At 37.7% G+C, this 142,031-nt stretch overlaps 11 protein-coding genes and 1 long non-coding RNA gene across 27 annotated transcripts in view; 3 read left to right on the top strand and 9 right to left on the bottom strand.

Annotated features, from left to right (window-relative positions):
- LOC113682443 (uncharacterized) overlaps positions 1 to 4,911 on the bottom strand; it is an 11,931-nt gene extending 7,020 nt beyond the window's left edge. Inside the window, exon 1 of the mRNA XM_027199616.2 lies at positions 4,616 to 4,911. The gene's annotated coding sequence lies outside the window, so the exon portion shown is untranslated. The remainder of the gene's footprint in view (positions 1 to 4,615) is intronic.
- Positions 4,912 to 20,669: 15,758 nt separating this feature from the next.
- Positions 20,670 to 62,627, bottom strand: LOC113682446 (uncharacterized). The gene is made up of 38 exons (XM_089211992.1): positions 62,469 to 62,627; positions 59,170 to 59,325; positions 58,383 to 58,505; positions 55,849 to 55,996; positions 54,024 to 54,202; positions 51,584 to 51,928; positions 51,107 to 51,391; positions 48,200 to 48,350; positions 45,282 to 45,454; positions 43,974 to 44,291; positions 43,100 to 43,384; positions 42,533 to 42,698; positions 41,594 to 41,775; positions 41,126 to 41,440; positions 40,245 to 40,535; positions 39,846 to 40,023; positions 37,471 to 37,655; positions 36,742 to 37,002; positions 35,903 to 35,950; positions 35,369 to 35,514; positions 34,577 to 34,918; positions 33,930 to 34,030; positions 33,040 to 33,132; positions 32,429 to 32,946; positions 32,095 to 32,313; positions 31,551 to 31,883; positions 30,472 to 30,726; positions 29,297 to 29,496; positions 28,620 to 28,959; positions 27,987 to 28,112; positions 26,521 to 26,643; positions 25,956 to 26,081; positions 25,080 to 25,202; positions 24,579 to 24,704; positions 23,917 to 24,035; positions 23,340 to 23,443; positions 22,400 to 22,780; positions 20,670 to 21,576 (listed from the first exon to the last, which is right to left on the bottom strand). The coding sequence occupies exons 1-38, from the start codon at positions 62,593 to 62,595 to the stop codon at positions 21,414 to 21,416; spliced, it is 7,854 nt and encodes a 2,617-aa protein (XP_089068118.1). The 5' UTR covers positions 62,596 to 62,627; the 3' UTR covers positions 20,670 to 21,413.
- A 1,231-nt stretch (positions 62,628 to 63,858) lies between these two features.
- On the bottom strand, positions 63,859 to 68,274 carry LOC149042818 (TNF receptor-associated factor 5-like). Its single transcript, XM_089211993.1, has 5 exons — positions 68,024 to 68,274; positions 66,606 to 67,064; positions 65,881 to 66,061; positions 65,263 to 65,501; positions 63,859 to 64,764 (listed from the first exon to the last, which is right to left on the bottom strand). Exons 1-5 carry the CDS (start codon positions 68,077 to 68,079, stop codon positions 64,587 to 64,589), a joined length of 1,113 nt encoding a protein of 370 aa, XP_089068119.1. The 5' UTR covers positions 68,080 to 68,274; the 3' UTR covers positions 63,859 to 64,586.
- A 3,907-nt stretch (positions 68,275 to 72,181) lies between these two features.
- On the top strand, positions 72,182 to 76,411 carry LOC149042819 (uncharacterized). Its single transcript, XM_089213651.1, has 10 exons — positions 72,182 to 72,444; positions 72,571 to 72,673; positions 73,397 to 73,412; positions 73,684 to 73,917; positions 74,270 to 74,314; positions 74,586 to 74,624; positions 74,769 to 74,816; positions 75,228 to 75,322; positions 75,660 to 75,754; positions 76,288 to 76,411. The coding sequence occupies exons 1-10, from the start codon at positions 72,182 to 72,184 to the stop codon at positions 76,391 to 76,393; spliced, it is 1,044 nt and encodes a 347-aa protein (XP_089069777.1). The 3' UTR covers positions 76,394 to 76,411.
- A 715-nt stretch (positions 76,412 to 77,126) lies between these two features.
- LOC149042820 (uncharacterized) lies at positions 77,127 to 81,463 on the top strand. Its single transcript, XM_089213652.1, has 9 exons — positions 77,127 to 77,244; positions 77,443 to 77,521; positions 77,712 to 77,793; positions 78,241 to 78,327; positions 78,613 to 78,738; positions 78,938 to 79,069; positions 79,334 to 79,378; positions 80,771 to 80,837; positions 81,312 to 81,463. The coding sequence occupies exons 1-9, from the start codon at positions 77,142 to 77,144 to the stop codon at positions 81,461 to 81,463; spliced, it is 873 nt and encodes a 290-aa protein (XP_089069778.1). The 5' UTR covers positions 77,127 to 77,141.
- Positions 81,464 to 81,797: 334 nt separating this feature from the next.
- On the bottom strand, positions 81,798 to 84,990 carry LOC149042821 (uncharacterized). The gene is made up of 4 exons (XR_016188331.1): positions 84,422 to 84,990; positions 83,257 to 83,382; positions 81,882 to 82,856; positions 81,798 to 81,812 (listed from the first exon to the last, which is right to left on the bottom strand). It is a non-coding gene; the product is annotated as an uncharacterized LOC149042821 (long non-coding RNA).
- Positions 84,991 to 90,098: 5,108 nt separating this feature from the next.
- Positions 90,099 to 91,667, top strand: LOC149042822 (zinc finger protein 862-like). Its single transcript, XM_089213654.1, has 3 exons — positions 90,099 to 90,853; positions 90,898 to 91,203; positions 91,396 to 91,667. Exons 1-3 carry the CDS (start codon positions 90,284 to 90,286, stop codon positions 91,624 to 91,626), a joined length of 1,107 nt encoding a protein of 368 aa, XP_089069780.1. The 5' UTR covers positions 90,099 to 90,283; the 3' UTR covers positions 91,627 to 91,667.
- A 1,057-nt stretch (positions 91,668 to 92,724) lies between these two features.
- Positions 92,725 to 97,347, bottom strand: LOC149042823 (uncharacterized). Its single transcript, XM_089212028.1, has 4 exons — positions 96,844 to 97,347; positions 96,001 to 96,269; positions 93,193 to 93,651; positions 92,725 to 92,967 (listed from the first exon to the last, which is right to left on the bottom strand). Exons 1-4 carry the CDS (start codon positions 97,223 to 97,225, stop codon positions 92,788 to 92,790), a joined length of 1,290 nt encoding a protein of 429 aa, XP_089068154.1. The 5' UTR covers positions 97,226 to 97,347; the 3' UTR covers positions 92,725 to 92,787.
- Positions 97,348 to 98,266: 919 nt separating this feature from the next.
- Positions 98,267 to 106,567, bottom strand: LOC149042824 (uncharacterized). Of its 2 annotated transcripts, XM_089212042.1 has the most exons (5): positions 106,430 to 106,567; positions 105,307 to 105,537; positions 102,163 to 102,272; positions 100,980 to 101,297; positions 98,267 to 100,361 (listed from the first exon to the last, which is right to left on the bottom strand). In XM_089212042.1, the coding sequence occupies exons 2-5, from the start codon at positions 105,527 to 105,529 to the stop codon at positions 100,191 to 100,193; spliced, it is 822 nt and encodes a 273-aa protein (XP_089068168.1). In that variant the 5' UTR covers positions 105,530 to 105,537; positions 106,430 to 106,567; the 3' UTR covers positions 98,267 to 100,190. The 2 variants fall into 2 exon arrangements, with proteins under 2 accessions (XP_089068168.1, XP_089068167.1); XM_089212041.1 differs by lacking the exon at positions 106,430 to 106,567 and having other exon boundaries at positions 105,307 to 105,774.
- Positions 106,568 to 112,207: 5,640 nt separating this feature from the next.
- LOC149042825 (uncharacterized) lies at positions 112,208 to 119,586 on the bottom strand. The gene is made up of 8 exons (XM_089212040.1): positions 118,950 to 119,586; positions 118,069 to 118,566; positions 116,791 to 116,882; positions 116,421 to 116,453; positions 114,987 to 115,049; positions 114,685 to 114,792; positions 114,037 to 114,216; positions 112,208 to 112,867 (listed from the first exon to the last, which is right to left on the bottom strand). The coding sequence occupies exons 2-8, from the start codon at positions 118,430 to 118,432 to the stop codon at positions 112,697 to 112,699; spliced, it is 1,011 nt and encodes a 336-aa protein (XP_089068166.1). The 5' UTR covers positions 118,433 to 118,566; positions 118,950 to 119,586; the 3' UTR covers positions 112,208 to 112,696.
- Positions 119,587 to 120,788: 1,202 nt separating this feature from the next.
- Positions 120,789 to 127,591, bottom strand: LOC149042826 (uncharacterized). Of its 4 annotated transcripts, none has more exons than XM_089212030.1 (11): positions 127,045 to 127,591; positions 124,605 to 124,672; positions 124,126 to 124,158; positions 123,809 to 123,850; positions 123,641 to 123,670; positions 123,311 to 123,346; positions 123,127 to 123,159; positions 122,680 to 122,721; positions 122,487 to 122,513; positions 122,031 to 122,306; positions 120,789 to 121,521 (listed from the first exon to the last, which is right to left on the bottom strand). In XM_089212030.1, the coding sequence occupies exons 1-11, from the start codon at positions 127,418 to 127,420 to the stop codon at positions 121,351 to 121,353; spliced, it is 1,134 nt and encodes a 377-aa protein (XP_089068156.1). In that variant the 5' UTR covers positions 127,421 to 127,591; the 3' UTR covers positions 120,789 to 121,350. The 4 variants fall into 4 exon arrangements, with proteins under 4 accessions (XP_089068156.1, XP_089068157.1, XP_089068159.1 ...); XM_089212031.1 differs by having other exon boundaries at positions 123,641 to 123,667; positions 127,045 to 127,550; XM_089212033.1 differs by lacking the exon at positions 122,487 to 122,513 and having other exon boundaries at positions 123,641 to 123,667; positions 127,045 to 127,550.
- Positions 127,592 to 140,142: 12,551 nt separating this feature from the next.
- The window catches only part of LOC149042827 (uncharacterized), a 42,602-nt gene continuing 40,713 nt past the window's right edge, over positions 140,143 to 142,031 (bottom strand). For 11 of the 12 annotated variants that reach the window (XM_089212010.1, XM_089212007.1, XM_089212018.1 and 8 more), the window contains one exon: positions 140,742 to 141,485. In XM_089212010.1, coding sequence (XP_089068136.1) covers positions 141,315 to 141,485 — 171 coding nt within the window. In that variant the 3' untranslated portion in view covers positions 140,742 to 141,314. Of the gene's footprint in view, positions 140,309 to 140,741; positions 141,486 to 142,031 lie in introns of those variants that run through there. The other variant, XM_089212011.1, reaches the window with a different exon arrangement.

Raw genomic sequence — 142,031 nt, forward strand, 5'->3', positions numbered from 1 at the left:
CAAGATTTTCATATTTCATATGAGTTCTGTTCCTTTTCCTAGTTACAAACGACCAATTAAAATAGAAACACGAAAGTGTATTGAGCTTATATAATAAAAATAGAATGTTTGTATTGTTGCATGTTTTTATGTATACTTTTTTGTGGGGTAAACTTGGGGTTGGAAAAATGGAGGTAGACACTTTCCTATTACACTACTAAGATTTAAAATAACCGAGAAACGTACACTCCAGGATCGAGCTCAAGTTTGAAACTGAACAAAACGTTACTAAAAATCATGAACCGGCAAGTCGGAACACCCTCCCGTAAAGAGCCAATACTCACCTTAGTGTCATCTCCTTCATGTCCTTGGCAAGATAAATCATTCTTTGCTCTTCTTTTTTTTCGATTTCCGTTCCTTCGAAAGTTAAAAAGTGTTATTCCTCCATGACATATTCGTTATTAGGAGGCAACTAAAGAGATTCAGATAGAATCGAAACTGCAGCCTTTCCCAAGAATCTACTCATCTAGCAGCAGTTACACTCACAGCCGATTATCACATCGCAAACAAAATTCATTAAAAGATATCTTGATAACAGCTAAGCTTTCAGGTCAGAAGATTTAGAAGCGCAAGCGAATGGCAGGAGTCGCACAAGCCAATCAACACCTTTTAACCATCGACTACCTTCTGATTTCCGGCTTATCCGTTGTGTCGCCGTGTGCATTGTGGACTGTTATTTATTGGCGAGTGACTTCTTTCGTTGCTCTTATTCATCTGTCCTTCATTCAGTGATCAAGAGAGTAGATTTACCATACAACACTCTCCATTAATAAATTTCCTTTCACCTTGGAAAGTAGATTTACAACACAATTGAGTATACGATAGTAACGCTATGTAACGCAACAATAGGCCTGTTCTCGGCCATAATCGGTCTCAAACATTATCACTTAAAATGCGAGAAACACATGTACCTTTTGAGAGCGCTTGGTCAGAGCTGTTGAAGAAGGATCAAAGTGGCCATCCAAATCTTTGAAAGGCTCCAAACTACGACGTACATCAAATTTGACCTTTTCGAAAACCGGTCTCAAATTGCTTACTGAAAAACAGTGATTGCGTTTGTCCTTAGGAACTATAGAATGCGCGACAAATACGTACAAAAAATACTTTTACACATTCAGAACAAATCAAATTACATTTACTCATGGTGAAAGGAAAAAAGAACGGCCTAACGTTTACGGAATGTTCAGTCAAAATCTGCCGATTTTTGCTGCTCTCACCGCCATATTGAAAATATGCAAAACGCAATCGGAGTGCGCACACCACCCGGCTTTATATAATCCACTTAATTCCCCTAGCTCAGTCGTAGGGTACTAAAAAAAACCAGTCAAGTTGTAAATGAAGTAAATTTAGTGACGCGTAAAGAACCGCAAGTAAAGTATAAAGGCAAGTTATGTAAATTCTACTCTAAAAAAGTACTCGGTATTTCTGATTAATTTGAAGTTGATTATAGCTGATAAATACCTGATCTCCAGTGTTATTTATTTATTTATTCTATACTCCCTTGCCTTGAAAATAATTAGGGTTTAACGCATTTCTGCGAGGGTATTTATGCTTTTTCCCCCTATCCAGCTTGCTAAGTAACTAAAATACTGGGCTGCATCTCCCGGGCTCGTTTACTGAGCACATAAAAATCACACAAACACATTGATCTGGAGTAAAAATGGCTGAGGGCAAAGGCCCAAAGCCGGTTTAATCAGTAATCAAAACTGAATCAATTATTACCCAAAATATTTGAATCTGGGAAAAATAGCTTGCCCAGTAAAGATGAGGGCTGAAAAACAACGCCAACAAAATCAACTATTAACTTGAGCTAAAACAAAGACATGTGGCTGGAATAAGGGGAGGAGGTGGGGTACACACAAACGTGTCACTTGCGAAGAAATCTGAAGTGAATGACTCTGTGAATTCTGTCACGAGTATTAGACTCCAAAAAAGGTGGGGGGTCAATACATTGCAATACTCGCACCCCTTAACCAGGCCTGTCACGCATCTTGCATTGTCATGTAACGCTCTCTACACGTGACTAACATATATCAGCAATTATCACAATAAGAGAACATTAATAATCGGGGAAAAAAAAGCATAAAAATCCTATTCGCGAGCAAATATTTTCTTTTTTAGAACTCAATTTATTCATTCGGTATTCTTAAAAACTGCGCTCTGCAAACAAGAGCGAACGACTCTCTTCAAAATGTAAACAACAAGCGGTGAATGCATTCAAAGAATGACATAGACTTATAAAAGTGTCATTTCACTTTTTTCACGTTTTTGTCCGCTTTCAGCTTTATTTTTTTGGTTAAAGACGTTAAACGAAACCTTGCGTTTTAGTTACGTGGACCCAGGGCCCGAAATAACAGCGTACACCGAAACCTCATTGGTGGGTTCACCACGATTTGCAAGACAACCCGTGAGACCAGAAATATCTAAAATCAAAACAAGAGGTGACATCGATTGATCAAAACTTGCAGAGGTAATAATTCCATGAAATAATTTGTAGAAACGCTTGCATAGTTTGATTGCTCTGAAGAAACGAATAACTATTTTGATTGAATGAATGGATAACTCTTTAAGCCGATCCTGATAGGCGAGAAAAATTCTTCAATATCGACGAGTCGCTGCTCTTTGTTCTGGGTGTACTTAGAAAACTTCAAAAGAAAAAAAATCCAGTCTCGGTCTACAGTGATCGAAATTTCTCGTTCAAGATCTCTTTTTGAAGCTCTCAAAACTCTCCGCTTTAAAAGATACGTATCCAAGTCGAAGAGGTTTCGCGAAAGACTGAAATCTATAAACTTCCAACACAATATGTGCAATAATTCTCTGCCGTTTCATTGACACATTTAGAACAAAAGGATACGTTTAAACCTTTGCGGCCCAGGACATCTTATAATTAAGCCATTGTTCCATACCTTTGAATTCGCTTCTGAGTCTTCTGCCACATACCCTCACCTTATTTTAACCGAGTGAAAACAAGCACTCTCGAAGGCAACTCCGAATGAATAAATTGAGCCTTCAGGGTACAAAATCTAGCGGTTGTGCCCATTTCTAAAATACACACTTAAATCGGAGTGAAGTTGTAATGTCTGAAGACATGAAGTTTTCGGATCAACATCAAAAATTCAACCATGAAATCCTCTCCAACTTCCTCGTGAAGTTCTTAAAATACTCTGGCGTGCATGGAAGTTTTCGTATTCTTTCCTTGCTTGAAATAAATACGATCATGGTTGGTCCAAGTGAATTTCCGCAATTCGAGCTTTTTCTTGAGTTCATTGACCGAATTATACAGCTTCTCAGGAGTCAATGATAACGTGATAGAGATCTTCTTACTGAGGTCCAAGACCGCATTTGCAACATTTCACGTGATTCCTGTATTTACTAAAAACATATGAAAAACACTGTCTGAAAAGGATAACGAAACAGCATGCTTTTCACTTGGCGAAATAAGAGTGGAAATGACGTGAAAATTACGTGAATATCTCCATTTTTCATGTAATATTACTCACATTGTTTTAAATTCTGAGAAAATGCCTCATTATGAGGATAAGAATACACCTGGCTTTATTCTAGTGGTTACGAAAGCATGTGATTATCTATTGTAAAAAAAGATAACGACATTCACACGCTTTTCGCATGCCTTTCACATAGCAATTTTCAGAGCTGGTGAAATTTTCATGGGAAAGAAGAGTGAAAACTTTGTGAAGACTGCGTGAAAATTATCACTCTTTTCACATAGGATTCACATGCTGTTTCACATTTTTGGTTCTGTTTGCGATATACTAAACAGCAACTACAAATTCCTTGCCGTCGCAAAACTGCTCGATCGGCAGCGTACATGTAAATGTGAATTCGTGACTGCTGAGGAGGTAAGCCGCGGACATTTCAAGTCTCCACGTGAAAAGACATAAAAATTTCAAGCATCCTGGTGTATTTACCAAGGTCTTAATATTACAGGGCAAGAAAAAAGGGTGGTCATCAGATCGCATAATACACAACATATTAAACAGGTCAAAAATACCTCGTGGCATTTATCAACAATGCAGGAACCAAATCTGAGACGAACACTTCTTCGGTCTACAGCGAGAATTGTAGCCTTGCTTGTACTTAAATGGCACCGTAAACATAACCTTCTTCGCCCGGCGCGATCAAAGTTTGAAAAACGTTGCATTCTAAAACCGTACTAGTTTAACGGACTCGTGTCCGAAAGCTCGCGAAATCCTTACCTCATTCCGTGAGTTCGAAGTGCTTATAAACAACGCAACGACAAAATATAGAAACATTTCTACAAGCGAAAATTGTAGCCTTGATTGTACTTTACCACCACGGAAACATAACCATCATCGTCTAGAGTGATATGACTAAGAGGACATAGTAAATTTACGAATTCATTTACTGACGCTCGCGCGAACGTGACAGCGATGCGTAAGCTCGAAGTATTTAAAAACAGTGTAAAAAATAGAAACACTTCCTCGCACTACGATAGAAATTGTGGCCTTGCTTAGAGTAGTTCGAACACAGACGGATATGTGTTAGTATGTGAGTAACAGTAATGATAAACGAAAAATATCAATAAACAACCTACCTCTTCCTTTCTTTTGAAGGTATTTAAGGTAGAAGAATCATTCTGGCGGTTCATCACGGGTACTCAAGTTCCGTCTTGTGTTACTAAGCGCCAAATTTTTAAATTGATCTCCAACAGGAATTTCCAAAGGAAAGGTCGATGTCAGAGCTACCTTAATGGCATTTATGCTTCTTTCAGCGGACTGGCTCTAGGTTAGTCTGAAAGAAGGGATCCCGATCTCTCGAGGCGATAAAACCGAAAACTCCCTCTCGCTTTGGGCTTCATCACAACCACTCGTATTTTTAGAAATGAGCCCACGCTCATTTAAGCGGACAACCTATTTAAATGGATGACGTAAACAATAAATGCCAAACGGGGTAAGTTTCTAAAGAAACTGTGAAGCTGCGTAAGTGGGGGAGTTTTAAAATTACCCTTTATATTTTATAGCCTAAAAACCCAACGTTTTGCTAATTTGGGGAAATCTGCGTACTCCAAAATATTCATACCGAACTTACGCTTCCGTAATCCTGTTGTCATTGTAACATTCTCCAAATAAACAGGCTACAGTTTCCTTCCTGATAAAAAGCCACACTCCATTTCGTATGCTCAACTTTAGTGCTTATGCCTACCTTCATTTTTAGCTTATTCATGCTGAAAGCAATGAATGAGGTATTGTGGTGAACCAGATGTTGACAGAAGTTGTCGACCGTGGACGGAAGTTGTATTCCGTGGACGGAAGTTGTATTGTGAACCTTTGGAACGGACGTAGTCTAGCATGCTCCCTACTCGGTGAAAGTCAAAATTAATTTCGATGAAGCTCAGAAACTTAAATCACATTTCCGAACTTCTGAAAATTCAACTTAATTCGAGAAGCCGAAATGTACACACCTTGGGGACCCGTAGCGGGTTCATTTCAACACACGTTGTGACCACTCAGAAGAGCATCAGAGGCAGCCATACTGTTAAGCCTCGCATTTGCATTCGTCGTCAGTTGGTATAGAGTAATCATAGCTCCATCATTGTGCTCGGGAGCTCTTCAATATACAGTCTACACATCAATCACAGGCGGCCAAGATAGTCTCAGTCAAATTTTTATTTCGAGCTCCAATATTTCGGTCCGGACTTGAGGCTCGCTCGAAAAAAAACAGCAATACCAATACGGTCGGTGCAAAATGCAAACTGCAGACTGCAGACCGGGTACGAAATGCAGACTGCGCACTGGGTACAAAATGCACACTGAGATTTCATACTGTTTTTTTCGTCTGATACGTGATAACATGCCAGCTTACAACTTACCGAGCGTCACGCAATCGTTTTTCCACGATCATCTTTCACGATTATTTGCACTGTTGTGCAATATTCCTTGCCCGTTTCTTGATCACAATCTTTCATAATATAACTTCAAACCTTCATATAGTCTTCTCACTTTGCGCGCGAGTTGGTTGGTGTGATGTCTGTTGAGAAGTTACCAACTTAATGGCATTTGGCATTTTGTTCATTTTGTTGACAAAAATGTGGACCGAGACCAAAATTTTTCCTTCGACTTAATATATTTTCAACGTTCAGGGGTTTACACACTGAATTTCACTTATGTGCCTCATATTGTTTATAGCTTACAGTAGGAACCGGCGAATTTTTATAGGGAAAAGGGAAGCTTTACTTTCGTGAGTGGCCATTTGCTTACTTTTATGGTAGTTTTATCTCTCATCTGTTTGGTGACTACGCAAAGGCTGAAGGCTTGAAATTCTGTTAAGAACGATTGTGGCCGCTTTGTTAAAAACCAAATGCAATGGCCGCTTTGTTAAAAACAAAAGATATCAAGAAACGGGCGAGGAATATTTCACAATAGTGCAAATGATCGTGAAAGATGAGGGTTACTAATATTTTGCTGCCAGAGCAACATTTGATACCTGATTATGCCCACCCAGCCCATTCTCCGCCCCACAAACACACACACACACACCAACAAAAAGGACACTGTCTGCCTAATGACCTCTGCTCATCCCACCTCCAGCCCACACCACCTTTTTCCCAATGCTCATCACGACGAATATACAAGTTTTCTCATCACACACCTGCCTAAAAATAAAATGAAATTTATTCCGTAAGTCTTGAAAGTTGAATTCAGCTGTATCTAAATTCAACAAGTCCAAGAAATCAATACAAACTTACAGTGAGGACACTCGAACCATGAACACCAAGGGTGCTTTCCTCTGGGAGGATCCGGATTTGGATTTGTGATCCAAGATCACACAGATCACGGTGCATGAAAGGAACGAAGTTTTAAACGAGCTCTCAGAGAATTCCAAGAAGTGCGCTATTTTAAGACTTGTGTATGCACGTGGGTTATTGAGCTCTTCCCTGAATGGCTTTTCTAACTGCACGGGCTTTTAAGCGCACAATTTTTCTAATTAGAGTATTCATTAGAAGCACATTTTTTCATGGTAAACTCAAACGATGGAATTAAAACAGAAGCAAGTACTAATTACGATATGGATACTTGGGAACCCCAAATGCCTTCGATCAGTGGCTAATCAATTTCACTTTACAAAATCGATTTTACTTCGTGTTTATCTCAGAATTTAGCTATTGCCAATAATCTTTCCGGTCAATATATGAAGTACCTACTTGTTTGAAATTGAGCACCGCACCAGTACCCATATTTCCAGCTAGAGGAGGTGAGACACTTTCAAGCTTACAGTATCTTGCCCAAGAACACGATGCAATGCTCCAACGTTAGAGACCAAAACTGGACTGCTTAATGTCGAGTCCAGTGCACAACCATCCAGTCACCATGCCTCCTCCTCTGATCCTTATAACGGGAGTGGAGTGAATGGGGTCAATCAGGAAGGGTGGAATGTAGGATTTAAATTAATTATAGACACGTCTATAATTATTTTTAGGTTTTAGGCCGCTTGTCGACCAATTTAATGACACTTTTGCTAATACAAATTCATTATTTTTCTAGTAATTTTGTGTTAACAACTGAGTTGAAAACGTAAATTAGCCACTGTAAAGGGTAAAAAAGCTGATGTTTCCCTTCGTTCGCTCTGACGAAGGGCTAACGCTCGAAACGTCAGCTTTTTTACCCTTTACGGTGGCTAATTTACGTTTTCAACTCAGTTGTTAACATTAAATTACCTGCTATACTCTCCCACCGACGCAGCACCACATTTTCTTTAGAAACTTACCGCTTTATTCCTTATTCTTCTGTCACCCAAAGGGATTTGAGAGACAAAAAAGAGATGATGAATAAGTTATTTATCGGCTTGAGGTAGTGACCGACGTCTTTGCATAAAAATACTACCTAGCCGGAAAAACGAAGATATGGTTATGAAAAATGACAACGTAGGTAGGAATGTACTCGGCGACTCACGAAAGCGTTATATACCGTTGCCCGTGGGCAGAGATAGGAAAATACGGACCGCGCAAAGAACCAATCAGATTGCAGGATTCGTTACCGTGCCCTCTGAGAAAAAAAAAAGAAAAAACTGCAATAAGTATGAATCTTAGGTGAGCTGGTGGTGGTAATACAGTTTGGTAAGCCTATTCATACACCAATTTCAATTAATGTTGCTTTGTCGTTTGTGAAACATAGTCCTTTGTGCATCGTGGGTAGATTGATCTCGCTTCTGTTTCAAAGGTAATCAAATTAAACGAATTATTGCAAGTAACATTCAGAGAAAATTACTTAAAACAAATTTGGATATTATTGGTTGTCCAAATGTGGATAAATGAGCTACCCATGATGCACTAAGAACTAGGTTTCACATAGGGCAAATAGCAATCCAAAGCAACATTAATTCAAATATTTGTGTCAAGTTTGGTTGTTATAAAATGTGTTCTTTTTGGAGATATTGAATTTTTTATGTTTGATGACATTATGAACTAAAACTGGAGTGAGCAAGCAAGTGACACAATTGCATATCAAACCCCACTACAAGGAACATTTAAAGGGGGGGAGGAGAGTTTAAAGACTATTCAAAATTTATTCCCTCTAGCAAAAGAAGAAGTAACAAAAGGGAACACTGAAAAAGTTGGCATTTTTGGGAGTTCGAAAATGCCTCAAAATACAAGATTATCGATTCACTGTACGCACAGCTACCGGGATAGATTGGGTTTGCACAGCCTGTCAGTTTTTTTTTCAGGTGGCTAAGAGTTCCAGAATATCTATGACTGATGAGTTGTCAGCCGAAATTCTTGAGTCGTTAGGGTTCAACCCTTGTTCGACCCATTGCCGTTTTTAAATGTAATACTTATCGGAGCTCAATTTTAACACTTAAAGATAACTATACTCAGTTTACTGTATTATCAATCGCTACAACTGACTATAAGCATTCTCAGTGAAAAGGTTAATGAGCTTGTGTCTTCTTTACTGGTAAACTTTGACGGTAGATGACTTTTCTGTTTAAAACACCTTTAAGTAATCTCTAATTTTTGTTTTAAAATAGGAATTACCTGGTGATGATTCCATTCAAAACGAATCATCCATCATGGAGCCCCAGCCAATGAAGTGTCAGAAACCTTAAGTCTCGAGTTTGAAATTGTGAAGGATTCTATTAGGAGGGGTCGACCAAAGCTGATAGACAACTGTGGATATTCATATTTTAGGTTTTAATATAATAATAATAGTAATCAATTGCAAAGTAAGAGTTGAGATGGCAACTGTAATCAAAGTTAGGTAATAAGCTTTTCAAGAGCTATGTGTAGTGGCCTTGTTTCCGGTACCCAATAGATTCAATTCGTTTACATAACTATGAGTAAAAATCTTTTTAGCGTGCATATAGACTCCGAAATGTATAGTTCAATTATAAAGGAAGTAATGTAAAATATATAGTTCAATTATAAAGGAAGTACTGTAAAATTTATAATTTTGACTCGTCTTTACTGGTTTTGTGCTTTCTCTCTCTTGTACCATTGTGAGCGATGCGCGGGCTCGATGATAACCACGATAATATTTTCCTATGGCCAAGCAGCATTCGTTGTTTGTACAATCGTCCTCTAGCAGTTTAGCGTTTGTAGCTAACTCTGTTAAATCGCAATGGGACCCCACTCGGGCACTTGTTTGGCTAGGTTTAAACTGGGATTTAATTACTAGTTATATTTCTATTACTGATAGAAGCATGCGCATTGCCAATTTCATTGCTCTCATAGACAAATTTCTCCTATCCGCTCCCTATGTTACGGCTCGGGATCGCGCCAGTTTTGGATAACTTGACTCGTCTCAAAACTCGTTTTCTCTACAAGGTCATTGAATCCATGCCTAGTTAGGATTCCCGCTTCACTATCGGGCTTAATAATGATTGTCTTTAGGAAATATTTTTCTGGAAAAACAATATTGTTAGGCTTAACTCGACAGCTATTTTACCTTATAAGGCTCCCCTCTTAATTACCTATTCGGATGCTAGCAGTGTCGCCTGTGGGACTTATGTTGTTGGTACTAATGAAGTGTCTCATCGCATGTGGAGCGTTCGAGAAGTTGCTAAAAGCTTTACATGGAGAGAACTTAAGGCAATACATTTTGCTTTAATCTCATTTAAGCTTTAGTGCCTTAAATGGCGTTCCGACAACCAGGGGGCTGTGCTTATGCCTCAATAGGTTCCCCGGGAACTTAATGTTTCTGCTGATGCTATCAGTAATATCGTACATTTCGATGACTAGTTTACTACCCGGTGGTTCTTTGACGGGTTTGCGAACGCTACCCACACCCATCTTCCCAGATTTAACTCCAGGTTTTGCGTACCAGGCGCTGGAGCTCTTGACACTTTTTCAGTCTCGTGGAAGGGAGAGAATAATTGGTTAGTCCCTCCAGCGCATTACATTATTCGGGTTATCCAACATCTCCTTGTATGCGGTGCTGTGGGTATTTTGGTCGCTCCTTATTGGCCGTCGAATGCGTTTTGACCTTTCTTGTTTGCAAGTGCGGTTGGAAGCCAACCATACGTTATTGCATCCATTTATTTTTCCGACACTTCAAGGATTTTTGCCTTTAGGTGTTATGAAGACTCGCTCCTTGACTCCGACAGATTCAACAGCGCGGTGCTGCCAGTCAGAATTGACGCTAGGGGCCTTAGAGCCGGGAGGCCGAGTGGCTTTACTCTGGTTCACGAGTTCTAGCTCTCACAATTTATTTCTTCATGTTTCACAGGAAACTAATATTCCAGGTGGGTTTTTCCCCTAGGTTTTCCTATTGGTTTCTTCCCGCCGGTTTTGTTTTTCAGCGGCCATTATGATCGCTGTGGTTTACTGATTTGCATAGGGTTTTGTAGTACACTTTTTCTTCTTGTCCTTGTCGATGTTATCAAAGATGCCTTGCAGCCTAATTTTGAGCAGGTTGAGGACAGTCGACTCAAGGTACTCAGTGGGTTCAAGCTCTCCCCGGCGTTCTGCTCAAATCCAAAGCCGCTAGTACTGCGAAGAAGTACGAAAAGGGTTTCATTATACTTGGAGAAAATTTGCTTCACAATTTAGGGAGATTGTAATATTTCCCCCCTCCATTATTTTTATTCCATTGTGTTTTCTTATTTCAATTCGAAATTCTGTTTCGTGTCGTTTTATTGATGAAGTTCATTATGGTCTTAAATGGGATCATGATTAAGCGGGTCAGCCCGCTCTGTGCAATTCCCCGTTGTTGGCTCCTTTAATTGAATCCGCCAAAAGGCTTCTTAGCGTTCCTGTTAAGAAGAAGGAACCAGTGACCCCTGAGGTTATTCAGCGGTTATTTGCTTATTATGGCTCCTCTCCCGCCAGCTTATCTGATTTACGAGTGCTCACTTTGTGTATTTTAGATTATGCAAGATTTTTTCGCATTAAGGAGTTGGTTCGGCTACGCGAGTGTGATTTTCAGTTTGAAGATGCTTTCATGATAATTTTTGTTCACCGTAGTAAGACTGGTGTCCACTGGGAAGGAGCTTGGGTTGTTATTGCTTAAACTTAAAAGCCTACTTGTCCTTATTTGTTAACCCAGCGATACTATTGAGTTGCTTCCTTTTCAGATGAGAGTGACGAGTTCATTTTTCGCCCGCTTTCTTTGGCGGCTCTTCCTCTTTGTCTTCTAATAGAGCACGTGAAATAGTGTTAAGCACTTTCGTGTTCATTGGCCTTCCGAAAAAAGATTATGGTTTACATAGCCCTAGGGCTGGAGGCGCCTCTGCGACTGCTAATGCCCGAGCCGCTGATCGACTATTTAAAAGACATGGACGCTGGAAATCCGACAAGGCCAAAGATGGCTTCATTAAGGATAATATCCAATCTTCCCTGTTTCCTTAATTGTTCTTGAGTATTTTAATTTCCTTTTTTCATCAGCAGAGAGCTTGTATATGTACTGCGTTGCTTTCATTCATATTCATTCGAGTCATACGAACGTCACTGCACCCTCAATATTAAATACCGAATCAGTGAGGGTTGTCAGTTTTTCACATACATATTTTAAAAGAGTATGCAAAAGAGTGAGTGCATTTATTGTATAATCAGTCATTTGCTTCCTGTATTTTGAGCCTTCCAGAGTTTCTTTAATTTTGCTGCCAGTTTTTCATATACATATTTACAAAGAATATGCATGAGTGAGCGCGTTTTTCATATACATATTTTCAAAGAGTATGCATAAGAGTCAGTGCGTTTATTGTATTATTAGCTGTTTGCTTGTTTTATGTTGAGCCTTTCAGAGTTTCTGTAAATTTTCTTGCAAGACATTATAAATAGGGTCATACACGGCTCATGTTGACGCACCCAAATAATCTCATTTGCGGGGTATTTTACAATTGCTCCACAATATGAACATTGTTAAGAATATTCCGTTGCCCTTTGCGGTCTGATGCGACCGGCACCAAAAATTTCGTCATTTTTTAAGGTGGAGGTGGTGGTGGGGCTTGAGGCTGTTATAACTACATTATTTTAATGCTCTCGTAAAAACAATATCGTGCTTGTCTATTTCTCCTCTTCCTCTTCTCGAAAAAAATATAAACAGCAAATCGAGGTTGAACGAGGCACAGGCCAAGGCATAGATGGTCAGAGCTGTGACAGCAATTTTTTACATAACAAAGTAGGGATGAGAGGAGCACGCTCCCTACGTAATACTACTTCTTTTAAGAACGTGAACAGAAGGCTCGCGCTGTTAGAGATGTCATCATTAAAACACTTGGGTTACCTGTTTGGAAAACCTCCTAATGCACTCAAGCAGTTACCTTGTAAGGTCTTTTTTAAATACTCCTGCAGACCTCAGGAATTTGTGCTAGCACATTGAGTGAAGATGGGGGAACATCTGGGTATAAGCCAGCCAGTGAATATGGGGGACAACCCTCTGGAAGACGAACATCTGCCTGTAAAATGCAAGAATTGTACAATAATGAGGGTTCTGGTGGGCTGCAAAAGACACATGATGAAATCAATGAAAATCGTAAAGAGGATACCGGTCCAGAAGTGGTTGATTCATCTTCAGTGGTAACAACCTTAGCTGAGATGGTGGAAGAGAATGGCCGCGGGCTATTCATCGGTGTCAGGAGAGGTTCGCCGTTAAACAGGGTGCTTTCCATGTGGGATAGAGAGAAGAAGAAAAACGTTGCCTAACCACACCCGCTAGTTAAAGTTCATTTGAGTGAGGAAGGGTAGGATTGACTCAGGTGCAATGGCTAAGTTTTTACATCGACTCTCCCTAACATTAGCTCTGTTATATTCCCTAAGTACATGCCTTTTGATTCAACTTTTCATTTCCAGAATGGTAACTTCAAAGCTTCAAAGCCTCAATGCTTATGGTTTGGATAGTATCATCCAAACTCACCCATGCAGAAGCTAATAAGCTAACCATAAATGCAAAAAGTCAAACTTTGTCATCTTTAGACCGTCATAAAAGAAGCTTAGCTATCAAATTAATATAAGGATATACAATAATGCATTCTTGAATGCAAAGATTAGGTAAAGTTCTTGGGAGTACTAATGGATAAAAAGTTAACCTGGAAATATTATATCGACTTTATTGCCTCTAAAAATTAGCAGAGTTGTTGGAATTATTGCGCGATTAAGGTACTTCGTTCCTTTTAGTATTTTAATCCAAATGTATCGTTTTCTGATTTTCCCTTGTACATACTGCACAAGTTTATCTGAGGAAGATCTTTATCTTACAGACACAGGCTCTTCGGCTAATGTTCTTTGCGGGTAATATATCTCATGCTATTCCTTTGTTTGTCTCAGCCAATGTTTTACCCTTTAATATGCTTTATTTTGAAATAGTATGTTCTCTTATGCATGATATGTCTACCAACTCTGCCCCTCATCGTATCTGTGACCTTATTACCCTTTCATCCGACGTCCATTCATACAACGTTAGATTTCGGATGCTGGTAACTTATCAGTTAATAAATCAAGAATGAGTTTTCGACCTAATTAATAAAGTAAATGCAGTGGCTTGAGCCGTTTGAGGTAACTATCTTCTGGAACGAAATGCCTTTTTAGAGGGCGCTTTTCGCCACGCGTATCTGGCGAAGTCTATTAAAGGGCTTTCCAAAGGGCAGTATACGTATTCAAAAAGTATAAGAAAGCGGAGGTGGCAGGCTTAAAACTCTCTTTGAGTTGATGCATACAAGAAAGTCATTACGACTCAATGCTCTAGCAAGAAACATGGTCCAAAACTTGACGATGGAGGCGCCAATGTTCGAATTTGGGAAATGTTCCAGTTAACACAAGGTCTATTTCTCTTCACTGTATAATGAGTTTGTTACCCTCCAAAAGTTCCATGAAGGGACCTTCACAAAGTACATCAATAACACTGGCAGCATCTTCGAGCAAACCAATGAGGAGCCGTGTTTGAAGGCAGAGACGTTTGAGCATTTTTATATACAATAAATTCAATGAGCATCTAATGGTTACGGATATCAAGGGAGTTGGTTATTGTCTTTGCGACCTTGAAATACCGTCAGTACAGCAAGTGTATGTGGTAGACAATTCTACTTTCTTCTGCACAGGCAATCTTTCTACTGTTGCAATCAAATCCTTTAAGTCGGTGTATCATTGCAATAAATATTACAACCTCTTGAAACTTAAAAAATTTTCTGAGTGAGTCAACACAGTCGTACTGCTTATACCTGGTGGAAGGGGTGCTGTGGCTTCACTCGCAGTTTAGGCGATATGCATCGCCAACTGGTGCAATGCAGCTTTGTATTGCTCTTTTCTTGAACCCTGTAGACACCTCCATGATTTATTAGACAGGAAAGGGTATTAACTTTCTGCTTTCTGTTCTGTTTCTTTCTGTTGTTTTCCTTTCTATAAGGAACAATGTTAAAGTTGAGGTTCAGGTTATGTTACAGGTTGTCTATCACCATGTCACGTGGCACATAAGGTCGGCTCCTGCATCATCTTTGTTTGAGGTTCTTTTTCAAGGTTCATGTTCAAGGCTTAATTTATTGCTCGTCAAAATTGTTATTGTGTCGCTTAGTATTCAAAGCAAATCTTCACAGCACACATGTTAAAAGCTGCAACTATCTATTACTCACAGGTTGCCTTTTACAGAAAGCATCTGCAAAGCTTCATTGCAGTCCTGTTTACTAACATATCCTGCCACCACCAGATTCAACAAATATGCAAGAAGCCGGCCATGATTTCCATTTAGTTATAAAAATGTTAACAGTTTTGGAAAGACATCTATATAAAATTTCTCTTCAAAGTTTCATACTGTTACTAAAGCTGTGAGTATGTAAATTTATTTCTACCACTGTACTTCATTTAAAGTTCAAACATTTAACGAGAGCTTCGACATACCCATTTAATCCTTTTTTTCAACCTGAGGTAAAGGGTTTTAAATCATATATTCTCAGATTAAGGACGCACAATTCTGCCCCTATGGGAGAATGACGTAACCAAGCTTACAAGTGAGTCAGCAAACAAACTTATCAAAGTAATGGTAAGGGAAAATGATGAAGTATTTGACTGTCAACAAACAGACAATAATTTCACAAAAGTGCGTTGCAAAATCAGTTCAAACCTGTACACTGCTCAGCAGAAGGAGTGAGAACACTAAGCCGTTTCCTCTCCTGCAATAAGAGTCATACCATAGAGGTGCTTCCAGCAAACAAAACCTCTGTTACACGTACTAAATGCGGCCTCACGCAATTTACCAGTAAATGCAAGAAAAGATTTTATGCAACAGCCGAATTTACCTCTCAAACAAAGGACACATTAACCATAAATTTGTTTGGGGACTATACCATCTCATTTCAAAGGGTTATTTAGATATAAAATATGACATTTTTAACTCAGTTTGTAATCCAACCCAGTATAACTATAGCGGCTAAAAATTTTGTAGATCATCCAGTAGAGGAGCGAACCTGCAGCGAGTGATTCAAGGCAGCTATCCTAATTCAGTAAATAGATATATTGGCTGCAAAATTCGAAATTTGTTTTTTACCACAATGTAGTTATCTGAAAGAAAGAACAGTGGAAACAGGAAATGTTCCTGTTTAGAACCAGGGTAAGTTTATTGATAACGACCCTAAATGTTACACCCTTAGGGTCAAGAAAGGCGTTCACATAAGACTTTCATTCCAATAACATCAATAGGGATAACAGTATCAAAGTACCTAAAGCAAGGACGACCACAATCAGACAACAAAACAGCTGATCAACAACAAAGAGGACCTGTGGGGGAACAAAAGCTGCTTGTCGGAGTAATAATGAGGATCGAAACGCACCAATGACAGCACACCAAAACGTACCAATGACCACAAACACAGGTCTGATTTAGTTTGTGTCGTGCTTTGACTTATTATTATATTAAATTCCGTGAAATATGAGTTTCTTTTTCATATTTCGAACTAATAATTATGGTTAAAAGCGCATGCTTAAATCTTTCATTTTGTGCCTTTAAATTGCCTTTCATCAATTTGAGTTTATTGCATCTTTATCAACAGATCTAAGATTTTGTGCTAATAACATACTGAGGAAAATGGTATCGAAGGGTGTGAAAGACAAGATGACAACAATCTCGTCACAATAGACAACGAAAAAAATCAATACTATTTTACAAAATTTGTCACTATTTTCACAAGATGTTAATGATAGTCAATTTGCATGTCTTGCAAAACGACGCGTTTGAGAACAGAGTACGTAGCAGTTTTTGAAAATTAAAAGAATACCAGGAATATTATCAGAAACGCTAAAATCTGCGAGTGGGTTTTTGAATTCTTGGCAGCCCTTACTAAAAGATGCATCACGAGCTATGATATCAACAGAATAGCCTGGTCTCATTTTCCTCCTAAAGGTAGCCCACAGAGCGCTACTTATGCAACCTTGGTGATAAGGATGTTCCAACGAGAAGAGGTATCTCCCATTTGTTGGAGATTTGTGGCATACATCACAGCGGCATTGAAAAAACCGTCTCGACTCACTTCTACCTCCATTTCCTCTGTTCCTGATATCCTTACCGCGCTTTACCCTCGATAAACCCGACCTTGGGTGAAGTGAAGAAACTTTCATCCCATCACGTTCAGGATATCATGTCTTTATATCTACCATCAACTTTCGAGCATTGTAGGTCCATTTCAATGTCAAGAAAGTAATATTTAGTGGATTTATGGATGAAGATCAACAAACAGAAGGTAGGGGCTTTTTGGATGGAGATCAAGTGAAATACTGCAAGAACCTTGCGAGTTACTTGACTTGAGCTTTTCCTTCATTTAGCTTAAAGATTCCCTATGAGAGACAACGCCTCTTCCAATTTCTGTCAATTTATGACAGCAATGGCCTAAAGCTTGTATACATTCTCGATACTCTTCTTTGGTATAATCGGGCCTCAGTTATCATGACTTCTCGATTATCCGAATTTTTTTGTCTAGTCCCATTTCTTTGATGAATATTTACAAGGCATGATGAAGATCCCTAAAAACTATGATTATGAATTATTTCTAATTAAGATTTTAAGGTCTAAGTTATAGTTATATAGAAAAAGGTTTGTTTCCTTTCGAAGAGAAAACGTTTCGACCAGAGATTTTGGCATAAAGTTGAATTCCACGATGCAGTAAGCTATTGCTCTTACCCTTAATTCCAACTTCTAAATTGTTTCAGTTTCATTTTGTCTCGTTTAATTAATATTTTCGATTACCTCGACTCTCGATTATTCGGGCTATTTACTCCAGTCCCTACAAGTCCGGATAAGCGGAGTTTGACTGTATTAGACTTATCTGAAATCAACAAATATCAAGAGCAACATGTTATTTAGAATAGAACACGATTTAAGCTGTCTGCAGGGAACTAAGCTCGTTCTAAGCAAGGCATCACCTAAATCTTTTTTGAAAATAGCATGGTATTCAAACTAACAGGTCATCATTTTTGAACTCGTATTGCAAAAGTTTACAAGATGTTTTCCTTACTAAAAGCTTACATAAACCTTTATTAAGTGTATTTCTAAATAAAAGCCTTTTTTTTTTACGATAGACAAAACAATGAAGTTTCAAACTCATTGAAATTGAGAATTACTGTTCAACTTCAACCTCACCAGATCGCGCTCAAAACGTGGGTTGCTTACGCGGCTCACATCCATTAGCCCACGTGAAGCCCTCGTGCAGTGCCTAGCCGTGTGCCCGTGGTACGCTACACTGAAGCTCGAAACTCGAGAATGCGCACTTTATTGTCATCTATCCAAGTTACGCGCGCAATCGCGCCTGCGCATTACCTTCTCCCTCGTCCTTCCATTACGTAATGGCTAAGAGGTACAGTGGTACAGTTGGCCGCGCATGCTAAAAGTAGCACCTTGTACGGTCGGTCATACGGTCGCACGTCCAAATTTTTTCGGCTTGATGGGTTACTACTATTTCGTATAATTAGCTCCGCTATAAAGAAGTGAAAGGTAAAGAATGAAAATCGAGTGTTCCAAAGACTGGTCAGGAAGAAAAGAAAAAAGCATAGGATGTTGTTATCAGTGTTGGTCTTATGGAGCGGATTGAAAAGGAGCTGGTTCTTAAAGCCAAAAGAGGAAAGAAGTTATCTTTATGAGTGTCGCCAAATGTGAGCTACAATGCTCATTGCAATCAAGCAGAAGAGAAATGGAACGACTTCCATAGCAATATATATGAGGAGAGTCAGCCGTATAACTAAGTATACGAAGATGGATCCAAAGATCTCTTTCTTCCTGGTTCTGAGAGAGAATTATTCACATTAAGCAGATATCAAGAAGTATGAAAAGATTTTAAACTTTGACCTTGAGATATCAGATTGATCAAGTGATTTCGTAAAAGATGTTGACAATGTTCTTAAGACTGCATTAGAAGTTGAGTTACCTGCTGAGTGTGCAAGGTGCCACAATGCTACTGATCTCACAACAGACGCCGATGAGATTACAAATCGTCAAGTTGCCAGTCAGAGTGCAAATCAGACTGAAATTGATGTTTTTCGCGAGCGTGGGATAAAGAACAAATTCTGAGTTCCCATGAGGAATCGAACCTCAGACCTTTGGAGTTCGCGTTCCGATGCTCTACTACTGAGCCATAGAGACTGTTTGGTGAGTGGGGTCTATTACAAAGTTCATGTGACACGCGTCCTGCATACTGTTAGGATCAACAATGTCGATAGCGTCATGTTTGTAAATAGAATAAGTAGAGATGGTAAGTTTTGAGCTGGGTAAAGAAATAGAGAAAGATGTTTTTCGTCTTGTCACGAGCGTGGGGCTGTAAAAAAATCCAATGGAAATTTCACAGGAAACAGTAAACATGACCATAAAATGAGAATGTATGGAAACCAAAAAAGATCCTTAAATGACTTATAAGATATTCAACTGTCCCCAGTAAGCAGCGAAAAGGGAGAAAGTAGCGACATCCAAACACCTTTAACGCGTCTGACGGTTAATATTGACTATTTATTTTGATGATTGACGGTAAAAACTTGTCATTTTTGACGGCTAACGTTTGCATTTTGGGCCCTTTGACGGATGACGGTTAAATCGCATTGTGTAAAGTCTAGCTACTGCTGACCTTGCATTTAGTACATATCAGACTGGTAAACAGTGGAGACTTTGAAAACAGGTTAAAATGATTGGTAAAGTGTTATCTTGTGCAGGGGTGGCAACTTTAACGTTTTGGGAACGAACGGCTGGTCCCCGAGGATCCACCGGTTCTAAGTAAACGCTGCTTTTGACAATTCCACGCAATCCAAGTTAGCTAAAATTTGGCAAATATGTTATGAGAGAAAATTCCGTCAGAAGTGTCATTTCAATCCGAATCGCCTGACTATGGGTAATTGCAACTTTAACCCCAAGCAAGACGGAGTATTTGTATGCCCCGCCCTATTACAGCGTTACGGATGGTCAATTTCAAAGGTCGCGATGATCGGCATTCAAATCAGAGTTATCAAACTAAAATAGCAGATAAGGTGATTAAATACATAGGAATCATAATACATTAATACACAGGGGCCTTGTGCATTCTGTCACCTCTTATACTCATTATTGCTCCATGGGAGCCTAATATAACGGCCTAGCTCAAAGAATTTAAACAAAAAGATTTAGAAATCTAATCACTTCTAGTTGCTTAATCGTTGTGACTTTTTCCGAAAAATTGTAATTCTTGTCGGAACGGCAGAACCTTTACTTCCGGTAAAAGATTTCAGTAGGGAGGACATTGGAATTAATTTTTTGTTGTTGACGTTACTCACTTAGGAAGATATGGCAAGAACTGCACCCAAAGTTTTCCCTAATTAATTGCAAAGAATAAGATAAATTCTGGTGGTTTAAAAATCCTATTCTACTTCTTCCACACGAATATATATAGTTCATTGCAAAAACTTTGAAACCTACGAAGCGTTTAAACTGAAAGATGAGAGACTACGGCTTTATAAGTCAGATGTGTATGATAACCACCATTAGTTGCATCATCTATATTGGTTCATGCTTTTTAGGTGTCAGGGACTGTTAACGTTTTTGCAATCGAATGTGTATTGTGTATAATACGTATATATATGTAATTCTTATTATGAGTCAAGTGCTTTACAACATCAGTAGCCAGCAAGCCACAACCTAAAACAACTGTGCCCTGAGCGTTTAGTTTGTTTTTGTGTTTTCTTAGGACTTAAAATGGGTTGTGTATTAGTAAGGCTATAATTCTAGAACTAACGTGACAGGCACTTTTATTAAAAATCCATCGAAAGCATGGATATCGATATAACAAAAATCAAGAAAAAACACCAAAATCACACGTATAGACATGGTATAATAACAATTTCTAATTTATGACGTAGACACTCGGGTTTATGAACGAAATGAGCATATAACAGGTCGAACCGACGCATTAAACACTACGTACTTCAGCTTCATTTTATGTTTTAGAAAACACTCTAAGGAAAATTCTCTCACTCCCTAAATTATGATTCTGATGGGCGAAGCATCTCTAAGGGATGCTAAAAGTCGTTTTTTATCTGCCTTCCTATTCAACTTATATTTTAAGCCATCGTTAGTAGTACAAAATCAGTTAATTGAGCAGTAGTTGTCAACACTGTTAGCAGGTTTCTGTTCTTAATATCTTTAACCGTTGGCATCATTGCAATGCTTTTTCTAACATGTATTTCTTGGATCTTTAGGTTTAAAGGCAGATGATTTACCCATCTCATTAAGAACAGTCCAAGGTGTTCCTCGAAATCTTTCCGCTCTCTCATTAAACCTCGTTATTGAGTTGTCTCGCTAATGCCTACTGAGCTACATACCTGATCCAAAAGGTTGCATAGAAAAATATTAGCACATATATGTCAATCATCAGTCTATCAGGAACATAACTGCATAATTACCCAATCTAAACAACTAAAACCCTGAAGCTTCTACCAAAAGAGCTATTCTAAGCTTAAAGCAGTTTTAAATGGCTTCGTTATCCGTGTCAAAGGCTTGCTCGTTAGTATAACACTTTTCTTCCTCTCGGTGATTGTCGATATGACCCTTGACTTTATGAAGCTCGACGCCGTCGTCTTCGCTGCAGGCAACCCTATTTCTTTTCAGCACTTGCTTTGAATTGCACTTTCTGAAACGTTATAAGCAGTCAGAATATGAAATATGATTATTTACGTGTTCTTCTCTTTTCTGGGGCTGTATGAAATTTCAAGTCCTTCATTTGTCGGTATAGGGTAATGTCACATTTTCGACAATTGTTTTATATTGAACAGGTTCAAAAACCTCGACACACGAAAGATAAATCGGAAAAAGGGCGATGTGATTAGAGTAAAATAGGAAATTATTTAGGATAAGGACATAAATACCAATTGCCTTTTTTGGCAGTGATTATGATGAAACGAGAAAATAGTTTACAATCATTTAAAAATTTTGCACGCACGCGATTGGTCAAAATGCATCACTTGCCTCAGCTAAACTACTGGAAATCCGAGGATATACCCCAACTGATATTCCCAATTTTCACTCCCTGCATCAACTCTATTAAGCCGTTCTTCAGAATTGAATTCAAGACGATAAAGTGTTTTCCTGTTTTTACAGATGATGGGATATGTTTGTTCGTTCATAAAGTCGTACTAGAGAACACTGAAAACTAAACATCTCAAGCAGTAATCGCTAAGCTGTTTGTAAACATATTTAACGCGTGTTACAGAAATATACGAAGGATAATAAACGCAATAGCATCCATTTGGCGCGAAATATGTCCGTTTATGTGTCCTTGGACATTATCTGTTCCTCGAAGCTCACAGTAATTGTCAAGCTTCGCTCTGGAAACTGTTCGCATCTTGGAACAAATGACGTAGGGGGAGAAATGGAGGCTATTGTTTATATAGCATAATAAGACGAGGTTCTCATTTTACACTGGTTACCCAGTGACAAACGTGAATGAAACTCACCTGCAACATCCCAAAACACAAAGTATGATGGCCAATATAACCCCAGCTGCTGCCCCACCAATAATGAAATAGCCTATCGTTGTTTCTTCATGATGAACTTTTGGAGTCTCTGTGAAACTGCTCTCAGTGGAAGGGTCGAGGTACGCAATCTTTAGGTTAACAACTGACACGTTCAGGGCCTTTTCCAAATTTTCACGAGATGAATTTATGACTGTCAACAAAATGTTTTTATCCAGGGTAGAAGGAGAGTCACCAGCCACTCCAGGTGGAAACTGGACGTAGATCGCAACTCGAATCTGCATAAGATAAGGAGTTCGCTCTGGATAATCTGGAAGGAGATGGACTTGATCTGACGTGAAAAGTATGTAGTCTAGTGCCCTCCTGAAATCAAAACCATACCATCTTTAGCTTGAGAGAGGTAGAGGACCAATTGAACTAAACAGAAAAATGGCCATGACTGGATTTTATTGAAAAAACTCATCTTATTTGTTGACAAAAGAATGAATCCTGTCGTCAAATGTGCAGTTTACTTCTAGTTCTAGGCCCACTTGTTCGAAGACTTATTAGCACTAACCCTGGTTAAAATTTAATCTGTGTTTCTTGACTCCTTTCAAAAGCTTTTTTTAGATAATTTTCTCTTTTTTTTTAGAGCATTAAAGCAACAAATTGTAGTCAAAAAGAATGATGATGAATTTTCTTTTAAAGCTTTCAGATCTGACATCAGATTCACAGTTCCCGGAGTTATCTTAACCCAGCTTTGAAAATCCCAGCCCTGTTGCTATCCCAAATCAATAAAATAGCCTCAGTCAATTTTAAGGCAGTAACGAATTTCTGCTATAACAAAATGTTACTGGGTTTGGGAGCATATATCTCATTTACTTGCAGAACGGAATTAGTGGAAAAATTTAGTTATGCTTAGGCTTGGTAGTGATGTAGTAACCTTTTTCGAGGCGCTGTGATCTCACAATCTCTGCTTTCCCCACAGAAAGTGGTAACAGAATCTGCAACTGCATCTTTGAAGACTTGCTCTAAGGGCAGATTCCACTGAATAATTGTAAAAAGAACAAGGTTGATATATATGAAAAAAAATGATATTCTGAGTGTTGTAGTCATAATGGCAAATTCGATAAGATGCGTCCTTTGGAGAAAGACAAATTTTTTCCTGCATTTTTCAAAAACTAGAGGTTTCTTTTTTCGGAAAATATTTTCAGTATTCATGCAGCTCCCTAAAGGCTATTCAACATATTTGAAATTTTAAATTAATCCGCTCTCGTGCACCCAGACAGGCGCAACAATTTTTCTTTTTTTTTCTTCACTGTCTTTATGTAATGAAAAGAATTTTAGATGGCCACGAGAAGATACAATATGTTTCTTCTCACAAAAAAATTTTTCACTTGTAGGGTTAGCTCACTCATTAGAATGGAAATTTCGTGTTTCCACGTGACCATTAACATCCCCTATCTGATTATGACTTTGAACATATACTATTCGTATCACATTAAAGTGAAAGGCAATACCTGAGATAAGTTGAGTCCTTTAATTGTGATAATAATCGCTTGACGTTCTTCAATCAAGGATGGAATTCTTGGAGTCGGTGCTGGCGGTGGAGGAGGTGGTTTTTCATACTTGCCCGGACCTTGAGTGGAACGAACAATCAAAACGTTATAAATAAAGTCTGTAACATCATCACAAGAGAAGTCGAGTCGACATTCGAAGTTTTGAGGTACCCTTGGAATGATTTGCGTTTAGTAGTTATCCTCAGGCTCATTACTTTAATTAAATGTACAGTGATAAATTTTAATTCCTCTCAACGAGTAATAATTTTAAAAGTCCGAGTGCTTCCAAATAAGCCATTTACACTTTGGTACAACATCTCTTGCGATGTCTAAATAATTTGAGCAACTTATACCGCATTCACACTAAAGCTTAAACATGTTTTAAAGCTGTCTTGTTACATACGGTTTAAATTTTTTTCTTCATAGAGGCTAAAAACAGTGTTCGAATTCAAATCGAGGACATTAAAAAAAAAAAAGTTAGTGCTTAAAACCTAGGTAAGAATTCTGTATTTAGGATCTCTTTTTCTCAATTTGAAACCGGTTTAACTGAATTTTTTTTCGGTGTTAATGGGTATAAGACACACCTCAACATTACCTTTCCTTTGGGATACACGCGGTCTCACCTTTGCAAGCATTGTCAATCCAATAAAGTCCTTCTTCACAGACGCATTTGTAAGAACCTTGAGTATTTTTGCAACGCTGTGACGAATCCTGACATTTAAAGGTCCACTCCAAGCACTCGTCTATATCTAAAATGACAAACTAAAGTCAGTAAATTAAAACCAAGTTGCCTTAATATATAGAGAAAGATATTTTTCGTCTTGTCACGAGCGCGGGACAAAGAAAAAATTCTGAGTCCCACGAGGATAAAGTGAGTAACACACAAGTGATATTTGAGAATGTGTGAACCCAGAAAATTTTTCACTTTGCAAGAAAATTTCATGATTTTAGAGCAAGTTGACTTACTTCAAATAATCTTCGTGCATGAAATGATCAAATGAAAAATTAGACTTGCAGATAAATTGCTTAAAACATTTTATCCTGAAACAACGTTTCAATTGAGAGAGAGAGAGAGTTACATTTTTTTTCTCCGTGGTAATGCCTTAATTCTGCTTTTACACTACCTATGCAAGTGACATTATCAGCGTCCAGTCTAAAGCCGTCCACACAGGAACACGTGTAGCTTCCTTCCGTGTTGTTGCATTTATGGCTGCATCTATTCTCATTTGGTGCACATTCATCAATATCTAATGGAAAAATGGCGAAACTGTAAGTAGCAGAATTACTTGAAATCCTCTAGTCTAACACTGCATTAATAACATACAGACTGTCTGACAGTCTGTCACTGTTAGTGACAGACTGTTAGAACGTTTTTCAGAACACAGATAAGGCGCTGGGAATCGCTACTTTAGTTCTTTCGCCGCTCTCTCTACTGATTAAAGTTTTCAAATCATTTCATGTAGATCATTTATGTCAGATATACTTCTAATTCCCCTCGCAACATCAAACACAACCTTTGGTCTTCTTTAGGCACATAAAAAATAAAAATTAAAAACCTAAATCCTCCCTTAGGGTTGCATGTTCGCTGTCTATATTAAGCTAGCCATAAATTTAATTTAGAGCCGTTTGATCCTTCGTTATGGCATTAGCCTTGAAGAAAACAAGTTGTATTATTTGAAAGTACCTTACGCCTTAAACTGAGTGCCAACCCTGATATCTATTTGGTTGATTAATTCTTCGTTTACCAGGTTCTGGCCATTTATTTGAAAGAAGCATAGCTTAAAACATGATTGTAAATCTCAATGTAGAGGGTAAAGTTTTTAAATGAGAAATACTACCTGGTGCCATCTTGAACACCGCGCACAGTATACATGATACGCACGAATCCCTTCTCTTTTACCTCAAACCGAGTGAAGTGAGATCCAATTGAATTTGTTCACTCTCTAAATGTATACTAACTGGCCCTGTATAGTTTCTTAGGTTAATAAAATTATACTCACCTTTGCAACTATCCCCATCGTCTCCAAGAAGATAGCCTCGTCTACAAGCACATTGTTGAATTTTGTTTGAACCAAGGTAACAGATGTGCTGACAGTTATGTTTACTTTTCTGACATGGAGAATCGGCTGAAATGAAAAGGTTTATAATTATTGTTTTATTTTTTTCATACGTTTCATGTTGCTTACCGAAAAAAAGCGTTTACAGAATCAAACGATTTTTGCCTGCCAATACATTAAAAAAAAAGAAATACACTCAGTGATTTCTGACATCGCTTAAAATGGCACACAACTTAATAATTATAAAACTATCAGAAAAACTTATCAAAACGTTACCAAAGAGAAACTCAAAGTAAAATACTTACACTTCCTAACAGTAATTATCAGATGCTAGATAAAATGGACTTTACATCTTAAAAGAATCGCTTGTACATCAAGGTAACCTAGGTTATTAGGTAGATTTTTTCAAGGAAATGTAGACTTCCGTTAGTAACTATAATCATAAACTGCCCACCCCATGCAGTAATTTAACTCCAAGTGCGGGTAAAGCAATTTAAAAATCACTTACGAATACAACTTTTGGGATCTGAAGGGTCCACTTTGAAGAAATCATCACAGCTACATCGATATCCACCGTTTGTATTTTCACACTTGTGCATACAGTCGCTGACAGGAACGCATTCATTGATGTCTGATTAAAAAAAAAGTGAATTAAAAGTAGAGAAGCCTTGACTGTGCTCTGTTCTGTCGTAAATCACGCAGGAAGCGGCTAGAGCACGAAAGAAGTGTAGGGAGAAACAGGAGACGTAGTCGAGTATTTCTTCTCATTTGTTTTATAAAAAATACGTTGAATTCCCCATGCATTTCGTCAAATTTTCGAACAAACTTTATTTCCAAAGCGAACAACAATGTCGACAGCATACTCTATACACTTTCAAAAAGCACGCCACAATGAGCCAATCAGAATCCTTCTTGGGATGGTTCAAATAATCTGATTGGTTGAAAAAGATTTAAGCTGTCTAAAATGTCAAACCATCAGAGTTCACAAACCATCGAAGTTCACAATTCGTAATAGTTTACAAACTGAAATAGTTCGGCAAGTCGAATTTAGCACTTTTGCCGCAAGTCTATTTAGTCTCTAATACGAAATTTGAAAGGGAAATGTTAAGTGAAATCCGGCCGAATTGTGGCTCATAAAAACACACATGAAAATTAGGCAACAAACTGTTGAAGGCGTGTTTTTTATAAAGGAACGACAACTGAATTCACTGGAACATGAAGATTGCTTGGGATGACAACGCCATCCATTTTCACTCGAAAGGCGGCCGATGTAAATTCTGAGGCTTGCTACACTACGCTGACCGGAGATTGCCACGATGAGCTTGCCTCGATGGACCTCAGCATGATCGCAGTAGCTCTGACACCGTCATGATTAGTATGAACTTTGACGCTTACTCCAGTTTAGCTATATTTTTCATCATTTGTTTTGTTTTGTTTTTGAACACAAAATTATATATACTAAACGAGTGTTACCAGTGTTTAATTTTTATTACCGTACGTAACTTGCAATCCAGCTGAGCGTGTGAACCTTCAAAACTCGAACTGTCCATTTCGTTTTCTCTTTGAGGATTTTCGTCTTTGCTTTTGTCATAATAAAGAAAATTGTGGCGCTTGATATGTTTACAAATCTTTGTTTGGTTCTTCTGTTGCGACTTGCCGTCTCGTTTGCTCCGAAGTTTCACTTTCAATTAACGAAAAAAAGCTAGAGAGAAGTCCGGGAAAAGTTGGCACAATTTAGAAGATGGCGTGATAGCTTTAGCTCTATGCTTGTACTATGATAGTGCACGCTTTTTCAACTAATGATAGCGCGTGTTATATACGAACTTTGTTATAATAAGGAGTTATACTTAAACATATAGGGTTTGTGCGAGTAAATTTTTATTCTATCGCGCAACGGTCCTCTAAAATATTCACTACGCATGGTAGCTTACTCGGAGATGAAATGAGAGAAAACATGGGAATTTGGTGCTTTACCATCACAATTTCGCTGGTCAATCTTGAGCAAGTATCCTTTTCTACAGTCGCATGTGAACGAGCCTGGTGTGTTGATACAGACTTGACTGCATCCACCGTTCGACCCTTGTAAACATTCGTCAAAGTCTGAAAAAAGGAATAATTGTATGATAGTATGTTATTATTTGTGTGCTGCTAACATCAAAACTTTCTTCTTCTTATAATGGATACTCAGAGGTTTCAGTGGTTACACAATTTGAGCATAACATATTGAATGAGCCTGAGGTGTTTATTTACCAATTGGACTCAGTTTTCTTGAGAAAAAAGTCTTACTGGGATCAGTTCGATGGAGCTGCGATGTAAGTGCAGCCCCATATGACGTTTTAACTCTGGATTGTAGCAATACCATACAAACGCAGAGTCTAGCTAGGTCAGCTAAGTACTCGACAAAATGTGCATTATTTCTTCCGCAAAATTACAGCCCTCTTTTAAGGTAATATCTAAATAGCTGTATAGACATTGTTTCCCTCGCAAATAACTTATTCTTGTCGGTTCTTTGACTGACTTAAGGAGTACAGTGAAACTGGATCAGGGATACGTTTGCCTTTATATATGTTTTGAGCTATGTCAGTAATCCAGTTTGATGATGGATACCTCGACATTTGGATCCATCTCCCGTGAATCCATTCGGACAAGGTCCACATTTGTAGCCAGATATATTTGCTGGAGGGGGAAGGTCGATGCACTTTACACCTGGGTAACATGGGTTTAGATTTGCTTCACATGCGTCGAGATCACTCTCGCAGAGCGTTCCTGTATAGCCATTCAAACAACCACACTCAAGTACATTCATCTTGTTGCTATTATGCGTGGAGTTTTTGTTGCTGGCTGAATGAAGGCAAACGCCATTGTTATGACAAGCACAGAGATTAATAATTGGCCTCAAGAATGCTGTTGCACCCTGATCGTCTGTTACCACGAATTCTAATTCAATCTGCAAACAGGAAAGCTTTGGTGAGTAATGATGTTAATACGGTATGTTAGTGTTGTAACTAATTTTAGTATTCTGAGTATGTTAGTATTTGTAAGTAATGTTGCATTGTAAATAATGTTAGTAGTGAAAAAAATTAAATTCAATAAATGAAAACTAACAAACAATAAACATTGGTAATAGTACTGAGTGGAGGCCGCCTCGGCCTGTAATCATGACAGTGATTAATTGCGAGTATGAATAAAATAAAGAATGATACGATTTAGCAAGTGCTCAGAAAAACAACTTTGCATCTAAATGCATTTCATAGAATACAATACAGAATTCAATGAAAGAATACGTGTTCGTTAGTTCCGTTCCACGTGACTGTCACAGAGTTGGAATTGTTCCGTAGAATAGCTGCACGAGGTAGAACGCCGAAAACAGAGAATATCAAGGTGTCGTTGTTTGGGTCTTCTGCAACCACAGACACACTAATACTCTGATTCACAGTGACATTCACTTGGGAGAGCTGTGTGACGAACCGGGGTGGAAAATTTTCTGTCAAAAATAAAAGGCGGTATTGATACTCTTACATGTTTCAAACTGTCACATTGAAAATTTCATTTCATTTTGTTTAGTTTTAAAAAACTTTGTTACACTCGACGCTCGGTCCAAGATCGAAAAATTTCTTGTTTGTTCGTTGAGCGTCGGTGGAAGTCATTGAAGTCTTTTAGCGTGAGAGATAACAAAGGGAGCTATTTTTTAACGTTTATTGGTATAAATGGACTTAGCACAATACGTATGTGTGGCTGATTTCTGAAGTAGACTTGCATTGTTTTTTATCCCTTTAAGATTTAAACTGGTTGTCAAAAATCAGATAAGCAGAATTATATAAAGGCCATTTTCCAAAAGGTTTTGTAAACTTTGTCCTGTTTACTAGGGATAGAACTCTGACGAACGAGACTCAATTAAACTGTTTTATTTCGCTCTCGTATTCGCTTATTTACATCAGGTGTGTAAAAAGCTACTCTGCAAAATTTGTAAGAAATCACTCTCTTATACGATATTTTCTACATTTTGATTGGTTGTTGCCGAGTACTGATTTAAAAGGGTCATTCAAGGTTGCGTTAATTATGTAAACCATTCAATGTCCATAGTGTTCGCACTCATCATCTGACATGTGTCACGCACGAATCAAAGTCTCCGACAAAGGCACCAACGAAATATGTGTTACAGCTTACCCGTCGGTAGACATACCAATCCAAGCACAAGCAACTTAGTTCAATAGTCACGAAATTTTTCGAATGGTCCAGCGTCCGTATCATAAATACTACCATTGTGATCAGAATATAGATAGAACTTAAAGACACTGATGCTTTTAGACGCCTTTCAGTGCGTTTTGGCAGCTACCAAATCGTCAAAAAGCCCATTTTTCATCTTCAAACGAGGTACTGCACTAAAAAACCTTGAATTAAGGGAAAAGAAAACTCGACTTCCGACGACCTCTCGTGTATTGTAAACGGGGTAACTTACTAAGAGAAGATGACTCTTTCTCCAGTGTGGACGACATTGCCTTTGTGTTTGCGCCCATTGAAACATCCTCAGTAGAGGCGGAATCAAATAAGCAGTTGAGATCTCCTTGGCAAGCTTCTTCTGCTTGTTTGCGTAAGGTGTCATTTGGGAAAGAAAGATCTTCAAGGAACATAGGGACAAAAGATGCATTTTCGAAAGTTTTCAGGCTTTCTCCTGGTTTGTATGTAAAGAGTGTGGACCTGTTGTCTACCTGCCCTATTAAAGAGAAAAATGGGGAAAAGCTTCAATGTGACCAACTGATTCTTTGTCAATCTGTGGATTGCAAAAAGGATTAGAAACCATAAACTCCTCGACGGCTATCAATTATGGCATAACGAACATTACTAACTCCAGTTCCGTGAGTAATAAAAGACCGCACTTTTTCAAGTTGGGGTGTATCTTTTAGCCGAGGGCGTCCTATAGCTGCACAACTACGGTAGTTTAACCTGCCGTCCTAGGTAGTCGATTGGAAGTACGTTAGCTTCTATGAGAAGCACTAAAAATTGATTTTTCCAAAATATTGAATTTGCCTCTGCTTCACCGACTAAGTGAAAAGGGCACTGACCCTTCGCAGCAAAGCGCACACTTTCAAAAATTTTGAATTACATATATAGGTAAATGAAACTTACTTAAAAAGGTGTGGGCGAGCAATTAAGATATATAGTTTTTTAAACAAAAAAACAATGCTAACGTCAAATACAATAGTCAATTTACAGCTAAAACTAATAAAAATGATAGGTGAAGGGAAATTTACCAATGAAAATTCCACTTCTCCACGTTTCCGGGTTGAACTAAGGTTAGAATTTTAGTTTTTGCGGAGGGAGGAAAACTAGAAGACCTGGGGAAAAATGTTTGGAGCAAGGTCGACAACCGAAAGCAAACCCAACCAACATGAGTCAGAAGGCTTAGGAGTCGAACCCAAGCTACTAGGGTGGGAGGTCAGCGCTCTCACTAATGCATCAGCTCTGCCCCCTAGACAAACTTACCACAATAGCATTATGAAATCAATTAGAACTTATAAGAAAGAAAACTTTACTCACAAAGGAGACCAAAATTGTAATGAATGTCCTTGCTGTTCGCGTTTGAAGGCAAGATGGTTCCATTAGGCGTCAAAAAGTCGTCTTCAGGATCATCATTCCATCTTCCTAACAGGCCCTTTGTTTGATTTTTGAAGCTCTTTGGTGCAGCAAGTACAATTGAAAGTGCTCCCGAAACAGCTTTCGCTGTGACTGATATCCCCGACGGAAAAACCATTACAAAGGAGTTGTTGTCTGGTTTGGCAACAGCAACAGAGCCCTTAAGTGTAACAGATTCGTTTGAAAGGCTAGTGTAGTTAAAGGACTCTCCATCAATCAGCACGCTTAAGCTTATTTCTGTGGATAGAATTAGTCGATAAGATCATTTGACGAAAACACATACCAACAGAACAATGTATATTCACTTGTTTCCAAGAATTTGGTTGTTTAAGTACGTAGAAAAGAACAAGATCGGACAATAAAAAGTTACGATAAAATCGAGGAAACCTTCAGATGGCAGAAGATTAAGTAATCCATTCTAACTATTGCATTTTGCTTAGTTACTGACCTGCATCGTTCAACTCAACCTGGACAACACTAGAATTGCCTTCCTTCGCAGCTGCAGCAGAAAACACTGTCGCTGTTCCGCCCCCTTTGGCCAGTTTCGTCCGAGCTTGTAACTGAAAAAATCCGTCACGAGCATCGGTCATCATGTATTCACCAAGACCATTAAAGGTGTAGTTTTTGCCATCAAGAGTGACAAAATGAGGGTCACCCCAGAGCCAACCTAAAAGTAGAAAAATTATATGAGATATATTCGTGAAATCAATGATATCTTGATGCAAACAACTGGAAGGCAAGCATAATGCCTTGATTGCAAATATTTTAGATAAAATCCTTACTCCATTCTGGTACCACATAATTTCCGCAATTATCGGAAGGGCGTCTCTTGTAATACAAGTCACACAAGTCTGAGTTGACGCAGCACTTTTGATAGCCTTGTACGTCGCTTGAGTCGTGTTTAGCTCTTAATTCCTCGGTCAACTTGTGGTATCTATGCGCCGAACCTCCACCAGTATTTCCCACAAGCAGTGCACCCCAACTTTGCCAGTTAGTGGAGTAACAACATTCCTGGCCCCACCCATGTGGTGAGGGGAACTGAGCGTAGCCACACATTCTTGGCCAGTCTCTCCAGTTCACTGTGAACCTTTCGTCCCACCATGCTTGTCGCAGGACACAAGGACAAGGTTCGATGTATTCAGTGTAGAATCGAGGATCTGGTTGTGCTTTGAACCAGTCAATGCACTCCTGTCTTGCGTTAAGTTTCCCGAGGGATTCTTCCAGTCTGAAAAACCACTTCCCAACCATGTCAGCGTTACCTCTTATTCCGTCGATTGTTTCTATGTTGACAGTACCCGATCTAGGAAAGAGACAAACGGGAAACTTCCCCATCGATCAGATTTTCTACCACCCAATTAAAAGATATAGCTCTGTGCTTAACAACACAACCTACCGTGGCATGTTATATTTCCTTTCTCCCTTGTCTCCAGCATTCCAACCAACCACAGGCAACCCATATGAGTTGGAATAATATCGATAGTACATCCTGAAACAGAAATACAATTATTACTTTCATCTGGAGACGAAAACAAAACTGAAAACGACTCTTTCAAAATTGCACAGTTAGGTAAAGGCAGCCGTTGAGCCATTGAACTGCGATAAGGTTGCTAACTGATTGACATATTTTAAAACCCATTGGAATGCGCTTGTATAATTCATACAATAACCCTGTGTTGAGAGATGAACAGAGTTCTAATTTCAGATTGTGAGTCAGTTGCTGCATCAAGCAGTAGTCCATAAATTCTCCTGACTCACAATAGAATAATTGTCTATGTTTAAGCTTCTTCGAAAACAAATAGTGTCTTGGTCATCGAAAGAACTTCTAATTTCGAGGAGATCCTTTGGTATTAACTTGACGTCTCAAGTTTCGGGGGAACCCTAGTTTTAGTACCATAAATAGGATAATTACATTCCCTAAAAGAGTCCTAAGTATAACTGATTTTGAGCTTTGTCTACTACAAGGAAGCGTATTCTCGTTCCACATATTGGTCGCGAGATCATTTTTCATGCAATTTGCTGATGGAGAATTGTAAAAGTAAATGTATTGTTTTAATGCAATTCAACCAATATGAATGGAATGGATGATGCCAGTTTATTGGACCATTACACTTTAATTAAACGAATTGTGTCAAAGAGAGTTGGTTTCGAGCTCAGGAGGACTAAGGGCACTAACGTGATGGTGTGCAAATAGCGCAGCTTATAGGCAAATAGAGAAGCTTTTTCTTCCATAGACAGCATTTTTCAAGAAACTCTGAACTAGGAAGACCTCTACACTGAGCAAACCTTTGGGTTGGAGCGGACCACTGCAGACCATTGCTTGGATAATTGTACATCGTGAAGGAGTACACTCCATCTGTAATCAAAACCAACTGAAACGTATTTCCCTATGGATTCAATGTGATAAGTAATAACCAAGAATTGAACTTGATTGATGAATTTTGATTGGTTCTTACTTATGATGTATTAGAGGACAAACGCCCAGATGACTTCATAATTAACACCATTTTGCTGTTTATTATATAAAATGAGTAAAGTTCATGGTGCCGTGTTAAATATAATATCTTCAGGGTTTTAAAGTATTAGAAAATGCATTTCTTAAATAAACTTATTAGCAAGTGTATAGTTTCTTCCTCCATCCAGCATAAGATTAATAACCCCGAACATAATGACAAGGCTTCTAAGCAAAGATCTAGATCTTTTCTGAGAGATCTCTTCATATCGGGAGATCACACTAATTTGCATTTCTGTGAAACTTATTTGTTTCCGATTCTTGTTAAAACTGTTAGGCACAATTTCCAGACTTGATTTCGCAACACGTATTCTTCTTTTAAAAGAGAAGGTACCGCTGTTGCCTCAGTACAATCTTAGCGTAGCTGTGTTAAGACCCGTGGAACATCTTGTGCATTCGTAAAATTAGCTATTACTTTTACCTGGTTTGCCATATTAGCAGGGTACTGATACGGACGTAAATTTTTCCACGTTACCACCAGCACCCATGATGCCTTGAAGGCGGTTGGCAAAGGAGTCGACAACAGTCTCTTTGTGTCTGAAGAGGCCCTCTTCAACAAAGGAGTAGAACTTGGGTCGGAATCTGAATACACGTGGTAGTAAACTTTAGAAAAGCCCTGAATCACAAAAGAATCGTCCGTATCCGTCAAACCCCAATAAGGCGCCAACATTGCCTCTTTCTTGAGCCACCAACGTTCCCCGAAATTGTAAGGCCACCAGGGAAGCCATTGTGAATCAAACAGCAGCAATCCGTTGCGACAGATCTTAACCAGAGAATAGGGTTGGGTTAGTTTTGAATTAATTGGCAGAACCCGGCTTTTTTCTTATGGGCATTGATTCCGATAAGAATTACTTTGGGAGAGAATTTACAAGTTAATTGCGTTAAGTTACTACAACACACCCTATTAAGCTTAGAAAAGAATGACTGTCCAAAAAAGCGTGGGAAAGACCTGATAGATTAGGTATACTATTATTAGTTTTCATCGGCAAATACGTCTTGAACGCTTTGAATTGGTTACAAAGTAATCGATTAATCGATTCGAGAAAAAAATCAACTTGTTTTAACTTCTTAGAAGAGGTTAGCAGGGTACCTTCGCATCTTCAAGAAAAACAGTAACAAGGCAAGCGACATTACAATCCACAGTCATGTTACGGTTGTCAGGTAATTGTCTGACTACTTAATTGAAATCGAATGCAAGAAGATATATACGTACGTGGACTTTGTAATGACGCTTGCCGAAGAATTGCATTCCATCGTCCGGGATGTCGATCTTGAAACATTGCCACGAGTACTCATACGTGTTTGGAATTTCCGAATCACCAGCGGAAGAACCGTAGGGATACATGAGCTGCATCGGTCCTAATATGAGTAAAGTAATGAGGCAATTCAAATACAACGTTCTGAAAAGCACCATTTTTAGATCAAAATTGTCGAAAACTATTGATTGTTTAGAGATTCAACAGTGTTCTTTCACAAGATGTACTCTAAAATGTGACGGCTACATTACTTTCTATCCACTAGACAATTAGATTATGATCTCAAGAATGCTATCGCGAGGTAGTTGCGAAAGCAAATAATCTAATTGTTTGAATGAAGATCACCCTATCAGCCTAAAAGTTAATGTCGTCAGGTAGCTTAGCCTATTGTTATAGTTTTACTTCAAAGGAAAAAGAAACATTAATCAACCTTATTGTAATGAATAATAATTTCTTGACTGTGAAAGGAACCAATTTTAATAGCATTTTACCTTCCGTTGTCGGACTCGGTGTATTTGCCGGCTCCCCCGTCGTCTTCACTGAATCAAGAAGTAGAAATGAGGTATACGAGTATGAATGCAATTTTAAACAGTATTACATTGTGCGTTGTTTTTCCTGGTAGCGTAAGATAATGCAACTGAGTTTATCCATAAATATCTCACATTTTTATCGCAGTTTTACCTATATACATAATTATTATATCGCTGGCAGCGCCCGTGGACGATATGAGGCAGATCATGTGTTCTGGTTGGCTACCCGAGCAAGCGAGATGGGCATATCTCGTTTTTTATGAACCTCAACTTCGTCTCGGTTCATGAAAACGCAAAATAAAGGAACTCGGCCAATATCTAACCATCTTGACTTCAGGCCTGGTCAATAACACATACATTATGAGACTGTCCGGGATGAAGATCAAACTCTTAATAAAACGTGGACGAAATAAAATTCTCGAGCCTCTTATGGGTGAATCAAGGGCCTCAATAAATCTTCACTAATTTACTTTGAATCGAGTCATAACCTCGCTAACCTTGTTTTCTTCGTTTTTCTACTTTTCTTTACCAGTGAGTATTTTCTCTTTTCAGTAGTCTTGTTGCAACAGAAAGAAATGAAGGCTTTTAAAATTTTTCTGTGTTACAACAATCACGATCATGAATTTTTTATTTGAGTTTGCGAATAGTGTCGAGTCCACGCAATCCGCGAACAAGTCGTTGAATTTTTATCTCTAACATCGCAATATGTCAACTAATGTTTTCGCGGATAGCAGTCGGGCAGATTAAAGTCAGATCTTTATTAAGATTTCCTGAACTGTTCACATTTAGTGGAAACTTACCTACGCCAGTTTCTAGGGTAAACGTTTGACTCATATAGGTGACTTTTGACAAGAGTAGCACTCTGACAGTATATTCTGTTCTTGGCTGAATGTTTTTGAGCGATACTTGAGTATCATTCGTCTGTATAACATTCCAATACGTCGATGACTGAGACGACTTGTACAATACAATGTAACCCTTCAGTTCACCCACATTTTGCGTCTTTTTCCACTCTAATACAGCTGATGCTGAAATTGTGTTCTCGTCTTTCGTCGCTATATCTGAAGCGTGAATGAATAATCATCAACTCATGCCCAGCCCACTGACCTATGTAACTCAAGGCTATGGTTGCCATCAAGAAAACTGAGAAATGCAGTTAGGTATCATGCAGTTAGATACCGTTTGGCAAAGGGAACAAGAGAGAGTTTTATAATACATACAGCATGATTTCAAACTAAGGTGGGGATGACGAATTATCTGTCACCTTCAATCACCTTGCCATGTGACAGCGCTGAACTCGCTATGCTGCTGAAGACTTTGAGATATTTTCAAAATATACGTTTTGTTTCGGTGTTTCAGGACGCATGCCAATAATTATTGTCATCCATAATGTGTGTGAACTTTAGGTATGGAAAAATAATGCCAAGTGAACTCTTAAAATTTTGTTTGTGTCATAAGCATTTCTTAGTCTGCAAAGTGATATGTTTATCTATGTGGGATTTGGAAGCGATTGCACCTCTTGTCCTTACCAAGATCTATTTCCTGTTTCACCAAAAGATATCGAGCGTAGAAGCCCTTTTCCTCTATTCCATTATCTGAATAAAGACGCACTGTAAAAGAAGTTTCAGTGAAGGTGACAGCAAAAGGAGGATGCTTTCCACAAAATTTCCAATCTATACGCTGAGATTTGTCCCTCACTTGAACATAATCCGAGCTGCAAATATTTCCAACAAGAATAGAGAACATTACAACCAAACGGGGCAATTAAAGTAGACAAGATAGCCGAGTACTCGCGATTGTTCTTTAGAACTTGAAATTTCAAACCCTGGGCGTCGTAAGCAAAAGATGTCGTAAGTCACGATGGGGACCTAAATCGTAAAATCTAACCTTACATAGTCTCGAAGTCGAGAACACGACTTCGTAGGGTTTCAGGAGGAGATGGGAACGCAATTACGTAGTCTTTTGTGTCCAGATCCTGGACTTAAGTCCGCAAGAAAGGTCAACACTCCGCTTGAGACTTCCGGAATATTACACCATTCATTATTCAGTATTAGCTACCTATAACACTCTTTCGGCCATATATCACTTTCTTTTTAAAATTTTGTGGTTTTCTTTGACAAATTAAACTTAGATGATTTCTCTGATTAACAACCTAAACATAGCGTAGAATGGCTATTGTTCTTGTGACATTTACTTACAGTTCAAGAAGACGCATAGGTTTGTCATAACGCTTATTACTATTCATGGAAGCCCAGAAAGAAGCTTTTTTATTGGTTGCTATGAACGCGCGGCAATACTCATTAACTTGAATGTGGCGGCAAACTGAACAATGGCTTTAGTGCGCTACTGTTACTCCCTTTGTTTGAATGACCACAACTCGCTTTTGTTTCTTCCTTCGTTTGTATAAACTCGGCGTTGTTTGTTTCGCAAAAGTTTGACTCCGACGCATAATTATAAGTTTCGCTAAGGTTTTGTTTCGTCAAAAGGAGGTTTTGTTTCGCAAAAAGTGAACTTGAAACGCAACGCCGGAAACAAAGCGAATTTTATAGTTGCCGCGCGAGGAAGACGATCATGTGCCGTAAAAAAAAACTAATCATTCATAATCGAGCTCACAATAAAGTTTTGCCAATGTAACGGATTGATCGGGTTGTCAACGAGCTCTGAAAAGAGCTCCCGATCGCTGACGTTTTCCATGACTTTATCCAATGCGCGATTTGATCGGCTGTTTGAATAAACCAGCTGCTTTACTTTATTTACTTTTAAAATTCGCGGTAATAGTGAATAATTTTACAACTGAATGGTTTTTATGAATGGTATATTATTTAGTCTTGGTAACCATTGTTATTCAATCGAAGGCTTAAAACAATAGCTCGCACGCTCAAGACGCGCCATTTTCAAACGCGAATTCAACCAGCAGTTTTCAAAAAGGATAGTGGTTCCCGTTGACCAATTTGTAAACTTTTTGTAGATTCTTGATGAGAAAAGATGAATTTTCCATAAACCGTGCGTGGGTTGTCGAAATTCAATAAAAGTTTTCAAAAATTTGCTTTGGAAAACGGACTCCATACAAAAAAAGGTCAATTTTTCCTTATTTTCAAGTGCAAAAGGATACTCCTTCCACTTGTTCAATCTTCTTTATTTTAGTCTTAAATTGTTGATACAACTTTCCTCTTCAAAATTCCGTGCGTGGGTTTTAAGATTTTTAATTCTTGAAATCAGGAAAGCAAGTTTTACCAACGCTACTTGGCCAATTATGGCCCTTTCTTCTCTAATTTTGGGCTTTTCAGAGCGCGTATTTGCGCTTCGGTGATCATGAATATTTAATGAATGTCACAGCATTCTGCCCTATGACACGAAATTTTGAACATTTTTCACCGAATTTTGTTGACAGCGACCTAAATCAAAGCAACTGGCAATGACTCTGTATTTTAATTCGTAGATATATGTGACTGATCGAATGCGGCTAAACGCTGGAATTTGTTTTCCAAAAAATATATCCTTAACATGAAAATGTGTATGTGTTCTATACAGGGCCGTTGTCTTTAAAAAGTGCGTTCCATGACTTTTACATCGCTTTTTTTTACAGCAAGAATTCTTCTTAATTTCCATAGGAAATGTGACAACTTTGTGGCAGATAAACCACGACTAACGTACTTTTTCCTTAAGCTTAACACAACCTTGTCGAATGCCTCACAATGCAAAGGAGCGCAAAGCTTTATTATTGATTTTGAAAACTGATTACCAGCGACGTCCCATTTTCTCGCGATTTGCCCAAAAAAAAAAAAATGGTAACTCGTTGTCGCGACCGCAAATCAGAGTCATTCTATCCCCAGACTCTATTTGCTCTTTACTCGCAGCCGTAGTAAGTTGTCATCATTATGCAACCTTTCAAATTAATAAATACCTGCAGGGAGTACCAAAACTTTCTGTGTGCAAATAGTCGAACAAAAGTATGATCTTCGTTTCTCTTAATTCCATTCCTTGCCCTATTACCCAAGTACAATTGGCATTACTTGGATAATTACTGGGATAGTTAGGACTGGCAAATTCTGTGACATCACCGGGTACAAAAGACAGACAACCTGGAAAATATCGAAAAATAAAGTTAAAAAGTGATGAATGACATTTTGCAAATTATTAACTCAATGGAATGGGTAAGAGGGTTGAAAAAAGAGAGACTAAATGACGTGAACGATTTACTGGGGGAAAGGCTTTTTCAGACGATTTGATATACATGCAACTAGCAAACAGTGTGCTCAAGCGAATCAAAGTATTTTTATATCCAACATCTTTCTTCACGTACCAGTTTTGGCAAAAAGTGGCCGACTTTGAACTCCAACACCAGCTCTCGTAAACCCGGCAAGGTAGATTCTGTATAGTGTCAAAACTTTCAGGCCTTTTAAGAGTACAGACGAAACTAGAGGCCCAACTGATATATTGTAATAGCTGTCTTGTGTCCAAGCCTCTTTATACCGAACCAGGTAACCTTGAAGCTCTCCTCGGATATCATCTTTATTTATGAGAGACCACGTAACTCGAATAGTTGTAGAATTTTTGCCGTGTCCCGAGACATTACTTGGCGGCTTTGAGGGAACTGCGAATATAACAAAAAAACATTATAATAAAATCAATTAAACTATTAAGGTAAAATAAAAGAGAATCCTTTTTAACGAAAAGAATTACAAATTTGGAGATCGCTATTTTGAATCGAAACTTGAAGCACAACATGATTCAAGGTTAAAATTTAAAAGAGAAATCCTTCTGAATAACCCACACTATGGCTGAATTCGAATTGTATCAACTGTATTAAAACTGAACGGAAGCTTAAAGCAAACAGCAAGGTTAATAACTGAGGACGGTCTGCTGAGTTGTTTTCAAAGCGCGTTCTAGATCATAGTTTTCGAAAGGACAAGTAACACTTATGAAACTCAAAACTCGGTGATAAGTATATTTCCTCATGTACCTCTCAATGGCAAGACCGTAGGATCATAGGATCAAATGACTCAAAGAGCAAATTTTCTCCTTTACTAAGAAATATGACATAGATATCCTAGACTTTTACCAACTGTCGGCTCGTGTTGCCGAAGCGTAGTTTTTTTGGAAAATGGCGGACTTTAAGCGCGAGTGTCTGCTGCTCCGTGCTCACCCACGTTCTTTCATTGTTAAAAATTAATCATTCCTCACCATCTTCATTTGTCCTGAGTACCACAACACTGCTGCTTCTCATTGAAATCGATCCATTTCTTTTACCTTTGGACAAGGCAATCATTTGAACCCTGTATTCTGTGTACGGCACAAGCCTTTGAACCAAAGTACTAATGGACGAAGAATTTGCTGCAGCTAAATGTAAGGTATCTTTGATTTCAGTAGCTCTGCAAGCGGCGACGAAGCCGTAAAAATCATGCATCGAAAGAGAAAAGGTGTCATTTGGCCATGTTACCAACACTGTTGTCGAGGAGATGCTCTCAGCAGTTATATTCCAACCTTGTATGCGAGGGGCTATATACGGGTCATAACAAAAAATTCGAGTGAAATCTGGCTGACTCTTTACTCAAGATAGAATTAAACAAAAGGTATCGTCGGATGTTTCTCTAACAATCTTATGTTACTCAAAGGTCTCCCTTAAACTTTTCGTTATAAAGTTAAACTGACCTTCGGTGAATGACTTGTTGAGTATGTGATATTGGACCTTAAATCCTGTTGCTAAAGACGTCCGGCGACTCGAATAGTAACGCAGGTGTAAGGAAGGACCTTCCCAAACAACTGTTAATCCTGTCCTTCTGCCACATACTCTTTCGACTTCCTGACCTTTATTGATCTCCAGGTAGAAACGCCTATTGAAAAAGATTCCTTAATGCTTTCAACTCATATAGAGCTGTTTTGAGAGAGGTTGTCGGAAAAAAGGAGTACGAGAGTGCATACTAAAACTCTGAAAGGTATATTGTGGGTAGTTCTCAGGTCACGGTTCCATGACCTCAGAATTTGAGGGAAACCTGAGAAAGTGTCACTGTAAGGGAGAGGCATCGCGTGTTTGATGAATTTATTTATTTCACTTATTAAAATACATTGATTATCGGATACCTAGATTTCCTCTGAAGATTGGAGCTGGCTCTTCTGTCCTTTTTTTCCGACAACCTCATTTGAAACAGCTGTATACATGTAAACACACGAGATCTAGAAGCTCTGAAGTTGTCATATTTCTATGTCAACTTCAGAGCTACCTCGTTTAAGAACATATTTAGTTTATCTGAAGAATTATCTTTAATTATTAAAGTGTGTTGCACGTTGCACAAAAAACATAGGTTGACCTTGATTTTTTTAAAATTCCATAACGAGATGAAAGATGGCTTTTCAGCTTTTTCACTTTGATGTTCCATGGAATCAACAAACGCCTCACATTTAGCTACTCAAATCTACCGATACATTACCTTCACCAGGTTTTTTTCTAGTGGTACAACGCCAACATTTGCGATCTATCTGACCCCAGTAACTTTAGAGAAAGTGACCTAGCATGGACTAAATCAACGCAAACAACAATAAAAGTTATCAAGAGGAAAAAACTTCGCCGCTCTGGCCTATGTAACTGTTTACCTGCAGTTCCATGTTAACGGTAGATTGAAATGTACAAATGTCAGCAGGACTACTGAATTGTTGTCAGGAGCAGTAAAGTTCCAAGTGCAATGATTCCAATCGACATAATAAGGAAACCCAGGACTAGTAATCTCGCCAATGTGACCAGAAATGAATGCTCCACATTCTTTGATACATTAAATGAAACAAAAAATTATTCAAAGTAATAATGAAATCCTAGTAAACTTTATCTCATCATTCGGATTTGATTTGTTTGTCGTATTACTCAGTTGAGTGAATGAAAAACAACTGATTCACTCTAACGAAGTGAAGGTGAGAGAAACAGCCAAAAGATTATTCTAAAAAGTATTTAATTCATTCGACTACCGTGTCAGAAAACTTTGCAAATAATACGAATTCAAATAATTATACTAAATGAATGTGTGACTAAAAGCGTGTCGACGAGATTCCTATCTGGTTTGATTATTTGAAAACTAATGCTAGAAACAAGAAACCATTTTTTTCTAATTACAGATTAAGTTTATATTTAAAAATAATCAATAAGAAATAATGACACTAAAAGCATACGTGTTTTGATCCAATCCCGATTCTTTGGACCTTCTCCTACAGATGTAAACGCTCTGACATAAATTTCATACTCTGTGCCGGGCTTTAAATCAGTTAGCAAAACATGCAGCTGCTCTGGTCCCACAGTAACATTTTTATAAAGGTAGGTCCTGTACTCAGAGTAATGCACTCTGTATCCTCGTAAAATGCCACCAGTATCTTCTTGTGACAGGGCATACCAACTCACATAAATACTCTGATGATCCAAAGCGAAGACGTTCTTGTACGAAGGTGCACGCAGGGGTACTGAAAAAACATAAGTGGTTTCTTAGACAGGCGGTAACACCAAAATTCATAGAAATTGTAGAAATTAATGAGGAGCAAAAAGATATTGCTAATTCTAAAGTTGTAAAATTATCTTTCAAGTGGTGAATAAATTTAGACTTTCAATGTAGTCAACAAACGGCTTACGTTCAGCTCGTTAAGCTATAAAGACGTTACTTTCATCATATTTTTTCCAATGGTGTAACACTATTCTCGAAACACACGCACACATGTGAATGCAACCCCAACAATGCTGTGACAACGGGCTACTCTTCGAAACGTCAGCTCCTTATGGCAGTTTCAATACCAGTATCCTTTTATATTTCATAACAGGCCCACTGTTTTTTCCTTTAAGTACGTAGTCATCCATAATAATAATAATAATAATAATAATGATAATAATAATTACTATTTAAATACACTTTCAAATGTCAAACCATGTACCCGGGAAAATCCTCTTTAAGTATCTTTAACAAGGGGACATAGCAGAAATTCTTGACAACCTAAAGAACTGACACCTGACGGAATAGAACTCGGAATAATAATTATTGATGGAGTTAAAGTCACTCACCCCCCTCTGCAGTTTGGATGTCAGTGCTTTCACTTGTTTTTAAAGATATCTTGCCACTATCACGATCCCTGAGGAGAGCAACAGCTCTTACTTGGTACTTCGTGTAGGGTTTTAGTCCACTCACCACCGTAGACGCATCACGTGCCACATCTAGTTGATGTATGTCGCCAGTACCACTTGGCAACTTGTGCAAAACAATTAAATACCCATATATGTAGCTCGAATTTGAGCTGTTGGCGCTTAGCGGAAGCCAACTGGCATTAATAGCTTTAGAGCTGACTTGAGTGACAGTGAAATTCCAACCAGATTCAACGAGAGCTTGGACATTAAAATATAAAAGAAGCATATTTTCAAAGATAACGGCAGCTGTTAATGATAATAATTCACTCACAGTAGAACGTCAAAGACAGTAAGAGACCTAGGTTGCAAGAAATAGTCATAGGTTATATACCCGAGTCCTGACCATTACTCACGAAATCCCTTTGATAAGTTTCTCTTTTTAAGTGTTTTTTCCTCACAAAAGCCGTGAACACGTAATTTTTTCCTGATTACTTATGGGAAAAATTTGGTATTTTCAATTCATCTCAGGATGTGCCAGTTCGTGTAAATTCTTGGTCCGCTTTTTTTTAAAAATTTAGTGCTTTATTGCCGATTCCTTCGGCTCTTAAAACTCCTGGTAGAAATATTTTCCTCTTAAAAAACATGATATTAAACACAACTTCGTAAAAAATTTTCCCTCGTGACAAATAAATATACGTACCTACTCCGACAAATTTCTTGATAGATACCACTTTCCTATTTATCTGATTTTTCTCGATAGGGGGCGAAAGCGGCGGATACCCTTCGCTTAGTTGTAATGGTAACTTACACATTGATTTAATTTCATTATTCACTTTAGTCTTGGTCTAGGTGGATCCCAGCACTTTTAACTTTACTGGTTCTGACCCCTGGTAAATTGAGGCTGAGTTATGTTTAACGTGATTGAACAAATTGAGAAAAGGCAACCTTCACATGTACCACCAAACAAAGAATCATGAACAAAAGTGAAATATAGGTCAAATTGATAAATTACTTTTTATTGCCTAATTTTCCTTAAGTTGCCAGAAGTTGCCTGATTTTTTTTGGGTAAATTTTGCTGAAATCACTTCATGATAGAACCAATGTTTCTATGGAATATCAGCACTCATGCTAAAAGCTCTTCAACTAATTTCGTGTGTGTTAATAATTGTTACGCAAATAGAAAATTGATGAATCGAGGCGGAGGCCAACGGGAATGAATCCTAAAAATAGATTAGTTGTCAAACTTACTATCCGAGCGTGAGTTGTTAATGACGAAATAATGAACTTTCAGTCGAGAGCCATAATCTTCTAGGTAAGACCTGATATTCACAAAGCTGTTCGACACCAAAACGGCAAAGGGCGTCTTTTTGTAGCTAAACAGCCACTTGCTGTCTCGTCTGCTTCTTACTATTGTACTAGACCTAAACACCAGTAAAAATTTAACATAATGATTATGAGATATGCGGTGAACCACAAACCCGGCTCATTACCTTTCCAACAAGTTCTTTTAGGGGTGCTCCTCTGGTTGACAATCAGCAGATAGCAATTCTTAGAACTCAGAATACTGCCACCTGTATTTCGTCACATCTGATTCTTTTAACCTCAGACGATTTTTTTTCTCCTAATGGTTTAAGCCCGTTGGAGCATGGCAGTTCTGGATCGTCAACCAAGGGTTATTATTCATGACCTCCCTAGGGGGGGGGGGGGGGGCGGGAGGGCTTTAGCGATAGTTCTATCTTGTTTTCTGTGAGAATTTTAGGATTTCTGCTGTATTTTAACGACCCTAATGACCCCATCTATAAGCATTTCTTTAGGGGCGGGAAAAGCGAAGCAAATAGAGAAGTAGTTTGTGTCTTGCGTGTTGTTTGCATCGGATTGGTTCATGAGACGTTACTCTATTCGACAAAGTTTCAAAGCGATTTAAAGTTGAATTCCATTTTTCATCGTTGAGCTCAAATCGTTCACATTTGAAAGTACCCCAGTTACAAAAGTGACATTTGGTCAATGAAAGCTGCTTGAATAGTTTATCGACAGTGACGAAAACTTTTCAATTTTCCGATAAGCAAACGCTCTAAGCTTATAACAAAGGTCTTTAACAGAACTTCAAAAACACATTTCATTTTTATCATCCAACTCAATGATAAGGTGACATCCTTTACAAGAATTTCTGCCAATACTTGAAGAAAAGAAGAATGTGAACCAAGAACAGTGGTACAGCCCATTTTCGTATCTCTTTTGCTTAATTTTAACACAAGCATGGCCGACTTGTCACACAGTTTTTTTTTTAGCAATAAAGAATTGCTTCATGCTCAGCGTGCGTATGTCAAGATATGATACTCGCGGAAGTCTGGAGAACACGAAGGCAAGTCTAGCTTCTTGAGAGCTCTCCAAACTTCTTTAGAGCATCCATAACTCGGTGTACGCACAGCTAAAAGCATGAAGAATTTGAAGTTCACAGTTACATTAATCGATGCAACTTTCGTTCATTTGGAAGTGTTGAGTTCCACTATAAATAAACTTCCCCTTACTCTTTGCAAGTCCCAATTATTTGAACGCTTCTACCGTACATTTTCACAACAGAAGGCGAATTGATAACTAAAATTCGAATTTAATCCTCTTGTGTCTCGTTAGAAAACGCGACTTATTTGACTTCAGTTTTCGGTGGGAAGAAAGACAAGATTTACACGCGCCTTTGCAAGAAACAAACAAGCAGACTCTCACAACTTTAAAACATACATTTGAATTTACTCACTATTTGACTTCCCTCGACATTTGAGGTAGTTCTTCGAGGATTGATCGTCGTTGGAAGAGAATAATACTTTCCGTAATAAATGTTTAGAGGAGAAAGTCTCGTGATAGTCATTTGACTCGAGTTTACTTGCCAAATCAGTACTGTTGTTTTTTTCAACAGTTACGCGAGTTTCTTCTTTTCTTTCTCTCTAATTGACAGATGTCAGACCGTAACAGATAAATGTTCCAAGTCTGTTAAGAAGCCTTTTAAATAACCCTCATCATTACGCAAATAATAAAAAAAAATGTTTCTTGATTTGCATTACCTCTTTTCAATCTGTCATCAACTCGCTCTTTTCGTAGTTGTAGCCCTAAATCTTCTTTGAGTTCTTTGGGAAAGCATTTCGTTAAATTTCGGAAAAAAAATGAATATGTTATTCAGCAGCCCAGGTCAGTCAGTCCGTAATGGGAAAAACTGCGCCCCCGTCTTAAGTGCTGCCGGAAGTCTGTGGCCTCGGGCGGTATTCAAGACCCCGGGCAGAGTTTTCCCAATACAAATCGCCCCGCTGGTGAATAACATATATATATATATGTATTACATATTTTGTCGTTGGGTTTGATACAAAGCGGAATAGTACCTTCTCTAACAGCCTAAAAGCCCTCTACAGAAAACCATCACCTAATATAAAATAAAAAAGTCTCCCCGGCGAACAAAACCTGGCCATTGAAAGCAAAATAACTTTTAATATTTCTTGTTGTGATTGTTCCAATGTTAGATTTGCTTTCCAGCAAGGTGTTTTTCGTGCCATGTGATCGCTTGCGGTTTGCGTCTATTCCGATTAAATAAACTGTGATAAAAAGCCATAAACGTCGACGTTGTTTAAGGAAACTCTAAGCACAGTCGGTCGATTGAGAATTGACAGTAACCCTTTTACTCCAACATCTCACTAATAATTCTCCTCACCGTGTGACATACAATTCTTATGATGTTGGAGAATTTGGTAATGAACGAATTAGTAATCCCCTAATTGACATTTTACTTTATTCTCATCGCTTCTATGCTTGATATTGTTTTGATATTGTAAGAAGGAATTCTCTCTTGGTCACTCATGGGAGGTAAAGGGTTAAACGTCAAAAACGGTTGCCCCTTATCAAAAAGAAAAAAAATCGGTCTTGAATGGAAATGAAGTTTGCTCCGAAATGTGAAGCTTTGACCCGTGCATTGAGCCCGTTAGAACCGTTTTTTATATTTTTTGACTTATAACTTATTCATAAAAATTACAACTTCGACCAGACACATGCACTCGTCTGTAGAATGCGACTGAAAATCCACACCATATGACCTACATTTCGTTTTGTTTCATGTTACCATTCAATAAATTACAGAAGATAAGATAAAATCAAAAACTTCCTCATATTAAGAATTTAAGTCTTACCAATACTTATGCAGGTATTCCTCAAAAACCAGAAGTATGCTGGAATTTGCAAATGGAGATTGTATCATCCAACGGCAAACTATTAAATGGTTCCCTTGCAGGTTGCTTCCGCTGAATTCACCTGATGGCATATCAAAGTTCTGTCCACACACTGAAAGAAAAACTGGTCGAGTCAGGCAATTTTATTGTTAAACAGCAATTTTAAAAAGGGAACATTCGGCCGTTTTTACCTTCCTAATTCGGTCTGGTTGCCACAGTCATAGGTTTTTGAAATTCCCTGACTTTCCCTGACGAACATATATTTCTCTGACCTACTGAATTAAAAACTTAACGAGCGAATCCTGATGATGACCTCAAACCTCCCCCTCACAGCCACCCTTTCGACTCATAAATTAAAACTCTTAGCAAGTCACATACAGTATAAATAAATTGATAATTCCTTTAGGTAACGTGGAAAAAGGATTGATTTTCTTAAAAATTCATACCTTACAAGGGAAAGGATATGATGATCAGGAATCTTCCAACTGTTCTAAACGATGTACATGATCAACATCGAAAAGAAAAGTGTCATCATCTCTCATCATGAAAATGGCCAAGACAAGATGAACAACTACATATTTACTTTGACTTTGACTTTTTCCTGACTTCTTTCAAAGACATAAATTTTCCCTGTCTCAAAGTAAAATTCCCAGGCTTTTCCCAGGTCTTGAAGAATCCATTTTTCTCTTTTCTTTTTCTCCCAACATTATCGTGTCGAAAACGAAACACTAATTTTTTAGAAATAGTCCCCGGTTGACCATAAAAACAATGAGGGACAGGCATCATCTTTCAACATCAGTAATATCCTCAGCTGTCTACAAACTTTAAATCATCGTCTTAGAAATGTTTAGAACACTCTTTGGTACTAGATGTTACTCTTAAGTATTTTTTTTTTTACCTTTTTAACCATATCCGTTTCAAAAGAAACGGAAAACAGTCACAACAATTGAAAATCGAGAAAAGACGAAATTATTTTTTAACCATTTACTCATACAGATTAAAACACAGTTTCGTGTGACTAGTAGTGGATAAAATATAGCATGGATATTTCACATCTGAAGCCAAGGATCTTTGACATATGTAAGAAAATACAAATCCGTATTTGTGGAAATATTGTGGCGGTTACGCTTTGCAATAAATTTGTCATGGCCGCGACCGTCGTTTACCCCTTTCGGACCGCTTAACCAGCCTATGACTTATGAAGCTAAAAAGGTCTATTTCGGAATGTACTTCGAATATTTTAATGTCCTAACGAGAAAAATGTTTTTTCTAAAGTACATAGTTAGGGACCCTTCAAATAAAATATCGCATTCGTAACTCGTGAAAAAGATTTGAAAATATAAATTTTCAAATGCGTGAATGAAAGAGCCAGACCTAATTTGGTCAAACTGCCTCACATGCTCACTTCTTGTTGGAATATTGTAACGTGATTAGGAATATAATCGCAAAGAAACGTGATATTATTTTTAACCAGCGTATTTGAAATAGAGTATTTCTCCAGACACCAATCATTACATATTAAGGACAGTGATAGGGCTCGGGAAATCACTGTCTTACCAAGACCTCTTAAATATATGTACGTTGGATACTTTAGAGTGCAGGAAGAAGCAGCAATCCCTGATCCTATTGCTTAAATGCATCAGGAATATAGAGCGGAAATACATTAGAGACTTTTTTAGCATAAGAAAAACGTCTTACAATTTAGGAGGAAATGGTGTTAATCTTTGCGTTCCCAAGTTTAATCTTAATTTTATGAGGAACTCTTACTTACTAGTGCGCTCAACTATGGAATAAAACCTTTTCAGTGGATGTCAAGCTGGCCGATGATGTAAATGGTGTTAAGTCTAAGCTAAGATCAATTCAGCTGTAATTTTCATATTTTAAATTTTTTTCCTTTGTGTGTAATTTTTATAACATTTTATATTCATATGTACATAGATTATAGATTACGTATTTAAATTTGTTTTTTTTAATACTAGTTTTTATTGTTGTAATTTTAATTTAATGCACGTTCGTATTTTGAACTTGTGCTCTTAGACGATAACTTGGTGAAATTAAAAAAATAAAATTGATATTGATATCAGGAACTGTAGCCAGATCTTTATGGCAACTTAAGTAGTGAGAGGCTGATGCTTTAGGAATGGGTTGTATCTTTTAATAGATTTACAAACAAGTTTTCAAGTCTATGACTAGCTGTCGAAGGGTTACTTTAAGTCAAGTCTGGAAATAATCCTTCACCTTATCATTTTTAACACATCAGTTTGTGTTTTATTCTAAACCAAACTAAAATGTATTTGTAAAGTTAATGTTTGAAGGGAAAGAACAACTTTTCGTTTATAATCTCCAACATTTTGCTAATCTCGGTTCAGTTTTCACTTACTTATTTTCAAAAGAATGCAATCGCCTAGAACTTTAGTTGAAAAACAAATTACAAATAATGACTTTAAGGCTATTAATGACATTTTATTGCGTTGATATCGAGAAGAGAACTTCCTCTTTGTTTATGCTATTCGACAAGTTTAGAAATTGATTGCTTCGCTTTAGTTTGCCATAATGTTAGTAATTGACCAGAAACTATTTATTTTTCGTAAATTCAATACAGCGTATACACCAATGGTATTAGAGGTGACCTTCGTGTAGTTCACGTTTTTGTCTGAACCAAGGCGGATCATAAAATGTGATTGGTGTCCGTTCGAAAAAATACCAGGCCATAATCATGAGTGAAAAAAATTTTTTGTTTAACCCACGGGTTTTACTCCATAGTAAAACATTGTCTCTTTTCACGTATGCCTCTTCACTTCTCTTTTTAATGTGTTGAACGTTATCATGCAGAATCACATTTAAGAGTGAGATTTGTTCACTACATACCTGTATAAGGATAAATATAACGGTCTGCGCCTTCCCCGACAGACGTACGACCTGTAACTTTGATTTCATATGTTGTAGCCTTTTTCAGCCCAGTCATGGTAAATACTCGAGTACTTGTGTTCACAACACTATTGGTAAAGCTGTTACTTGAATTGTATATTCTATAGCGCACATTGTATCCAAGAAGAATTCCATGAGCATCTTCGCTAGATATTGTACCCCATACAATATCCAATCTGTCGACACCTCGATTGTTCACGTACAACCATGGAACACGATCGGGAACTTGGAAAAGAGAGAGTATAATCTAGTAACCGCTGTTAACCTCTGGTTATTGGAAAATTAGGATACTCTCCAACTTTTTAATTTTTTAATCACCGGAATAAGTTTTGTTCTTTCTTGCATTCATATTGCAGTTTCAAATCATAATTATTTTCAATCATATTATTGTTATATGATCAAGCGAAATTTACTCACCGTCCTCTGGAGTTTGAACATCACTAATTGAGCTGCTCTTGAGTGAAATTACACCAGTTATCCGATCTCTGACAAGAGCTACAACTTTCACTCGGTACTTTGTGTAGGGTCTAAGGCCACTCACCACCGTATCCAAAAAGGAGGAGTTTGCATTCGAAGCGGGGGCATTTGTCACATTTAGGACAAGTATGTCACCAGTGCCAATCCGCAGCATGTGCAAGGCAGCAACATAACCATATATATAGGAGGAATTTGAGTTGTAAGTATCCAGCCGAAACCAACTCACATGGACCTCTGTGGAGCTGACACTAACGGCTGTAATATTCCATTCATGCTGGTGGAGAGCTTGAACGTGAAGAAATACAAAGTAAACTTTAAGTTGTATGGTTAAAATAGGTTATATTAACATTGTTATATTGATTCTCCTCAGATGTCAGCTCAACAAATAATAACCATAAGATAAAGAACACATCATCAGAAAAAAAAATCATACTGAGGTGGCCATTGATCATTAAATTTGGTGGCAGACCCAGGGCTGCTGTTTGCTACCGATTCTCACTTATTATTTTTCTGTAAATGAAGGAAAATTTCCTATTATGGGAATATACCTGGTTTAATATTTATGGGATTATTTCAGATAGGTTAACATTCATAAATTTTTGTAAAAATGTGTTGATTTTGTCGTTGTAAGAAAGTTTGGCTCAATTTTACTTGAGTAACCTAAACTGCATCAAAGTTTTGAAGTCTAGGCGGTTTAAACAATAGGTCTATGGAAAATCTGCATGCATATGTGCGGTTTCAATATTAAAATCAGAATTGTAACTACTTCGAATGTCTTTACTACGTGTCATGCGGGTATAGGCAAGGGCAAAAAAATTTGCTTAGCTTTTTTATTACTACACGTTTCCTTTCAAGATTCTTGTTTATCAAGTTTACGTTGCGTTCTAATTTTGAACTAAATTTTATGTTCTTTTCAATATTCTTAAATATTCTAGCATCATTTATCAACAGGTCTTTCGAAAAATTTTACATAGTTTCATGACGTTTTGCAGATTTATGGCACATTAACTTTTCCCCTTACCCTTTTAACAGTTTATTATGAGTAGGGACTGGTATTAGTTGTAGAAGTATAGCAAAATTAAAGTTTTGTGCACAGTTTATGAATCAAACTTATGAGTCAGCAAGGCCGACAAGTATGGCTTTTCACAATGATAGTTTCCAGGCTGATAAGATAAATATTTCCTTAAATCTGCTGGCCTGCTAGAATTCGCAGTCCCCTCTCCTGACAGCCCAACCTCATCACAAAGTCAACAACAGGGGCGAGAAGCAAATGAATGGCACAAACAGCCAAGCGTATTCCCACATACACCCTCCTTGATCCTGTTAGCTTTCTCTAAAGATAGCATTTCAGAAATGCGCACATTTGCCAGCATAATTATTTGATAATGGTGTTTACAAGTTATGGAATATGGTTGAGTTGCATAGATTTGCCAGCTTGTTACAGCATGAGTGGAAAAATGGATGAAAAACGTGCGCATTCAATGTATAACCAGAGTTGTCGCATGAGTTGGCCAATTTTAGCAAATATGCAAGCCATATCAACAATTTTATGATTTTGTCATAGTGAACCAGTAAAAGTTTTAAGAGATGGCCAAATGAATGTTTTTTCAGATCAATAAAATTCACTGTTGTGTTTCAGCTTAGAATGTCACCACAACTCCACCTTCCAGGAAATTCATTTATTTGCTAACATGATGGACTACCATTTAAGACTTTCCAACCTCTTCAGTGTAGCCAATAACATCATTAACTCAACTTTAAAATTAAAGAGAAAACTTGAAACCTTTTAATCGCACGATGACATCTTAAATCAAAGTTGTTTTCCGTCGTTTCTTTAAATTTTGACTCATTTTCCCAAACCGAAAAAGAATATTATCCACGCTCAATAGAATATCATTTCATCTAATACTGACATCACGCACTACATCTGAAGAGGAATACGCTCTCTATCCCCGAAAATTCGTTCAAAACATAAACGAAGGAGTTTAGCTGCTTGAAATACCACTGACTAGCATACGTGTTGATCGCTTTGCAATTTGTGAGGACATCGTTCCTCGGTTTCAGCCGACCCGGCACTCATAACTGTACTCAAAACCGTCTTTCAAAAATATGCGCATACACAGTATGTTTTTAATTTGGAAACATTTTGGCGTTTTTTTTTTAGCAGCCCATTTCGACTCATGAAACTTCTTATTATGAGTTGATCATTTACATTTAAGCTCAGTAAGATGGATTCTCGGTACAACATTGAATCTATAAAATATCCAGATTATCGCCAAATGCAAGGAGGGGGCTTAAAGGAAGGGGACTTAAATGAAGGATACTCGTTTGTTCAAACTGATTGAAGTAATATACGTAGAACATGTGTTAATTAACTTACCGCTTGTGTCTGAGTTGTTCAAGAGAAAATAATGAACTTTTAGTCGGGTATTAGAACTGTACCAGTAAGAATCTACTTCTACTTCCAAGTAGTTGTCCAACACCAAAACTGCAAATGGCACCTTTTGATTGCGGTTCAGCCGCTCTCTTTTGCTATGGCTTCTTATTCGAGTATCGTACCTTAACACCAGAGAAAAATTGTAAATGACATGATTAGTCTTGGGTTGAATCACAAAACAGATTTACTAGCCTGCTAAATTTCTCAGTCGTAGCCGTGCATTTTCTGTTGTTGACCATCCACAGGTATATCATATACGGATATAAGGATTTGTCTGAATTTGGATTATTGCCCTCATTAGCTCGTCACATCCCAGTGTTAGAGCTTTAGGAGCTTTTACTGAGCTCCTTGGTTAGGTAAATAGCTTACTTGTGTGAAGCAAGTTAGTTGCGTATCGTCGTAAAAATAATTCGTATTTAAGCAACCTATCTAAAGTGGCAAATAATGATTGTGTATAGGCCTCATGCATGTTTACTTAGGAATACTTTTTTTTTTTTTTTCACCCGAAGACTCGTTTCGAGTTGTGTTCTGTTGACTTTTAAACCGGAAAGTGTCAAAATTTGCGTCCCAGTGAAACCCAAGTGCCAACTGATTTTCGGTATCCAGGTTTAAGTCAGGATTTACTCTTTCCCATTTGGGCAGATGGTCAGGAGCTTAGGACTGGGCAGAGTTCACTCGGCGGCGTAATGAGCACTTAAGGTTGTCATATAGTATTCGTCAAGAACACTTGTCGTTAAGCTAGGGGCCGGCTACTGAAGTGCAACCACAAGGCGAGAGCTGTATAATTAGACAATCCTTTCATGAGAGAGATTAGGAAAACTTGAGTTGTAAAGATTAAAGTGATTGAAAAAACTAAAAAAATGTCTTTTTCGGTTTTTTCAGTCTCAATTCGTGACTTCTAATTTGCTCGAAAGCTTCCAGAAAGTCACGGAGAAATCCAGTATGATTGTAACTATTCAGCCCCGTAGTATAATCAACGTATACCTCAGGTGGTCTACAAAAATAGTACAAGACAGTAGCTCGCTTTGTTTATTAAATTTCTGTAGGAAAAATTCATCAAATTTAGACGCTGCGATCAAATCTTTTTTCGGCTGCATTAGCCAAATTAAATCGTCTTCCATTCCTATGTCGCGGTTTACCTCACAATTGCTTCATAAATATTTGCATAGTAGCGTGATGATCTTTGTTTACAAGGTTTTCTTCCGTTTGCATCTGATAGCAAACCTCTAAATTTTTATGCCTCGATAACTATATACTTTAGAACGCGCTTAATGTGCCCGCAAGTTTTTTTTCACCACCTGAAATTAAAGATATGTGGCAGTGAATTAAAAATATTTTTTTCGCCAGTAAAGCTGAAGGTTTATTTTCGTCCACTTTTAAAGTGCTGCCACTGTTTTTTTTTTAATTCCATGAGGTCAGGCGTGAGCGAATTCAGGAAGAGTAATTACCATAATGCCAATTAACAGTGAGTGGGTGAGTGAGAGAGTGGGTGACTCATTTGCATTTTGGAGTCCCTTTTGAATACTTGTTTCTACGCTTCGCGAATCCACAGGTTAAAAATGATACAAGTTATCCGTGTTGTGGTCACTGATTCAGGTCATCTCTCTAATGGCAAGTCGCCTTGTATAAATCATAACGTATTTATCATTTAGTTGTCAAAGAACGTCGGTGAACAGAGACCGAGTAGCTATTAGCTGTAGAACGATAAGCTTGATAAACAAAAAAGTGAGAATGATAAGAAAACACAGCACATTTATTTATTTCTTACCAATAATTGACTTTGTAATGTTCAAAAACCAGAAGTATGGTGGAGTTCTCTACTGTTGAATAAATCATCCAGTCGCAAGATTTATATGAGGATGCGCTGCCAGCTTCATCAATTACGCCAGTTGTCTTATTCATCGCACCTCCACATACTTTAAAGTCGAAATAACATAAAAATTAGTTGAATGCAAGTCAATCCTCAAACATGAAACACTGAAAACAGGTCTTGACTTCGTTCTAAGGGTTATCATCGTTTGTCCTTTCAAAAATGAAAGAGATGACCTTGTGAAAAAGTCACATTTGTCTAAAGTACCAACACAAGCGAGGTTTCTATACGGATATACGTGGCAAGAATGATAGAGTTGATAAAGAAACTAGCGGTGATACAAGCATATGCACCGAAAAACGATGCGATGGATGAGGAAAAGGATGAATTTTACAACTAGCTGCACGGCTCTGTTGCAAGCTGCAGTAGTCAAGATATGATTGTGGTGACGGGAGATCTGAATGCTGAGGTAGGGAGTAACAACATTAACAGAGAGGAGGTAACGGGGAAATTTGGTGTTGGAGTCATGAATGACAATGGGAGAAGGTTATGTGACCTCTGTGGTACAAATGGATTAGCTGTAACTGGAACATTTTTCCCACATAAAGAGATCCTTAAACTAACCTCGAAGTCACCAGATGGGAAAACTGTTAACTTGATCGACCATTTTTTGGTGAATGGACGAACGAGAACATCGTTTATAATTTCTGGACACAAGAGTGATGAGAGGAACAGAGGTATATAGTGACCACCGGAATAAGACTAAAATTGGTAAAGGCGCATCGGAAGAAGAGAGCAAGGGTGAGGTTTGACGTATGTAAGCTGCGGAGTGGAGAGATCAGGAGGAAATATAGCATTGAAGTAATTAAGAACAGGTTTGAAGCGCTAAGAGATTTAGATGATCCTCAGGAAGAGCAGGACAAGGTCTAGGTGACGTACAGAGATGCCACAGAAAAAGCAGAGCAAGCCATGGATAGGGGACAAAACGTGGGAAAAAATTCAAGAGAGGAAAGAGGCAAAACTGAAAATAGTGGAAAGATCGGAAAGATTAAAGCAGCAATGGAGAGAGGAGTGTAGTGCGTAAGATAAGGAAGTGAAATGAAGTGCTTGGGGGGATTAGAGGAATTGGTTGAAGGAGAGGGCTGCAACAGCAGAAAAGGCCGCTGAGAATGATAGAAACAAGGAGCTATACAGCATAACAACACAATAGCCGGGGAACGGAGGAGGCGAGAAGGGGTGCTTACGACAGAATCACAAGAAAGATTTCAGATATAGGTAGAGCACTTTAGTGGAATTTCCAATAGAGATGACCCAACAAATCCAATGGAAGAAAATGAAATAAAAGAACTGGAGGAGATTAAGGAGATAGATGTTGGAAGATAGCGAATACAAGAGGTTAGGGAGGCGTTGAGGAAGACAAAGCCAAGGAAAGCGACTGGAGCAGATGAAGTGGACCCACACCTACTGAGAGATAAGATTGAGTACACCGCAAGTAGGCTGACCAGATGTTATAACAAGCTGTGGAAAACTGAAAGGTGGCCAGAAGTGTGGAAGAAGGGACTTTTAGTCAAGATTTTCAAGAAAGGTGATTTGCGTGATTTAACAACTGGAGATAGAGGATTGATTGCTACCCATCATCAGTAAGATATTCTGCAGGATGCTTCTAGAACGGATCAAGAAACGTGTAGAAAAGGAGCTATGAAAGGAGCAGGCTGGATTTAGATCGAATAGAAGTACAACTGAACGGATATTTATATTAAGACACAACTTAGAGTAAGCAAATGAATGAAGGGCGAGTCTGTACACGTACTTTGTGGACTTTGAAAAAGCTTGCGAGATATCAGACTATTTCAAGATTAAGTCGAGTGTAAAGCAGGAATATGTAACGTCAGGATTCTAATTCTTACTGGCCATGGATTGGATCACGAGGAAGACAATAGCAGACAACAGAAGAGGGAATCTGAAAATAGTGTTGGAGGATGTTAATTTTGCGGATGACATCGCGCTACTTTCATCCAAGTTTAATGACTTGCGTGACAAGACTTGGAGATTGACGGAGGAAGCAGCCAGAGTAGACTTAATGCGAGAAAGTGCAAGACAGTGAGGGCTGAATTTGCTAGGAACAGAGAGAGCATTGTGGTGAATGGTGAAGAAGTGGAAGATGTTGAGGAGTTTGCGTGTATTGTAGCTATTGTAGACAAGGAAGGTGGAGGTAGGAAAGATATTAGGGAAAGACTGCAGACGACACGAAATGCATTCCAGAGGCTATGAAAGGTGTGGGCAGTCAGAGGAATAGGAAGGAGAACCAAGATACGCCTATTCAAGACTTTTTGTTTATAGAAAATACCCCATGTAGGCTCTGACCTATAGTTAAAGCTAAAGCATCACATGACAAATCATTGCCTCGGTAAAACATAACAAAGATAAAACTATGACAATTTACAAGTTACTTAGTCTATTCAGTTATTTTTAAGAACCAAAAAGCAAATTACCTGACGATGTAACAGCAGCGGATGACGATGTGGGCAAAATAACTGACGAATGTGGCGTGTGACTTGTTCCTTCTGGTGCCTTTGTTCTCAAAGTCTCCAAGTAATTTGTTGGATTTACAGGACCTAGATTAGAACAGAAACCTTGAAAAGTGACTCTTTTTATGTCCTAATCTCCTATGAATTAAGTGTTTTTAATGCTATTTGGTAGCATAGTGTCGCTGAGCTTCAAGAATCATTCATCCACAATACAGTGGTGCTTTTGAAGTGCTTATTTTTCGGCCGTTTTGGCAGCTCAAAATGACAAACGGAAGCAAATTGCTCCAACCGGACCTGGTTTGCGCAGATGTGTCGAGAATCGATAGGTAGTTTTAGGATTAGAAGAAGCATCTCTTGGAAAAAATGTTTTTAATTAGAAGATTGAAAATAAAAGAATACTCGGGCTTCTTTCTTTGGCCAACGGAGACGTAGAAACTGTCTTTAAAGACAAGCCTTAGCTCACTTAATATGTTATAATTCATATAATAATCATTTAAAAATTTGCTTGCAATGTCTTCAAACCGTTCTTCAGCAATGATAATTTCGTTAACCCAAAAGCGATGACTTAGAGGGAATTTCGACTACAACAAACGATATGTGGTGAGTACTGTTTGAAAAGATAACGGAATTTTTCGAATATATATTTACCACTATACTTTCCACCATTAAACTAGTACTTTATAGATAAGTATGCTATCAGAACAAAGGGAAAGCTGATGGTATGTATCAAAGCCTATCGCGCGAATCATACCTGATGCGAATGCAGAATGAAAAGAGTGAGAGTTAAATGTCCACGAGGGCGCCAATTCAAGTAATGACAATGAATGTGACGGTGACGGTAATAATGTCGACGACAACGATGATGATGGTAATAACACAGCTTGAGAGGAACTTGTCGGATGGATGTCTGATGAAAAAAGAAAATATTGAAATACACGTTAAGAATCAGATAGGAAATGACTAATTTCGACGCGCGCATTTTCAAAGCATTGCTTAGAATGTATGTGTTATTGCACAACAACTGGACAAATGAAGAAAATAAAGATAAAAGGAAGAAAATGCAACAAAGTCAGTCCGGGCCATAGACAATTTATGGCCCTCGGAACCCAGTTCACTTGATAAAGCACAGTTTAAGTGCCGTCCGTTGAGATATGTGGGAGAATCACAACTGGTATCAGTATCATGTAAACTTGAGGTATCTTAATAATATCGAGCGGGACTCCAAGGAAATTAATCCGTAAATATGTTATTTCATCAGTCGCTACCCTCCACGAGGTGTCTTTTAGACATCTCAACGGAAAGAGATAGATTTTCATAATTTTTATTTTGCGGAGATTTCATCGTAAACAAGAGTGCCCTTGTGTGAAAAAGCTAGGGAGCGCTCTTCAAATCAAGCAAACAACAACCGGCGGTTAAATCTGATCGAATTTTTTTTCTTGAGACTCTTGCAGAACTACCTCTTATACGAGACATTTCCTGTAACATTCATGCGGAAATTGTAGGGGGAAAATGAACTTTGCTCCTAAAGTCGCAAAAGAAAGCAAGCTCGTATCAATTTGAAAAATTTGTATCAGATGCACCACATTTTACCGAGAAATATATGACATAGAATTGAATCGAAAGAAACACTTCAGAGGAAGAGCTCGAAATAGATTTCTTTCACCTTTAGAGTGATCGTCAAGAAATTCTGATTGAAATGGAAATCACTGTGAACAGGAACTACCTTTGTCTTTACCGTCAGCTTACAAAGCCTGCCTAGTGTTATTTGGAGATTTTTAAAGCTGATCTTTCCATTAAATGTAGCCCTAGTGGATTTCAGCATAGGATATCACACATGAACGAAACTTTACACGCAGACTCATCTAGCAAATAGACCTTTAGCTATGTGGTCACGTGGTTTGATAGGTAAACAAGAATTCAAAATGGCTGCTCAAGTATCTCAAGTATGTACCGCAGACGACATCTTAGGGCCTTTCGGCACTTGCGAAAAAGTTGTTAATTTAAAAAAAGTTTTCTGTCATCACTAACAATATACAAGTTGCGGATAAATCTTGAAACGTACCGCCGACAAAATTTGTTCCGGGTAAAAACTTGACAAAATCGAATTGTTCCAAAAAACTCAAAGGACAAATTTTCGTTTCGTCTGTTGCATCCACATTAACAATTTGAAAGTCGTCAAATTCCAGCGGCGCCAGATCTGTTTATAAGATAGGTCAGCATGAGGGGGGTAAGTTTCTAAAGGAACTGTGGTGCTGCGTCGGTGGGAGAGTATAGCAGATAATTTAGTGTGAACAACTGGGTTGAAAACGTAAATTAGACACCGTAAAGGGTAAAAAAGCTGACTTTTCGAGCGTTAGCCCTTCGTTAGAGGGATTGGAGGAATTGTGGGTTGTGTGTGGGTTTGTATGCAGAAAGTGGAGCTACGCCATCGGTGGGAATATGAGGACGAGAAAACAGGAATAAATTAGTTGAATGAAAAGCGCTCGTTGATTCGGTGATTCCGTGGGGATTAAGGGTGCCGATTTGGAAGATAAATTTTTGTTCTCGTGTTTTGCGGCTTTCCGAACTGCCTAGATGTAAGGAAAGGCCGCATACTGTCATATGTTGTTTAGAATGATTAGGGAGATTAAAGTGCCTAGCGACTGGTTTGGATGCGTCCTTGTCATTTCTTTCCACGTCGCGAAGGTGTTCTCGGAATTGGTCACCCAGTCGTCTTCCTGTTTCACCAATGTTTAACTTATTGCAATAAGTGCAAGTTATGCAGTAAATAACATTGGCGGAGGTACACGTAAAGTGATCAGTGATCTTAATGGATCTCTTGGGTCTCGATATTTTCTCTCCGTTATGAATGAAAGAACAAGTTTTGCATCGTGAGCGAGCGCATTTGAAAGTTCCAGATTGGTCATTGGTTTGAAATGAACTCCTGACTAAAAAGTTGCCTATGTTTTTGTCACGTTTGATTGATATAATTGGGGGTCGCGAAAAGATAGTGCCAGTCTGAATTGTTTTGGAGTATTTTAAAATTTTTAAGATTGATAGATTTAACTGCGTGGTTGTGAGGGTGAAATGTAAGAGTAAATGAAATGTGGTCAGCGTTTTCCTTCTCAGCCGTGTGTAGTGCTGACTGTCGATCAATTTGTTGGGCACGGCGGTGGCCCGCTTGAACGACAGAAACAGGATAGCCGCGTTTATCGAAACTGGCACATGGCCTCTGATTTTTCGGAAAAATCACTACATAAACGACGAAGTCTGAGAAACTGTGAAAAAGGTATGGAGTTCTTGACGTGTGATGGATGTGAAAATGAATACAACAAGTAACTATGTGAATCTGTAGGTTTGTAGTAAACACTACTGCATAAACCGTTGCCTTCAACTAAAATTTTAATGTGTAGAAAAGTCAAAGAAGTGTCGGAAATTTTCGAGGTATATTTAAGAGCCGGATGAAAGGAATTGACGGCGGTTATAAATTGAGTGAGCTCCTCTCTGGTAGAGGAGGTAGCATCGATGCAATCGTCAATATAACGGCCGAGTAGTTCAGGTTTTGGGTCGTGGTATTGGCTAAAAAATTGATGTTCGATAAAATCTACGAAAAGATTGAAGAAAGGATTCAGAGAAAGAGTCCAGGAGTCCAGTCCAAAGAGAAAAGATTGCCAAAGGATTCCACCCCCACTTTCCTGGATTTATCCTAAGTCGTTTTCAAATTTTGGAATCCCTGAGTTTTGCAGCAAAAGACAATTTTTGCCTTTTTAAACATTCCGATGCAGGCAACTAAATCTGAGCAGAAGACGCGGGAGAACCAGATAGTATGTTAGTGAAAGTCACTGTCTGATCTCGTTCACGCTTACAATTCCGTTCTCTTTTTAGGTTTCTTGATAATTTAATGAATTTAGAAATGTATGTAAATATGACAGATAGTAATATTTTCTAGCGTTAGTCAATGAATCTCTCTCGTCCCATAGTAAATTTACGCGGACGGAAATTACGTTGTTAAATACGACTGTACATTGCGGCCTGTGTAAACTTAAAACGAAAAATAAGAAGAGTGCTTACGTTGGGAAGAAGTGAAAATCACCGGAAACAGCAACAGCTTTAGGAACAGCATCTTCGCCGAACTACCAGGCTTACTGTGAGTATCGATCAGCATCAACATTTCTTTGTTGCAAGGAAAACAACGCATTGAGTAATATGATCGCTTATAATCAAATCTGATCAACATTAATTCCGACTGTCTGGGGAACAAAGTCGGGGCTATTATAAAGTTGACAGTTCCCTGCGATAACAGGCGTCCCAAGGTCACGTCTTTAGAAAACGCAAACAATGAGAATGACCTACGAGATACTTTGCGAAGTTTAGACGGCTGCTTTAGTCATTTTATATGCCGTAACATACCGTTCAAAATTCAGTCGTAACATACCGTTCAAAATTCAGTCAGGGTATTTTCCCTATCGAAAAATTAATTTTCGTGTCGGAAATCAATTAACCACAGGCGGCCCAAGCTCACGTCTCGAGAAAAAGTCTGTATTTACTATCTAAATGGATTTCGACTTATCGCCGAGCCTAACAAGACTTATCGAGAATCGAGGCCTATAATAAAATGGCGTAACATACCGTTCAAAATTCAGTCTGGGTATTTTCCCTATCGAAAAATTAATTTTCGTGTCGGAAATCAATTAACAGGGTCCGTTATTGTTGGCCTCTTTCAGACCTCCTCATTGTCTGCTATTTCCCGTGTCTGATATTATTTTCCGAGCCTGATATTATTTCCCATGTCTGTATTTACTATTAATGCTCGAGTCCTTAAATTATTCGTTACAATCGTCGAGTCCGAAATTTGTCTCATTGCCGGAGCCTGATAATTTTCTCAATCGCCGACTCTGATAACCGCAGAGTACTCTCCTACCCAGACTTCTCACGGTACAAGGTTAGGATAGTTTTAGAAAGGTAATAAAAACTGTATATCAATAAAAAAGACTGCAGTTAGTCTTCTCCTTTAACTTCGTGTATATTGTACAATTAAAAAATGTACCATTAGCATAAGGGTATTGATTAAGACCAAATTAAGGAAGCATTTCTCTACTTCCTCGCAATAAATGAACAAAGCCCTGTTTTGGTATTCATGGCGATTTTGGCAAAATTTTGACACTATCATCACAGTTTGTTAAGTTATCGTACAATATCTGACGGATTCTCCAAATGAAAGTATCTCTGGAAAAGTTATAACAAACTTTTAATGAATGTTTTAACGCTACAACATACGACAATAATCAGCTCGTGCTTTAATAACATGCTGGTAGAACCGGAAAGCCACCTTATAGAGAAAATCAGCAACATTTGAGGGAAAAAGAAAGTTTACAGTGGTAGATATTTTTTCGTAAAGGGAAGTTTAAGAGCAAGGAAACTTGTAAAGTAAGATGAAACCAAACCAAAAGATTCCACAGCCATTCTGCCGCAACAATTTATTATTCACTAAATGTTGTGCACATGACTAATCACATCCGATTAAAAACAAAAAACTTGATCTTCTTGCATTAAATGTATGAGAAAAAGGTAAATAAAAGCTTTTTAAAACGATGCTAATATAAAACCGAAAGGAACTAAATTGAAAAATGCGAACGGATCGGGGAAACGCCCAAAAAAGAATGAAATTATCTGTTACGCCACAGCTATGGTCTTGTCTATCTTATTTATAAGTTTAACACAACGTCAAAAGTCGTCAGCCTATGATTCAAATTTGGCTCAAGCAATTTTAAAAAGGCAATGGAACTCTTTTAGCCTAACGTATAGTTTGACCATCTCAACGAAACTGTCTCTTTATTTATTACAAAAAGAAGAATAACTAAACCATGTTTATGGTTATGATGCAGTGTTTTCACGTGCGCTGTATTTTTTTTCTTTTCTCGCTAACGTCATACTCGCTTAGCTATAGCTACGTGGAAATATTAAACGTTATCTGAGGATTCTTTGTCGGTCACACAAAAAAGGTTATTCCTAGCTAATTTGAAAATTCACAATATACTATTTCGCTGGTTCAGAAATATTCACTCTAACGATGCGGACAGTCATAGAAAAAGCTTTCATTTTGATTTACATCAGTCTGAGAGAACACTGCATCGCAGTCACTCAACTTAAGGTAACAGTGTGTCATATCTTCACTTCACAACTAAACATTTACAAAGAAAAAGAAAACCTTTCAATAAATATTTCCATAAAAAGCCAGCCGGAGTTCTTTTCTGTCTCTCGTTCCAGTTTTGCCAGGGCAACCTCAGTCCCGAAGGTCTCCCCTTCCTGCAGGCGAAGATCTGGCTCCAGCTCAATGACTACTGGGTTTGCCAGCCCGATGACAATTCTAAAACAAATTTTTAAGAGGTTAATTTTTTTTCTTATCTCAACACACGCACAGACAGTGAAAATGAAAGCGAACATCGCAGTAATGAGCACTACTTAGGTCTTTTTTTCACTGCTGCTTGAGAAGTATTTATTACTGCGATGTTCTCTTTCATTTTCATTTCTTTAACCGTAGTTCACATATATGATTTTCATATATTTACAGTCACACACAAACACACACACCCAAAAAAAACATAAAAAAAAAACCAAAAACACCAACAACACAACAGAAAAGAGGAAAAACAAAGAGAAAGAAGTTTTAGTTATTTCCCTTTACAGATTCTTAGGTTTTTGGAGCTATCTACTCAGATATGACCGATTAGAGTTACTAAGCATGCGTTATTTTGATTCAGCCGATTCATTTTGTAGAAGGTTGATAGCTTGTACAGGTTAACCTTATAGGTATAGGGTTTAGCAAGAGTAACCAATCCGTAATCAAGGGGGTGATATGATTTACCTGAATGAAGCTCGTACAGGATGAACGGCTCGGTGCAACTGCAAGAATAACTTGCACTTTGTGCGACGTACGTACAGCAGCATCCTCCAACTACACTCTTCAAATTCGTAAACTCCGCTGGCCATCGGTTCTGCAGTGTTTCCGGCTTGTAGCATATCTGCTGCCATTTGTTTGAAGTTAAAGATGGACCAACAGAAACCTCCGAGTGCCATTTTTGTCTTGGTCAAGTCATTCGTGTCCTGTTGTGTTGGAAATCAAATCAGCGTCATAATGAGTAAAGTGAAAGGAAAATTCACTGGGCGATTATTGTAAGCTGAACAGCATTAAAAAAATGTTCGACCACTCCCCCTCCCCCGCACTTCATCCCCAAATCTGCCTCAAATAGTATATTTTTATATCATCCTTGTGAGATCGTATTCTAAAGGAAACAAGAGGACCATCTACTCAGTCAACTTTTTCAGTCTCGACTGATGATTTTTAAAGCAGAAATCTGTTCAAAGTTTTGTAGAACTGTTAAAAAATCTGTGGACACGCAGCGACGTGCACACTAGCTATTAAGTAACAATTAAAGATCGGAAGGGGAAAACATTAAGGAGCATTGGCCTCGGTCAGCCTTACCTTTTTAAGTAATACGTCTAAGAGCTTTTCACCCATCTCTGTCAGCAGTGACACGTGCTTTTCTGCTTGGTCCTTGTTATGTTGCTCCATCTCCTTAAAATTGCCAGCAAATTGGCATCCATTGACTCTACATTGTCGCTGCCTCTCCTCGCAGACAAGCAGATGGGTTTGCAACTCCATCCTAAGAGTAAACAAAAGGTTAAAGCTACATGAATGTATCTACTAACGAGGAAAAGAACTCGCATCTGTTCAGCTCAACTCATATTTTGTATTTGTTTATTTCATTATTTGCTGTTGATTCTTGAAAGTGACAAGGATTATAATAAGACAAGCCAAGTCATGGATATTTTCCCAATAACACTGCGTTTGAGTCGCAAAGTAAACTTTTGGGGCTAATTTTGGATCAATTTTAATCTTGGACGGAGGAGCAAATTGAAGGGAAGCTTTCCAAAGTTCACGAGATTTATATATTTAAAGATGATATTTCTATAAAAATTATATACAGTAAGCTTTGAGTACACTTGGGAAAGATAAAGAAAACCTTGAACTCAGTGACAATTTTCAAAGTCGTACATGCTAGTATGGTCTACATGGGCTTAAAAAATCAAATATAAAAGACCTAATATAAGAAACCGCATACCCACACCAGATGCTTTCTTTTACGCACGTAAAGAGAATTTCATTTTAAGTTTGAAATGATGATGTACAACGCTTTGTGACCACACCTTCTCGGACGCTTCCTGCATTTTAGAGGGCAACGGATTTCTCCCCTTATGCAAGTCTTTTCAAGATGAAGTTCCTTGTTGGCCACGGTGGTATTCTGGTGGCATTGTTCACACGAGATGACTGCGTAGAGGCATTCCTCCTTATGGGTCGGCTCATCCTTTCTTTTAATGCTGCGTTGGCAGCCCCTATTAGAACAGGATACGAGGGCATCGGGGCAGGTGTGCCGTGCTACCACTTCGATGCTCCCCCTCTCGTTGCACGCTGTACATTTTACCTCGATCTTCTCTACAAGCTTTTTGAGGGTGAAGTTTGTCTTCAGTTGTGTGGAGCTCCATATAGGCTTTTTACAAAGGGGGCAATGGCTGGTAGTTGGGTTTTGTTGCACCCTACTAATACAAGTTTTGCAGAACGTGTGGCCGCAGTCCGGCAAAATAATTGGCTCCAGCATCAGGGTATCACTAAAGCACAAAGAGAACATGGATTTCGACTGCTCTGAGTTTTCGCAAAAGAGAATCAAAGGAATTCACGAGAGTTAATCAGAGGACGCAAAGAAAAAAATAAAACTACCGGAAACGCGGGAAAATGCGACCGACTCGTGAATAGGTTTAGTTTTGAATAGGGTTGGCTGAGACGATGGTGTGCGTGTCATTTATGAAAATCGCGAAGGGAATTCGGATCCAAAACAATCCCAGATCCCAGATTACTTTTGAAACTCAATCGAAAGATTCCTCAAAAATCTACCTTTACCCGTACGAGGTTTAGGGGAGTGGCTTGAACTGATGGCGTTCTAAATTCCATGCATTTAAATTTTTATGGTTTTTTTTCCCGCGCTCAAGAGTCCAATCAAAAGACTAAATTTTTTTTTCACTGTTTCTATGCTATCGGTTGGTTGGTTGCTGTACTAAAGATAATTTTATGACGCTCTGAGAAACCTGATATATGCATGCATGAGTTCACCCGTAAGCTTGCCTCGCGCTAGCCAACGCCAGCATGAAAACGCGAAACAATCAGCGTGGTCTGTAAGCTGCTATAGTGGGAAATACTCTCACGTTTTTTGAATGAACTGACGTTGTAGGTCGGGCGTGTTGTAAGATGGGGTTAAACCAGTAAAAGTCTAATCCTAGGCATGTGGAACATGGAGCGAACTTAAAAATAGTTAACACGGCATGTAGAGAAATAAGCGTAAATCGGTGAGACTTACTGAATTTGTTACAATTTGACTCACAATCAATCGGACTCTTTCTACCGAAAGCTACTACTGCACATAAAGAACGCTTTCTTTGGTGGCATTGTCGCATACTGTTCAGTAGTTTGAGCAATAGGAGATGAAAGACACAACGTATGGTTGGATTTGAGTTTTTCAGAAATTAAATTTTCCATATTTTTGAGAAAAAAAAGAAAGATGAACTATCCTTACCATACTTGACATTCGTAGTCCTTTGGATAGTTAGTTATCGGTGTAATGTTATCCATTTCTTATATCAGGGTTTCTTGAGTTTTCTTAAGCACGTCAGAACACTTCAATGCCAACAACTTGCCACTCAGTAACCAGACGCTATTTAGAATGCATGACAAACAATAGCAGCAATCCAGGGAATGTTAAAATCAAGCTCGGCTTCAATAAAGGACAATTCAAACTCAAAGTGCGATCATTATAATTCTCTAGGGACACAAGAAGTCAAATGGAAAGGTGAACTCGCCTACTACAAAGGGAAACTAAAAATATAAATTCAGAGATCTTACGAGACAATGACATAATTTTTTTTTTTAATGAACGTGAAACAAAGCCATTTAAGATTAACTTAAAGTTCAGTTCGGCTTCAGTAAAGGCCAATTCATTCAAACCGACCCTCTGTCAGTAGAATACCCCAAGGACACTAAGAATCTACTTCTCAGTTCTTGTGGCCTGCTACAAAGAAAGACTGTTGAGTACCGTGGGGGCACTTTTCCTATCTGTCAAAAATCGAATGAAAGATATATTATTCAAGTGTTATTACGTTTTCTTATATTTTGGCGTCTGGGTTTCAAAATATATCGTACGGCATTATCATAACATGAAATCGATCGCATAAGGCGTACGCGAAAGACAAAACAAATCATGAAAAGGAAAAAAATAATGCGCTTAAAAGTTCGTTGCTTAAAAAGTAGAGCCTAAAATAAAAAATAAATAAATAAAACGAACACACAAACAAAGTTTGGTTGCTCCGCCTTCAGTCCGTATTTCCGCCTTGTTCTCGTGTAAAACCATTGCACACTCTGCCCTAATGTGTTGAAATACCGAAATAAACTGCGGTAAAGGACATTTTTTTTTTTAAATGAACGTGAAACAAAGCCACTTAAGATTAAGTTAAACTTCAGTTCGGCTTCAGTAAAGGCCAATTCATTCAAACCGACCCTCTGTCAGTAGAATACCCCAAGGACACTAAGAATCTACTTCTCAGTTCAAAACGTAAATTAGCCACCGTAAAGGGTAAAAAAGCTGACGTTTCGAGCGTTAGCCCTTCGTCAGAGCGATTAGAGGAATTGTGGGTTGTGTGTGGATTTAAATGTAGGAAGTGGAGCTACGCCATTGGTGGGAATGTGGTGACGAGAAAACAGGAATAAATTAGTTGAATGAAAAGCGCTCGTTGATTCCGTGGGGATTAAGGGTGCCGATTTGGAATATAAATTTTTGTTCTAGTGTTTTACGGCTTTCCGAACTGCCTAGATGTAAGGAAAGGCCGCAAACTGCCATATGCTGTTGAGAATGATAAGGAAGATTAAAGTGTCTAGCGACTGGTTTGGATGCGTCCTTGTCATTTCTTTCCACATCGCGAAGGTGTTCTCGGAATCGGTCACCCAATCGTCTTCCTGTTTCGCCGATGTATAACTTATTGCAATAAGTGCAAGTTATGCAGTAAATAACATTGGCGGAGGTACACGTAAAGTGATCAATGATCTTAATAGATCTTTTGGGTCCCGATATTTTCTCTACGTTATGAATGAAAGGACAAGTTTTGCATCGTGAGCGAGCGCATTTAAAAGTTCCAGATTGGTCACAGGTTTGAAATGAACTCCTGACTAAAAAGTTGCCTATGTTTTTGTCGCGTTTGAATGAAATAAGTGGGGGTTGCGAAAAGATAGTGCCAGTCTCTGAATCGTTTTGGAGTAATTTAAAATTTTTAAGAATGATAGATTTAACTGCGTGGTTGTGAGGGTGAAATGTAAGAGTAAATGGAATGCGGTCAGTGTTATCCTTCTCAGCCGTTTGTAGTGCTGCCTGTCGATCGATTAGTTGGGCACGGTGGTAGCCCGCTTGAACGACAGAAACAGGATAGCCGCGTTTATCGAAAAACTGGCTCATTGCCTCTGATTTTTCGGAAAAATCAGAGTCGTCACTACATAAACGGCGAAGTCTGAGAAACTGTGAAAAAGGTATGGAGTTCTTGACGTGTGATGGATGTGAGGATGAATACAATAAGTAACTATGTGAATCTGTAGGTTTGTAGTAAACACTAGTACATAAGCCGTTGCCTTCAATTGAAATTTTGATGTCTAGAAAAGCTAAAGAAGTGTCGGAAATTTGCCAGGTATATTTAAGAGCCGGATGAAAAGAATTGACGGCGGTTATAAATTGAGTGAGCTCCTCCTTGGTAGAGGAGGTAGCGCCGATGCAATCGTCAATGTAGCGGCCGTAGAGTTGAGGTTTTGGGCCGTGGTATTGGCTAAAAAATTGGTGTTCGATAAAACCTACAAAAAGATTGGCGTAGCTGGGTCCCATTATAGTACCCATGGCCACGCCATTAGTTTGTTTGTAGTAGTTACCACCGAATGAAAAACAATTGAGTGTGAGTACTAGTTCGGCCAGACGGAGCAGTGTTTCAGAGCTAGGTTCTTTAACAGTGCGTAGATCAAAAAAATGTTTGAGGGCCCGGAGACCTTCGTCATTGGGAATGACAGTGTAAAGAGATGTTATATCCATGGTGAAAATAAGTTTGTTTTGGTCGAGGAAACTAAAGTCACGAAAAATTTCAAGTGCGTGTTGGCTGTCCTTAATGTAAGACGGTAGAGTTTTGACGATTTTGACGGTCCCATTATAGTACCCATGGGGGACCCAGGTCGACCCATCGTTTCTGCCTGCAGTTGTCCCACTGAACTTATTTCCAGCTATTTAGACAAAATTATGGCACCTATCGTCAAAACTCGTATAAAAAAAAAGTTGACCGTACACAAAAAAAATCCTGGGACAGCAATGGAGAGAGATTAACCATTAGCCGTATATGGGAAAAAATTTTAACCGTTAGCCAAAAAATCTAACACCCTTTTGAGATCTTCTTGACCGTTTTGGTAGTCCGGGACCTAGAAGGGGGAACGAGATATATTCTTATTCTAAAACACGAAATTTGCGCAGCAAACGATCATTGACATAGCTGAAAGAGCAGTACTTAATAAGGAACACTGCTTTATCAGTTTAAATCGCATCTACAGTCCAGTGATAGCCTTTTTTGGAAAAACTGACACGTAATTTCATTTTGAAAGGACTTGCGAATAAGAAAGCACTGGCGAATAAGAAAGCACTGATAAATCATCAGCGATAACGAAGAACCTGATTTTCCGGCTTAAGGTTAACACTAGCATCTTCATTCGCCCGAAGCTAACAACTGCGGCTAATTCATAAGCAGCCAACCCGGTTTTAAGCTTGTGCGCATCTGCTCGTCTACGATTAATGAAGATGACCTTGCGCCTCTTTTTCTCCCTTCAAAAAGAAGCTTGGGTTGCATGAAGTTGGCGGGCCGCTCAATACATTTTGTCCTTTGTTTTCTCGATCAAAATAATTTGCGCCCCTGTAGATCGCAGAAGAAGCAGTGGAATACGAATACTTTTCACATAATGACCACAATGGCGTTTGAGTAAGTGTTCTTGGAAAGAAGCCTGATACCTACCTGATGCGGGTTGAAGGATGCAAATTACAAGACACCAGGAAAGAAATCTATACCAGGAAAACTTGTTTACATGCATCGTAGCGTTGAAAGAGAGGTTTTCCTTCCACGAGACTGGCAGTTATAGTTCCCTTGAATTTTTCGACAATTTATCGCCAATTGTACTTCGAGCTTTCTATAATTTTAACAGCAAACAGGAACCTTGTGAAAGATTCATAGCACACGTCCCGCAGTGAAATTAAATTAAAACAAAAGGTCTTTCTCTGTTGTGCCTCACCTCTTTGTTAGAAATTAACCGCAAGTGACAACGATTTCCTAGAGTTACAAACTCGTAACTCTGACTTGGCGTACGGAAGCAAATTATATTCATAAAATCCATTCATCGAATAGGAAATGACTGACGTGTAATTTTATAAAATCTAAAGAATGTTAACCAGCTCGTGCAAAGCCTTGGATCCTAAATTTATTTAATTATGAAAAAAGAAAAATTAGAAATGTCACACCACCAGTAATCATCATTTCGGATATGACGTTGACGTTACATTTGATACCAGCATAGGGGTGTTTCTCTAAGTGGCACTACTTTTCAGATGAACGAGGGAAGTTCTTTTCGCTCCCTACAACAGCTTGTTTCATCTGTACAAACAAATCTTGAAATGTCTGGTGATCACAGCGTAGGAGCCATCGGGCTTATTTTTGACCCCAATGCACAAGTTGGTTCACAGGACTCACAAATTGCAGGCGGGCTACCGGGCGCGAAGCCCTACCGAACATTCGTTTGGGTGGACGACATTGCGCAAGTAACTCAAAACTCAACTCTTGCCCCAGATGGCAAAAAGGTCAAGTTCGACCAGAGGCTTTGCGGAGACGCTATGGTGGCGCACCTAAAAAGGGAAATTCCCGAAATCACGGCGACCAGGTAAGTAAGACAGTTTTCCACAAATATGGTCTACATTCTTTCAGCACCGCACCAGCGTGAAAATGGTGACTGAATTCTAGTTTCAGCCACTTTTCTACGCAAAATATTTTTTATTCACTGAATCAGCTGGTTGTTCTGGACTAATGTTCCTGGAGCAGCGCTAATCGCGCGTTTTTATGTTGTGAATTCCACAGGGATTCCACCGCAAATCGATGAGAGGGTTGCGCTAGTAAGATAAAGTCTATTTTAAACTCATTTATTTCATTTGACAAAACTTAAAACCCTTATTCTACGATAACTTCATTTGACAAGACTTAAAACCCCTATTTTAAGATAACCTGATGGCTAACTTAAAACACTACGAACAAAACAGTCACTAATCAAATACGCCGGCAAAAAATTCAACAATTTCCGGACAATCATCCTAACATAACCACACAAAATTGTAATTCAGTATTATCAACTGAGTTGCATCTCAGTTGATGATACTAAATTACCCTTTTATACTCTCCTAGCGACGCAGCACCAAAATTTCTTTAGAATCCTATCCCTTTTATTCACAACCGCACAAAGTTGAGGATTAAATCGAGATTTCTTAAGTCGAGAGATCAATGTGAAGTAGGCTTAATTTTTGTGACTAGCAGTGTCAAGCGGGCAAAATAACGTGTAAATAGCTGACCCGAAGGGTCATTCAAGTGCAGTCCAATTTAGACCGCGGATTTTGATGATCAATGGTATACAAAATTTCGTCTTCTGTGTTTCTTTTTTTAATTAATTCGATCTTCCATTCAGTGCTAAATATAAGCCCTTGTAACAGTTTTTCAAAAACTTGAGGTTTAAGTGATATTTGATCCCTTAGAACACCAGCTCCAATTGTCAACCCCAACCAACTAATTAGACAGCCTCCTTCTATGCATGATTACGCATCAAACTCTCTCTCGTTGCATACTAGGCTTTTTTTGTGAATAGTACAATTTTTAATCAGAAAATCCAATAATACAATAACTACAAAAACAATGCCCTATTAATCTAATAATATTAACTAGATAAGGCATCAATACATTTACTTAGAAAACTTAAAATACTACAATTAATAAAATAAAATCTACAAATAGCTTCTATTAATGTTTAAAGTGCGTGATAAATACTATTTAAAAACTTAACTAGTTGGGTCTCTACGGTCTTCAGGGTTTGATTGTAAGTTCCCTGGTTTGATTTCTTTTACATATTGTTAATAAGTCGTCTTGGTACCTGTGCTTTTTATCCGTAGATACCTTGATTATTACAAAGCAAAGCCAAGTGGAAATCATCAACTGTATAAAGTTGGCAGCAATTTGTCTGCAGATTTAATCCGCAAACAATATAAACAGGCCAGCACTAGGGTGTTCCTGTCTGCCACTGTCACAGGGGGGAGCCAAACAGTTAACTCTCCACCTGACTTGGGACAAAGGGAAATCACCACCACAAATCAAGGTAAATACTGAATCACAAGTGATTGCCATAGTAAAAGGAATGAGAAATGTATCTTCTTGATGGCCCTTGAATGCTAGATGTCCTTATTTCCATAATCCTGATTCACATCTGGCAAAAATTTCAGCCATAGCTATAAGTCAAGATAACAAAGAGCCAGTTATTGACCAAACTTCAATATTACAGTGTTTGTAGAAGGATTAGACACATTTATCCAATTGTACTCAGTAGGGTAAATAAAGCACTTGCACTGATTGGATGAGATGTTTGTAGACATGTCTGCTGAGTCAGTAATTGCTGAATGCTGCATACCTAGTTTCAAATTGAATTAATTAGTAATCTGTCTCATGTCCAGGTGTACAAGCTCCTTCAACTTCCACACAGAGTCAGCTGGAGAAAGGTACCATTCTCTTAACCTTTGATTAAGTTCGTAATTATGTAACTTCTCATAACCTTCTATGTTGATATTGGATATGATTGTAAGGTTCTGGCTTTCATATTCCATTTAGGGACAATTGAATTAAAATCAGCAAGATCATGAAAAACATTTGTACATGACTTTAGTTTCCAAATACTGGATTTGAACTCAAAGTGACCACCAGTCTTACATCCAATCAGTAGCAACATTACTCCCTTAGTTAAACCACTGAATCTCACAATTATCTTGTCAGGTGAACTTGGGCCCCAATATCATGGCGACCAGCATCCAGGTACTTCATGTATATTGTTTGAAATTCGAATAAACAAAAGCTAATTTAAGCCAATGCTTGGTCTGCTTTCTCATGTTTTAATTTTCTTTCTTCTCTCTTTCATTTGATACTCAATTAATTTGTGTTTTCCCCTTCATTTTGCAGTGGGTTCAGTGACTTTCAAGCTCTCGGACTCTGGACTTAAATACTCAGGTACCATGAAATCAATACATAAAGGGAGGTTTTGGCATATAAGATAATTTCAGGATACATTTGTAGCCTATCGTTGGTAGTTGTAGCAAGAAAGAAATTTTTTGTTCTGCTTTCCCATGACACAACTGTTACCATCTGCATTGTATATATAGCTTATGGCTGCATTTGACTTCATACATATGTCCATTATAAGAACATCACCCATTGTGAACCATTTGATAGTTTCTCTTAAAATCCCTTCAGTTCTAACTTCAATAGTGCCCCTACTTACTATGAGCATAGAAGGGGAAACTGACCTAAATATGGTTGTATGGGGGATGGGGGTTTGGGAGTAAGAGCTATATAATAACACTCTGAGTGGCAGTGGGATTAGATGAGCTCTAAAGTAGACATTAACTTTTACCTTTGCAGGATTGTGTACAGATGGTTTTTACCAAACCGTATTTCATTTAACTACCGCAAATATTTGTCCTGGAGTTTCCTTCATTGGAATCCCATTCAAAGCTGTAAGCTAGTTCACATTATACCATAGCTCTAGTAAATGTAATCGGTTAAACAAAACCTGAAAATAATTATTTTTATAGACAGACATAAGCTGTGCTGTATTATTTTCTTTTTCTCGAAAACCGCAAAAATTCAAAGCAAACATATATTTTCCAAGAACCATATACTAATCTACTTACTAACATCACTAGCTCAAGCCATACTGAGGAATATTGTCCCTTAGTTGTTTTTGTATGGACCTTGCTGTACCCAGTCTGTACTGCCACAGAGGGTCAGCCTTTTCCTGACTTTTTTCAAGCAGGTATGCTTTACACAGTGAGATATTCTTTCTCCTTTTAGCTTTGTTATCACATTAAAAGAGGCCTTCAGATGGCGGTGATTGTGATTTTAAAGGCTTCACACACTCTCTCTTCTGCAGAGAGAGACATGTTGAGGTAGCTATGATTATCATTTTAACAAGTATCGGGAATGTTTTTCAATATCTCTATTTTCTACATATGTATCCATACCCATACATACTGTTCAGTTACCACATCTCCCACTCTATGTATAAGTATCAGGAATGTTTTTCAATATCTCTATTTTCTACAGATGTATCCATACCCATACATACTGTTCAGTTACCACATCTCCCACTCTATGTATAAGTATCGGGAATGTTTTTCAATATCTCTATTTTCTACATATGTATCCATACCCATACATACTGTTCAGTTACCACATCTCCCACTCTATGTATAAGTATCGGGAATGTTTTTCAATATCTCTATTTTCTACATATGTATCCATACCCATACATACTGTTCAGTTACCACATCTCCCACTCTATGTATAAGTATCGGGAATGTTTTTCAATATCTCTATTTTCTACATATGTATCCATACCTATACATACTGTTCAGTTACCACATCTCCCACTCTATGTATTCCTTAAGCATTTCAAATTTCTTATTTTTTGGTTATACAGTGACCTGAATAATGCCGTCATAAATGGAGATTTTCCCGAGGATTGCCTCTTCTGGATATCTTGCATTGATTCCATGGATGGAAAAGAAGGTACATACATGATATAGGGCCACTAATGAACTACAGTATTTCCCTGAACAAGTGCCCGGGCGCTTATTTAAAATTATCAGCTAAAAGGGGAGGTGCTTATTTGAAGGAAGGTGCTTAATTGAGATAAGTTTTCCTTTCAACAAACTGTATCTTTATTTCAACTAAATCTTAAACAGAAAATAAAATGCTATACTGTTATTCATGTAGATGTTAAGTCAGTATTAACTGAGCTGTCATTATTTATCAACTGTTTTCTTCAAATGCATCCTAATAACTTTATAATCAATGAAATTACAGGTCTCTGTAGAATAGAGAATAGTGTAGTTGAGCCTGGGAAGGCTAGAGTACTTACCAAGGGCAGGGAAATAGGACAAAAATGAAAAGAACAGATAATGCACAGAAAAGAACTCTGTAAGCACATGATAATGGAAATAAATAGAAGTGAGTAAAGGAAAAGGAAGTACTTTTCTTTACTGATTCTGCTGAAGTTGAAGGTTAAATAAATTGGCCATAAAAACAGGTTTTCCCTGTATCCCTGCTAATTTAAGAAATTGAGGGGGGGGGGGGGGCTTATTTGACATTTAGGCCCAGGGGGTGGCTTTTTATTCAGAGGAGGGGGCATTTATTAGGGCATGGGCACTTATTCAAGGAAATGCAGTAACCAACCACCAAAAATGATATTAAGCTTTTACATAAATTGTGTAGATCCCAAGCTAGTCTTACCATAAGGAGGAAGTTAAATGATTTTTTTTTCTGTTTCTAGCCATGCAGGCACTTGGTGGCCAAACTCTTGGTGTGCCTCAGATTATTCTGTGTACACCATCCATGGGGGGGTCAAGCCAACCCACACCTGTGGAGAGATATGCAGGTAAAAAATTCAATTGAGTTTTGCTTTACTCTAAGATAACTTCTATTCTGGAAAAGCCTCAGCCATTAACTGAAAATTTGAAGGTTACTGTAGGAACTCTCTTGATGCAAAAGTACGGGTATTTCCTCATAGTGCATACAAAACAAGAAAATCAAAGCTAAAGCTATTATAATTAACTTTTTTTTGTTATTTTTACAGGGAGCTTTTTTGACTTTTCCCAAATAAGTGAAGCGGTGCAAAGGGCAGCAGAAGCCGTGGAAATTGCACATGCCAACTGGTAATAGATCTTTCTGGAGTCCCTTTCTTGTTGGACAAAGCTTTAATTTTATGTGCACCATGATATTACAATATGGTACAATTTTGTCTGATACATGGACAAAATTGATTTAAGACCTCATGTAATCAAAATAGTGCTCAAAAAATTGTTGTCAACAGTACTGAGCAACTTACTGGACATATTTTAATAGGAGGAAGATTTTGGAATCACGAGCTTTGCAGAGAGAACAAGATGAGGTGTTCCATGCAGCTCAGGAAGCAGATGCTTCTAAAGTATGGTTATTTCAACAGATTTTTACCTTAAAAAAAGGAGATTTCTTTAGCCTTCTTCTGCCTTAACCTTCATTATCACAGTGGTTGATACAGCCTTTATTTTCATACATACAAGTTATAGATTGATTGGCTAGTGGGCAACAGGTTAAATGTTTTTTGATAATTATATGCACCAAACTAGTTAGCAAGAAGGGAAAAAGGATTGAATGGTAATTTAGAATTTGATTGCATCAACCATTACAAATCATTTGAGGAAATTCATTAAAATAAAATGATACAAATCCCAGCATACCAATGAACACATTTGCATTCTTCCAAATGATGAAAAAATTGATTTCTTTTTAGAACCAGCTGCAAACAAATATTTCTGTCAATAACACTTAAAGTTAGAGACTTAAATTTGGTATCAGCTACATCTTAATTTTAAATGTTCTTACTTAACAACAGAGGAACCAACCACAAGGTGCAGCAAGGCCAACATTTCAACCTACAGAAAGAAAAGACAGAGAATTAAGCCTCCCCAAAAATGATATAGTAAGTGCTTCATATCTGAAATAATTAAGACTGTATTTGTGTTGTTTTAAAATGCTCTTTCATATGATGCAAACCCTTTTGCAGCTTACTTAAATGGGGTTATACATACATTTCAACTCTCACAGCCAGCAAACATGCTCAATGAGATCTGGAAAAACATAATTATAAGAAGAAATAGATGAAATATTTCAAAGGTATACATTTTCTATCATTATGTTGTCTTTTTCAAGATACAAGTAGCTCTTAAGATTTAATGAATAGAAAACAAATATGTTTCTGACACAGGCCGAAGAAATACGCAATTTGCGAGAAAATCGGATGAGAAAAGGACCAAAAGACGGTGTAAAGATTAAAGTTTACACGCCCAGTGGTTTGTTCAAAAGAACGTTTCACAGAGGAGGTTGCTATCAAGTAAGTATGCATGATAACCTTGAAAGCAAATACAGCTTTAAAATAATGTACACAATAATCCAAATGTTTTGATATTTTAAGAAATTATAAGAGTTATAATAGCACCACAACATGAGAAAGGAGATTTGCTTTTAAAAAGTGCTGCTGCACATCCCCTCATGTAGCTCATATTATGCAATTTTTTATTAACTACTTGTAGGAGGTGTATGACTGGCTTGGGAGTAGCCAGATGCAGCCATTGTTCTTTTCCCTGGAGACACAGGAAAACAAGACAGTATTTCCAACAGAGGCTATTAAACCTCCTGGAGAGGTGCTGCGGCTAGTAGAAAAGGTATTGAATCAATTAACCAATTCAAGTATTGGTGTGTGGTATTTTTAACCCTTGAATTAGGTTCAAACCCCATGTTTCTTTTTTTGCAATCAAAAACTGCAGATTATTTGATAATGCCATTTGGAGAACTTTGTTATCTTGTGAGCAATATTCAGTTTTCATCAATCACTGTATGTTGGGCAACACTCTAAAATGAACTACATGTTTGAACATTCTTTGCCAGTCAGACTAGAACTGAGTTGAAGTTTTTTTCTTTACTTCCAGTCTGAACAGGAAATGGAAAAACTCATGTCAGAGTCCCCAGAAAAAGTAAGTACACATGTTGTACTTACAAGTTGAGGCTTTTTAACACTCTATTTCATCTCTCCTGACTTTTCATACTGCTTCATCCACATGGCCACATTTATCATAACATGTACCAGAACACCGCTATATGTGTGTATCATCTGTTGCCTGCAGATTGCAATTCTTTCTGTCTGTGTAATTTTAGCCAGACTTATTCCAGTTCTTTTTTTTTGTCTGGTTAAATGTTGGGATTAGGTGATATAGGAAACCTTAGCTAGGGTTAGATTTGCCAGCAGCTGCTTGGCTACAGATGCTTACACACACAAGCCTGATTAATTTGATGACCATTATCTTGGTTATATTGTTAGTCACTAATTCCATATGTTCTCATCAAGATAATATAATTGAACATCATTATTATAAAATACTATAATAGATTACTTTTACTTTATAAGATCCTTTTAATGCCTATGATGTACATCCCTTGATATTTTGAAAGGTTATAGTGAACATTCATGTTATTAAAGCATCTACAGTTAGTAATGAATTTCCTGAACACCTGTGATGATAAAAAAAAGACCCTGTCCTTGCATAAATGACAGAAAACACAAGGGATGTTTTCAGAAAGTGTATAAAAATGTTTAAGTATGAGATTGAACGTAAAGATTTTGCATTTAAGATTAAGTGGATTGGAGAAATTTAGCACGTTTAGTTATTTTAAATGCCCCAGTTTTCTATGTTTTTAACTTTTTTAAGTGCATCTTTTTTTTCTTCTGGTCATTTTTTCCCAAGCTCAAGCTCTATTAGCAGATTTGGCGGTGGAAGGTGCTTAAGTACTCTGGAGCTTGCAACTTCTACTATAGAGGCAAAAGGTGTGTTCCTTTGCAAGGTCTCACCTGGAGTTCTATTGCTAGATTTGGCAGCAGAAGGTGCTTTTGTACTCTGGAACTTGCAACTTCTACTATAGAGGCTGAAGGTGTGTTCCTGTGCGGTAGTGTGACAAGAGCAAGGTCTCACCTGCAGTTCCAAGATTTGGTAGTGAAAGGTGTATTGGTACTCCGAAGCTTGCAACTTCTATTTCAGGGTTGCAAGGTGTTTTCCTTGGTAGGGGCTCTGCCATTGTCACTGTTAGTCCAGATTTACACTTGTTTCATTGAATTAGGAATAAAGGGGTGTTTTTCTCACTTAAGTATCCTTATCAGTTGTAGTATTGTATCATTTCAAAGATATTTTATTTTAATATTAAAATAGAATTAAGGAACTGAAAGAAATGCTGAGAAGTCTTAACTTCCCATTTGTTAGACAAAACTTGGAGGTTAAATTCTCCTAGAGAAAGACAAATGAAGATAATCTATTTCTGTAATCAATGATTCTTTGAGCCAGGGATGCTTCCACTCTTCTCCTATTTCCTTCCAGGTGTCATTCAAAGGAACTGGCCCTTTACAAACTGACAAAGATCTTAATTCAACCATTGGGACCAGAGGTATGTTTTGATTGGTTTTTGTTCTAGCCTTGCAAGTGCTTTTCACCTCTTATCTAGCTTGAATGCTTTAGAGTAATGCAAACAACACCATTACTACTGAAAGTAAAGTAACCAGGAAAGTTTGTATACTAAATTAAATTAATAAAATTGTACACTAAAATGGTGTTAATGACCCATTTTTCATCTTGTTAGAGTGAAAAATAGATGTGCTCCACTATTATAATTGGATAGTTACAAGTAGATGTACACAGAAAATATTAAGATTTTTTCCCAATATTGGAATGTTATTTGACTTTGGTATACATTAAAGAATGTCCTCATCATTTGGAAGTTTAGGTCATCAGTTTTTCAAACTTCTATAATCAGGGTGACCACAAAAATAGTGTGGTCAATAGCCAGGACTTGATTGAAGAAATACAAGTAAATAACATTACATATTAGTTTAACAATACTTCAACAAATTCAATTTTGCAGATGATAGTAACAAGAGCATTGGAAAGAAAGTTAAGAAGATGAAGAAGAGAATAAAAGAACTGGACAAAAAGGTAACAAAAGGGGAATCAAAAGACACAGATGACAAAAAGAGGAAAAGAAAGAGAAAACCACCCAGGTGGAAATCTTATTAAGATCTTACTAAGATTCTTGTAAGTTTCTTACTAAGATTCTTATTAAGATTCTTAATTAAGAATCTTGTAAGACCTTACAAGATCTTGTAAGATCTTGTCACAAGATTCTTACAAGAATCTTGTAAGATCTTACAAGAATCTTGTAAGATCTTACAAGAATCTTGTAAGATCTTACAAGAATCTTGTAAGATCTTACAAGAATCTTGTAAGAATCTTACAAGAATCTTGTAAGATCTTACAAGAATCTTGAAAGATCTTACAAGATCTTGTAAGAATCTTGTGACAAGATCTTACCTGATCTTGTAAGATCTTACAAGATTCTTGTAAGAATCTTGTGACAAGATCTTACCTGATCTTGTAAGAATCTTGTGACAAGATCTTACAAGATTCTTGTAAGAATCTTGTGACAAGATCTTACCAGATTCTATAAGATTCTTAACTAAGAATCTTGATAAGTATCTTAGTAAGAAACTTACAAGAATCTTACAAGATCTGGTAGGATTCCTGTGACAAGAATCTTAATTAAGTACCTTCACAAGTTTTCAAAAGAACTTGTTAAGATTCTCAACAATGTCTTAATGATCTCTAAAAGAACTTACAAGAACTTGTGAGATTTTCAAACAACTTACAAGAATTTTTGCAGAATCTGTAAAAATTCTTAAGTATCATATTTTTTTCAGACCATAGTAGGTAACTGATGGTTTATGCAATATTCAGTAACTGGATGATTGAGGAATGGAGATCACAACTAAGAAAGAATTTCTTCATCCAACATTAAGCAAAATTTATTGCAAATTCTCAACACTGTGAAATTAATTACTAAAAAAGATCTTGATAAGAAACGTTAACTGGTAAACATGCACAATTTAAATGACAACTGTACAAGAAGAGTTCTTGTTCTTCCCTTTGGTGTGTTTTAAAAATTAAAAAAAAAACAATTGTTTTAATTGTTGGAGTCATTTGACAGTTTGATTTGAACTACCATAGTTATCCTTACACAAATAAGCCATAATAACTAAAGGCATGTCCCAGTTTTAAATTGTTCTTCGTTTGATTCAAACTGCAATGGTTTTTCTTCTTTTAGAATAATTTAAGCGTGAAAACAAAAAAAAACAACAAAATTTTGTATTGCAGCAAACGTGTTCAAAGAATTAAAGCTCACTATCACTCATCTCAGTTGGCATTTTAGTCAATTTGACAGCTACTTGACAAGCAAATTTGAAAATATTTCAATTTTGTACAAATATCAACCAAGCTTTAGTTCATTCAACATTGCCCTCTACATTGTGAACTTTTCTCTTGGAATCCAAGCAATTTTTTTTATTCAAGTAGAGCCTTATTTGAGACCACCTCTTATTCATTTGGGCATCACCAAATTTCTGATTTATGGCTCCTGTGGGAAGAAAAAAAGAAAAAAAGAAAATAGTAATTTGTATACAGGTACAAAATATACTAAAACCTTGAGAGCGTATTTTTTAAAATCCCTGCCAGAGAGGAGTAATAGGAGCTTGGTTTCATTGTGAGGAGTACTTAGTAAGGTAGAGGGGAGGAGCTTCTCAATGGTTCTCCTTGATCACCATCATGCCTCATCTGTATGCAAAGAAAAGGAGGTAGTGACTATCTTTAACAAGAATTTATCATCTTTAAGAGCAAAATTTTTATGCACAGGTTCCCAGTTATGAATCTTGGCAATTTGCACTGCCCAACTCCAATCCAACAAACTTTGTTTACGCTTTGCACTGCTGAAACAGCTATTCCAAATTCCCACAAAAAGTTGATAAATGAAAAATTACCTTTTTACAATCAGGAGTTGCCACCCTTCTATCCCATTCTGTGCTTGTAGCATTAAGATGGGACTCAAAGTCTACTTTATTCAGGATAAAATCATTTTTACAGGTGATCCTATTTCTCCAGTTCTCCTGTGAATGAATTGAAAAAATGTTTACATTTGTTGAGCAATCCCTCCACTGAATTAAGTTTCATTAACCTTTAGAACAAAGAAAATTGTGAGAAAGGGAAGCAAGGAATCATGACTCAGCATTAAATGAAAACCAGAAAAAAATACACACACATTCACAAAACAAAACAAATAAAAACTAAACAGAACCAAACAAAATACAAAAAATGTTGCATGGAATTAATACAGGTATAGAATGTGTTAGAGTAAAAATTAACAGGATAACAGTGCCAAAATTCTTCCTTAAGCCATCTAAGTCAATGAAGTCTTGAAGGAGGGGGGGAAATGAACTATCATGCACCAACATTGAATATTTAGAGTTCTTACATCATCAGAAGAACTTCCCATTTTTTGGTAATTTTTGTTTGCTTTGGGAAGATTCCCATTACTGTGGACATGGTCGTGATAATCAAACCCAGTTTGGCTTTCATCATCATCATCATCAGTGGAAACTTTTAAGTAGAACGTGGCAATTTATAATTCATTATTTGGGAATAAAGTAATTCCATAATCGATTTCGCGTTGTTATAGCACCCTTCTAGTTTAACTTCTAGTGGTTATTAGTAAAGCCGAAGACAAATTAATTGTTTATTGTGAACCATTTCCATGCGAGACGACTGGAAGCTACGATGATTCTGACTACAACACTTAAATCCGGAACAATCTCTCTTTTAAAACTGACTTGAGAGAATTGCTACAAGTGCAGTAAGGTTAGCAGCCGCCGTTACGGGGTCTTGATGATGATAGCGTTACATCTCGTGTCAGTTTCCACTCAATTCTAAACAAAAACGCTTCCTGACGAAATCGAACCCTGACGAGATTTTATGATTTGCCTTATATAAAAATACCGTGGCCTTGCAATTACATAAACTTATCGTCACTTTTTTCGTCCATGCTAAAAGAATCTAAAAAGTGCGAGAAATAAGTCTATCGCATCACCTTCCAGCAGATGTGTAATGTTGATAACGTGAACTTAATGAATAAAAGTCAGTAGCACTTACCTTCGGGATGATTTGCCTTCATTTGCTTCAGTTGCAGTCGTGCACTAGTTGCTTTTTTGGAAATCTTCTCAAGATACTTAAACTACCAAGACCAATGTGTTCCTTGAGTTATGAAGCGAGTGTCGTGCACAATCATACGTGTGCTTTCTATGTGCTTAGATGTGTAAACTATTCACCTGAGGCCACTTCACGTGACAGAATAAAACAAGGATATCGCAACCTTGAATGTGTAATCGTAGTGTTCTTTCACAAGAAAAGCAAAACGCGATTTATCTTCTCTGGTGTGCTGTAAACTCATGTTACTTACCGACTTCGTCATTTTCTGTATTTTAAGCGACAGTAACATTAGTGATTTTGCAAAGAACTTGGCTTGTAAAATCCTAATTCTCGAGATCATTATTCTTCGCCAGGGCTTTAGACACAATTAAATTTCGCAACGAGGTAGATAACACTCAACCAAAGTAAAATTTCTGTAGAACTTTGCCGAAACGAAATGGCGCGTGAACGGTTGACAACAACGGTCGAGTGAACAATTTGTAATTTTGCGCCGGCCGTAGCGGGAGACTGGGGAGAGCCTTAGTAAAAGTACAAAATGTCACGCAACTCTCGCAAGTATTTTGTAAGTAACTACCTATAAACTTTTTAAAAATACTTTTAATTTCTGCCATCTGACCGGTCTGCAAATTTTCGATGTTTATTTGTTAGTTATATTGTAAAGAATTTGGTCGGTAAAATCCTAATTCTCAAAATCATTCTTCTTCTTTAGGGCTGTAAGGCACAGTTAAATTTCTCAACCTGGCAGATAACACTCGACCAAAGTGGAATTTCTGTCGAACTTTGTCCGAAACGATATGATGCAAAAACGGTTAACAACAACGATCAAGTGTACAATTTGCAATTCTGCGTATGCACTGTGGCGTGGAATGCCTTGGTGAAAGTACAAATTTCGTGCAACTTTCTTGAAAAATATTTTTACAAGTAGCTAGCTATAAATTTTTTTTAAATACATCTTTTCATTCTGCCATCTGTCTGCATACTGCCATATTTTTTTTTTCTGAACCATATCAGCGAAAGTCTCTTGCTTGTGGAATGTGGTGACATTATCTATGGGTGTCTTTATGTTCAAGGCAAAGATGGGAAGGTTTAATCCCTTTCTAGACACTCCCTATGAACATGATTAGTGATTATTTAAACTAGCTGTTCAGTATATTTCATAATCAATCATCAAATGTAATCTGAAAAGTCTGTCCAAATTTAATCTGTTGATACCATAATTCCAGTGGAACAATTACCTCGTTAGAAAGCAGCTGCATGTGTATTGTGTTCTCGGGTCTGAAATTTGCACACCATACCATGAAGCTTACTTGACGTTATTTGATCCCCTTTTGGACATGGGATTTTTCACATCATGTGTGAGAGGTTTCAAGCCTTATGCATCCCCATGCTCTCTTATGAACAGAACAGGATAAGCATTTCAAGTTACTCAAGAATGTACTGGAATGAACTTGATAAAATCTTGTCAAGAACATTTAAATTCCTACTGATCTTAAAATTTTGATTCTTACAAAACTCTTAGATGAACTTTAGATGAAATCCTGTCTAGAATCTTTATGATGTTACATTTACAAATCTTACTTAATTATTAAGATTCTTAACAAACTTACCAAGATCTTGTCAAGAAGCTTGTAAGATCTTCCTTTTCTTAAAGATTAGGATTCTTACAACTGAGATTCTTAAGTGAACTTTATATGATGTTGTTAAGAACTTTCAAGATCTTAATGCCCATGTGTTGTAAAATTTTTTTTAGGATTCTTAAAAGATTCTTAAATAAACTTAATAAGATCTTGTTGAGAACCTTTCAAGATCTTAACCCCCATTTCTTGTAAAATTTTGTGAGGATTCTTACAAGATTCTTAAATAAACTTAATAAGATCTTGTTAAGAACCTTCCAAGATCTTAATCCCCATGTGTTGTAAAATTTTGTCAAGATTCTTACAAGATTCTTGTATAAACTTAATAAGATCTTTTAAGATCTTACAATGCTCAAACCTGGTTAAGATTTGTTCAAGAAATTTGGCAAGATCTTATTAAGATTATTAATTCTTAATAAGATCTTAGTAAGATCTTCATCTTAATTGCCATCTTATAAGATTCTTACAAGATCTTCCAAGATCTTACAAGATCTTCCAAGATCTTAATAAGATTTCCACCTGGGCAGAAGACAACAACAAGTCAAACTTAAATGCAAAAAAAATGAAAGCCAAAGAAGATGACATTGAAATGAACAAAATAAGTAGACGTCAAATGAGAAGGCTAAGAGCTAAAGAAAAAAAGAAAAGTAAAACTAATAAGTAGGAAAATCTATCTTAGGTTTTATTGCAAGTGACCATCTATATATATGTATTTCCATTAAAACATTTTTTAGCTATTTTTCTCTAAAGTAAACTTGAAAAAAGGAAACTTTTTATGGACCTCAGCTAGTTATACAACACAAATGTGAGAGAACGAGTCGTACTGCGACTTGCTCCCTCACATTTTGGCTACAACATTTAATGAACTGAAATCAAGAGTCTTAACCCTTTAAATCCCAAGATCTGATAGTTAATTCTCCCCTCTAGCTACTACTCATTTCCTCGCTAATTAGTTATGAGAACTTGCTGCTAGATCAAGATAGCAGCTTCAACCTGACAAGATTGAATATTCACATTATCTGTTTGCTGAATAATGTATGGATATTGTAGGGAGAAGTTTTGTGTTAATCACTTCCAGGAGTTAAAGGGTTAATGCATTGTTTTTATATCCCACTCGTAGGGAATTAATTTATCATCACCTCTCTAAAATACTGAATGTCATTGTATAATTTGTTTAGTTTGATTTCAAAGCAACAGGTGTAAATTAAGATTTTTTCACTGATGATGATGTTTAATGTTGTTCTTTTTATTTAAGATTTTTACCTGATGTCCGCTGAATTGTACTCTGTTTGCAAGACAACTTTTTGCTTTAAATACACAACCATTAATACAAAAGAAAGAGAGCCCATAACATGTCATTAACCTTGCTGTTTTAAAATAAAAGATGGGCTTTATACATTGAAGTTGAGTGGTTACTGATCCCTTGCTTAGTTTGAGCTGGTCAAGTGGTTAACCCTTTACACTCTTACATTGTCAGTCATATTCTGTACCCTGTCTTCTTTGCATCCCATTGGATCCCATTTCTTATAGTACAGACAAGGAGAATTTGTTTGACAATCAGGAGCCTCTTAAATTGGAGTTAATTTCCACCATTGTCTTGACTTTTACATTTGATCCAAGGGTGATACTGTAAGCAGAAAGGAGAAGCCAGTCGCAATTTGGGGGTTTTAAGGGTTCACTGATGAAAACAGCGAATGATAACCGAAATTTAGCATTTTCGTAGACCGTGCTTGAGATAGTGCTGTCAAATTACGCATTTACTGAGCAACAGCAAATGCATAATATTTAGTTTGACGTTCATTGAGCCGTAAAAGGCTAGATTTGTGAAAAATACGACGATTTTTTTGGTTTAAAACTAATGTACAAGCACACAATATTCGTACATTTTATGTGTTTCGGCTTTCAATATATCAGCTTATGTAACCGCGTGTGCCAGGTACACATAGTTCAAGAGTTCGCTACACAAAGGTATAACATAACTAGTGGCTAGATTCTATGTGCATACTACGAGTAGAGATTTCATAACCCTACCTCAACAGTCATAACCTCCAAATCAGTGCTTGCTTCAATACTTGCGAAGAAGTGGTGCTTATCGTTTTTGTAAACTAAGTGAACAACTACCCCTAGCCAACGGTGTACCGTGGGAGGTCTGGGACGGAGTCAACCCTGGATAATCCGACTCGTGATTGAGGAATTAATCAAACTCGATCAAACACTCGATTAGTGATGTAGGTTATTGTAGGCCTCGATTCTCGATAAGTCTTAATATAAAGCACGGTGATAAGTCGAAATCCATTTAGATAGTAAATACAGACATGGGAAATAATATCAGGCTCGGAAAATAATATCAGACACGGGAAATAGCAGACAATGAGGAGGTCTGAAAAAGGCCAACAATAACGGACCCTGTTAATTGATTTCCGACACGAAAATTAATTTTTCGATAGGGAAAATACCCAGATTGAATTTTGAACGGTATGTTACGCCATATTATGCCGTTTGCCCAAGAACAACTGATGGCTAGATACAGGGACACCATCAAAGTAATATCCGTAAAAGCCGAGCTATGAAGGACTAGAGGTCTACAGTTTCAGGTAAATTTGTCAAAATAAGAAAGTAAAATATCCGTAATACGATGCAATATATTTCAACACTGAATTAAACTAGACTGCAGATAAAGGAAAGCGGATCAGGGTACTAACGGGGAGTTAATTTGTTTACATCGACGATTTTGGACACGATTTTGAATAGAAAAGAAAAGGACATTTCAAAGGGATAAAATTGATGAACATGGTGGAAAATGTATTTGTGACCTTGAAAACGTAGTAATTAGGCTTTTTTAGGGGAATGAAAATTTAGTCGTACCGTACCCTTTTTTTTGAATGGTATGGTCTTTCGGGAAATTTCAAATTGATTTTTGCACGTGTCATACATATGTAGGTCCCTTTCAATCACCTTTCACGAACGAAACATACTCCTGTGAATACGTTTCACTTTTGTATTTCTTCTGAAGTTTTTATTTTACATATACATACCCTGGAACGGTAGCTTTTGGTACGGACAATCGATTCCACGTGTCAAGCATCCGTTTCTTACTGGATGAGATGGCTTTCGAAGAAAACTAATGAAGGCGTTCACGAAATTCATAAGTTCGAGTTTCATGATCTTTTGAAGGTAACGAGTCCGTTTCTTACGTTTTGTTTCATCACGATTGTTCTATCGTTCTCTTTAATTTCTTTTTTTTACCATAATAATGCTATATTGCCAGACTTCTAATATTATGCGGTACCGTGATTTCGCATGAAAGGCCTCAAATTGCTTCAAATTCAAGGAAAATCGGACCTATTCAGGATTTTTATTTAGCGCTCGCCCATTCGTCAATGCGAGTGTGAAGCCTGTCGGGCGAGTGCAAATCGTGGATCACTCGCCCGGTTTGGCGAGTGGAATTTTCATTCAGTTCATAAAGAAAATGAATGGTTGTTTTTGAAAAAAATATAAAACCTACCAGTACTTTTCACATTCTGGAAGCTTAAGAAACCTAGTACATACACACACATTCGCGATTCGGATACGCACGAAGCCATTTGACGTATAAATATATCAAACGGCTTCTACAATAATTACATGAAGTAGATAATCATAGTCATGTCACTGCTGGTCATAAACAAATCGTGCCACTGAGTCTGAAGGCAACTATGGCGACCCGACTGGCGACCCAAACAATATCTACTCACGGGTTACCACGAAGTTTACACGCAAAGTAAGCAATTTAAGGTTTATTTATCAATTAAACTGATTTGAAACTGAAAGTAAGAGTCTTTTTTCTTTGAAGCTACTTAGTTTTGGAGAATCCATGAACGCAATAATTATAAATATGCCACTGACAACACCTCACTTTGTTATTCTCCAAGACTAATCGCTAATCTTTTATTTAAAATGTGGAGATATCCTCCTGGAGTATCGATTCCCAACAAAAAGGATGTAAAAGAAATTCCTCAAAAGGCAGATTCCAGAGAGTATGAGAAGACGAGATCGAGGAAATTTTCTTCGAAACGGCAGGTTGGCCGGCCTTGGTTAAAGGATGATGAAAACAGCATGACATGTAAGTGGTGTATGGAAAACAAACAAACCTTGATTTCACAGAGCGTTTTGACTTCGAGTAAATTCATAGATGGCTGCACAAGCTATAAGGCTGAATCTATCGCCTATCACGAAAACAGTGCAGCTCATAAGCTCGCTAGCCAGTACCACAAGGCAAAACAAAATTCAGAAAAAGACCCCCGCACATTTGGCCAGGCAACAGTTGCTAAAACAGTACAGCGGGAAATTGAAGTTGTTATTCAGAAATACTCATGCAGTTGCCAAGCATAAGAAATCAATTTCAGATTACAACTGGCTTTGCGATCTAGATGAGGCAAAAGGACTGACACTGGGAAGAACACACCGGAACATCAACGCCTGTACGACATTCATGAAATACATCGCAATAACAGCTAGGGATCAAGTTGCTGAAGAAAAAAAGAAAGCGAAATTCGTGAGCGTAACTTCAGATGGCGCCACAGATGCCGGCATCACTGAGCAAGAAATTGTATTTGTGTCCTATAGCAGCAAAGGCGAACCAGTCACCAAATTTGCAGGTTTAAGGCAGCCTGTCAGCCCGGATGCCACTGATTTATTTCAAGCCATAATGGAAGCCCTTGAAGATGTTGGACTAAATACGGAAGAGTTGGCGAAGAAATTGGTGGGGTTTGGTTGTGATGGAGCTTCCGTTATGGTCGTTCACAGCCCAACTGCATCACCGTGCATTGTTTTGCTCACCGACTGGAGCTTGCATTCAAGGATGCAGCAAAAGAAAACCGTCTCTACGATAGCTGTATTGTTCTTCTGATGGGTTTGTATTACTTTTACCACAACAGTCCAAAACAGCGCCAAAGTCTGAAGCAATCCTTTTTGAGTCTAAAGCAGTCCTCTCTTATGCCAACCCGCGTTGGTGGCACAAGATGGGTTGGACACATGGTGCTGGCCTTTGAGAATTTTGTTAAAGGGTATCCTGCAATTTGTGCTCAGCTTGAAATTTGCATCACACAAAATGTAAGAAAACATTGTTCCTAAACATTAATACTGTCATATGCGACAAACAGCAGAGATGTAAACCATTTTTAGCCCACAGATATTCATGATTTCTGTAGTAATACAACAAACAATATGACAAGAAATATTCTTCAGTTTTAATATTATAATATATCTCAAATTTCCACGGCTTTTTAGTGAAATGCCCAAAACAAAGCCAGGGGTTACCTAAAACTTATGAAACGGCCTGATGTGATTGCATATCTCCAACTGCTGCTGGATGTCCTTTCCTCTCTACGACCTCTGTCTCTCACCCTGCAGTATTACCAGACAAATTTAGCAGACGTTGGCGAGAAGATTGATGTCGCTAAAGATGTTATCAGCTCATTCAAGGAAAAGTACGAACATCTAACATTTTTGAGGCTTCTAGTGTTAATTGCTTAAACCTTTTAATTTTTTTCAGCAATGGTCCAAGACTAAAACAGTTTTTCAGAGACCATGATCCTTAGGCCTCGACATACAGGGGTAGGCCAATGAGTGGCAACGTTTCAGCGGGAAATTTCCATGCAAAGAGTACCAAACGGTTGACTAAGAGTATCTTGGCCACTTTAGGGGCATGGTTTGCTGACGTTTTGAATGATGTCGTAGCTGCAACCTAGATAGCGAATTTCAAACAGTGGCCCTTGTATTCTAAAAAGGATGACGTTACAGATGAAGACACAAAGATCAACCCAATAAAAAGTTTTTATTTTGCCAAATACAGAGTGAATAAAGAAGGTCCTAATATCTTATTTATTTGTATTATTATCACGGCTTTTGGAATTAAAGAACTCCAGGTCCTCTGCCAGCACTTTGGAGGGATGCTCCAACATGCGGAAATTGACTGTGAGCGGGTGTAACTGGAATGGGTGTTGCTCAAATCCCATCTTTATAACAAGTGAGTCGTGAACATAAGTTTCATAAAGTGATTTTCACCATGCATCGATCTTTAATATTTATGTTCGCGTGATATTTTTAATTATCCTTTTAGATCCAAAGAACACATTCAAGAACTCACATGGCCTGAAGTTTACAGCCTTTATCACGAAGGTCATGAAAACGTCCTTGCCGTTATAGATCTTATCGTTACCCTTCCGGCCAGTTCTTCTGCAAATAAACAGGGCTTCAGTCAGATGAAACTTACGAAGACTAGCATCCGAAGCAGACTGAGCAATGCGACTCTAAATAATTCAATGGCAATTCAGATGTTGACGCCTGGTGTGAAGGAGTTTGACCCAGACCAAGCCATAAACAAATGGATGATGGGTGGAAAGAGAGAAAGAAGACCAATCTTCAATGAAGGCAGTTCAATAAAGCGAGCCAGATTAGAGTCAAACGTTAACCTTTCAGACCTAGGTTAAAACACGCAAAAATTATGATAAATAGAACGCAGATGGAGTTGGACTCGAGATTATTTCAGAGACAGTGCTTTTCTTTTTGAGGATATGAGCATTGATGCCACAGAAAATCATAAGAAACAATTGGCAAACAATTGACAGACAATTCCTTTAGGATCACAAAATGTTTATTTACTGTAATCATAAGACAAAAATAAAGCTGTGTCTTTTAAGTGATCAAGCGACATTCCCAATAGTGGATATAGCAAAACATTTTGTCGACACCGATTGTGCTCATACTTCCTCGACAAAGGCAAATAAAGCATTGGGATCCTCCGTCGACTTGGCTTTTTAAGGTATGCACTACAGCATCGTTCGATGAACAAGTCACACCAATAATCTTCACGTCCTGCAAATGGAAGCAACGAAAAACAACTTTTTCAATGATGGCGAGTGCTTACTGATCAGGTGAACTATTTTTCCTTGAAATTAAATCACATACTCCTAACTACTTTACAAATGAGCTTTGAGGAGAGGAGTAACTGGGCGTTTTTCTTCCATTTAGGAATAGTTCATGGACAGTAAAGATACTTAATCAAAAATTATTGCATGATTAGAAAAAAGAGACACTTACATGCAGCTCCTTTACATTAACTGTAGCGCGTGCCCCGTCACCTTTGGTAACACCGCCGCTCGGTTTCTCTTTGTAAGAACACAAACTGAGGTTTCCAGGCCCTGGCCGGCCGGGAGGTCCTGGCGGGCCGGGAGGCCCTGGTACCCCATGGGACCCATAACCGCCTGGAGGTCCGGCAGGGCCCTGGATGCCTGGCGAACCATTAATGCCCTGCTCACCCTTGGGACCAATGGGACCTTGCGATCCATTGATACCTGGGATGCCGGAAACACCAGGTAAACCTCTTGGCCCCGCTGGTCCGGCAGGGCCTTGGATGCCTTGGGAGCCATTAATGCCCTGCTCACCCTTGGGACCAATGGAACCTTGCGATCCATTGATACCTGGAATGCCAGGAATGCCGGAGACACCAGGCAAGCCTCTTGGCCCCGCTGAACTAGTCATTCCGCTGATGTTACTGATCTTGGAACAAGAGAGAAAAATGATGCTTTACCAAAAGAGATAGAATCACTGGTGGTGGGGGGCGCTACTTCCCATCCATCCTCCTAAATGAAATCGAAACGACGCTCTCACAACTCGCAAAATAATCTTGCTAGAAATTGTCAGCGTATAGGTCCCACATACTTTAGAGTTGTCACATCGTGTTTCACAAGGGAAAACACGGCAATCGACAAGGCAGTCAAAGTATGTGAGAAATTACAAACTCTACCTAGCTGGCTACATCTTTTAGGATGCGAAGACACTGTCCGTTTTGTAACGAACATCAGGCCGGGATCGATGCTCGTAAAGTTTATCGCTGTCGGCTCGGCTGATTTCTGTAGCGAGATTAAGGTAACATTTGCATTGAGACACTTAAATGCAAAACCAAATTAGTAAATAAAGGATTTTCAAGGGCTCTCTGTGTTAATGCAGAAACAGAGTGCTATTTATAAAATAATATAAATCGTATTAACGATTTGAAAATTACAATTTAAACTCACGATAACTAAGAGCTTAAATTTTGTAGCCTGCAGGGCAAGTGTTATTTTTTTTTGCAATTATAGCTGCCATCTTTGATTTAACTGGCAGCGGAAGTAGGGGAAGAGATTTACGCCCTTCTAAACGTTAACTCGCCTTGGTAATACTGCATTGCGGGCTATAAATTTTGCTGACCACGTCGCTCCAAAATTTTCATGTAGACGCATTTACTAGATCTGCTCAAAACGTACTGTGAGTACCATTTCAATCGAAGCTTGGAACTTTGAGCCGCAGCTTACACATCCAAAACGAAGACATTTCCAGCTGAACTCGAATTTGTTATTTAAAAATTCTTCGCATCCTCAAACGGGCTTCGCTAAAGCAGACTCACAAACGGTCGAAAGAAACGAGCGTGTCCATAACATACAGTTTTATTGCGGTAATAACTTTCAAACTGTTTTAGAAAAACAATTGTAGGATTTATTTGCAAGGCCAGTTTCGCAATTCGAATGTAAAAAATTTAAGCAGCCCGTATGATATCCAGCTGAAAAGCCCGTGAATTGACTGCTTTGCAAGTTGTGAGATCATTGTCGCTCCCCCCTCTCCCCTGAACAGAATAAACAAAGCAGAATGATGAAAGTAAATAAATTTCATTGCTGGCCCTTAGCTGTTAATGACTGAATAAATTGAGTTTTAAGAAAACAATCACGGAACGTACAAATAAAAAAATAAAGCGTTTCCTCTGGTAAATAACCACGCTCTAATACGGCGCGCTTTCCCAATTAAACGCCCACCCTCTTGGCAACAATGTTAAACAAGAGCCCCTTTTCGAATAAGTGCCCCCCTTCTCCCTACAATCTCAAATTGTAGGAATACAAGAAGATCCTGTTTCTACGTTATTTATGACTTTTTGCGCTTCAACTACTGCGGAGTTATTTCATGTGCTGCGCTACTAAACAAGCGCCCCCATCGTCGATAAAGCGCCATCCTTTCAATAAGCACCTCTCCCATAAGCTGAAGTTCTAAATAAGCACCTGAGCGCTTATTCGAGGAAAAGCTGTAAAAGTATAATGAAGCGTTTTGGTGTCATTCAGCTTTGCACTCTTTGTTTGATCTGCGTTATTGCGAGTTAAGCTTGGAGACCAGTAAAGTTGAAGCCATCACAATTAAGTTAATGAAAATAGATCAACTTATCAGCCGGAAGGTATGTTGATAAGGCTAATATATTTTGCTTGCGCATTCACCTTATAGCCGTAAGACCGAGGTATTGATCACCTGTTGGGTTTTGTGGGATTGCCAACAAAAAAGCCCTTGAGTTAAGAGTACTAAAAGATAGTTTTTCGACCTTAAAAAATTCATAATTATAACCGATGGAAAAAAAATAAGACTATAATCAATAACAAAACTATCCTGCACGAATGAATGAATTACGGATGTGAAACCATTTTGCAACTCATTAAAATCGGACTTAAATTGTTAGCCATCTGGCACATTACTGCGAAAAGAAGCCGGAAACGGCGTAAACGCTGCACAACCACAAATCAAGTCGATGTGGTGAGGAAAAATTCCGAGTTATAACGCTTAACCCCGAATCAATCTAATCAGGTAGCTAAGATTAATAAACAAAATAATGCCCTTTTATCCGTGTGTTGGATCAAATATTTTTAGGCACATCATTTCAACCTCTACAACACTAGATAGTTGTGGAATTTTTTATATCATACTGAAAGACCCACCATTAGGTCATTGTTCTCAGCTCGAATTTCTGCTTTTCGCCCTACCGCTGAATAACGTGATAAATCATTACCTTTTAGAGGTAACTTTGATAACTTTGATAACTAATGCGAGCCTAACCTTCAACTCGGTGTCTGAGAAGTTCTCTGCCATCTTTCTTATATGTTTGACTTCGTCAATTAAACTTCGTGACTGATTTTCCAGTCTTTCAAGTCGTTGATGTGTGATATTCAGATATCTTTGAGCATTTCCGAAGAAGCTCTCGTCACATGCAGAGGCATTTCCTCTAGCGGTTTCTCTGTTTTGCCTATCTTGTATTTCTTTCATTTCCTGCTTGGTTTCGTTTAGAATTCCCAAAAGCCCCGTCTCCTTTTCGCCGACATATTTTCCTATGGAGAGAACAGAACGGAAAAACTGTGCAAACGTCGATTTAACTTGTTCCATTTAAATTGCATTAGTAATGATAGATTAAATGGAACGATCAAGGAGAGGTTTCGAATGCACAATCTGGTTTGAATTAGATAACTGTTCTGGGTACTCAGCTGTACATGGAACTTTTTACCCGTAATTTTTGCTACTGTTCCTTAATGATCATTGAGATATCTTGGGCAAAATCCTGTTGCTATTCTGATCAGTATTTCAAATTTTTGTTATGTCGTTGATTGCGTGCCGGAAGGTTTATTTTCCTTCGCTTTAAAGGAAATTCCGGTCCTCGATATCAAACTAGTGATGGGCATGTTCTCGTCTCCTCTTGAAAAGGTACGTTTACTCGCAGAGTGGTTACAAGTAATTAACTTCATCAAACGTTAAAAGACTAAGCAGCGAGAGAGCCCACCTTCCCCCCCCCCCCAAAAAAAAACACACACAAACAAAAAAGGAACAATTATAGAGTCTCATGTCGGAGTCTCGAATAAGATGAGCAATAACGATAATGAAAACTTTCGGAAAAGGCTTTCTCTATACCTTGCTGTGGAGTGTCGACCCTGTAATCATGATCGCTTTGTCCTCGGCCAAGAACGCTGGTGATAACCCATATGTTCAGCGAAAGTGAAACAACTGAAATAGCCACGAAAACAATAACCAGCACCCGTAAAGAATGGAAAGCCCTTTGGATTTGGTTGATGAACTGCAGCTCTAGCTCATCTTTCACAGAACTCTCCGAACTCTTGGACAATCCTTTAGAGCCGGTTTCTTCTGGGATGGAGTGCAAATTATGAAATAACGGCTCTTTTTTTTGTAACTGGAGTGGTAAACTGTCTCTACACTCAGGCAATCCCTCGCTGGTGCTCTCTAATGTTACAGCATCAGCCGGCTCCACTTTTATGCGTTTGCACCGTAGCGCCATTGATGTTATCTGAAATAGGAACCTTTCTGTATTTACTTTTAGTTGAGCAAAAGATCCCCGCGAAAATGTGAATGAGACCGTGTGGTCTAAAATTTTGATGTCAGTTAACACTTCCTATTTGTTTTGCCTTCAATCATCAAGAAACTTAAATCCCCAGAAAATAAATTTATCTAACAACAAAAAAAGGAGCCTTAGTACTTTTCCTATGCTGCATTTGGTTTCAGGTCTGCTAAATTGTCTCTTCGAATATCTTGATTTTTTGTTAAAGAGTGAACTTTATGCGTCAGTTTTTGTTACCCTACCGAGACAGGGGAGGAATTATTGGTATGTAGCGCTAACCAGAAAAACAAATACAAATGGGCAAAACAATTACTCAAAGAAGCAAACACCGAAAAAAAAATAGGTCCCACATATTGAATTGTGACCAGAGCTTAACTCTTAGTAAGAAATCTTACATCATAATAAAATCTGATGTATTTTTGGACTGGGAAGAGGTTTCTTTTGAGATTGTGCGCAAAAATTGATCTGATCTGTGATATAGTTCTTTCGAGTGGTTTGTGCGTGGTTTATTTGCCCAGCACAAATAACGGCTTCATCCTGATAATCTAATCACGCGATATCCTTAAAATAAACCAAGTGCCCACGTAAGCAACGCGCGTTGAAATTTAGGAAGATTTAGATTACAACCTACGACGACAATTCGCTGTCTTCTCTCATCTATCAGAGTTCCAATCTTCTCATCTCATCTTACTTCATTCGTCCCTGGTGACATTCTTTCTTATTCAAAACTTTACTTAACTATGCCTCAACCTATTTTAAATTGGCTCCTTTGTTTAGTTCGCTATTATGGAATCCAAGAACATGACCGTAAGAAAAAATGCAATCTAATACTTATTTTTGGGAAATCAAGGTAGAGTAGAAGAACGTTGGAGACCGGAGACCATAGGGGCAGGTAGATCACCCAGCCGCAATCTTTCAATCAAGGGGTGCATTTGGAAGTTCAAAACAGACACTTTAATACAATAAGCGCGATCAGAGTCAAATGATACTTTATCTTTTAATAATTACTTTTTAAAAAATTAATATTTACATTTGATAAAACGCATGATCATAGTTACGTACAGCGTATATACAACTTCAATTGAACGTTTCAAAAATATCTAAAAGATATTTTCTTTATTTACATTTATTTTTATAGTACCCTAGAGAAGAATTAAGTAATGATTTTATAAAAAAAAATCCTAAACTCTAAATATTTTTTAACGAATTGAGATGAGAAATTTTCAAATATATGATGATGATTACAGAGCTCAAATTGACGTAAAAATCTAGACACATAGCTTAGAATGAAGTTGCTTATTCAATAATAGGCGCCCAAAGATATTTTTTAGACGTGATGTTGAATACACAAAAGAATACATTCTCTTGGTTTACCGTATAGCCTAATCAGTCTATAGTCGACCGAATCAAAAGATCTAATTACAGAAAGCAACCTGGCATGTAAATTTACAAAGCAGAAAAGCACATTCATTCACTAATTCAGTTGCATTGGATTTTAACGGGTGTAAGTCGTACAAATTTGTTTCAGATACAATTATTAACCTGCTGTAACAGCGGCCATTTTTTTATCCCCCCCCCCTTCCCTCCCTTCCCCATAGTACGCGAAGGGAGTGAATAGTCTAATTTTTCCCAATTTACGATTCTAACAAAAATTACTTTTATATACACAGATGTGATTTTAAATTTAATCATAACCATTACAATTTTCTTCAAAAATGATTGGTGCATTAGCTGCTCTACTTTTCACTTATCATTCTGTAGGGCTGTAATCGGAAAGCGTAGGCGGACATTGGCTGTAATCGGACACCTGTAATCGGACAGTCGAAGTAGCCAATCATACCAAGTCCACTGAGCTAAATCACAATCACAGAATTAATCGCAATAACCATAGCAACAACCACTCCTTCTATAAAAATATCGAGGAATTTCCAAAATGGAGGAATTTTTTTACTTTAGACAGTCTCCACCAGAGATATTTGACCTAAATGCATTTGTTGTTTTCGGAAATTGCAACGGTTATGATTAATTGGTAACAGGACTTCTTGTCGTCCAATTCTGTCTGTAAGCATACTCGTGAGTGACAAATTGGACTCCCGCCTCGCGGTCGTCCAACTTAATCACTCGTATGAATACAGACCGAATTGGACTCAACTCGGTCCTATTAGCATTAAGTGACAACATATCCATGCTGAATGGCCATTAGTTTTGTTAAGGATTTTCTTGTTTTGGGACTTTAATTTCGTCCGATGAAGTTAGGACGCATTGGACATAAACGTCCTTCAGACAAAGCTTTCCAAGGGAAATACTTCAGTTTTTTATAAAGAAATGTGTACGTCCGCGTGCGATTTTCGATGCGAAAGAAATGGGTCAATATTATTTAGTAAGTGAAATTTACAGATATTTTGTCGAGAAATGTCTTAGGCCTAGTTCAAACGTCGATCTTTACATGTACCGAACCTAACGTTTCCATTAAGTACATGTAAAGATCGACGTTTGAATCAATTAGGATCGGCAGATTTGTATAGACGTTTGAATCAACTGCCGCTCTTAATTATTCGAGTCGACCCAAATTGCAATTAGGTTCGGCCTTATTCTCCTAGCGTTGGGCAAATAATTTCTTAGTCAACAAAATATAATCGATTACATAAACGGATATCTTTTGTTAATTTGCAGGTTTTGTCGTTTTCACTTTAAATTTGCTTATTAATTTCATGACAGTGGTGATCACTTAGGTTTGGGCTTCGTTCAGAATAGAAATACTTCTGCCAACTAGCATCATTGTGCAAAATTCATGTCTTGAATATTGTTTTTGACTTGTGAAGCTGAACAGTCTATTATTGCTGATCTAGCTGAAGCACATTTTCAGAAGGAAATATCGTGTCATAATCATGCATATGGTAAAACATCAAAGCTCACATAACCAATAATCAATTCTGCATATCATGCTTTTCGCAGTAGAGTTCCGAGATCCACTGCATATGCATTTATAAACGTGACCTACGGTTACGTCTTTGACGGAAAGACCATAAGTAAGGGCATCATTTGATGAGCAAACAGCACTGATAATCTTCTTGCCCTAAAAAAACACAAAACAAAACAAAAACCATAAAAAACAAAAACAAAACAAAACAAACAAACAAACAAAAAAACCACACACGCAACTAAATCAATAAATTAGATATCAAAAGCGCAATCATCGTCATTAACAGCATCATCATGATCGCCCTAAAAGGCTTGATCGTCGTCACCGGTGTCGCTAATGCCACGTCATCGTAATAATTTAAAAAATAAATAAATGAGAGATTAATGAATATATGACTGAATGAATAAATCATGAGCCATAAGGGAAGCACTCTGTTCAGTTTAGTTTTTTAAACTCATTTTTGCCCCAGTGGTTTTTTTTTTTTTTTTTTTTTTTCAGCAAATGTTTTCGCAAGGAGACGAGAACAGCGGTGGTATTGAGAGTGTCAGAAATGCGTAGAGGGGGAAGTATAAATATTCCCAAATGCTCATTAATAAACATTTTCGATATTGCCCTTGAAATTTTTTTGACCAATTTCTTAATTGAGAATTTGAGTCTGATCAAAATAAAAACTATTGTTTCTACTGGTATGGGTCCTCATTTCGTTTAAAAATGTTGGACACTTGATTTTTCATTCAGACTCGACCTCAGATTTACCTTAGATTTACTCACCAATACGTCCCTTACTTGCACGTCATTTTGGGCGGATTTTCCACGCGTCACACTCTCCTCTTTAAAATCATGAACACAAGAGCTGAGGTTTCCAATCCCTCTTGGACCTGGAACACCCGGAGGGCCTCGTGAACCACTTGTTCCGTTGAAACCCCGAGTTCCATTAAATCCCGGTTTCCCTGGAAGTCCAGGTAACCCGGGTGCACCACGTGCTCCATTGCTACCATTAGTGCCATTGTAGCCACGAGGACCTTGTGGTCCGGCGGATCCGTTCCTTCCTTGTGCGCCTCTTGGTCCTGGAATTTTGCTGACGTTTTCCTGAAATCGCACGGGCAATGTACATTTCTAACTATATTATAGACCATCAACTGTTCGCATCTCGAAACAAGCAATGTCCGCGGGCATATTTTCGCGCCAAAATGAAGGCTGTTATTAATTTTTTTTAGGGTTTCACCCGGCAGTTTAACGTTTTTGACAGTTATGAGGCACGGCCAACTTTTAATCCAAGTTTCTTTATTCCTTCGTTCAAAGCGTTTTTCGGATAATGTTCCCTACTCGTTTTAGAACATCCAATCATCAAATTGTAGTCGAAAAGAATTATCGTAAATTTTTTCTTAAAGCTTTCAGATCTGAAATCATACTAACCCTGGATTAGCTATATATAAAATTATACTAAACCCCACTTTGAACGACCTAGCCCAGATTATTATGTTCCAAATAAAATTCCTATGTTATCTTAGTATGATATACAGCTACATCACCCTGAAATTAACTATCAAGTTGATTAATTAAGGGAAAGTAATAACTGCTCTAAGATTTCAAAAAGCCGACATTTCAAGCATTTATAATAGGCACTTATCGCTCAGTTTCTTTCCAGGGGAGTTCCCGACTTCAGTGAGGAGTTGAGTAGTTCATTGTTGTTAATACGGTTCTCACAATCTATTGTTTTCATGATGTATGATATTCTCTTGATTATTTATGCGATATTTTGTATTGTTTATCAGTTTATTGATGTTTTGCCATCACATACTTTTGCAAACTACATAGAACAGTTATATTTCTGATTACCGAAAAAAAGTCAATATTCATATACGTTAAGCTGATCTGCATGAATTCTGCCCTAAATCCTAAACATCCATCCGCACAAGGAGCGTTTTTGACCAACAAAAGACACCTCTCTTACCAGTTTCTCTAGTAGAAACGTCACATTTTGGGAGAGCTGATTGATTTTGTCAATGATCTCATTTTCTACCGGGCTCCTTGAGGGTTTCACTTCACCCAGAAACGTTCCACCTGCAATCGTATAAGAATACACGCACAAATATTAGATTGATTGACTGGATGAAACATTTTTTATGGTCGTCGACCTTACTGTATGTATGCGGCAACGAGTCAACGGAACAGAGGAACGGAGAAGAGGCGGATGAAAAGCGTTAATGGTTTCACGATAGTGAATTATGTTAGACAAAAACACATTTTTATTTGAACCACATTCAAAAATTGCCTATGGGCCGATTAACACGCTATACCTTAGCTTTGCCACATGCGATAAGCTTACAACAAGCCTACAACACAACTTAAGACCATTTACGGAGAAGGGGCGAATTGAAAGCGTTAATGGTTTCACGATAGTATATTATGTTGGACAAAAACACATATTTAGTTGAGCCACATTCTAAATTTGCCCAAGAGCCGATTAACACGCTACACCTTTGCCGCATGCGGAAAGCTTGCAACAGGCCTTTGACACAACTTAGGACCATTTACGCGCTAAGACATTTTCACCTATGGCATGCCAATAAGTTTGTACCGTTTGTGCTCGTAAAATTTTGAAAGGCATCTCTCTGGAAAACCAAAAAGTTTTTAAAAACTGCACAATACATTTGAGTCTTACCGAACGTAGCCTGTAGAGCAGGCGTAATTTGGCGAGCGAGTGCTCAGTATTTTCTTAGCGAAAATCATGACCGCCATCTTTGATTTTAATGGCAGCAGAAGGCTGGGATGAGAAAGAAATCTGTACCAAGGGGGTGAGGGACACTAAAAAATAAGGAGTAAGGTGGGGGTGGGGGAGTCTAATATTTTGCAGCATTGGTAATAAATCGCTCACCAGGAATGAACTTACCCCAGCAAGACTGAGTTTTCGCCATGGTACAGTTTGTTTTTCCCAAAGTATAGGCCGGCTTATTGAACAAAAAAAGCACTGATTTTTCGGTCTGCTGGATATTTATGATTTCTCTTGCAATTTGGTGGTAACAAGCACGAGTAAATTTTTCAATGATAACAAAATTGCATGAGCCCGTAGGGCAAGTGCGATTTGTAGTCTTTGAATGCGATTTGTAGTCTTTTTCATGTACATTACTATGACCTATTACCGGTTGGAATTATACGTCATTCTTTATTATCAAATATTGCTACACATTGTTGTACCGAGTACAGGCCGTTGCACCCTCTGTTTGCTAATGATTAAATTTGATGGAAGTAGGTTAGCCCAGTACTCTAGGAGACCATTGGCGTCGGTAATTTGACGTCAGCGTGGATATCACCATGCCTACAGCGTGCTAAACAAGAAATAATTCGTTTCATTTCCCACCTGCACGTTCCCTTTTCTCCCTTCGCAATTAAATGATAAAATGACTATAATGAGCCTAAGCCTTTCAAACAGTTCTATCGTTCGCTGAATGGGAGAAGAAAAATATTTAAAATTGGATAATTTTCGGCGCAAAAGCCACGACTTAGTTTCAGTGATTCGCCTTGAAGCAACACTGAGTATTCCAAAGCACTTCCTTCTCCTTCGTCAAATTGCATTTGTCTGAAATTTTTTGATTTTACAGCCAAAAAACAATGCACATTAGTTCACATGGTTGAAACTGAGCTATTGCACGATTGGAATTTCTGTCACATTTTTCTCGTTATGTAGACCATTTTTAGGTGAGGGTCTTAGTCCTAAATTTCGGGTTTGTAATGTATCTGATCTTATCGTCTGTGTGTTAAAAGAATGCAATAACCTTGTATTAGAAACAACCGATCACGAAAAAGACAAAAGAAAAATACAAAGAACAACTGTATTTTTTGAATCCGAAAAAAATGCCGACAAAGGGAAAAGCCGGAATCATCAGGTTTGAGTAAATAAGGAGATACAAAGCCGAACTGGACGAAATGGCCAAATTCAATCTGTTGCTTTTCAATAACAATCGTATACTTGACTTCTATTAATACATGTAATCCTTAGTGTTATCTTATGAGCTTTTGATGGTCATATTATCAGTTTGTACCTAGCGTTGTCACATGACTTCGTGCTTCTCAGTTGTAAGCTTCTTTTGTTTTTGCCGCATGAATGTGATATGAATGTAAAATACAATAACGTCTGTGAAAAAAAACCTAGACAGTCGGTAACAGTATTTTAAGGTTACGGCTGTAAAAGGAAAAGATGAATCTGTGTTAATAAAAGAACCATGTAAGAAGATAGGGACGGAGTTCGCTTGGCTTGTCGCACTCTCTCCAGATGGGAACGTGCGTGTAGCTTTTAATATCTTTCTTGTCGATAGTTTGTTTAATACTTTTTAGTGTGAGGATATTTTGGCGATGCTCCGTACGAAACTGATGTTGTTGTTTCGCTTTGTTTTGTCTTGTTTTGTTTTATTTTGCTCTTTTGTTTTGTTTTTTGGTCTTTTGGTTTTTTTTTCTTAACATGATATCTCCCGCTGTATTAGACATACTACAGCAAAAATAACTGCATCCGTGTCACAGCCTGGGAAAACAAATACAGCCTCTGAATTTGATTTCATTCTTCTGCTAGCAAGATTTAAAAAAAAGAGACTGCTGTAAAAAGACAATAAAAATTGTTGGATTTCAGTCTCCCTTTTGAAGAGAAAGATTGTTCGGGAAATGTTTCGCTTTGAGATCGAATCATGTAGCCAAATTCTTTACTGCGTGACTAATCACGTGCCGGACTTACCAGCTTAATCTTGATCCAGAAAAACTGGATTTACATTTCCATCTCGTTTTTCTAAATATTGCTGTTTCAAAGCCGGCCCCCTAAAGCGAGTTAAAAAAATTAAACGTAGGAAATAAAGGAATAAGCTGCAGTAAATGATATTGCAATACTAATGAAAACGAAGTACGTTTTGTTGAAAAGTGGACAAGCAGAAGTTGCTTAATAGTCTTAATGGATGATACGCATGCAACATTAAAATGGAAGTATTGTTTTCTCTGAAAAGAATCAGCTCATTGTTAAGGATTTGTAGATATATCTTGAGTTCTCTGTAGTATTTCATGGCTTGTATTTCAATATTTTATATCTTTACTTCTAAACATAAAAATCTCTTACCGTTACTAAAACTAGCAGCGTAAAAGATAAATGCTGTGAACGCCAAAGAGGCTAGTGACATCAATGTTAGAATTATCATCCACGTCACGAGACATTTCATCTTGCGAGAAGACTTTCTGGGAGTGGATCTCTCAAGCACATCGATGTACATCGGTTCCAAGTGGAAATCCTTCGGCCTGGACCAACTCTTGTCGCCAGTGTCATAAAGACTGCTGCTACTCATCGACAGGGCTGTAATATTCAGAAAATCTTGTTTGATTGTCGAGTAATAATTCTCTTTAGAGGGAGCGAGGGCCGTGTGAGACCCGTAATCATTTTCAGCTCTTTCTTTATTCATATTAGCTCATCAAAATCGCGACTGTTACTTGCTCGACTGTGTTACTAATCTGGAAAAAGAGATCGCGCGACTATGGCGTAGTTAGACACTACATTCCCGCCCTGTAGGTCAATCAATTAGGTGTGTGCCGAATGACAGAATGTAAACAAAGCATGAGTGGCTTTTCCTCTCCAACAGGTTTAACTGGCACTTTTAAATCACTTGGCAGGAGAATTATTTTGCGTGCATTTCTAGTTATCGATAATCATGAAAGTCCTTGAGAGGTCAGTGTTAAAATCCCTAGTTGAAGGAGCCCGCGGTATACCGTGGATGACGAGGAATTGGTCATTTCCTCTAGTTCTAGGGATTTTAAAGCTTATGGTGGAGTCTCGTTATTTGAAGCTTCAACGTTGAATTCCTCATTCACATGACGTACATCTTTCCCACGAGTCTTCCTTCTGCTGGTTTTTTTATTTTTATCTAAACACTTCTGCTAATGTTTAATTCATCGATAAAAGGAAGATTTACCATCCTTTATCTACTTGGAGGAGCAGTCACTCTGAGATATGTTTTGTCATTTAAAACATGTAATCGTGTTTTCGAGTCACGCTGTGGTACTTTTTTTTTTCTTTTTCCCAGAATTTTATGCTTTCTATCAATTTTGAATGAAGTCATGTTTGTATGATGTGGTTACATCGGAGTAAAGCAACGACTGAATCAACGACAATTTTAAACAACAATTTAGTTGGACCTCCATCGAATTCCAAGAACTCCTCTTTACCGTTAACACTAACCCTTGTTTCTTACCTCTTTTCTTTGCTAATCCGCCCAGATTCCCGGAGAGTTTGGTATTAGATCAACTAATACTTGCCCAACTGATGTTTTTTTTTCTTTTATTCTTATCACTCGTCTTCTTGACATTGTATTGATATTGTAAGGAGAAATTCTGTCTTGGTCACTCCTGGGAGTTGAAGAGTTAATTGTTTTAGGATAAATGCAACAAATGGTGCGGATCAATCGATTGTTACGCAAATGCTCAGTGAAGTGTTTGCGTGAGCGAATCCGCATATAGACATTGTGGGTTCAATAGACCTGAATGCCGTTGGATTAAAAAGTGTGCTGGGCAGAACCTTCGGATGGCCCTTTGGTGAACCTCTGCTTGCAAAATTTGAGGCTAGCTTAATACGATAAAGACTAAGCCCTTTGGTGACGATCAATGAGAATTTCAAAACACTTTAAATAGAAGCTGATTTCCCGATAAATAGACTACAAATCCTGGTAGGTCACGGGGGAGCGTGTTAGCACCCTAAAAGAGCGTTTATTTTTGTTTCAAACCTGACTTTTCAAGTACGACACTTTCGGAACTTTGAACGTATTCTGACTATTTGTCGTTGGATCTGATCCCATTCCACGAAAGTGTCCACATCCGGTAATCAAAAGTCCATTTCCTTGTCACTGTTGACAGATTACTCATTTGATTTGTCTGAGGATCTCTTACAGGGCGAAAAACATTAATGGAATATCTGTACAAACGGATATGGTTTTAATTTGAATTAAATTCAAAGAAAAAACAGAAATATAATCAAACGCGTAGCATAAACATTTTCTGAGAGTTTTGATTAGTGCTTTACCGATTCCTGCAATATTGAGTGTCTCTTTTTTCGGTTGGAGCTCTTATCTTTTCAAGTAGCAGAATATAATCTGACACAGAGAGGAAATATTTCACAGTTTCCAACGATTCGAGTCACACGAAATGGAATCAAATGGAAGATGATTAGTATAGAAATGTTTTTCGAGCAAAGCATGTTGAAGACTATCCGTACGATTCTCTATGCTTCACGGTAATCTTAGTGGAGAATTTCATATTTTACATAATAGTGTCTAATCTAATATGGTCTGTGCCCTTTGCGACTTCCTTTTCAAGATGTTAAACCAGTTCAAATTCACGCATAATAGTTTGGATTTTGCTCAGTGTTTTTACATTACTGTACCCTTCCATTGCATGCAGTATTTTAAAAAGAAAAGCTTCATGTTACAATTTATCCTGCTGATTATCTCATGTACGAGGCATAGTCCACCACTTTAACCGGACGCTGCACCCTGGACCTTGGACTCTTGACTATGCACTCAATTTCTTTCTTTTTCTTTGTCCTCCTCTTCTTGCTTTTTTTGTTTTTGTTTATGTTTTGTTTGTTTCTGTTTTTGTTTTTAGAAAGTAAGTATCAGCCGCGAATGAAAAAAAAAAAAAAAAAAAAAGGAAATGATGTTCAGAAATATGATAAAAGTAGATAGCAACAACGACAATAATACAATACGCAATTTTTCAATGTTTTATTTCATTCAAGGGTCGAACCAGTTAGATCTTTGACAAGAATGTCATCTTCATTTCATTAGTTTCGTGTGTATTGTATAACTTCGCTTAGCGTCATATATAATTTCTATGCAATGATTCAATCTACTCTAATTCATAGAAAGTTGGTGACTGCAGCGGTCTCGAGAATAAAAATATGCAAGAGAATACCTTTTCAGTTTATCTCACAGCAGTTGATAAACCAGCCCCTGCACAGCGGCAAAAGCCGCTTTACATCTGTTTAAGTTTTCGGGGTAGGTATAAAGAGAACTTGTCGGTTGGAACCAATCATGTTTTATGTACTCCATCCCAGTTATCAGTATGTTTATTACTAGCATCTGAAAGCTCTGATAAGCCAAAAGTCTTTAACACCTCTAAACGAACTGATAATAGTCAAATCCCTCGTCTTGCTTTACAACCTAGTTTATCACCAAACGTAAATCTCACGCAACGCGTCCCGCATATTTCTTTTTGAGTTGTAAGTATACCGAAGGGATGAAAACATGGGATTTTTGGGTCGAAGAATCGCAGTGGATAGAATGCTGACTAAACAAGGATTAAATTTCATCTAACAGCCGAGCTCATTTGTCCGCTTCTTCGTTTTTACCAAAAAAAAAAGTGTGGGTCACGGACTTTCCGGCCCCCCTCTTCCTACGGGCATTTCTCTCTCACTCTCTCCAGTGTCACTGGTCTGCAATAGTGTGGTTTTGTTTTGCCTGTTTTTTGTTATTTCATTGCTAGGTCGAGTGTAGTACATTCAGGTTCTAAGGTCTACCGTAGGAGTGAGAGATGTGAGGTTGAGGTTACTGTGTTCCAACACGCAAGACGAATAAAAAAAAGTTATATTGGATTAACAAAATATCATTAAAGGATTAAACGATGAGAAGCCTTCGCGCTGAAAAAATATAATGTTTGGTACAAAATTAAAGGCGAGATTCCATTGTTGCCACTTCTCAGACTAGCCATGCATATGCTTTTATAAAATACCGGTGAATAGAGTTATTTGTTGGCTTGAAATGTAATATACCCACAAAATATTTGAAATAAAAATCGTGAGATAACAGACTTTAACTGACCCGGCATCTTGAACATAGGGCAAAGAATGGAAAGGAGAATACAATGAAAATCCAATTTCTATCGTACCTGATTTGTCTCTGTCTCAAATTAAAAATTCAATTTCTCACGAAGACTTGTTGATCTTGTGGCTCCCGCCGGCAATATCGTGATGACAGAACGTGTCCGATGCGTGAGGTCTTATTTCCTCGGCCTGCGGTTTCTTAGAAGTTAACGCTAGGAGCAGATAACTATCGTTTACAGTTTGATTAAAAGAGCTTTCAGGTGAAAAAACGATTACGGTTGGTTCATGATCTGACCGATTCCGTCTTTCCATGGGTATCGGTGAGTTAATTTTCAGGAACTTACCGTTGGCCTATAGTTGAGAAATACAGACCTACTCGAGGCCTACGTGTAACAGTTTTACTCACTATCAAATCACGAAAAAATGACACGCCACTTTATATTCAATACAGCAAAAAAAAGCATTCAGTTCATGTTTGTTTTGATTCGCATGTTGACCCACTCGACGCAAATCCTGTGCAAGGCTTGTTTTGTTGTGAAGAAAATAGAAGTGAGATTACTTTTTGGTGAGTCTTTAAACGAATACAAGAAAGAATGTTTTGATCCTTAACTCTGCGGAGGGTTTATTTAAATGTCAGACGCTAGTTCGAAGAGGGAAACGGCAGCACGCGTTTTCCGCCGCGCTTCTGTATCCTTCCACAATTGTTTGTTTATTTTGTGGTTCTGCTAAATTTAGACATTATCCGTTAGGTTGACCTACGAAATCATCATATGAATCCTAACTTCTTCTTTATTATAATACGATTCCTTCTAAAGTTTTACCCAATATTTGACTTTAGCTTTCCATATCCTTCTGAATACATTATAACGTGGGGAATTTCAAGCTAGAACTCAAGCGGAAATCAATTGAACCTTATAACAAGTAGCAGGAAGTCTTGTATTTGAGTTCCCTCTTCTTTTTTGCCTTTCTTCAAAGCGCACTTATTCTTAATTGAGAAAGGCATTTTTCGCCCATGCCATATTTTCATTTTTATTTTGAAATAATTCTGAAGCGTTAAAGATGGCAACAACACTTTTTGGCATCAAACCAAAACATTTTGAAGCTGTATTGTGTTGTATGTGTTTATCTGGTGTAGCTGTTTTCCTTAATCACGCGCTAAAATATTAATTCGTTTATTTATTTAATTCAATCATCTGAGAACTGGACACGTGCAGAACTACAAATAAAAGTGCAATATCATGATGATAATGCACAAAGTACCCGGTAAAACATGTCAATCGTGTTTCTAAGTTCCTAATAGCTTCCTGTACTTCGCATACTTGCAAGAATTCCTCATACCAGTGTCATGTTCCTAAACGTCCTGTTTTCATCCACCGAGAAACACGCTTTTGGTTTGGGCACTATGCACGCACTTGTTCTTGTAAAAAATATAATTTTGTGTGAGTTACATTCAAGTTCTTCAAAGATGTAACTACCTTGTTATTCCACACATCCTGATGTTACAAACCACATAGGTTCCTGTTTGCATTAAAATCACTTAGGAAGATTGCTGTGTAATTATTATCTCACCATATTTTGTTTATGTTACAAATAAGGGTAGGAAGGGGTGTAAACCACATTGGCATTCCAATCCATCCGGCCCTAAAATAGCACACCACATCTCAAATAACGTTCTCGACTAATCCAAATGATATTGAGAGATGGATTTTCCATAATCTCATTCAGATCTATGGCAGCTTCAGTTTTCGTTCACTTATAGGTACCTTTAGCAAACCACAACGGTGAAGGCAACGAGGACGTGACAAAAAAGTAAAGGAGATCTACTAGGTGCAACAATAGCTCAGCACGAGCGTTTTAGACCTTTGTACTTTTCTTAGTTGTCCTGGGCAAACAACAACGTAAAATCTCCATAATTTGCGTGGTTTGAGAACGTTGATCATATACGTTTTATTAAAGTTGAGGCGCAGCGCAGTTTGTTGCGATAAACGCACGTTCGTCCAATTGTAAACTATTAAAAATATAAATTTATTTCTTAATCGACTTCTTCCTTGGCGTTTTCGTCCCGGCTACTTAAGTCCTTACTAGGGCTGTTCGGCTACAAATTCACAAGGAACATTAAGCAAATTTTCAGAAAGGTATATTTTCCATGGCGTGGCTCGGTGTGTGCTCAACTATTTTTTGTTATCAGCATTCATTGCCAAGCATTGAAGGTGAAATGGAAGCGAGGGAACAGGTTTGCGTAGACGTTCCCTCGCCTCTGTTTCACCTTGGGTGAGAGAAGGGAGGAGAGGGAGGGGGGTAGTACGGCTGCACGTAGGCTATCGGTTTGCCTATGCATACCTAACGCATGGGATACTCGTTACTAGATCAGTAAAAATTATTTAATCGTTGGATAAGTAATTTCATAGAACAAACTTCTTAAAATTCTTAAATAAATCATAAATTTTGCAATTTTTTTTTATAACAGCGTCCCGACAGTAGAAAACTGTGATCACCGAGCCATTTCCGCGCTATGTCATATCAATGCCCGATAATGTATCCCTTTAACGAGGAAATCATCCCGACGGCTAATACTATTGACCCTAAGCAAGCTTTACAGTGAAAGAAATCAGTTTAAAAGAATTCCGCCATCACGAAATCATGAGTTTTCTTGTCGCTCATCAGTACATTAATTAGAGTTCAATGAGTTCCCCAATAACAATCGTAGACATGCAATAATTGCATCTGATATCATTTCTTTCTTCGATGACTTCCCTTTAGTCGCAATTCTCTGTCCCTTTGCTTACAAACATTCTCGGCCTTCTTCATTTGAGAAAGTTTCGTTACGGTATATCTTTAAGCGTAAATTATTAGTTTACTGTGGTTTCCGCGACATTTTTCGGCTGATAGATGTTTACATTTTCTATTGCAGCAATACAGCATTCCATTATAACATGATTCCGTCCGTAAAACCTTAGGTAAAATGATGAAACTTTTTTTTTCTTCTCTTTCTGACCTAAGTGTGTCAACCTTTTACGTGCTTTATTTGAATTATAATTCTCATATAGCACCATGCAGAGAAGCACACTGTTTTGGAATTTCCTCAAGGAAACATATCTTTCAGAGACTGAGATGAGATAGCATTTCACCTAAGAGCAAAAACATGGTTGACCCAAGATTTTTCCTCATACAATGTGTTTTATTTCATGTCATTTTACATTTACTCGTAAAATCAGTTATTTTTAGGGAGGATTGCATCAGCTAAGCGAAATGCGAAAATAGATTTACACCGCTGGCGTCTATTTCAACATACCTCATTCCATGCGGCGATTTTTCAATTGAATATTTCTCCTTGCTTATAATTATCACCTGAATCTCTTTGGTAGAAAATAGATTGAACGACTATGTTCTTCAAAAAGCTCAGCGCCGCGATAGGGTTTTGACTTTCTGCGCATCGCATGCATATGAAGTATCGTGCCAATCAAACACCAGATCAGCTTTGGCTTAAATGATTGACAATGTCGTAATATTGAATCGAGTGAGTTAATCTTCCATCGCAAAGCTTAAAAGGACATGGCTGTGTTGACGTAAAATGATAGACTTACCCCTTCTTTTAACTAACTACGATTAGAAGCGAATATTCATGGCACATTTACCCCTGTCTTATTTAAGTTGGGCATTCCCAGTAGTGTAGGTAGCAGTACATTTTTAAGAACCCACTCCGTAAAGTTTCAGTGCATGTGCATTTGTAATTTATACTGTATTTAGAGGTAGTGCTCGTCATCCGCACAAATTTTGCGTCATTGGTGTCACAGGTAACACCCAAAAACTTTTTACCCTGCAAGAAAAGGAAAAAAAAATCCTTTAACGCTTTAGTTTCGTCAAACTTTTTGATACAGATTTTAGTTCTGACTTAGCCCGTAACCTTTTCAAATGGCGGCTTTTAAAAGTAGTTTTAAGACACGGAAAAAAACAATTATTTTGTTAAGGGATGAAGTTTTCAAAGAATTTTAAATGCGTCCCTCATGCCTTTGTCGAAGCAAATTTCATTTGAATTAAAAGCTGAAACTGCATAAGGGTAAAGGTTAAGGTTAAGGATTTCCTCGATTTTGCTTCAACGCACACCTGGAAAGACGTAGATGTGTCTGGTTATATACTTCAATTGAAAAATCCGAAACCGAAGAACTCAGAGAACTCTTAGTAATTCTAGCAATATTAGAGTAGTCAGTCGTTTTCATTCGACACAAAATGAAGCACGTGGATATTATTCCACGGACATTATGCCTGTTCTGAGATGCGAACAGTCTTCCGAGAGCAAAGCTCAACAGGAAATGCCCAAGGAGAAATAAACGCGCACATTTTTGCTGGAGGCTATTGCGTTTATTATCTTTCAAATGTTTGTTTCAACGCGTAGGAAAATGTTTATGAACAGTGTGGGAAGTTTACTTTTCAGTGTTTTCAGGTACGACTCTATGAACAAACAACTGTATCCCTTCTTCTGTAACAGTAGCTAAATGCTCTTTCATCTAGTGTTAAATTTTAAACGCGCGGTGTTTTCGTATTAGACGCCATGTTTCAAAATCGAAGAATATCACTAGGAGTACATCCTTGGAAATTCTCCAGTTATTCTCCGGGGCATATTCGATCACGTGATGCCCTAAGACCAAACTCGCGCATGAGCTAAAATATTAGATGGATTGTAATTGCAAATACATCGCTGTTGAAACGAATAAATCTCAAAAAGTTACAATTACGAAAAAAAAAAAAAAAAAGTTATCACACTTTCATTTCACTGCAGAGAAAACAAAATGTTTCTTGTCTTATTTTATGTTTCGCTAATGTTGGTATAGGAAACTATTCTTTTATATATTTCAAAACATTAAAAAAATTTTTAAAATTTTTTGACTTGCGGTGGGCCTTTTTTGGTACCACTACTTCTCTACCACTCTACAAAGGCCACTTTTCTCTAAGCCCAAGGTGGTTTATGGTTGAAAGAGTGTGACTTACATTTGGTTCAGTTATTTGCACCTCTTGATTTGCATAGACTGATGGAGATACACCAGCACTGGCTTGGTGGTTGTAAGAACAGAGTGTCCAATTGCTATATCCGGGTCGTCCAGGAAGACCGTTTGTACCATTGAATCCACGTGGTCCCTTCGGTCCCGGATCTTTTCTTATTTTTATTACCTGAAGCAAAGAGACATTGTACAATGTTTATTTTCTATATGTACATCTATTGTGGGAATTCAATACATACAAATCTCTTTTTTTTAATGATAATTTTCATGACATTTTGTAAAGCTGCTTCAAAATGTCTTTATATCAATACTATGAGTCAGCCAATGGCAGTCAGTGTTTGTGTACTTATTGCAAACAACGTCGTATCGAGAAATGTTCTATTTCCTTGAACTAACTTCTCGCCTTAAACATAAAAAGCCTTAATAATAATAGCCTTATTGTTATTTCTAACGTTGTAGGACTTTTGCTGAGGCTGCGCGGAAATGACCTATGTGTATTTAAAGTTAAAAGCATGACAAGTTATACTGTAAATTTACACCTAGATGATCAACTTCTATTGTAGTACCCCAATAAAGAATTGGCCATTACCAAGAGAAAATAAGACCCATTATTTTCTCCGGTCGTCAATCAACTTACCATTTGCTCTAGCCTGGTTATGTCTTGCTGAACGTTTCTCAGCTTTCCAGTTACAGTGGCATTCACTGATTTTACAATCTCCAAGTCGAGCTTTGCCTCATCTTGTTTCTATGGGCAGAAAAAGAGAAAACAATGGAAGACAAAATATTAAACTCAAGAAACAACATTGTTAAGGTAGATTTCTACAGTGCGACATTGCTTGGTTTTCTTTTACAAATCAAGAATGTATTGTGTACGCGCAATAGATCTTCTTGGTGCGAAAAATTGCCTCTTTTCTCCTATTATTGATACTCGTAATGTACCTGGACATTATCTGAGATGTTACCCTTGTCCAAATTTGTAACCTTCTCTCCGATCTCACTAATCTGCAATTGAATAATGCAATAAACCTTAAGTTATTTTTTCTGTGAACATGGTCGAAAAGCGAAAAAAAGGATGAGGTAGTTATAAATGTATAATTGCACGGAAAGGCTTTGTAACAATAATTTAGCTCCTTCAATTATAATTGTGATTGTTGTTATGATTATGATAGAAATTATTATAATATTGACGCTCATGATGATAATGACATTTTACTACCAAGCAGATATGAAATGTTTTGAATATAATTTTAAGTGTATGTATCATATAACCTATAGGTAAAGTTAATACTCTGTTTTGTATAAATAAGAATATTTTAATATGCCAAACATGTTTTAATTTCTGGATTGGCACAATTTTTTCTTTTCTAAATTACCTGTAACATTTAGATATCATGACATGACATTATAATATTATTCAAATCTTGTGACAAAAATCATTTAATGATACTTTTGGATTCAAAATTCAAGATTCTCTATTTAGCACCGGTTATATAATTATTCCGAACATTGCTGCGCATAGTTCGTATTATGCGATTGGTCAAACCGCTCTCCAGACCTGTGTTTTTATCTTTCCGTGATGATTGATGAAATTGCCAAATACAACAGAGCTGAAAGATCGCCTTTGTCTCGCGATTTATGTGAAATAGTGCGAACAAATCTCGCTAAACGGCTGATAAAGGTACAAAAGTTTTCTTTTCTGACAGCCATGAAACAAAATGAAATTTGGTACCTTTTTAAAACGCGTTTATAAAGGGACCGAATTTCAATAATTTGAAGCTTTTCTCGTTTTCTCCCAACATCCTGAGTGGGTTTATAACGGGAAAATGTGCTTTGGTAGTCAGAGTAAAATTGAATAAAACTATCGTGGTATCAAAAAGGAAAAAAAAAGAAAAAAAAAGACTATGGGTGTGACGAGAGAATAAGAAAAGGTACGCAAATAATTAGGCGATGTTGTTTATGACATGAAATACCGATATAAAAATGGCAGAGACTAACAATGAACTGGGAAACTTAAGTTTAATTTCAGCGACGCTGAAACAAGTTAAGTATGGCAAAAATACAAAAATATAATATAATTAAAAATATAATTAACAACTTGAAAAAATTATGATCTGCAAAAATACAGCAACAAAACCAAAAAACACAAAGAAAAAAAAAAGGAAAAGCAACAAAAAAAACTCAGGTGATTTGAGCCCAAACCCAAGGGAGGTCTGGGTAGGGAACTACAAATAGGCTTTCGTTCTAGAACATACATGCATGATGTCATATTTAGCGAGATTTTGCTTTGAAGTAACTCTCTTATTAGGTGCACTTCTTTATTTATCGAAACTTTGAAACACTTTTGGGGAGGAAAAGTAAACAAACAACACTCACCTTTGCTTTCAGTTTCTCGAGTTCCCCGGCAAACTGAAATAAAAGAGGCGTTCTTAATCAAACAAAAATGGGTGAAGAATCAAAAGTACTTAAAGGTGCTAACGTTTTAGCTTCTCCCTTTTACCAATATTCTCGATGCAACATGCTTTAAAATCACCCTCGTAAGCAAGATTATCCTTCTGGCTGAAACAAATAAATCAGTTCTCAATGGTTGACAACGGATAAATCCGTAAACATTCTTTCGCTGAATAATATTGGAATTCACTAACTTTTTATACTTAGTCACGTGATGAACCACGTCTCCTACGAATATAACATTACATAAAAATATAAGCCAGATTGATAAGCCTTGCCTGTGATAGCTACCCACCGCTTTATCAGCAGCGCGTGACTGAATTGTGGAGATGTTCTGCTTCACTGCCTTTAGGTCAGCCTCAAATTTCGACCGTGATAGCTTCGACTCTAAAAAGAATGCAGGTTACTTATAATGTTGACTGGATCATGAATGATGAGTCACGAATTGCTAAATGACATTCTCTCTGATAAACGATGTTACAGTTGTTGCTGTTGTATTTGTCTTGTCAAGAGCGTGGGACAAAGGGAAAAGTGTGGGTCCTCCACTAGGATTCAATCCTCTGACCTTAAGAACTCTTCCGCAGAGCCACAGAGACTTAATGTTGAGTTGATTGAAATGTGACACAAGTCCTGTATATTGCAGCTCATTCGTGATAAGCCCAACAACTTCTTTCTATAATTCATTTCGGTTTCAAAATTTGGCATTCTTCTCGTTCTATTTATCCAGGTGAAACTTCATCATCGGCGCTGACCTGATGTTGGCCGAGCTCACTACTGAGTTTTTTTGTTATTGGTAGGGCGGAATCCGCATAACCAAGTTCACGTGTGACATGCCCCCAGTAAACTGCGTGTCACTAGTCGGGAAAATAAAATTCCATCAAGGGTCACCCTTCCCTTACTAAGTGTCGCGGTCTCTTTATTTCCCGGAAAGCTGGGGAAAACAATTTATGGCCGTGCGTATCATTGATCAGTATTTTCTAATATTGTGGGCCCAAAAACCTCCCGATACAAAATTCCACAGTTTTCTTTGAAAATACTCTAGTAGTCTCTTTCTCCTCAGTAGCAGATGGAAGGACTTTCAAGAAGTTTATAATCATTACTTTCATGCATTTTTCTGGGTCGGCTTTTGATTGAGTTGTTGGCTTAAGAAGCTTTTGTACGGAAGTCTCGTGTTTCTATTTGCATGACATGCCAGGGCCGATATACTTTGAGTCCAATCGCTATTATGTTTTATGAAAACGAAAGACAAATACCTTATGTTTCAAACCTTTTACACGAATCTGAACTAAACATTCATTGTAATTTCCTTCTTTTAAACACCATTTGAAAATTAAAATACTCATAAACTCAACTGTTTAAATCATCATTTTCTCTCGGAATCAACTCAGTCTCCCAGTGATCATTAAATTCAAGCATAATTTTTACGAATAATTCACGAGTATAATCGTTTAGGAGAGGAAACCTTATTACTCCCTTCTTCAGCTTAAAATTGGTTTGCTCTTTACGCGCACAACTTAATTTTCATGCAGTAATCTGTACATTGAAAAAAAACTTCTCCTGGTAGTCTGCTCACCTTGCAAAGGGTCGTCATTGTTTGATGACACCGCCATGTTGTTTGTTCCATGTAACATCAAGAATAATGCTAATACCAAAGTGGCGGCCGCTGTCAGGAAAGCAACAGTAACAACAGCGACCGAAATGCACAGAAGACGACGCACCACAGCAGCTTGTGAATGCAGGGCATAATTTAGAACTTGAATGGCACTCTCTGTAGTTCCTGTTTGCCTTTCATCTCCCCCCAACAGAATTTTCTCAGAGCTCTTTGGCTTTGATGAAATCGCGCCAACTACATCATGGTACATTTCTGCTTCAGTATCGTTTCTAGCTGATTCCATTTCGAGATAAAAATTTTCTCTTCCACGAGGCGATCTATTCATTTTCAGAAGCTAGTTAGCGATGCTGTGTGTTTTTCGAATTATAGAGAGATTTCAGGTACCTTCGCACGTAGCATTGAAACATAATATAGACTCAAAGCTTGTCCACAACCCTCTGTAACAGATATCATTGACCTCTAGGAGACACGAAAATATAAGAACTTTCATGATTTTGGGAATTGGCCGATAGATACATGAAATAATTTAGTCTCCTTTATAGGTTAAAATAATCGAGGCCGTTCCGGAAGCTTCCAAGAATGTCCGGGTGCAGGGCAAAGACAACTGATCGGTAGTTGATTGGTAGTTTTTCATTTTAGCTCTGTCTCTGTAAATATTGATTAAAAATGTTCGGATTAACGTGTTCGAACGGCACAATAAATAATGAATCATGACCGCGGGACTTCGGGTTATCTATGTTTTTCTTTTTTTAAATACAAACTTCAAGAACAGACGACTTTCGGACATAAGTAGTTGTAATGTACTCTAAATATGCTGGTCTTTTCCAGCTCCTTTCCCTTACCTTTCTGGTAACGCGCTCTCTCTCTCTCTTCCAGAGTTGGAAACATGTGGACTAACCTTTTGTTTATATCCTGGTCATGCAATCAAGTCATGCAATCGCGACACCGATCGTTTCGTTGTGATTAGAATACGTACAAAGTACAACTAAAGAGGTGGTAACTGATTTTTCCACCAAAATTGTTCGTTGGAACCGACAAATGGATGGTTTTTGTTTTCCAACTTAAGGCTTAAAAAGTTGCAAACCTTTCTAAATAAGTCACCCTCACTTGTAATATTCCGTTACTCGTCGATCGTTATTAAATTATAAACTCGCTGCTCGCGTCTTGATTCCCTGGCCGAATTACAGAATAGATCAATTAGAGCGTTTTTAGTTTGGTTTTGTAAAACCACAGTAAAAAAGCAACATAAATGCAAATCACAAGGAGGAGAAAATATCACTAAAAGGAAAGCAACTCACAATGAAAACCAGCAAACTGCCAAAGATACAAGAAAATACGTGAGTGGTTTTAGTTTTTCATCACATTGCTTGAAAAATTGGCACCAGCCTTCGTGGTCTGTCGCAGAGGGAAGTAAATAAAAGCAACAAAACTTCGCTATGTTTAATTACAGAACTTTTGTGCCTTGCAGAGGTTACTTGCACAGACACAACAATTGTCTCAATGACGTTCCGCACAAGCCTTGAATATTACACCGTTGGATTTAAGGTCATCAAATTAGCACCCTATATCATTTGCCAACGGGGCTAATGGCCATTAGAGCAGTTGCCTCCCGACATTTCGCATCGTACATAGATATCATCAATGATATCTGTTTCTTTAAAATCACTTCTCTTAAAATTTAAATCAATTACCTCCCTCTTTCAAAACGAATTATTAATCATTACATTCCGCGCACAAGATTTCGTGCGCACAGATGCAAATTATCGAGAAAGACCATTGTACTCATTCTTTTTTTGTCGCACCCAGATTCCACTTGGTAACACAGTCAGTTCATACACCTTTTCAATAAGTGGCTCTTTCCGGTCTGCCAGCGTGTCGGAACGTTATCAGAAGAGCTGATTATCTTGAACGGTGAAGTAATGTCTGATTTATAACACTGTAAAAGTTGTGTTGGTTTTCAATATCATCAGTATACAAAATTAAATATATTTTGTTTCATAAATAAGCAAACTAATGCTAATTCTCTATCCGGGGACTTACGAACTTTTGGTTTTTCCGGCGGGACTGTATCGCTTATACCCTATATGGTCAAACAGTCGGGTTTTCTCTCCCAAAAATGGTCACTGACATTAATGCAGTGATTCCAATGCCTTATATCCGATTGCTTCCCGAGTGCAAGAGCAATTACATCAAGTGATGTAAGTACTGTTGCCCATTCATTCACGTTGGTCAATCGAGCCACACCCATGAAAATTAGATATTTGATCGTCATGGGCCAGCAACCGTTTAGGTAGGGTGCCAAGAATACTGATCATTCATTGGAATATAGCTTTCGTTTGATACTTACGATATCAGGCGGAAGACTGGGAGACCCGTTTCAAAACTCTCTCTGGTAAATCATTGGGCCCGACCAGCTCTCCGGTGAGTATGCATCGGTCGGTTTCATCGGTCGGTTTGTTTTCATCAAAATACGCTCAGGTAGATGATTGTTAGGGCTCAATTTTGAACGGTTTTCTCCTTCTCATGATGAAACCGTGACGAAAACATACCAGAATACGGAAAGTACTGAAACTGCTTACGCATGTTGCGGGATTTTTGTATGCGGCAAATGCAACCAGCCAAATCTAGAGGCAAAAGTTGCTGTTTACCTTTGATCCTGTAATATGACGATTAAAATACTATTTCTTCATTTCAGTACAAAATCTATTTATTTCAGTTACAGATAAACAAAACACACACTCTCTTGGAATCAATCTTAGAGAGGAGGACTGGCGTGAATATATAAAATCACGGTTAAGCGGTTAACGTCGCAAAAACTTCTATCAAAATTAAATTATTTTTACTGTTTGTGAAAAATTCATCGGCTCGTCTTGTAAAATGTCGGTTTCCAATAAAACTTATGAAAAGTTCTTGAATATGTGTTCGTTAAATGAAAGAAAATGACTGCACTTTTAACTCTGTTACCTTCCCTAATGCCGAAAGGCTAAGTCTGAAATAAGCCATGATCAATATCCGTAACAATATGATCTGATGCAATCCTTAGTTGCCTTTTACTCTTAAGGGGCACATTTGGAAAGAAGTAACTTACTAACGACAAAAAATATGACGTAGTCAGGGTAGTTTTTAATATTACAGCACTCATGTTAAACTACCTAAATTGTTCTTCATCTCGTTTCTGGTAAAACACTCTATTATTGTCTATACAAATGGCCCTGTTAAACAAACGACTAAACGTTTTTCTATTTAGGACTGACACTCCCAGTAGTGGATATAGCAAAACATAGTTGATTCTCCAGTTGCTAGGCCAAATTTGCAAGAACACTTGTAGGTTCTCTTTCCACCTGAGATGGTGCTTGATAAAATAGCAACTTTTGCGTCATTTGTACCACAGTTTACACCAATAAATGTCGTGTTCTGCCAAAAAAAGAAAATAATGATGACGATATTGATCAATGACGTCAAGAGTTGGAAAAGCAGAAGACTAAAGCATTTCTTTCCTGTTTGTGAATAGATCAATGTACATTTTCTCTCTCACAACATAAATTTTATGTTTTGAGAAAGCCGACGACAAAAGTTCGCTAAAGAGGTTATTTCTTCATGGTCCCTTCTCCCTTACAATCTATGGCGTTCAAATTTTATGCCTCGCGAAACTTAAACGATTTTGAAATTGACAAAAAGAGCAATGACAACTTAAATATCTTTGAATTTGGTGGTACAAGAAGTGACTGTAAAATATTAGTTTCTGGAATTTTCCCAGAAAGCCTGGTCAGTCTAGTCACGGTGATATAGTCATAGTATGTGACTATGAAGAAACTCTACAAGAATAGTTGTGTTGTAGGATTCCGGAATGTTCGAGAAAACGTCATATTCTAGACAAGGACAAATTCTTCTGTACCCATCACAGAGCTAATCCGGTAACTTACGTTTAACTCTATCACCTGCACTTCTTGCCTAGCGGCCACGCCTACTGGCGTTCCAGCGCTGGAGTTAGTATTGTAAATACAGGAACTGGCCCCAGGTCCAGGTGGGCCGCGGGTGCCATTGTACCCAGTTGGTCCACGAAGGCCCTGTAGACCAGGTAATCCAGGCGGTCCTGCAAGGCCCTGAGTACCATTATATCCTGGAGGTCCGGCAGGTCCGGCTGGTCCGGCAAGTCTAATATCACTCTTAGAATTGTTGAATCTCAGTGGCCATGTGATCTAAGAGAAACAAGATATCCTGTTTTGACATGAAGAACGATACTTTTTTGGGCAAAAAAACGAAATTTTCCGAGAAGAGGAAGTAAATATTTCACTGATACCAAGGAGCACTCGAGAGGAGGAGTGGTGGAAGGCTTGTGCTGGAATCATTCGTGTATTTATGTCCAGAATCTAACTTACTGTCACATTTTCCAGCTTCTTTTCCACCTGCCAAAGAGATAACAACTGTTATTAAACCATAAAGCTGTTATGATAGGGTCGTAATTCTAGAACCAAACACACGAATAGTTGCATTCTGATATCGCCGTCAAAAGCTCTAAGAAACAGTAATGCAAGAAGACGAATATACAGACGAGGAAGAGGAAAAAATTACCTTTGTAACGTTTTTCTCCAGATTCTCTAAACCTTTTGAAACCTGCCACAATAATGAATAAAAAAGTTCACAAAATGAGATTTTGTTGTCGTAAGATTACACTATTTGATTTTGTCGAAATAAGAATGCACTATTTGATTCAAGTGAGTTTAATTTGGCGTGTACACGTACCACAAGAAGCGTAAGAAATTCAAGAAATGTCTCTGTGTTGATTTGTAACCTTTCATATGAGAAACGGACGTTTGTAGTGAGTATAAAAAGTTAGAAATACATAATTAAATGTCTAAATCTACTAAATGTTTAATAACTGATGCAAATAACGGCCGCAATATCTATGAATTATCAAAATAAATATGGAACTCAACAAAGAAATCAATTAAGAAATATCAAAGAATATAATTCAAAAATATATTTTTGAATTTTTATGGATGATCAGAGTAAACTTACTTTGTTTTCAACATTCAACAACTCCATTTTAATCTGCCATGAAAAAGAAAAAAAACTCTTGAACAACAGACTTATAACTGGATGTGTCGTTATTCGAATGTCAACCACACACAGAGTTTCTTTACTGATAACGCTGCCTCAAGACCCCCATTTACTTCAAAGAAACAGAAATTCACTAACCCACCTCGGCAACTTCCTTCTCCAGAATTTTCTTTAAAACCTGACAAAACAGCGAATAGAAATATGTTCTTGACCAATTATTGATTTAAAATGTAAGACGGAAAGTGATGAAAGGAAAAAAGCAAGGAATAATATGGGAGTCAATCGAAGAACGGAAAATAATTTTGGATAGGCACGAGCAGGAAAAAAGGGACACATTTTCCGAGAAGAGGAAGTAAAGAATTCACTGATACCGAGGAGCGCTCGTGAAGAGGGGTAGCGTAGGCTTGTGCTGGAGGCATTTGTAAATGAAATTCCTGAACTGTTATTTAAGTAAGTTAAGAGGGTAACCTACTGTCGCATTTTCCAGTTTCTTTTCCACCTGCTGAAGAGATAAGAACTGTTATTAACCATAAAGCTGTAATGATATGGTCGTGATTCTAGAAGCAAATAGACGAATAGTTGCATTCTGATATCGCCGTCCACAACTCTAAGAAACAGATGCAAGAAAAAAAAAACTTACCTTTGTGATGATTTTCTTCAGATTCTCTAAACCTTTGGAAAACTGTCACAATAATGAATAAAAAAGTTTACATAAAGAGATTGCGTCGTGAAGTGAGTTCAATTTGGCGTGTACACGCACTACAAGAAATGTAAGAAATTCAAGAAATGGATCTGCGTTATTTAATGTTTAATAAATGTTTCAAATAACGGCCATAAGATTAATGAATCATTAAAAATTAACACATAACTCAATAAGGAAATCAGTTGATAAATATAAAACGAGATAATTTCAAATATATGTTTTTGAATTGTCATGGATATTCAGAGTGAACTTACTTTGTCTTCGACATTCAACAACTCCTTTTTAATCTGCCATGAAAAAGAGAAAAACATTTGAGTAGCATAGACTTTATAACTGTGTCGTTATTCGAATGCCAAGCACACAAATAGTTTCTTTACTGATAACGTTGCCCTTAGACCCCCATTTACCTCAAAAGAATTAACTAACACTGAAAATTATTTTGAATAGACGAGAGCAGAAAAAAGGACTCATTTTCCCTTCGTTCATCAACAGTCAATTTACCAGGCAGCTTTCTGTAGCAATTTATATTTGAGCCCGCAGAACCCAACTTAAGCTGAAATGGCATGATAAGAATCTTGGTTGATGTTCTGTAGCAGATTGTATTGATTATAGAATATCAAAATTCCCACAACTCGAGGTTTTGTTTTAGTTTCCAGCAGAAGTGGATGTATCTCGTGATGAGATTTACATCGTTGAATTTTTTCCCTAATATAACGCAGAATTTTTTACCTACCAAAGATTCTCTCAGAGCCGAGAGGTTCCTTTTCAAGTCTTCTAGATTCTTCTTAAGTTCTAATATTTCTTCATGAATCGATGAAAGAAAAACATTGATAAATGAATGGATGCATAAATACATAGCTGACGATTTAAATAATGATAATGATTATACTAATAATAATAATAATGATTATAATAATAATAATGATGATGATTATAATAATAATAATAATAATAATAATAATAATAATTGTAAAGTCTATCCCGTTGTATTATGTGGGTAAAGCCTGTTTTGTACCTGTTTACATTTTAATGAACACATTAAGGCGTCTGAAAATATACCTCCTAAAAGGAGAGAAGTCGTTATGTTTTACTGAGCCGTTGCTCTTCGGAGGAATAAAATAAACAATGAGAAACACAAGGAAATCCTCGGTAAATGATACTTTGTTTGAGAAAAATCGAAAGGTATTTGAACTGCGACTCTTCTCCTAGGACTCCATGGAGGATCCTATCAGGAACAGTAAGGTCACGGGAGCTCGATCGGGCAGAAACTGTGCACATATTTTCAGAAGTGCATTTGTACATACACATCGTCGCAGAAGAAACGGTTCAATTACGAAATTATTTTAAACGCTGATTCATTCTCGTCGATCACAACAAATAAGTAATTTAAGTATTAAATCATTTTACGTAACACGATAATATTATGCTCAAGCAAACAATTTCAATCTCATGTTGCCTCTAGGTGGCTCTTTAGAATTACCAAGCTAAGAAAAAAGCCAAAAGTAGACGAAATACATAAAAAAGTAAAAAAAAGTAAAATTGAGAAGGTTTTGTGAATTTTTTTTGTCCGACACAACCTTTTGCCATAAGATCTTTGCGCAAACACTAGGATCCGATTACTGGGAACTCATTCATTGGGGTGTAGAAATTAAAACTTGGACGTTCCTAATTAACTTCTTTGAGGCCCATTTTCACCTTTAATGCAACGCGCGCCGCGACCCAATTTCCTGTAACACGAAATTTCCAGATTGCTGAAAACCTTCTAAAATCTTCTTTCTCAAGAACCATCCTGGAAATACAGTCAATTGTTTTACGGTAAATACATTCGCCCTCCGGCGTCATTTTACAATCTCCTTAAAGTATTTTGAATCAGTTTTTCTGGTAGAATCCGACGAAAAATTTTAAGTGTCACGCTTGGATCACTGCGTACTCTGTGAACACGGTCGGCGAAAAGGACAGGAAACGATTTTTTCGAAATAATTGCTATGCAATGTTCAAAAACAAAACAAAAAAAAACGAATGATGAAAAATATAACCTGGCATAACTGTTAAAATTTATACTAATCATGACGGTGTCAGAGCGACTGCGATCATGCTGAGGTCTATCGCGGCTAGCTCATCACGGCGATCTTCGGTTATCGCAGTGGAGCAAGACTCAGGAACTAAATCGACTGCCCTTCGAGAAGAAAAATAAGAGCTTGCTCTGGTAAACTTTCCGATGCGTTGAGTGGAAGGCCACATCAGTCAGTGCAGCCGAGTTTTACGGCGCTGTCATTCCGAGTGATCCTCATGTCCCGGTGAATTCGGCTGTTGTTCATTCATAAAACACTCGCCTTGAACAGTTTGTTTTCTACTTGTCGTGCGAAATAACTTGCGTATTTTTGTGAGCCACGATTGGGCCGAATCTCACTGAACATTTCACTTTCAGATTCTGTTCTAGAAACTAAAAAACTTCAGGCAAAAGTGTTAAATGCCGAACTATTTTAGTTTGAAAACTATTACAGAATATGAACTTTGATGGTTTTTGAACTTTGATAGTTTGACATTTTTGACAGGTTTAGTCCTGTACAGCCAATCAGATTATTTCAATCATTCTAACAGGGATTCTGATTGGCTTATTGTAGCGTGCTATATGAGAGTATAGAGCATGGCGACGACACTGTTGTTCGCTTTGGAAATAAAGTTTGTATTGAAAATTGAAAGTAATTCTTGGGGAATTTAACGGATTCGTCATTATAAAACAAATAGAGAAGCCCTGACTGTGCTCTGTTCTCTATTGGTCTCGGAAAAACTGTGGATAAGCCATAAAAAGAGAACTCTTTTGCGATAGATTAAATATTTCGGTCTGAACGGGTAATACTGGATGCAGTTTCGCTATTATGATTGACCCTAGAGCTCAAGAATCGACCCAAAGAGAGAAGGATGATCGTATATTAAATTGGTGAGACTTCCCTGATCATCTTATACGTTAATGACATTTATTCGCTGTCAATAAACTGAGTCCAAGAAATACAAAAAAACGAACAAGGAAAAAATCTGAAAAACCCTGTTCATCGCACAAATTTTGAGGCCAGGGAAAGGGGGGGGAGGGGTGATTTTTGTGTAAATGAAGAGAAGGTATTCAAGGTATGAATTAAAATTTAGAATAAAACATCTTCTGAGTCAACAAATACCTGTTTCTCCAGAGCAGGTACATTGGGGTGAACCAATGTGGAGCACACCAAACAACATCAGCAAGGTGAGCCCAAGAGAAACTGCTGAGAGGAAACACATAGCCAGCAGAGCCACACGATACAATCTCTGACCTCGGCTGGTACCGCTCTTCTCGTCATCAGTTTGCAGCAAACCACTACCATTGCTCATATTCCTGATTGAAATACCTTTCAGTTGCTCTTGACCGTCAATGGTCGCTTTAGTTTTCTTTGTGGTAAGGAAGAGCTTTTCTTCTACTTCGGTAGGACGGTTTTCCTGAAGCTCTATTTCACAATTAGACGCCACAGGTGAGTTCGATCGTTGCCCAGGGGAAACGCTTCTGTTTGAAAAAGACATGTTCCTCTCCAGAGTCGTTCCTATAGACGTGTTATTCTTTGCCTTTCCTTTAGAGGTGCTAAATCAACAGTCAGTAAGACGTAGGCACCCGAAAAGAGAAATAGATATTTAGAGTCTGAGAAACTGCCACGTCATATGTAGTACCATTTCCATAGTAACGGACTTGTACATACACATACACATACTGTTCTCATTCTCCTCTCTAAATGGTTTATTATCCTAAAAAGTAATTATTAAATAATTCGCAGCTTAACATTAGAAAATGTGTCAGATAATGACGGAATTAACAGTTTAAGCACTACTATTATTGATATTTCAGAGAGGAATATGGCCTTTAGAAGAACAAAAAAATTGAAATTAAGAACTTTGTGCATATGAGTTAAGACAAAGAAATGATACGATCTGCATCGAAAGATATCAGCCAACTTTTTGGAAGTTTTCAAAATATTTTCTTCTATTGTTTAACTTAAGAAGCTTATTTGGCTTATTTCATCTTCTTATATAAAAAAAAAAACAAACAAAACAAAAAAACACAAAAAAACACACCAAAAAAATGTCCTCAGGTGCTTCCAAGGTCAATGAAACGTTATCCGTTGTATTCTACGTTGTTCACAATGAAGAGAAAAGCAAACGATAACCTTCTCGTATTTCCTTTTTTCGTCTTAAATAAAAGCAAGATACGAGCCTTCTGATAGTAAACAAATGTTTGATATCTGTCTTCTGGACATAATTTCGGTACAAAGGACGTGAACATTGTGATTCGATTAATCACTATCCTGTTCTTAATTATCGTAGAAAAACCGTTTAAACTTATATTTGGCAAAGTATTCATAAAAACACATTTAAGGTGATCAGTTTATGCCAACGCTATCTCGGGTATGAACCGTGATCTTGTAAATTAAACAAAGGCAAAAAAGGATGACTTGGATCAAGTCGTCATAAGTAGGAAAATGTTTCCGGTTGTTTACAGTCCCATCAGAAAAACCGATTGTTCGGCAGTTAAGACGAATGAGATGCATTCCCGAATAGGAATTTTCTTGGTACACGCCTTTTGCTTTTATACAAAAATTCTCAGGCAAGGGGTTCATGGGATGCGTGTTGGAAAAGTTGGGATCTAAGAGGGAGGGAATGGTCTTGAATTCTTGCCTTTGAAATGTTGCGAGGAGTCGATTTGATCGAGTACAGAACATGCTGTGAGGATTAATTATATCGAACGTTTTGACATGCTTAACGATTTTTTGTTTCCGTTTACTGAATGACATCAAACACAATAGTGGAGATTCAGACACAATATATTTCGCGGTTACACAAATATAACGTTCGCGTTCCGACTTGTTACTTTGATATTAAAGGGAAATATTCCACCTTTTCCAAGGGAAATCTGTCAAAGGACTTCTGTCTAGATTATTCAAAAATGGTCTATAAATCGAATTAAATCAAAGTTAATTAGTCTGGAAATAGGTTTCAAGCTCCTAAGTGCCTTGAACTGGTTGAGTAAGAATTTCCATCGCAAAATAATTATTCTGAAGATGAAACAAAGGACTATCCCTTTAGAAGTCCGCCATCGACGTAAAATTTTCCAGTTAAAAGCTTCAAAAACGTGGCTGTTATTTACATTCCAACTGAATTTTTGGATTATCGACGTAAAAGCTAAATACCGTTTATTATCAAGGGTATATAAATAAGAATATAAGCCGGCCATCATTCAATTGGTGAGTTAATCGCGTTGCCTTGTTTGGAATCCACACTCTACACACTGAAACAAAGGTAATTGATTCTTACCTGTTAATCCTATTGTAATTACCTCTTCTTTTATTAACACTAAATGTCTCACGGCGCATCAGTTCTATTCGCCCTTAACCTTACTCTAAAAAATGAGCGTGATGGAAAATTGCATAATGAACTAAAAATTTGATCAGTTCCAAATCCTTGCAGGTGTAATTTTCCGCACATCTTGTGGAAATGTTCTATCTTTGTTTTCTTTCAGCCCTCATCAATTAACAATATTGGTTCGAACTGATGCTCGTTTCTAATACTGTCATGTACGTTTACGGACGATGCCCAATTAGTTATCTTTTAACTGAAATCTGCCGTGCTTACCACCATATAAGTGTTAAAGAAATAGCGTGCTTCAAAAATACTTTTCTCTACTCAATACAATTGCACAGTTAATGATATGGATAGCCGTAACGCATCAACCACGCGAAAAATAATGAATCAGCCAGCCAGTAATACTGTAGGACCTCAGACTACTTTGTTACATGTACCTCCAGCCCTCACTGCTCCATCATACATTCTGATATATATTTCATGATCTTTGATACATTATGTAGACTTGCGTATTTGATATGAATTACTCCATTTCATTCGTGATTAACATATATAGGTATGGTTCATACCAACCCGGTCTATTAAATTTTAGGTTTGTATCAGACGGGAATTTCAGGCGTGAGGAATTTGTGACATTGACACAGTTTCGTGGAGTCTCGTTGAAAATGAGTCACATTCACTCCAAAAAGAAGAGAAGAGAACCCGGTTGTCTTGTCATACTGTTAGCGGGTGTCTGGGTTGAAATTAGCTTCAGAGCGTACCAAGCTTAGCGAACGAAACTGATGACTTGAGACCAGACTTTTTCAGTCTTCTGTAATTTCTTTTCTTTGAATCAATTCTGCAAGCAGCAAATTCACTTCTCTCACTTCTTTTCATCCACTTTGACTTCTATTGAATCTTGCTCGCACTAGGAAACGGTAATCGAACTTCTCTCTCTAACTGATCCACTGACTGTGAACTGTATCGAACACACTAATTTATATACTCACTGTCGATAGGCATGAGTCGGCACGCAGTAGGCGAACTGACCTTGAAATATTTTAAAAACATTGTGGTCAGAACAATAACTTGTAAACCTTCACAAGAATGTGACAAATAACAAACAACGTATTTAAAGCTTCCGATCACACAGTCAGTCGTTGACTGCCAAAACAAAAACAAGACCATCAGCGTAGGCCTAAGGTGAGCTTATTAGACAATCTGAGCACTTCCACTAACGGAGGTTAGAAACGAGAGAAACATTAAGGAAACCCGGCAACGCCATAGCTAAAACTGGAAAACACTTTGGTCTTTGAGTTCAAGTCTTGGTTATAACTACCGCTAAATCAAAATCTCTGAAATCATACCAAACTCATTGACTACCTGACAACAGTAGGTCTAGACTGATATAATTAAACTTCCGTTTAAGCAAATTTTGCTTCAACTCAAAGTCCTAACCCGGGTATAAGTAAAACACAAACAGTGCGCTGGCAGTTAAAAGTTAAGGGGCGTTTCTCCTTTACTGTCGGTTGAATTTAGGAGTTTTAATCGCACGAATAATGATTTTCATTACAATCCTCTTGTTAAATCAGGAGAAATTTTGGTAGGAGATTGTTGAGGCCCAGTCTACCACTGTTTTCTTTTCCTTCTCATAACGAAACTGTTAGCAAAGGTACTGGGTTATCGATGGTACTGAATCTACTGACAGATATTTCGGGAATCTTACTCTAGACAAACAGCACGTGCAGAAAGCATGGTTAGAAGTTGGACTTACTCTTTCATTTATTTCTCATGCCTTGAACCTATAATACATGTATGGCCAATGATAAAAGATTCCCGTTAAAATTTCCAGGGAAATTAAATGATAGAGAATGGGAAACAATGTTTCCTTGTCTACTTTAACTTGATTTGTTGGGTATTTATTCTAGTTTTGCTTCGATCCTGACTACAATTTTTTTTTCCACTGGTGTATTGGGACAAAAGAAAAAAATTCTTAGACACAAGAGTACCCATTACATTACGAGCGATATCACCAAGTGGGACCAAATACATTATGAACAGTTTTGGGCCTAAGACTGACCCTTGGGGCACCCCAAAGTTTAACGCCTTAGAATCAGAGAGTATTCTGTCAATGGCGACCCTCCGCTTCCTTCCATCTAGGTAGGATTTGATCCAGTTAAGGCATATACCAGTAATTCCATAACGATGCGCTAGTCTTGCTAGTAGTATCTGATGGTCGATCGTATCGAAAGTCGCAGATAAATCCAATGATATAAACAGAACACACTCGTTACGATCGAGTGACAACGTGATGTCATTGTATATCTTGCACAATGCTGTCTCTGTAGAGTGGCTTGCTCGATAGGCAGATTGGATAGGTTCGTCGAGGTTGTTGGTACCTACATAATTGGTTATCTGCTTTGCTACGACTTTCTCAATCAGCTTTGACACATACGAGAGATTAGAAATAGGTCTGTAGTTCTTCAGACCTTCAGTATTCAAGTCAGGTGTCTTTAGTATACTGTAGGCGTAAGAATGGCCTCTTTGTAAGACGACGGCATAATGGATTTCAAAGAGTGACTCACGATATTAGTGATGATTGGTAGAAGTGACGGCAGGCAGGCCTTTAGCAGCCAGGAAGGAATAGGATCGAGGCTACAGCATTTGTTGTTAGACTTTTTTATGATTGACTCAATCTCTTTAATTCTTACAAGAGAAAAATCCGATAAACTATATGAGACAACAGGTGGTAGACTCGGTGGAGGCAGAAGGTGAAATATCAAGCGTGCTACGAATGTTAAATGTCTCTATCACTCCTATAAGTTTTATCCTTCAATACCATATGCTTCCACGAAGCAATTATCTTAAACCATGGCTCCAGGAGTCAAATTTAAAATTCTCTATAGGAAAGAATCCGTCGAACAAAAAAATCGAGATCAACTTCAATCTTACTGAGACAAGAGCAAGAATATACATATATATATATAAATATATATAACTAACTGCAGACAGTACTGTTTCGGCCTTCTGGGCCTCATCAGTGCAGTAGCTCTTTGGCATACAAAGCTTTGCTTTCATGTCCAAATTGAGCACTCTACTAGGATGAGTCATTGCTGCTAGCATTATGCATGCTCACTAGCTTTTCTAGTTTGAGCACTCTGGTATGGCTTAGATGATCCCACATATGTGAGATCACTTGAGGTGGCTATATAGTCTTTCCTCCATCCTAGCATCAGCACTGCACTGATGAGGCCCAGAAGGCCGAAACAGTACTGTCTGCAGTTAGATATAGCTCTTTGGCATACAAAGCTTTGCTTTCATGTCCAAATTGAGCACTCTACTAGGATGAGTCATTGCTGCTAGCATTATAAATATATATATATATATTTTTTTTTTTTTTTTTTTTCTACCACAGTTGGCAATAATGTCACAATCTCGTAGGCCAATTCCGTTTTCCTTAAGAGTGCAGACAACGCCGCTCGCGTCAACGTGTCACACAGTGGTCACGTACCGAAATAATCGTTTCACTTGAAGTCGATATTGTGGTAAAGAACAAATCGAAAGTGGTTTAGCACGGTCTGTTACGGGCTCACTCGGCTGCACCTCGTGAGTCCACAACGTTTTGATCCCTGTGATGACGAATAACGTTGTCGATATTGTACAGACCACAATAAACCAAAGTCCATTTTTTAACTGAATTCAATTACTGTTTCTATAAGAATGTAAACACTAGTTAAAGAAAGGAATTGGAGTTTCATATGGTTGTAGTAAAATACTGGTAGTAGCATATACAAAAATCTTTTCTCTTCAAAAAGAAATTATCGAAACGTTTAGAACGATCGATCTGCTGTAATAAGTCAGAGGACTATTAGGCAGAAGGGAGGGAGATCATGTATTATCCAAGTGTCACTTTCGTTTAAAAATAGTGCTTTGAATTACGTCAATACATCTACCCAAGATTCCCTAAGAGTTGAGAGGATCTTCTGCATTTCTTGCAGACCATCCGCAAGTTTACTTTTAGCAGCTTTCGTCTACGGCGTTGGCATAATTGAATAACAATAATAATAGGTAATATAGTGCATCGATAATGTAGTGATGATGATGATAATAAGCATGACGATGTTAATGATTATGATAATAACGATGATGAGAACAATAACGACTATAGCTAATTATGAAATTAGGAAGATAAGGAATATAATAGTCACAACCGTATTGCTTATTAAGTAGCATACTAAGGCCGTGACGAAATACTCGTTCTGTCCTGCAATGCTTCTGTTCACTCGGTGCCAACCAAATATGCAACAATGGCTTTTAAGAAATTAGAAACAGTAAAATTAGGCTAAAAACAATTTTTTTCATTAGATTTAAAACAAAAATAAAATAAAATAAAAAACCCAATAACTATTTTATTTTTTCTATTATTCATCAATTTGAAATTGAAGAATAAAAGAGAGAATAAAAATAGAATTCTACAGAATGTTGCTTCGCCAAGAAAATGACTGATCTGTGATTGTTACATCGAAAACTGTTGCTTTAAATCAATGTACAAAAAATGACCGAGCTGAAAGCTATTTTAGATCGGTCGAGGCATACTGTAAGATGTATAGATGATCCTTATATGCATGGTTGTCAAAGCTGTCCATAAGCCAGCTAACACTCGAATACTAAGAAAGTCGTTTCGACTCCATCTTGATTACAAGATTCTAAGAGTTTACATGGGACTTTGTGATCTAATATTAAAAAGAAAAACTCCTCCTCCTGTAGCCAGGGATAGCGACACAAGAGTCTGGCACATCAGGCGACAGCCGAGTTTCAGCAGTGCAAATAGCGCCTGCTGGTGAAGGTGGCAGTGACCGTCAGGACGGAGGCAAAAGAAATGAGAGAAAGCAACGAAAAGACAGCGAAATTTCATCGTGTGCCAATTTTTAAATGACGGCTGAACTCTCGCTTTAGGAGCTGCTTGGGGAGTTTCACTTCTAACAATGACATCGTCATGGATTTCAGCTTCATATCCTTGCTTGTGTTCCATCCACAGCAAGTGATGAGATATCTCAAAGTAAATGTTTGCCTGTCCAATCTGACTCCTGTTATTCATAATGTATGGAACAGCACGTAAAAGGATTGTTCACTTGAATTTCTCAAAACATAAATTAAAGGCTTGTGATCTCGCGACAGCCGGGAAAGATACTGCTATCGATTCTCAAATCTTTCTTTGTTTCTTATGTATATTTTTTTACAATGGTACGACGTAGGAGGTAAAATAACGCATCTCAATGAGATTTCTCTCCTCACGTTGAATTTTCCATGAGCCCGCGCCTCAACTTCGCCCGACCTCAAATTGGGGCATGGTCCTCAATCACAAAATTGGCTTTGTCCTGTCATACCTCTATATTGACATTATTCGGATCTTGCTTCATACTAATGCTTTTATCAGAGTATTGTTGATTTAAAGACAACATGAAGAGAAATGAAAGCCCGTTATCGTGAGGGTAATTGCATTAATATGTCTCGTTTTAAAAGTAATTCTGCGAGAATTTCAGGCAACACACTACCGGTTGTTTGTTTGATTGATTAAAAGGGCGCCCCCTAGTATGTTCACACAAGGGCAGTCTTGTTCACGATGAGATCTCCGCAAAAAAAATTTATCAAATTCTATCCCTTTCCGGTTAGATGTCTCAAAGACATCTGGTGAAAGGTTGCATGAACTATACTTTGACCAGCGTTAACCGCCGGTTTTAGCTAAGGAAGACCCGCAGACGAAGACCTTCATTTCTATTTATCTAACATGATTGTGACGAAGGCTATTTTTAGTAATTTGCGTGACTTACAACACCCTCTTGTTTTGTGTGACATACTTTCGAGTTGTCGGCATTATGTTTCATTCGGCCACGAGACACGTGTGTTACAAGTATAAAGAGAAGATAGTCTAAAGAGAGTCGCCAGTCTAAAGAGAAGATAGATGAAAGGATTGTAGAAATATTACAGTAACAGAACGGGGAAAGAGATATGTCATCTTGTTTATTTATATATATATATATATATATATATATATATATATATATATATATATATATATATATCGAAACGTGTACAATCCAAGGTGGTTTTGTTTCGCTTAGGATATTTGTGTTGTTTTGATTTATCTGTATACACGCCCCTAGGACATTTCGATAAGTGTATATCGAACCAAGTGCCTCTAAGAACCGTGTCTATTTATTGGATTCATCCTAGTGCTCACTATACCTGTCTGGTCAGCACAGGTTAGTTTAAAATACTAGATTGACATCCTTTCAGTCGATCCACTGACGTCAAAGCGCGCTATATTTCTTCCTCTGGTTGCCGTCTGCGTCTCAAACACCTTTCTACTTAGGTTCTCTCTTCTTTCCGCAACCCATAAGTGTTAATGCTCGGGTGGAGATGAAAAAAGGAGTTCCAAAAGTTTTGTAAACTAGACGCTCGAGGAGCGTTCACTCGGGCTTCCTATCGAGCGTTTTACTTGAACATTCACCACTGGATAGTTTGGTAATTAATTAATTGATTGGTAATTGAGTCTAAGCATGTCTCGCATACTGGGGCTCTTCATTCATTTAAGGGATCATCATTTTCTTCTTCATGCATGACTATTTGATTTATCATTTTCTCTTACATCATACTCCATTGCAGTATCACTGTCTGTTGTTACATTCTTTGATGTAGCTTGTTGATGTGTATCATTATCGTCTGCATCATTTTGTAAAGCTGTGAGGTTGCTGAATATTTTTAATATCAACTAGTATGTCTTTGTACATTGGATTATGTACTTTGAGCCAGTTAAGAACTTGCTGCATTAACTCCAGTCGCACTGCTTGAAAATAAACATGTCCTCTAAATTGTAACTTTCTTTTAAGCTTTAGCATTATTATACCAGATCTGTTAGGTGGACGAGGGAGTTGATTACATGTCTGATCACATTCTTCAGGTGTATTGCATATTCCCCCTTAATTTTTCTCTGTTGTCCTTTAGGCATGACCACAACCTTCTCATATACTATTCGTTGAGCTCTTATCGTATGTTCTAGTTTTTTTAGTGAGGATAGTATTGTAGGTATTTCATCCACATACATATTCATTCACTACAGCCTGACATGGTAATTTTCCTACCATGAACTTCTTATGACAAGTGTTGCATATATACTGTTTTCCATCAAATGACTGCTGAATATTGAAATATGATTGGCAAGGGTACTTCTTGTTTATACATATTATTACTGATTTCTTATAAAGTATTCCATTACAGATAGTACATATAAAATAAGGGCCTTCACTTATTTTCCTCTTAAACTGGTCAATACACAATTCAACTGATCTGGCTTTCACTAATTTCTTATTGCATTGGGTAAGTAATTCTTTCATGTTTGTGGCATCCATAGTTAAATATTTTATTTTAATTTCTTCTAGAAACCTTTTTTTAGCAACAAGTTCCATGCTGTCATTCATATGTATTTTTTTTTTGTGTTTTTTTGTGGTGTGTTTCCTTTCAATTTCAGTAATTTTACACGAGCAGCCAATAAATTGTATATTATAATCAATAGTCTGACACTCCTTTTTTTCTTTTTAATAATATTAAAAATTTCCTCTATTAGATTATATTATTCACACCACAAATGTGTTTTTGTCTGTTTCATTGCAGGTGAATGACTGTCTTCAGATGTCAGAAGAGAAAACAACTTCATTAACGTGTAAATTTATGTTAGTGCCAAAAACTGTAACACTGTCAGGCAGGGTAACAAGGTAAACGGTGCTTACTGTGTATTGTATTGTTAAGCTAAGATCCATTTTCAATGATTGCATGTAAGGTATTTGAATTTCAGTAACTACAGGGGAAAATAATCGAGTAACATATAGAATAAAGAACTACTGCAAAACAGTGGTCTTTGTAACACTTATCTTGACCTGATGATCTCTTTAATGCCTCTCTTCAGTACATTGTTGCTTATTGCCATGTCATATTTTGTGATTTGTAAACCTTTTAGTTCATACAGATCAGGGGTTCGAAGGGGTTGAAGGGGTTCGCAAGCTATGGTACCAGGCCTTGAGTCCCTTCAGGTCACGATAGGTAAATAGGCCCTACTTTGACCGCTTGTATGCGTGAATTTGATGCTAATTAAATCCGCATGTAAGCGGTTAATTACGAGCGAATCGGGTGCACCCCTTTTGGCGATCAAGAGCGGCTTGTGTCCAAAGACTCGGGCTTTCTTGTGGAAGCCCGAGTAATAATAAGAATAAGAAGAGCAACGCCGTAAAACCTACCGGCGTCCGTCGGGTCGAAAGTTCACATCCGCAAGCTCTGACTTTTTTTTTAAGAAAAAGGACGTCACGGGGCGGCGGTTAGAAATTTTGAAGGGCACTAGTGTTTTCGAGAATGAATGAATTAAGAAAAGCAATCAATAGACAAATTTAAGGAATAAAAGCGATCTCCGGTATAGCTTTTAATGTAATTGTGGGCGCTTTTGTTTTGTTTTTTTTTAAACTGTTTGTTTTCGCTTTTTGTTTTTTCATTGGTGAAGCCATAAGGCACTTCCTGTATCAAGATCGTGGAGGGGTCTTCCTTTTCGGGTCTGCGTTTCCGGGTCTTTATTTTCGAGTCCTTGTTTTCGGATCTTAGGCCAGGTCTTTGTTCTCGTGGGTCTTTGTTTTTGCTACAATCTTAACTACCGGTTGTTTGTTTGCTTGATTTAAAGGGCGCTCTTAAGCTTGTCTTACACAGGGGAAGTTTTGTTCACGATGAAATCTTCGCAAAAGACATTATCAAATTGGATCCCTTTCTGGTTAGTTGTCTAAAAGACATCCCGCGGAAGGTAGCGACTGATAAAAAAACAAATTTACTTGAATCTCATCTGCAATTTCCTGGGTTGAATTTGCTCAAAGTCCTGGTCCGACCGGATACTTTTTTAACTTAACCGAAAGCTCGGTTTTGGAAAAGCTTTTGTCAGACCGTCTTACTCGACGATCCTTTATCATAAAGTCGATAGACTGTTCTCACGAAGGAGACATGATCATCCATGGCCCGAAACGAAAAATAGAAGGAAAAAGGTAGCTGGCAAAAGCCATGAAGCCATGACGGCCTAAGACACCAAGTCACAAAATCAAAGGGCTCTTGAAGCCAGCTCATTCATGTTATGGCTTAAGTCTGTATTGATTTCTTGGACTTGTTGAATAAAGGTACAGTTGAATTCTATTTACGAGAACTTTCAAGACTAAATTTTCGTTTATTTTTTGGCAGTTGTGTGATAAGAAAACTTGTGCATTCGTCGTGATGGGAATTATAAAAAAGGTTGTGTGGGCTGAAGGAGGGATGGGTAGAAGTCATTAGGCAGACAGTGTCCTTTTTGTTGGCGTGTGTGTGTTTATGGGGCGGAGGGTGGGCTGGGTGGGCATAACTGGCTATCAAATGTTGTTCTAGCAGCAAATTATAAGTAAATCTCATCTTTCACGATCTTTTGCACTATTGTAAAATATTCCTCGCCCGTTTCTTGATATCTTTTGTTTATATTAAGGTGGCCATTGCATTAACGAAGCGGTCACAATCGTTCTTTCTAGAATTTCAAGCCTTCATATAGCCTGATTTTCACATATGAATATTTGTGTAGTCACCAAATAGATGAGAGATAAAATCACCAAAGAAGTAAACTAATGGCCAGTCACGAAAGTAACGCTTCGCTTTTCCCTATAAAAATAAGACACATATGTGTGATTTGGGGAGGGGCAGCATGCGAGACTACTTCCGTTCACGGTTTACAATGCAACTTCCGTCTACGGATTACAACTTCCGTCCACGGTCGACAACTTCCGTCAACATCTGCTTCACCATAATACCTAATTCGTTGCTTTCATAATGAATGAGCTAATAATGGCCATGCACTTGACTTCTGTTTTGATTAATGTGAAGCACATTTATCGAGGCTTACCGTAATTATTTTCTTTTATCCGAAAAGAGTCGTACATATCTTAAATACACGTGATACAAATAGCATGTGTATCCTTAACCCAAATTAGTCATCGCAGCTCGACATTAAATTGTGATTTCTCCCACACATTTCAACCGAGGCCATTCAAACTGCTATTGACGCTAAGGCTCTTTCTGTGCTATATCAATTGAACTGGGTCCCAAGAGCCATATGTCCGAGACAAAAATGCGGGATTTAATTTATTTGGCACTAGCGTGAATTTTAAGGAATCTGGCCTTAACACTATGTTTCTTGACGTCATGGTATAGACAAACTTCTATGGCCAGGACTGATTGATTGATCTTCTTTCTTTACTCGCGTTAAACCTGTTATACATAAAAACATAAAAAAAAGCAAAAAACAAAAAACACTTAATTTTTCTGTTGATACATGATTTCTGTACCTGAATTACAGCCAAATAATACTAACTAATGTTTACGAAGTTAGAGTGCTGTTCAGAAGGACTAGGTCGAATGTATAAAATTGCGGCTGACGGGATAATGATTTCAACCATGTTAATGTCCTAAACGCCTATGATCTAGCGCTAAAATTGGCTATAATTATCTATTGCAAAAATGATTAAGTCCATAGATTTGCGTATTACAACAATTGTGCACATTTAAAAAAATCAATAGTTATGCATACGTAAACGTCTGTTCAGCGTTTATAATAATACGGCCCATTTGTAAAACAGTGTAATATACAGGTCAGTTGAAAATCTGTTTTCCCGTGGCTGCTGATTTAACAACCCCGTCATCTTCGATACAAAGAATGATGTTAAGCGAATAGTTTTACGCTTACCTTTTAGGACTAACACTCCCTGTAGTATATTTAGCAATGCAGCTTTGATTATCGTTTTGCCAATATTCGCAACATACATGAATTCGACAAGCATAATATGTCCCTCACAATCACTTGGCAAATTCGAAAAAAGTAACGCACCAACAACACAAAATATGATATGGCGGGCAATTGGTAATACTTATGTAAAACAGCAAATTGCTCTTCGTCTCGCTTCTGGTCCAACATTCTTCCAACTTCTTAAGAGATAATCCTCCTCAACGAATGGCTTGGTCAATCGAACTGCACCCCTGAAAATTAGATATGTGTTCGGTATGAAGGCGACATGGGCTAGCAATCCAATAGGTAATGTGCCACGAATACTAGCCATTCGCTGAAATATTGTTTTCGTTTGATACCTACGGTATCGGGCAGAAGACTGGGAAAACCATTCCAAAACCCTATCCGGTAAATCACTGTGCCCCGACAGCTTTCCGGTGAAGTATGCATTTCGCTGTTTGTTTTCATCAAAACACGCTTTGGTAGATGACTGTTGTGGCCCAATTTTGAACGGTTTTCTTCAACTCATAATGAAACCGTAAGGCAAAGGTACCAGAACACGGAAAGCACTGAATCTGCTCACCCATGTTGCGAGATTTTTATTTGCGGCAAATGGAACTAGCCAAATTTAGAGGTAAAAGTTACCTTCATCTATTTCTTCCCGGTTTGATCCTGTCATATAACAATTAAAATATTATTTCTTCATTTCAGTACGAAATCTATTTCTCTCAGTTACAGATAGACAGAACACACACCCTATTGGTATCACCCTAGAGAGGAGGACTGGCGGGAGTATATAAAAATCGCGGCTAAGTGGTTGAGGTCGCAAAAACACATTCCGGCAAAATTAAATTATTTTTACTGTTCGTGGAAAATTCATCGGCTCGTCTCGTAAAATGTCAGTTTCCAATAAAGCTTAAGAAAAGTTCATCGATAAACTTTAATTTAATAAAAGAAGGTGACTGCACTTCTAACTCTGTTACCTTCCCTGATGCCAAAAGGCTAAGCCTGAAATAAGCCATCGATATTCATAACAATATGATTTGATGAAATCATTATTTGCCTTTTTCTGTTACTGGACACATTTGAAAACAAGTAACCTACTAACGACAAAAAATATGATATAGTCAGGGCAGTTGTTAAATTGCAGCACTCATGTTAAACTATCTAAATTGCTCTTCATCCCGTTTCTGGTATAACATTATTATTGTCTTTAAAAAGGGCTCTGTTACAAAGATTGGCTTAACGTTTTCCTATTTAGGACTGACACTCCCAGTAGTGCATGTAGCAATGCATCTTTCTTACTCCTATTGAAAGGCTACCTTCGCAAAAGCACTTGTAGGTTCTATCGTCACCTGAGTTGGTACTTGATAATTGAACAAATTTTGCGTCATTTGTATCACAGTTTACACCAATGAAAGTAGTATTCTGCCAAAAAAAAAAAGGTTAATGATAATGACTACAATGATGATATTATTGATAATTATAAATGGCGTCAAGAGTTCGAATGTGAAAGGCTAAAACATTTCCTTATGCGAATAGGCTAAAGTACATATAGCATTATTTATGTTGTGAGAAAGCCGACGGCAAAAGTTCGCCAAAGAGGTGGCATTCTAATTTTTTGCCTTGCGAAACTAAACGCTGAAACGATTTCGAAATTGTCAAATAGAGAAATGGCAATTAAATATTATTGAATTTGTCGGTGCAAGAAGTGACTGTAGAACATCATTTTCTAGAAAGCCGAGTCAGTCTAGTCACGGCGAGTTTGTGTGTCAAAGGTAAGCTGAAGTATAGTCTGCAGTGCGCTTAAGATCGTTTTTAGACGATGATTATTGTTAGCGTTGCTCTTCGGAATCGCTTCTGCCTAGGAATTAACTCATGATCAGTACGTGTTGTTTGATAAAATAGTTGTATTTCTGAAAGTTAAGTATATATAAATTATACTGTAACATTGGAGAAAATTTAGAAAATTTT

The sequence above is a fragment of the Pocillopora damicornis genome, chromosome 7 (genome assembly GCF_964200805.1).
Source record: "Pocillopora damicornis chromosome 7, jaPocDami1.2, whole genome shotgun sequence".
Taxonomy (NCBI): Eukaryota; Metazoa; Cnidaria; class Anthozoa; order Scleractinia; family Pocilloporidae; genus Pocillopora; species Pocillopora damicornis.

Excerpts from the sequence above, each read along its gene's own strand:
- LOC149042820 (XM_089213652.1), top strand. The coding sequence starts at position 77,142 with ATGCAGGCACTTGGTGGCCAAACTCTTGGTGTGCCTCAGATTATTCTG. Across the intron at positions 79,379-80,770 it reads TGTCAGAGTCCCCAGAAAAA|GTGTCATTCAAAGGAACTGG; the intron begins GTAAGTACACAT and ends ATTTCCTTCCAG. Across the intron at positions 80,838-81,311 it reads TTCAACCATTGGGACCAGAG|ATGATAGTAACAAGAGCATT; the intron begins GTATGTTTTGAT and ends TCAATTTTGCAG.
- LOC149042824 (XM_089212041.1), bottom strand. The coding sequence starts at position 105,643 with ATGAATAAAGAAAGAGCTGAAAATGATTACGGGTCTCACACGGCCCTC. Across the intron at positions 101,298-102,162 it reads CGTTTCTACTAGAGAAACTG|GAAAACGTCAGCAAAATTCC; the intron begins GTAAGAGAGGTG and ends GTGCGATTTCAG. Across the intron at positions 100,362-100,979 it reads TGCAAGTAAGGGACGTATTG|GGCAAGAAGATTATCAGTGC; the intron begins GTGAGTAAATCT and ends GTGTTTTTTTAG.
- LOC149042819 (XM_089213651.1), top strand. The coding sequence starts at position 72,182 with ATGTCTGGTGATCACAGCGTAGGAGCCATCGGGCTTATTTTTGACCCC. Across the intron at positions 72,445-72,570 it reads CCCGAAATCACGGCGACCAG|CTGGTTGTTCTGGACTAATG; the intron begins GTAAGTAAGACA and ends TCACTGAATCAG. Across the intron at positions 75,323-75,659 it reads TTGGAATCCCATTCAAAGCT|CTTTGTTATCACATTAAAAG; the intron begins GTAAGCTAGTTC and ends TTCTCCTTTTAG.
- LOC149042823 (XM_089212028.1), bottom strand. The coding sequence starts at position 97,225 with ATGGCGCTACGGTGCAAACGCATAAAAGTGGAGCCGGCTGATGCTGTA. Across the intron at positions 96,270-96,843 it reads GGTCGACACTCCACAGCAAG|GAAAATATGTCGGCGAAAAG; the intron begins GTATAGAGAAAG and ends TTCTCTCCATAG. Across the intron at positions 93,652-96,000 it reads TCTCAGACACCGAGTTGAAG|ATCAGTAACATCAGCGGAAT; the intron begins GTTAGGCTCGCA and ends TCTTGTTCCAAG.
- LOC149042826 (XM_089212030.1), bottom strand. The coding sequence starts at position 127,420 with ATGTCTTTTTCAAACAGAAGCGTTTCCCCTGGGCAACGATCGAACTCA. Across the intron at positions 124,673-127,044 it reads TACCTGCTCTGGAGAAACAG|AAATATTAGAACTTAAGAAG; the intron begins GTATTTGTTGAC and ends CGATTCATGAAG. Across the intron at positions 123,347-123,640 it reads AGAAACTGGAAAATGCGACA|GTTTTAAAGAAAATTCTGGA; the intron begins GTAGGTTACCCT and ends CTGTTTTGTCAG.
- LOC149042818 (XM_089211993.1), bottom strand. The coding sequence starts at position 68,079 with ATGGATAACATTACACCGATAACTAACTATCCAAAGGACTACGAATGT. Across the intron at positions 66,062-66,605 it reads TGCAGGAAGCGTCCGAGAAG|GATGGAGTTGCAAACCCATC; the intron begins GTGTGGTCACAA and ends GTTTACTCTTAG. Across the intron at positions 64,765-65,262 it reads CCTGTACGAGCTTCATTCAG|AATTGTCATCGGGCTGGCAA; the intron begins GTAAATCATATC and ends AATTTGTTTTAG.
- LOC149042822 (XM_089213654.1), top strand. The coding sequence starts at position 90,284 with ATGGCTGCACAAGCTATAAGGCTGAATCTATCGCCTATCACGAAAACA. Across the intron at positions 90,854-90,897 it reads AAGAGTTGGCGAAGAAATTG|CCCAACTGCATCACCGTGCA; the intron begins GTGGGGTTTGGT and ends GGTCGTTCACAG. Across the intron at positions 91,204-91,395 it reads AAATTTGCATCACACAAAAT|AAAGCCAGGGGTTACCTAAA; the intron begins GTAAGAAAACAT and ends AATGCCCAAAAC.
- LOC149042825 (XM_089212040.1), bottom strand. The coding sequence starts at position 118,432 with ATGAATAGATCGCCTCGTGGAAGAGAAAATTTTTATCTCGAAATGGAA. Across the intron at positions 116,454-116,790 it reads CACGCGCTGCTGATAAAGCG|TTTGCCGGGGAACTCGAGAA; the intron begins GTGGGTAGCTAT and ends CTTTTATTTCAG. Across the intron at positions 115,050-116,420 it reads TCGAGAAACTGAAAGCAAAG|ATTAGTGAGATCGGAGAGAA; the intron begins GTGAGTGTTGTT and ends ATTCAATTGCAG.
- LOC113682446 (XM_089211992.1), bottom strand. The coding sequence starts at position 62,595 with ATGCGTTGTTTTCCTTGCAACAAAGAAATGTTGATGCTGATCGATACT. Across the intron at positions 48,351-51,106 it reads TTATATTTATCCTTATACAG|TGTGTGGACAGAACTTTGAT; the intron begins GTATGTAGTGAA and ends TTTTTCTTTCAG. Across the intron at positions 24,705-25,079 it reads TGATAATGTCACTTGCATAG|ATATAGACGAGTGCTTGGAG; the intron begins GTAGTGTAAAAG and ends TTGTCATTTTAG.